Here is a 133131-nt window from a genome sequence, read left to right on the forward strand (position 1 = left end):
TAGTGAGTTGAAAGCCAGCCTCAGGAAAAGTGAGGTGCTAAGCATTTCAGTGAGACCCTGTCTATAAATAAAATACAGAATAGGGTTGGGATGTGGCTCAGTGGTAGCGTGCTTGTTTCAGACGTGTGAGGCACTAGGTTCAATCAGCACCACATAAAAAATTAAACAGTAATTTCAAAACATCCTTTTAAAATAGTCACTCATCATGGAACTTAACTGAAATTCAAATCCAACTGGGTGTCCTGTATTTTATCAGGCAAAACTTTTCCAGCTCAGCTGCGGAGTTAACCCACATTAGAAGCCCATGTGAGGGATTTCTTGGAAGTTTGAGGTCACCTGTCCTGACCCAACCCACGTGTGGCTGCAATCAGAGGTGTGTCCAGATCAAATCTAGACTCACTGGAGATCTTGGATTGCACATTTTCCCCTCTTGAGCGGCCTTGCCAGGTTGTCCAGGCTGGCCTCAAACGCCTGGGTCACACGGTCCTCCTGCCTCAGCCTCCTGAGCAGCTGGGAGGACTGGCGCGGGCCCCACACTGGGCTAGAGACAGCCTTGGTCCTTCCTGTCCTCAGTCCTCCTTTCTGGGCAAGGAAGTGCTTGCAGTTGTCAGGGCTGCTCAGCGGGTGACATTCTCGAGTCCTCTGCTCATGTGTGGTCCCTGTTCACATGACCAGTTGCGTGTACCGTTATTTTCATTCGAATCGTTCAAATTTCCAAACATGACAACACAGCACTATAGCATAATGTTCTCAAGGTTCTTCTGTTGGGACAGGTGCCAGGATTTTTGTCCTGATTGTAAAGGCTGAGTAATGTTCCATTGTGCAAAGAGGTGACATCTTGTTTCTCCATTCCCACGTTGACTGAAAACACACCCATGCTTCTCATCCAGAGACTCAGGAGGCAGGAGGATGGTAAGTCCAGGTCAGCCCAGAAACGCAGCAAGACCCTGCCTCAAGATAAAAAAAGGGGCTGGGGCTGGGGCTCAGAGGTACAGCACTTGCCTAGTGTGTGTGAGGTCCTGGGTTCGAACCTCAGCACCACATGAAGATACTGTGTCCACCTATAACTAAAAAATAAATATTAAAAAGTGGGGCTGGGGATATGGCTCAGTGGTAGTGATGCTGAGTTCAACCCCAGTACAGAAAGAAGGAAGGGAATATAAATCAACCTTTTTTCTGAACCCAGGGCCTCAAGCATGATTGACATAGCGCTCTACCACCCAGCCACGCCCCCAGCCCCAAATCAACTACTTTTAAAAATCTGTTTAGGGTTGGGCTGGGGCTCAGTGGTAGAGCGTCTGCCTAGCATGTGTGAGGCACTGGGTTCGACCCTCAGCACCACATATAAAAATAAATAAAATCAAGGTCTATTGACAACTCCAAAAAAAATCTTTTTATTTTGGAACAATGACAGTCTTGCAGGAAGGTGTAATGATAGTGCAGGAGCTGGGGTGCCACTCGGTGGCAGAGCACATGCTTAGTGCGGGTAGGGCCTGGGTTCAACCCCCAGCACCAAAAAGAAAAAAAAATAGAGCAGAGCAGTCCCAGTACTCTGTGTGCGGCTCTCCAGTGGTGACATGTGACAGAACAATATCATTTCAAAACCAGGACGTTGGACTGATATGATCTGCAGCCTGCATTCAGATTTCAACAGCTCTACAAGCCTGGCTGAGGGTGTTGATGCGATTTCATCACGCGTACAGATTTGTGTAACCAACACCACAATTATGAGGCTTAATACTTTATTTAACCAGGGAAACTTTGGAAGCCTTCAGCAAAGGGAAAGGAGACGCCATCTGCTGGGAAGGGCCGCCTGTGTAAAGGGTGAGGCCAGAGGAGGCACCTCCTGTGGCACAGTCTAGCTGGTCCAACAGAGAGACTGTGTGTCCAGAAGCGTCCGACAAGCCAGGCGCGGTGGCGACGCCTGTCATCCCAGTGGCTCAGGAGGCTGAGGCAGGAGGCTCATGAGTTCAAAGCCAGCCTCAGCAATATGGAGGCCCTAAGCAACTCAGTGAGGCCCTGTCTCTAAGACACAAAACAGGGCTGGGGATGTGGCTCAGTGGCCAAGTGCCCCTGAGTTCAATCCCTGGCTTCAACCTCTCACCCCCAAAAATCGCAGCATCAGTCGGCAGCTCTGAGGCAGCCCTGCAACGGGGGAGAGCTCCGAAGGAGTCCCTGCCTGCCATGCAGTTGCGTGCGCTGCCCTGTGTGGCCAAGTTCTCTTGCTGGAGAAACACCGTAGCTGGCCTCTGTGTGTTCACAAGGATCCTGGGAAGGAGCAACAAGCCCTGCTCCCATTTCACAGGCGAGGAAGCAGGCTCAGAGGCGACGTGGCTTGCCTCCTTCTGTCACTTTCTAGATATTTGACCTGGGGTGAGTTGCTTTAGTCCTGATCGTCTGTTTCCTTATTACAATCAGAATTAAAAGCAGTTACTGTCTCAGGGCTGTTGAGAATGTTAAATGAGCCAGCTTGGTGGCACACGCCTGTAATCCCAGCGGCTGGGGAGGCTGAGGCAGGAGGATCACAAATTCAAAGCCAGCCTCAGCAACAGCAAGGCGCCACGCAACTCAAAACTTGTGGTATATATAAAATGAATTAAATAAAGGTCTATTGACAACTCCAAAAAAAAAATCAACTACTTTTAAAAAATGTGTTTAGGGCTGGGCTGGGGCTCAGTGGTAGAGCGCTTGCCTAGCATGTGTGAGGCACTGGGTTCAAATTGTAATGCAATAAGAATTGTAATGCAAAAAAAAAAAATAAGTACATGTATAAAGGCAAAAAAAAAAAAATAGGCTGGGGATGTGGCTCAGTGGTCAAGGGCCCAAGTTTAATCCCCAGTACTTTCCCCACCAAATAAAGAAGTGGAGATAAGCCAAGCATGGTGTTGCAGACCTTTAGTCCTAGCAACTTGGGAGTCTGAGGCAGGAGGGTCACAAATTGAAGCCCAGCCTCTGCAATTTAGAAAGACCTATCTCAAAAGATAAAAAGAGCTGGGGATGTAGTAGCTCAGTGGTTGAGAACTTGTCTAGCATGCGTGAGGCTCTGGGTTTTATCTCCAACACTACCCCCCCCCAAAAAAAAGGATGGGGAGTGATGGAAGGTTTGAGAAGAGGGATGAAAAGGATGGCTGACCCCCAGGAGCCCTGGGTAGAGCTTAGCAACAACAGAAACTTGGGCTGGGGTGTGGCTGAGCAGTAGCCTGTGCCTGAAGCTCAGTGCTGTGGAAAAGCAGAACAAAACTCTGGAACCCATTTAGGATTTGGTATAATCCAGATGGAGATTAATGGTGGCTCCAATGGGGTGGCAGGATGTAGTCAGACTCTAGATAGGATTTAAAGGCAGAGCTCACCAGAGAGATGTGAGAGCAGTCTGCAAACCAAGGTATTGGCCCAAAGCGGTTTCAAAAGGGGAGATCTGTTAACTGAGGTGGGAAGCTGAGGGAGCAGCAGGAAATGTGTTATGGTTGGTATCTGATTTGCCTCTCTGCATCCCAGGGTCAGGGTTGGAATGATGTAGAAGCCATCAGTGTACAGATGAAGTAGGTGGCTATGGATTTGGCACTGGGGATGTGGCTGGTGGCCATAGATCAGAGCACTTTAGATGCTGTGGGGACCAAAAGCCAGGCTACAGTGGATCCAGGAAAAATGAGAGGAAAACAGCAATAGGTGTCTTTCAGGGATTTTAGCGTAAACGGAACAGAGTCCAGGATATGTAGCTGGAGGGAGGAACAGGGTTGTTTTTTAAAATCTAGAGGGTCGTGATAATCGAAGGAATCTTTGAAAAACAACTACACTGCTACATTCAAACCTAAACAAAAATCAGTACTTCTCAAGGGGAAATGAATGACATCTGGCTTTGACCTTTCCCAACTCCCTAACAGCAAACTTGGCCCCATCCCATGAACACTTTTTTTTTGGGGGGGGGGGACGGGGTTGCTGGGGATTGAACTCGGGGCACTCGACCACTGAGACACATCCCCAGCCCTATTTTGTATTTCATTTAGAGACAGCGTCTCACTCGGTTGCTTGGTACCTTGATGTTGCTGAGGCTGGCTTTGAACTCGCGATCCTCCTGCCTCAGCCTCCGGAGCTGATGGGATTACGGGCGTGCGTCACCGAGCCTGCTAGATTCCTATACTCTTGACCCTTCCTCTCACCCCTGCACTTAACCTCTGTGCCGGCCTACCTCCATAACCTTGACCTTGGCTCAATCCTCCTACCTTGAAAGCCAGGCCAGAACCTCTCTGGACCTTCCTACGAGATCCTGGCCAAGAACCAGCTCAGGTGGACCTTTTCCCATTGCCAATAAAAGAGGCGGGGCCGAGAAGCCGGCAGACGGACTCGCGGTACAGCCAATACAACCCGAGCTACGGAGGTCGCCGGGCCGACGGCGGTGGAGAGGAGGCTCGCTCAGGAGAGCCAATAGCTAGACAGGGCGAGGCAGCGGCAACCAATAGCCTTGAGCAAGAGGCGGGGCCGTGGGGAAAGCCAATCGCTGCAGGAGACTGGAGAGGACACAGCCAATGGCTCTAGGGCGGGGGCGTTGCCCTGAACTCCGGCTTCCTCCGCGACCCGGCTCCAGGACCATGGCCGGGAGTGGGAGGTTGGCGCTGCGGACGCTGCCGGGGTCGGGCTGGGTGCGGGGCTCGGGCCCGGCGGTGCTGAGACGGCTGCAGGACTCGGCCGTGGTGCAGCCCGGCTTCTTGAGCAAGGACGAGGAGGAGACGCTGAGCCGCGAGCTGGAGCCTGAGCTGCGCCGCCGCCGCTACGAATACGATCACTGGGACGCGGTGAGGCGGACGGGGCCCGGGTCCGCGTCGGGGGCGGGGCCATATGTGGGCGGGGCTGCGGATAAGGGGCGGGGACAGGGAAGCCACTCGAAGGCCGGGGATCAGCTGGGGGCGGGCCTAGAACAGGTTTGGGGTCTGAGGCTCTGGGGCCGAGATGCGAGTCCTACCGAGATGGGGCGTTGCTGTGGGCGGGGGTGAGAATTTCTGCAGAGGGGTGGGACCTGGGGGATGGGAACCTGGGAACAGCAAGAGCTCTTTGGAAATGAGAGCCGGGTCCTCACTAGATCTGGAGCTAAGGGGTATTTGGGACCAAGGGTCAGAAATGGATATGGAGGAGGTGAGGGAGGGTCAGTTGTTGGGGACAGACTAGGGTCTTGGGTGGGATCAGGTTGAGGGTGGAGACAGAAACAGTGGATATTGGGATGGGGCTGTCGGCATTGGGGTCCTGGAATTGGAGCCTGAGGTCGGTTCTAGATGGGGCCTGGGTTAGAGGGTTCCAGTATCAGTGAGACCCAGCTAAGGCCTTCATTGTGGCAGGGGCCAGGTTAGGGATGGGATTGTGAGTGGAGGGCAGGGATAAAGGTCATGCTGGGAAAAACCAGTCCTTAGCTCTGGACTCTGTGCCTCAGTTTCCTTATTTTCCCTGGGAGCTCTCAGGCATGACCCAAGCCCTCTGTGCAGGCCATCCACGGCTTCCGGGAGACAGAGAAGTCGCGCTGGTCAGAGGCCAGCCGGGCCATCCTGCAGCGTGTGCAGTCAGCTGCCTTTGACCCTGGCCAGACCCTGCTGTCCCGGGTGCATGTGCTAGACCTGGAACCTCAGGGCTACATCAAGCCCCACGTCGACAGTGTCAAGGTGGGCCGAAGCCAGCACCTGGGAGTTCCCAGCTTGGGGTGTACAGGCCAGGCCAGAGGCTGACCCACCACCATGCTGCCTCTTTCAGTTCTGTGGAGCCACCATCGCTGGCCTGTCCCTACTGTCTCCCAGTGTCATGCGGCTTGTGCACACCCAGGAGCCAGGGCAGTGGCTGGAACTGTTGCTGGAGCCTGGTTCCCTCTATATCCTAAGGTGCATCCAGCCAAAGAGCCCCACCCCACCAGCGTCCTGCCCCTTCTCTCATTGGCCTTCACAGCAGGGCGGGCCTGAAGGCTGCAGGGGGACTGGAACCCTGGTCTACCTAGAACTCATAGCCTTCTTTTCTCTTGCAGGGGCTCAGCCCGTTATGACTTCTCTCATGAGATTCTTCGGGATGAAGAGTCATTTTTTGGGGATCGGCGGATTCCACGGAGCCGACGCATCTCTGTGATCTGTCGCTCTCTCCCTGAGGGGCAACCTGGACAGCCACCGCCAGCCTGCTGAGCCTCAGGTCCATTCCTGTTTTACCCAGACTCTGGATTTGTGAATAAAGTTGGAGAAAGGACAGCAGCCTCCTTGCTCTGCTGTCTCCTGAGACTGACCCCTGCAGGGGAAGCTCAGGGCTGCCAGGGTGGCAGTAAGGAGCATGCGGCTTAGCACACAGTCACCAGGCCAGGAAAGCAGATTCTTTATTGTGCTCTTTGCCAGCACCCAGCCCACCACCCCTTCTTGTCTTCTTGCTTCCAGGCTCCTATAAATAAGTGAGCCCAGCTCCTCCAGAGCTCCATGCACAGGGAACCGGAGCTCTGGGCTGGGCACTCTCACCCACAGCTGCAGGCAGCTGCTGAGAGCTGGGGCAGCCTCTGCCAGCGGTGATGGTCATCAATGAAGGCCACATCAGCATAGCGGGTAGGCCGGCAGCAGGGCCCACCAAAGGCTCGGCCCTGGCCCCGCAGTCGGGCCAGCGTCAGGCCGTGCTGGGTGCGGGCTCCGCGGGGGCAGCTGCCAGCACAGTAGCGAAAGGTGATCTTCTCCTCGGAGGCATAGCCCAGGCCCAGCTCCGCCACGGGTAGGGTCAGGCTCCACAGTTGGCAGGGGCTGGCTGGGGCTCGGCGTAAGCGGGCATGGGGGTGGTGAGTGTCTAGGGAAAAAAGGGGCATGGTTTAGGGTCAGTTCTCAGCCTGAAGGAGCTGGGAAGTCACCTGGGGTCCCTTGGGTTTCTTACCCAGTGGCGGTCTGCAGGTCCCTCCAGCATCTCTTGTCTGCTCAGACAAGAACTCTTCCTCTGCCATAGGAGCCCCCTGAGTGTCAGGGCTCCAGCCGATGCCCAGCTGTAGTGATAGGAGCAGCAGAAAGCCAAGCAGGACTCTCCCCGTGGCCATTGTGTCAGGCGGGTCCTGAGGCTGGGGAGCCCTGTGCCTTGAATTTATCCCTTGCCTGCCTGGCAGGGAAATAACCTCTTCCTCGCCTGCGTCCTGCACAGCTGGTCCCCCAGTCCTCAGCTCTAGGCGTCAATTCCCTCTGCCCCACATCCGTCCTTTAAGAGTTAAGGGCACACCCCCACCCCACCCCATCCAGACATTCCACAGACCCATTTCCAACACCCCGGTCGCCCCCTGATTTACGAGTCATGCTGGAAGCCAGGCCTGAGCCCAGTGTGGACAACCAGTGTCCCTGCTGCCCCTGCTGTCTAGTTCAGGAACCCCCATGTTGAGTGCTGGGAAGGCGGCTTGGCAGGTGGTCAGGTCAAGGGGAATCTTCCAGCATGGCTTCCTCCTGAAGGATTAAGACATCATGCCCGTCTCCGGGCCTGGCTCAGCCAGCATCAAAACAGGAAAAGGGAGAGGCTGGGGATGGCCAAGCATGGGACACGGGGCAGGGATTCCTGTCTTGGAAGGAAACCTGAAGGCCCAACTGCAGCCCTGTCCTGGGACCTGAGAGCATCAGCCAAGGGGAGCTAGACTTCCAGGTCCAAGGTGAAGCCAGCAGTAAGTCATGGCGAGGCATGGGTTCTGGGGGCCTTCACACCCATGGGACCTGGTGTGAGTGTTCGGTTTTAGTGCTGTGCCTGACGCTGAGGAGCTGCCCAAAGCTTTTTTTTTTTTTTTTAAATACTTATTTTTTAGGTGTAGATGGACACACGCAATCCCTTTATTTTTATATGGTGCTGAGGATGGAACCCAGGTCCCGCCTGTGCTAGGCAAGTGCTCTTCCGCCGAGCCACAGTCCCAGCCCTCTGCCCAGAGCTTTTGAGGCAGGAGATTACAAATAGCTTCACTGTGTGTGGGAGGTGCCTGGTCCCACACAGAGGAGAGGTTAAAGCTTGGAGATGCTGCACCCCACGATTGGGAGTGTAAATTGGTAGCTCTTTGCATGAGCAACTGAGGAAACCTCCTTCAGGAGTTCTTCCACCTGGGAACTAAGCTGTAAGCCCAGGGATACTAGCTGCACCTTGGTTACAGGAAGCCATGGGTCCACAGGGACCTGCGTCCTTGATTGTCGTGGTTGTTCTTGTTGCAGTAAATATTTATGTTACTTTCAGGAAAAAAAAAAAGTCACTTAAGTCATCCAGAACTACACCTGGGATTTGAGCCCCAGGTCCCCAGAATGCCAGGCTTCTAGCCTGACCAAAGGTGACACTGCCTCCCTCAGATGCTTCCTGGCCTGAGGTGGACCCTGGGTCAGAATTCACGCAGCAGGAATGACAGGGGTGGAACCTCCCGGGTAGGGAGTGAGTGCTGCTCTCCTGAGGCCCAAAACCCTGGCAGAAGGGCGGGAGGAAAGTTGGACCACACGGGGGATTCCTGGGAATTAGCCTGCTATCTCAGGCATCCCTCGAGGCAGCCAGGGGCCTGCAGAACGGGGTGGAGCAGTTTTCCACCTGCAGTTTCCAGCTGAGGGTAGGACCGAGGCCTGACCTCTGCCTTCAGCCAGGTCATTCCATGTTGTGATGTGGTGGGGTTGCGTCCCGCGAGGAGGTGAAGCAACGGAGTCCACACACACGAAGCTCCGGGAGTCAGGCTTGGTGGCACTGAGCTCGTTTTATCGCAGCAGAGCTAGTTTATGTAGGGCATGTCTACCCATCTCCATTGTATAAGCCAGCAGTACAACATCTTGGAGCCAGTCATCATAAAGATCAAAACTAGCCATACTACGGGGAAGTAAGGGAGCCTGCCAAGCGGTCAAGGAGGGCAGGAAGGGTCACCACTGGACGTTTCCAATGGCCTGTCCTAGAGCAAGCAGGTGTTCCTGTTCACTCACACTGGGAGGTTTCTCACTCTACCCATCCACAGCTGTCACCCACACCGCGGGCTGGTTCTTTCCCACATTTCCCCCCCTTTTTTTGGTATACATATACTAACATAGCTTGCTTAGTTTCCATCTTATAAAGTGTAGGCACTTTATAAAGACATACAGTATAACAATACAAATGACACCTATGCCAGCGATAACCCAGTTGGTGGGATCAATCAGAGCTGAAAACTTGTCCCGTAGCCTCTGCAGGAAGGAAGGATTGAGGATTAGGTTTGCTTTAGTTTCATTTAGGCTAAGAATATGGGGATGCAGTGTCATGGTGAAATCTCTAAAAGCTAGATTCCAGGGTCCTTATAACCGTTGAGCTAATTCAAACCAGGGTTTTGTGACATTTTCTACAGGGATAGCTGTTTGACATCATACAGATATTGAGGAATACAGGGTATCCTACATTTAACTGGAGGATATCGATTTTTTCATCCATGAGATTAACCTGTTGTTACAGCACTAGGATACCTCCCTGCAAGTGCAGGTTACGTTGTTCTTACACAGTTAGGGCTCTAGCAGAGCATTGAACTACCTGGTTGATAGTGGCGGCGTTAGCTGTAACTGGGCTAAAGCTGTTCCAGCAGCCGTGGCAGCTGCTGCCGCAGCAAGAGAGGCAGCAATAATGGCAGCAGTAATACCAAAACCCCATTTTGGACGTGAGAGGGAGATCTCTTTGGTGAAGTGTACCTTTGGTGAGTGAAGTGGACAGAGGAACTGACTGTCAACTGTTGGGAACCACAATATGGGGGGTGTCCTCATGAGCACTGCTGACTTAATGGAGGAGTTCCAGCAACTGGTCAACATACAGGAGGAATTAGTGCAGTCGATGTGACCTCTGGTGGGGTGGGCTTAGAACTTACAAAGAAAAAGGTGGTTTAACACACACATGTCCCCGAGTAGCACGGGTAGCAACAGGAGAATCAAAGGTGCCATTAAACCAGATTGCATCAACGGTGACATAGGGCTAATATCCATACATTTATAGGGGCCACATATTAATGGTTTACCCAGTTGTGCAGGACCAGGGGTAGTTTGTATTCTAAGATTTACCCTTCTGGATTTTGGTTGGCTTTGCGGTGCTGTTTTTTAAGTGGGAGCCTTCCAAGTTGTAGGGCTGAGACCAACTAATGAGCTCATCCGAGAGGACGAATGGTCGGATGATGGAAAGGCAATTTCTCCATGTTATGGCCTCTAGAGGCGCAGAGCTATTTGTGTATTTGCGTGATAGGCAGGGCTGTAAGAATGGTCGGGCCATGAGTGGGACTCCCTAACTTGAACCTCCATGCTTTCCCCTTCTGGGGAGAGAGGCCTATATCCCATGATGCCCTGGAGAGCCCTGGTTCCCAGAGGGTGTCATTATGGAAGCATGGTACAGACTGGCATATTTCCCCCACATTGGAAGGGTTAGCAAGAAGCAAAACGGACCTTGTGTGATTGACTTTAAGTGATGGGTTCCAGGAATACTGGACCATGGGATCTGACATTACAGGAATGAGAGGTAACATTAGTAGCAAGCAAGAAGGGCAGGACTGTATCGTCTAGGCCAAGAGGAAACAAAACTCCAGGAGTTGGTGCCCCCGCCCATCATGCCTGTGCTCGTGAGTTAGCGGTGGTGATGGTGCACGGTAACAGGAAAAGAGTGTCCGCCCCTGGCTCCGGGTCTGGGGCCTATCCTGGGCTTGTTGAGCCAAGCTCTTTATGTCCCCCAAGCTCTCGATGTCCCCCCAGGTTCTTTTTTGTGCTCTTCTGCCATGAGGTCGTCAGTGATGGCGTGGGCATTTCTTCTTTCCATTGCTGGTGACAGTGGAGGAAAGCCGTGGGCGGAGCCGGGAGGTGGGGTGTCGTCAACAGAGAGCCCCTTCAGGCGCCTGGCTGGTGGTTCCACCCTCCTGGGTGGGAGATTCATGTTGTAGGACTGGGAGGATGGACTTTGCCGGGATCCAGATGGGCTGAGAGGCCATTTCTGGAATGACACAAGCAAAACCTCGCCCTTGGGTTAGCTGTGGGTGTGGGCCATTCCACCAATTGGTCATTGGGTCCTTCCTGTGGACTAGGGGGAGCGGGAACCCCAATGCTTAGTAGCTGGGGAAAGACCTGATGCATCAAAAGTTAAAAAATTTAAAGTTATCAATGATCGTGTCAGGAGAGTGTTAGGGTCCCCTTATTTCCCCCCTTTTCTTTTTGTAGTTGAGTTTTTATGGTTCGGTGGGCTCTTTCCACTATACCTTGACCCTGGGGGTTATAGGGGATACCATTTGTATGAGTGATGTTCCAGTTACGTAGGAACTTTGTAAATTTGGGGGATGTATAGGATGGGCCGTTATCTGTCTTGATTGCCCAAGGTACACCCATGCAGAGCTCAGCCTGGGCAACTCTGGAGAGAAATTCTGGAAACACTCATTGGGTTTTTGAATTAAGGACCTGAGATGGACTTCTGCCTGAGTAGAGGGGATACCCTTAAAGGCGCGCTGTGCACACAGACGGACCTGACCACAGCCTGGGGGTACTATGGTTTCCTTCACCCTTACACATATCCACGGTCATGGCAACTTGGGCAGCAGCATCGCAGATGGCCCGTTGGTCACATTCATCACTAGAGGAAGCTTTCCACTGTAGGAATTGGAGTCTTGAAGGATCCAATCATGGGGAGTTTGGGGATTATCTGCCCATTGGTCCATAAGCTGCTCCATATAGGGAGAGTCCAGACCATCTTCTAGGGTGGCCTTATGAATGGCGGCTAGATCCTTTTGGGTTGGAGCAATCCAAGGCTGATTTGCTACATTGGGCCCTACATCAACAGGGAAAGCCTGGGTGGCATGGGACCTCATCTTGAGCAAGTCTGAGTATTGATTCAAAAAGGAGTTATTAGAATAGGGCGGTGTGGGGCCTGCGGAGCTAGAGGAGCCTGGCCACTGGATGGCAGTAGAGGCCAAGGATAAAGGGAGAGGCGAGCCATGGACCCCTGCAGTTATAGGCTGGGTACAGGGAGGGGCCCCCTTGCTCAGGCAGGCAGGTGTTGGTGCCTCAGAGGACGTGTTGGCAGAGGGGGGGCTGGCAGTGGCAGAGGAACCTTCAAATCTAAGATCAGGCCTTTCAGCTACAAGGACATTGTGCTGGCTGACATCATCATCTTCAGTGGTCCCTCCTAAACATGCTGATGGCAGCAAGGACTGGAGAAAGGGAGGGGAAGGCTTGGCCTTCTTGAATTTCCCTATTCCGAGCCAACACAAGGAAGTGATGCCAGAGCTCTTCGTCCCAAAGTGTATCAGAGGACAGACAGGGTGCCAAGCAAACCACATTGTCCCTGAAGTCAAAGATATCAGGGTCTTTGGTCTTGAGATGGCGGCTCTGGGAAAGGATCCTGAGCCCAAAGAGCCAAAGCACAACGGTTACTGTGGCATTCAGAAGGAGAAGTCCTAGGACTGGGGCCCACTCATGTTAAGGGGGTAGGTGGAAGGAATCAGGGGACATGGAAAAGGGGTATTGGTTCAAAAAGTGCTGTTTGGGAGGGAGACTTCCCCGGCTGTCACCCCGGGGGCCGGCTGTCACCCGTATGTCCCTCACTGTGTCTCAGAAGTGAAAGGTGGCTATAAGCCGTGACCTTCATGGTTTAGGCACTGGGAGACCAAACCCTTACTTGTGCCTTCTGAATGAACCAAGGGGCTCCCACTTTGCAGCAAGCCAGGGAGCAGGGGGTTATGTGCCTCCCTAATAAATCCTATCATAGAGGCGATAAACTGAAACCACAAACCAAAAGCAAAAAGGGGGCAAAGAGGTCCGAGCGCTCACCAGGCACAGACATATAAGCCGATCAGGGGCACTCACCTCGCCTTTGTTGCCACAGAAGTTGTCCCACGGGGACCGCCCCACGTTGTCGGACACCAGATGTTGTGATGTGGTGGGGTTGCATCCCGCGAGGAGGTGAAGCAACAGAGTCCACACACACACGAAGCTCCGGGAGTCAGGCTTGGTGGTGCTGAGCTCGTTTTATCGCAGCAGAGCTACAGTTTATGTAGGGCATGTCTACCCATCTCCATTGTATACGCCAGCAGTACAACATCTTGGAGCCAGTCATCATAAAGATCAAAACTAGCCGTACTACAGGGAAGTAAGGGAGCCTGCCAAGCAGTCAGGGAGGGCAGGAAGGGTCACCACTGGACGTTTCCAATGGCCTGTCCTAGAGCAAGCAGGTGTTCGCTCACACTGGGAGGTTTCTCACTCTACCCATCCACGGCTGTCACCCACACCGCAGGCTGGTTCTTTCCCACAATGCAAGACAGGTTCAAAGGCAGTGGCTGCAGCCAAATCTCCTCAGCCACACTGCTGTCCAGAAACCTCCCTGCAGGGAGCCTGGTGGGGCTGGACATGCAAAAGCATCACCTGGCTTGAAAGGCGAGAGGGCACCCCAGAAACCCCCTAGGGAACTGAAAATAGGCCCAGATGCTAAAGCCACAAAAAAGGACACGAGGCTCTGGGGGCCGTGCAGACAAGAACTGAGGGGAGCCAGGCAGGGTGGCACACATCTGTAATCACAGAAGCTCGGAAGGCTGAGGCAGGGGGGATCTTGAGTTCAAAGCCAGCCTCAGCAAGTTAGGCCCTGAGCAATTTAGAGAGACCTTGTCTCAAAATAAGTTAAAAAGGCCTGGAGATGTGGCTCAGTGGTTAAGCGCCCTGGGTTCAGTCCACACCCCTGGGTTCAGTCCACAGTACCAAAAAACAAACAGAACTCTGAGCTGAGAACCACACACAAAACCAGCAGGGGCGCACTCCTAGTAACTTTTGGAAGCCAAGGTAAAACCATCTTGAAAGACCTGCTTAAAAAGTAGGCCTGCCAGGACTCCTGTGAGGACCCCACCCCAAATCACAACCTGAGGAATATCCTATCCACAAGGGAAGGCAGAGGACACTGCAGATGCTCACAACTGCAGATTCTAGACTCGTCAAACAGGCTGTAAGGTAGGGATGCTTAAAATAAAAACCTAAAATTCAAGAGGGGATCAAAGACATCAGGGACAAGACACCACCCAAACACAGCAGTCGACCTGAAAACCAAAAATACTAGTGTGGGCAACTGACAGTGGAGTCCCTGGAACTGAGCGCTTGCCAGGTCTTGGGCCAGGAGCCTGGCTGAAGGCAGAAGCCCCGAAGGCAGTCGAAGCCACAGCTGCTATGACTGGGCTGTCCCAATGCACGTGCTGAGCTGCCAGGAGAGCCCTGTCTTCCAGGTGCCTATAAGGCAACAGGAGGCGGGACCAAGAGTGACTGGGGAAGGACACTGCCCGGGCTTCTGTGGTTGCTAATAAAGGGGTGCCGGACTCGAGGACAACCAGGCAGCAGGCGTGGGCAGGTCTGGAGCGGACAGTTTTATTGGGCAGGGGTAGATCTCAGTCCTTGAGGGAGAAGTGCATCTTGTCATTGACCATCTTGCGCTCGGGGTTGAGCCGCTTCAGAATCTGGGCCAGCAAGTTCACCGTCTGCTCACTGCTCAGCCCCGTCTTCTTGGTCTGAAACTTTTTCAGTAGGTCTTTGGTGGTCATAGGCTTCCGCGTCAGGTAGCGGCGCACGGCATCCTCAGTCACCTGCACATCACTGAGGAACAGAGCGTCAGGGTCAGCGAGATCCTGCAGTGGCCCCTGCCCAGCCCCTGCGTCCTAACCAACTTACCCGCTGCAGGGCGTGGACTTTCCGGAGGGCGGCTGCGGGGTCAACTTTCCGGACAGGCTCTGGGGAGCGGCGTCCAGCCGTAACCGCTTGGCGGCTGGTGCCTCGCTGACTCTCTTCCCTGTGGGAGCAGGGTCAGGATGAGTCTTGGGGTGAAGGGTGGACCCTAGCCCAGGGACTCAGGAGCACACAGATGGGGCCGATAGCTCACCTTGCTCCAGTTTGTTGGCAGCTGCCCGCAGGGTGGAGGAGGTGCTGGTCCCCTCTGCACTGGGTGTGCCAGGGCGGCTGCTGCCCCGCGAACTGCCTCCTGACGGCTTCCGCTCCCTCTTGGGGGGTGTCTTCTTTTTCTGCAGAGGTTAAGGTGGGGGGTATGAGCCTGCCAACAGACACCTGCCTGGCCCAGGCCCCAGACCGCTACTTACCGCCATGAACAGGGCTGAGGAGGCCTCACTGTCAATGTCACTCTCCTCCGAGCTGTCTGACTCATCACTGCTGTCTGCAGGAGCCAGCTTGGCCCAGTCAGGACCAGAGCAAGACCCCCTGCCCATCCTCACTTCCATCAGGGCAGGAGGCCCAGGGGGAGGGGTGGGGGGCAGGGCGCCAGGGCCTGCGCGAGGCCGGCAAGGGGAGCCCACCTTTCCTGCGCCTCTTCTCCTGCGGGGTGGGGGCCTTCTTCTCCTCCTCCTCCTCCTTGTCCTCCTCAGGAGGCTTCTCCTCCTCGCTCTCCTCGCTGCTCTCACTGCGCTCATCGACACCTGGGGAGGGGACGGGGTGAGCAGAGCAGGAGGGACCCTGCCTGCTGACTGCCCCCAGCTCCTGGCCCCCGCCTACCTTTGGGCCCGTCCTCCTGCTGCGGCACCTTCGGTTTGCCCTCTGCCTCGTCCTGGGAGCTGCTGTAAGACAGAGGCGGGCAGAGGGTGAGCGGGCGCCTCTGGAGGCTGGCCAGGGTCTCACACCCGCCTCCCGCCTGCCTCACCTGGAGCCATCGGACATGTAGTCTACCTCCTGGCCCTCAAAGTCACCGTCGTCACTGTCCTCAAAGGCCTCATCATCCGAGCCCTTCTTCTTCTTCTTCTTCCTGCCCGCCTTGGTCAGTGGCTTCTTCTTCTTGGCCTTGGGGGCTCTGCTGCCTGGGGGAGGGCAGAGGGGACTCAGGCCATAGACCACTGCGTCCTTCAGGTTCTACCATGTTCTGACGTCCTGGGAGTGGATGACTGGCCCCCCAGGCCTGGCCAGTTCTTCCAGAAGCGAGGGCAGATCTGCGAGCAGCGCTTACAGCAAGCAGCCCAGTCCAGAGCCGCCCGCAGCCCCAGGCTCACACACCACTGCCCCAAATCACCCAGAGCCAGGTGAGGGACGCCAGTCATCCAGCCCCAGTGGAGGCCGTGCCTCGGCTCTCCAGCTCCTGCCTTCCAGGTGGCCCTGGTGCCCGTCATTTCCAGGACAACAATGACAACAAGCTTCTCTGGGTGACATCAGCCCATAAGCCCCCTCTCCATCTACAGTCAGCACGAGCGACACTTACCCTCCTCGCCGCTGGCGTCGCTGTCATCAGAGGACATCTCCAGGTCATCCTCCAGGTCGTGGATGCGCAGCTCGCTGGCCTTCCTGCGGCCCCGCTTCTCCTTCCCCTCCTCGTCCTCGTCCTGGTCCTGGTCCTTCAGCCGCCGCTGCTGCATGATGCTGAAGTGGTTCAGGACCTTATTCCTCCTGTGGGCCAAGGGAAGGCAAGGCAGGGTGACCAGGGGCTCGGCACCTGCACCTCCGTGTGCAGGACCCAGGGGGTGACAGGAACCACAGGCGCTGCCTTAGCAGGGGGCTCACTGGAATCCCATGAGGGAACTGGCTGCCCACCTCCCTCCACCTGAGGGCCTCAAGGTCTGGATGGTGCTAGAGGGCCATTCCCAGGCCACAGACTGGCCATCTCGTATTCATGTTACACTCCTCTTATCCTTTACAGGTACCTTTCTCTTTCTCCTAATGACGGGCATAGTGACATTTCCACTGGAACACCACTCCATGGATCATGGCAACCAATGACGGCCCTTCACTTAGTGAAGGGCTCAGGGGCTACATCCAACAGTGAGTGCACAATTCACAGGCACTGTAGGAAGGAACAAAACCTGTCCCAACACGGTGAATGCCTTGAACACTACATAAGCGCACACTGAGAAATGGTGACGAGATATTTTATGTTTTAAACCACAATCTTAAGGTTTTCATAATTATTAAAAAAGAGAGGGGGCGGGGGATGTAGCTCAGTAGTTAAGCGCCCCTGGGTTCAATTCCCAGTACCAAAAAAAAAAAAAAAGAGGAGAATAGCCCTGGTAGAGGTCAGATGAATCCAAGGACAACATGCTCAGGGAACATGGAAGACACCCTAGGCTGGGTGTGGCGCAGTGGCAGCGTACGTGCCTAGCATGCACAAGGCCCTGGGTTCTGTCCCTACCATTGAAAAAAAAAAAAAGAAAAAAACCAAAAAGCCAAATACGCAAGGATACACACTGCACGCTGCGGGACTCCACTCAGAGGGGCCCTGGGACCCTCAGATCCAGAGACTGAGAACATCATGGCCGGTGCCAGGCACTGGGGAGTTAGTGCTGGATGGGGTTCAGTTTGGGAAGATGGTAAAATTCTGTAGATGACTGGTGGTGACCATTGTTAAACAGTGTGACTGTCCTTAAAAACAAAACAAAACAGGCGGGTGCAATGGCACACACCTATAATCTCAGTGGCTCTGAAGGCTGAGGCAGGAGGATTGCGAGTTCAAAGCCAGCCTCAGCAATGGTGAGGCTGCTAAGCAACTCAGTGAGACCCTGTCTCTAAATAAAACACAAAACAGGGCTGGGGATGGGGCTCAGTGGTCGAGTGAGTGTCCCTGAGTTCTATTCCCTGATCCCCGCCCCTGCTCCCGCAAAAATAAATAAATAAGACTGATGAGTGCTGACCAAATGTCCTGACTTCTGCTTCTAATGTGCCTGTCTGCACATCAGAAAAAGATGAGTAACACTCTACTGTCACATGTGTCTAAATAGAACAAATTTTAAACATAATAATTAAAAAACAAAAAAGCTGAGTAAAAATAGGTGTCCCCAGTCCCTTGGCCTGAGGCCCTCAAGAAACTATATAAACAAACTAGATGCCTGTCAGTAGATGAACGGATAAAGAAAACGTGGCACATATACACAATGGAATATTACTCATGGCATTTACAGGTAAGTGAATGAAGTTGGAGAATATAATGCTTAGTGAAGTTAGCCAATCCCAGAAAACCAAATGCCAAATGTTTTCTCTGATATAAGGAGGCTGATTCATAGGAGGCTGGGGTTGGGAGGGGGAGCATGGGAGGATTAGAGGAACGCTAGATAGGGCAAAGGGGAGGGAGGGGAAGGGAGGGGGCAAGAGGGTAAAAAAGATGGTGGAATGAGAAGGACGTCATTACCCTAAGTACATGTATGGAGACACGATGGTGTGAATACACTTTGTATACAACCAGAGATATGAAAAATTGTGCTCCATATGTGTAATATGAATCGTAATGCATTCTGTTGTCATATATAACAATTTACAATTTAAAAAATGCCCTTGAACCTGCAGGGAGTCACAGTCAGGTCATGGCCTGGCCCATGAAACAGGTGCCAGCACAGCTTGGCCTGCTGCTAGGGAAGCACAACAATGCTTGTTGACTAAGCAGATTGAACTTGTGATCCAGAGATGGCATATCCCTCTTGCTTTGACTCATTAAAACAACAAACTTTTCTCCTGGAAGCTGTGAAAGCAGATTCTAAAGACAAGATCACAAACAGAGAGGAAAGCAGAGAGCACCTCAGGGGGTGCCTGCCCAGGGCCACAATAAAGCCTCAGGGGGTCAAGAAGCAGAGCAAGGCACAGACAGCAGATAGCAGCGGGCAGAGGATCCCAGGCCAGAGGCTAACCCAGGGGAGAAGGGGACTGGAGATAAGCTAATCTTTGCCCAAAGTGAAAATTTCAACTCAAGGAAATGATTGAACAAAGGTCGGGCCAGGAAGGGAGGATGTCTTTCTGCCCTTTGAGGGCTGTGATTCCTGCCACTCTGTGACACACGCAGACAGAGTTTTGCAAACATGCCCACAGCGCCATCCTGCACCAAATGGATGCCCCAGGGCTGCAGTGACCCAGGAATGTCAGATCCTCAGCTAGGACTGCAAGGCCCATGTTCCCAGCTCTCCCCATAATCACTCTGCTCCAGCTTGTTCTTGCCGTGTCCTTGACCCCACAACTGTACCTGTGCTGTCCCCATTTCCAAGGCCAGAAATGCCATGGCTGCATCAGGAGGCCCCTTTTGAGCCCCCTTGTAAAGACCCCCTTGCAGTGGCACATGATGCAGACCCACCAAGGCAGCTAACCCCGCAGCTGCCAGCTGGCCCCACGCTGCTCTGCCACCTCCTGTACCAGGTTCACCAGCTCCCAAGGGTCCGTATCTCCCTGAGAGCTCTATGTGGGCAGGTGGGCACTGCCTTGGTCCGCTGAGTGCCCAGACTCCAGCACAGCTTGGCCTGCTGCTAGGGAAGCACCTCCCGGCCCTTGCCAGCTCACCTCTCCCACTCCTCCTCAGCCTCCTCAGCAGTGAGTGTGCGGTGTCGAGCCAGTGGTGTGAAATTGTACCAGTTGTGCACAGGAAAGGCCTCGAAGGCTCCGTCAGGACACTGGGTGAAGATGTAGTAGGACGTGTTCTCCGTCACTCCTCCCTTCTTTATGCCCTTGAACCTGCAGGGAGCCACAGTCAGGTCATGGCCTAGCCCATGAAACAGGTGCACAGAACCTGCCTGCGGCCTGCATGTGCCTCCCTGTGTGCCTCCTCTGTAGCACCTGCCTGGGTTCCCTGGGGAAAGCCCATGACAAGCCCTGGGCAAGCCCAGAGGAACCCAGCTTTGATTTTCCCAGCTGGATGGCAGGGACAACGCTCCCTCTTAGTAGAGCAAGTTCAATATTGGGCTTATGCAACAATCACTTAATGGCTCTGTCGCATGGGCTATGACCAGGAACTCAAGAAGCAAGACTGGAGCAGATCTGAAGTGGACACTCAACCCAGGCCACCATCTCCTTGAGCCCAAACAACTGGCGATGGCCTCCACCCTTACTTGCTGTTATCCCAAAACCAGGCAATCTTGTTCTGAGTTCTTTCCCAGCCTATAACTTTTCAAGGCTCCCCTGAGCACCCAAAACCCTGCACAACCCAGTTCTACCTGGAATGCCTGCGCCAACCTGCATCACCCTTCCTGTTCTGCCCCAGAATGCCCTTTCCAAAAGGTCATCACAAGAGACAAGCGCCACTTGATGGCCCTCAGGGCTGCCACAGAACCAGGCATAAGTACCAACTCGGTTCATGTTCAAAAACAAAATAAGGGAGGAAGTGCAGGCCCGGTTATCTCACACAGCTGGGGAACTGAGGTTCAGAGGGAGCACCCAACAAGTGCACAGTGTGTGGGGGGTGGTCCCTAGGTTGGCACACTTCCCCCGCTGCCACTTACTTTCTGCCTGATTTTCCATTGACACGTAGGAGCCAGGGCTGGTCCTCAGGCCGGAACTCCTTGAGGATGATGCCGTACTTTTTCCGACGAGCCTCTTCCCGGAGCTTGCGGTTGAACTCACTGCCTGCACCCGACTCTGGCATCTCCTCCTCCTGGTAAATCTTCTTGTTACTCAAGTCCCTCTCTAGCCGGGCCTGGAGGGGAAGGAAGAAAAGTCTCTCAGGGGCCCACCTTGGCTTGGGCCGTGCTCCTGTGAGGAACACCCCTAATTCTCACTACACTGTACTCCAACAAAGCCAATTTCCCTCTTGGCAAAAAGAGCACAGGATGCTAGCTAGCACTTGATGAATCTGAGTAAAGGGAATTTGGGACTTACAACAACAACTACTTATTAAATAGAACGATGACAATAATCTATTACAACGAAAGTTGTAAGACTCTCTCAAAACACCTTGCACTTTCCTCTTTTCATTTAAAAGAGGCACTTTATGCCTTTGACATATCCAACTTTCCAGCATCACTGCTCTTGTGCTTTTGGGTTCTTAGTAAAAGAAGGGTTACTGGAACACAAGCACTGAGATATCAGAACAGTTGATCTGATAATGGAGACACCTACTAAGGCCTCCCAGGCTGGCCTTAAACTTATGATTCTCCAGGCTCGGACTTGGCAGTAGCTGGAATTATAGGTGTGTACCACTGCCTCTGGCACCTTAGTTACCATTACAGCTAAAGAACCATAACCACCCTTAAGTCTAAGGTCAGTTTCTCTAATCTCCCACCACTTCCCAGAACCCGGGACTTACCTGATTCCATGTAGCAAAATTGACTTTATCGGCTGCATTGAAAGCCATGATGTTATATTTTTTGGTTGTGTTCCTGGAGGGGGCAAAAAAGGCAATGCTAATTCAATTAGTCATTCAGCAAACCCACCCTGGTTCAGCTCTTTGTGCTGCACAGTGCTGAGAACATATGAAAGACTCCAAGGATCCCCACTTTGTCATGGAAGCTGGATCCATCTCCTCCCAATCTCAAAAAGATGAGGAATAACAAAGATTTGGGGGAACCCAAGATGTGGGGGATAACTGAGAACTTGGCCTAGTGAGGAGGGAGCACAAGCAGGGAATGCTTCCTGGAGAAGGAAAATGCTGGAACTGAATTTTACAGGATGGAATCACAGCTGGTATGGAAGGACACTGGTGGCAGTGGGGACAGTATGTACAAAGATTTTACCAGTTTCAAACAGAACAAAGTTGCTGACTGGAAACTCGCTAAGGTTTCAATTTTTTTTCTTTCGGGGTGGGCAGGGCCAGGGACTTACTTGGGAACTCGAACAACATACTCGGTGACATTCGGAGCGCCGGGACCCTGCGGAGAGGAGGCAGGATGGTGAGTGAGGAGGGGCCGCCAGGCAGGCCGCCGCCGGGACTCCCCGAACCCTGCTTCATTCGTACTCACCAGGGCCGCCATGGTCAGTGGGTTGGGTCCAGTCCGATGTGGATTTTGTTCGTCTGCCGCGGGGCCCGCGTCCCTTAGTCTCGAGCAAGCCGCACTCTAGGTGTCAGGCTTCCAATCCCGAGAGAGGATAGCAAAGACTGCAAGCACTAAGCGCAGCGGACACTGGGAAAAAAAAACCCGGAAGTAACCCTCCCCACGTCATTTTGCGCAAGCGCCGCAGCCCGGCCGGAAGCGGAAGTCCGCTACTGACCGACGGCACCATCCTCCAGGGTTGTGGGCCAGTCAAAACTATCATTTGTGTTTCCCCCTCCCCGTCCCATCTCAGACTCAACACACCCAGGCCCACTGTGAGACAAATCAGCCGCCTTCGGTGGCAGACATGCTTGTGTACGACGCGGATAATTTAACCACGACGTGTGGAAACGCCTCCCTCCGTGACGTCACAGCCAGGGGCCGCGGGGCACCCTGGGTAAGCTGGGAGGAAACGTCTCGCGGGTCCCGGGTGCCTCGCGCATGCGCCCCTGCGCTCCGGAAATGGGGGCCAGGAGGCCGCGTCACCATAGCAACCACGGCTCGCCTGGTCAGGTCAGGCAGCAACCAGGCTCTGCTTGGGACTGTTGAGGGCTCATTTCCGCCCCCTGCCCCGGTGTGTAAGGGGAATCTCCAGCATCCGGCAAAGTAATCGGGGGCTGGGAGGGCCTTGTGACGTAGAGCAGAGCCCAGAGGGGTCAGCGAGTGGGTGGGGATGGGGTGCGACAACCCCAAGGGATGCTGGCAGGATGGGTTTGTACAAGTCCAAGCTGCCCCAGATGGCCAGGCCGTTGAGGCCCCAGGAGAAGGGTAATATCGCGGGGGTAGCTGGGTTACTGGGGCGGGGAGGAAAGGAGACTAGAGGGCAGAAGAGAGGTGCAGGTTCCCCGCCATCCCGTGTGTACACCCCTCCCAGGCACGGCAGTAACAAAGCTGCACATCTTCCCAGTCATGCACTCACTGAGCCACTTCTGAGTTCTAGGCCCTCAAGGTTAAACCAGTTCTTTGTCTCCTTGGAGATTACAATGTAGCAGAAGAGACAGACTCAGAAAAATGGAATCTACACCCAAGGAGGCAACAGGGGAAGCACTGTGAGGCTCTGAGGGCAGAGGGAAAAAGGGTAATTTCAACTGGGCACTGAGGGATGCATAGGAGTTGGCTAAGCAAAGGGGTAGGGAAGCAAGACACAAAAATGAACCATAAACCACTGACTGGACATTCATTTATTCCCCATCCACTACTAGATGCCAGGAACCATGACAATTGGTGGAAGCGTAGGTATGGGTGAGACAGAAACGGCCCTTGTCCTCCTGGAGTACAGAGGCTGGCTAGGGACACAAAACCAAGTACATGACTGGGTTTCTAAGACAGAGAAGTCTCTTTAGACAGGCATCGGGGAAGACCTGATGATTGTGCTATGACCAGAAGAAATTGAGATAGGCAGAGATTTTCCTGGTGGAGGGAACAGAAAGGAGAAATGAATTTGGCAAGTTCAGGAACAAAAACAAGGACACTAGGCACACAGCATGGCACGAGTCTGAAGGCATAGGTGAATTCCTGCCCCTCTCTGAGCCTCAGTTTCCTCAATTGTAAAAGCAGAACGCTTCCCAAAGATGCCGTGCACCCAAGGCCTTGCCTGTGTAGGCCCAGATCCTCACTCCTGCATGGCTGCACAGCACTCCTAGACGTACCTCTGGGAACACACATGTGCCCCCAAGGCTCCCCTATGCCAAAAGAGGCTATGCCCCGAGATCTGTGTCCACTGTCATCCAAAGACACACACTAGCTTGAGGACACAAGCCCATCGGTGCCAGCTGGTCCCTGCAGGCACTCACCATGTTGCTCCTCCTCCTCCTGGGCACCACAGACATCCTCAAGTCTTCCTTGATCATCTTTGTGGTGGGTGGCCCAGGCTGTGGCAAAGAGACACAGTGCAAGAACATGGCCACTAAGTATGGCTTCTGCCATGTGGGGCTGGGTCAGCTGCTGCGGCAGGAGGCCCAGAAAAGCACCCATCGGGGCCGACAGATCCGTGACATGATGCTGCAGGGACTTCTGGTACCCTCGGTGAGAGCTCATGGGCAGAGGAGGTGGGGGTGGACATCAGGGCAAACTCTGGGAAGGCTGTGGCTCCCACCTGGGCCACTGGTTTGCTATGCTGAGCCTCCTATCTGGGAAATGGGGAGACTACATCAACAACTGTGTCAAGGCCTGGGGTACAGCTCAGTGGTAGAGAGTGTGCTGAGCAGGTACAAGACCCTGGGCTCGGGGCTGGGGATGTGGCTCAAGCAGTAGCACGCTCGCCTGGCATGCGTGCGGCCCGGGTTCGATCCTCAGCACCACATACCAACAAAGATGTTGTGTCCGCCGAGAACTAAAAAGAAATAAATATTAAAAAACTCTCTCTCTCTCTCTCTCTCTCTCTCTCTCTCTCTCTCTCTCCTCTCTCACTCTCTCTTAAAAAAAAAAAAAAAGACCCTGGGCTTGCTCCCCAGCAGCACCCCCAAAAATGTCATGGTGAGCAGGGAAGAGATCATTCCTATAAAGTGTTGGGAAGTGTGCCTGGTACCTAAGAATCACTTAATAAAATCAGCTGTGACAGTCAGCAGACTCCACATCTATAGTTTCCAACAACTGTGGATCAAAAATATTCAGGAAGAAGTTGCTGAAGATAAGTAGGCCTTTTTTTCGTGTCAGCGTTCCCTAAACAACACTGTCTTACCAGCTGTTCTCTCAGTCTTCACCTGGTGTGTCTAGACATGACCTCAGGTCTACAGTAGGCTGTGCTTGAGCTCTGTGCAAATGCTATACCATTTTGCACAAGAGGCTGGGGCATTCTTGGGTTTTGGTGTCCTGGAACCAATTCCCTTTGTGTACTAAAGGACCACATGTTTATTCTCTTTGTAACCCTGTGTCACTGGCCTCTTCTGAAAGTGCTTCATAAACTGTAAAAGAAAGGTAATCCTAGCACCTACCTTATAGCATCATAGTAAAGATTAAATGGCAGCCTACACCTGGCAGACACTCACCCAGCACATGGTTGACGTGCCCAGTCCTCAGACCCCATTTTCCTGGGCTGGGGGTGTGGCTCAGTGGTACAGCACCTGCCTAGCATGTGTGAGGCCCTGTGTCAGGTCCTATTACTGCAAAAAGTAAAAAGGGAAGAATGAAAACTCTTTCCCCCGGGATCAGAGCTGACTTGGAATTCAGGGTACAAGACCCTCTCTCAAAAAAGCAAGAGCAAAACAAAGAAAACCCTAGCAATTTAGTTCTGGGGGTGTGGCTCAGTGGCAGAGCACTTGCCTAGCATATGCAAGGCCCTGGGTTCCATTTCCAGCACAGGGCTGGGGGGGTTGGTGGGGGAGGAAAGTAAGAAAAGAAAACCCAGGGCAGTGTGGAACATTGTGTTCCCCATCCTCACCTGAAGTCCCAACTAAGGAATGACCATTGTAGAAACTGGGGCCCAAGCACTGACTTCTCCCACTTTCTTCCCAGGGCCTCATCCTAGACATGATCAGCAAGAATATGTTGTCCCACCCAGAGAGCCGGGGCTTCCTCATTGATGGCTTTCCCCAGGAGCTGAAGCAGGCCAAGGAGTTTGAGCGCATTGTGAGTACCCCCCCACGGTGTGTGTGTGTGTGTGTGTGTGTGTGTGTGTGTGTGTGTGTGTGTAAGACTGTCCCTTCCCACCTCAGGTGAGGCTGCACTGGATGCAGATTGGAGGGGATGAACCTGGGTGAGGGACTGGTGAGCTCTTTGAGTGAAGAGAGGCAGCCACTGCAGTATCTTGCTGCCCTGCCCCTGGCGATTGGGGGGTAAATTGTCTGCCTCATGAGGTGTGGTGGGTTTAGCTCCCAGACAGTCCATAAAGAAGGAGTAGGGTCTGTACTCCTCCTGGCGGGCTTTGCATTTGGGGAGGGTTAAACTGGGTCCTTGGGACTGGGCCTGCCTGGGCTTCCGCCCTGCCTCTAGCTCCTAAACTGTGTGAGCCTGGACAAGCCCTGGACCCCTTGTGAAAAGTCAGAATAATAATGGTGTGAGCACGTGGAACGTTCCAGAAGATGAGTTCATCCACACAGAGTGTTGAGAATAGCGCTGGGCTCTGCAGAAGCTCAGAAAGCGTTCACACTGCTGTTGCCATGGGGACGTGCAGGCCCCCGAGTTGCCAAGTCAGTCAATTTTCCAGAGAAGCTAGTGTGGAAGCTCCCCCATTTTTAAGTGTTGGACCCGGATTCCCAAAAAAAACAAAATGGGTAAGGCTGTGCAGTCCGGATGGCCCACGGTGGACCACGGGACTCGAGGCTTGGGTGTCGCAGCTTCTGTCCTGAGGCTCTGCACACTTGTGGGATACGTGTAGCTGGCATTGTCACAGGACACCTGCTTTAGACTTGGTGCTGGGTGGGGGCTGAGGCACACCAAGAAATGAATCAACTGGGCCTTTGCCCTCCGTGAGCTCTTGTGTCCAGGAAAGAAAGGGAGCCATTAGTAGCCTGTCACTTCATCACAGTGAGCCCAACATGACTACTGCCATGGAGGTGTGAACAAAGGGCACGGCCCCACCCACCCATGGGGACAGCTGACCCAGCCTCCGGTGACCTTTGATTCCATCAAAGTGCCAGGATTTCTTTGAAGGGGTTTAAGTGGAATTTCACAAATCCCAGAAACGCCTGGAGACCGCCAGCCTGCCACGGGTTTCTCTTTCCAGCTTATTCATTTGTAAACACTATTGAAATGATCTCTCCATGCCACAGGGCACCTGATCTGGTGTCCATACAGGTCCTTTGGTAAGATCCAAGTTGACGTGTAAAATTAACCAGAAGAAATTCACTCGGACTTGTCCAGCATGGGTCACTCACTCTCCATGTCCTCTCTCAAGGGGGGCTACCACCTGTGCCCGCCAAACTGAGCTCTCCCAGACGCCCTTCCCTGTCGTTCCTCATCTGCTGACCAGGACCACAGAGCTCACTTGTGCAGCACCCTGCGCGGCTGCGCAGTGTCTCTGCGGCTGCGCAGTGTCTCTGCGTCTGCGCACAGGCATCTGAAGATCAGGGGCCACACCTGTCCTGTGAAGTGGGGATGCCCAGGCCAGGGCAGCATGCTTCCTGGTACTACTTGGGTCAGAGGTTGAACTAATAGTTGAACACATGACAGTTCAGCCGCCCCTTGGCATCCACACTGGTTGCAGGACTCATTGAAGAGGCCAAAAATGGAAAGATGCTCAAGACCCTTATTAAAGGACGGAGTGTGCACAGAGCCTGAGCTCACTCTTCTGTAGGCGCTTACATTTGTTTCATTTTGGGGGGCGCCAGGGATGGAACCCGTGGCTGCATGCCTTCTAGGCAAGCGCTCTAGCCCTGAGATACACCCCTAGTCCCCTTCTGTGGACTTTAAACATCTGCAGGGAACTTACCAACACCTAGTACCGTGTCTGTGCCCTGTCAGTGGTTGTCGCGTTGTGTCGTGTTGTTAGGGAATAACAACAAAGAAAGACCACACTGATGAGAGACGCCGTTTTTCAGATATTTTCTGCTGGGTTTGGTTGAACGGCAGAAACAGATACAGAGGGCTGAGTGTGACACTGTTTTTAGGTACCCCTATGGCCAGTGATGTTAATTTTCCAAGGATCCAAGTAATGATACCACTTCCTTAAAAAAAAAAAAAAGTGCCAAAGGAAGGAGGCGGCCTGTGGTGGACAGTGGTGCTGGCAGTGAGCAGGTTCGGAAGCACCACCCAGGCCACCTGTGGAAGCCTGGGAGAGACTTGAGACACCCCGGTCACAGTCGCTGTCCTCACCAGAGAGTGAGAATCTGTCACCTCTGTGTTCCCACTGCTCCCTGAGTGGGATGCCAGCAAAGAAGCCTTCCAAGTGTCTGTGATGACAATGTGAAACTCACAGAAGTGGGATGTAGAGAGGAGCCCTCATGCCAGGTGGAGCCCCTGTCACAGAGTGGCTGCTGGTTCTCTGTGCGTCCAGCCCTCTTGCTGTGTGTCTTCCCGCTCCCATGACGGTGCTTCCCCGCAAACCTCACACAACCCCTCTGAAACCATCGACATGAATGCCTCCGTACTGCGCCATGTGACTCTTCTCTTAAGTGCCTCTTAAAGTGGCTTGGTCAGCCTGGGGAGCCTTGCAGCCGTGTCTCCTCAGGGCCTCTCCCAGCCTACCAAGGTCTGTGTCCTTCATCTTCCCTGTACCTGAAGGTCGGCCACAGCTTTATTGAATCCAAGTTGAGTATTTTTTTCCATCCGCAAATATCTTAGCATATATTTCTCCAAGGGGGAGACTTGGAAAATCAGAGATCTCCTGCCATCACAGCTCATTCTCCACTCTTCAGACTGATGGTCGATGTTCAGATTTCTGTGAGTGTTGAACAGTTTGTTTCTGTTGGTGTCTTGCTGTGATCGGGGTCTTGTGACACAGGCTGCTGCAGTTGGCTGTGTGGGTCCTGCGTAGCTTTTCTTCTCAGGTTCTCTTTTATCTTGGTCTTTTTTTCCTTGGAATTTGGTGAAGAAACCAGGTGTTCAGTTCGCTGTAGTGTCACATGGTGTGCATCTTGCTGGTGCAAAGCATGCGTTGACTGTAGGGTTTGTTGGTGCTGGTGAACCCATGGCCTCACGGTGCTAGGCATGTGCTTGACCATGGAGCCGTCCCTGCAAGCTGGTTTTTCTGAACACCTGCCTCTCTGTATTTTCTTATGAATTGGGACTCAGAGTCACTTTGTCCCATCAATTAGAACATTGTCTGAGATGGTTGTTGTTTTCTTCAATGTATCAGGCCCCCAGTGTTCTCTGGGGCCCAGTGGTGGTCCTGAGAAAGGGGAAGAACAGCGTTGTGGGGTGGATTGGCATGCATGTGACCCTGGGGTCCATCCCAGCAGCCAGACCAAAGCCAACCCAGAACAACAGCAATGGAAAAACGAACAGACCCAAACCCAGGCTCACGTGGGCTGGCACAGGTCCTTTTTTGCTGTGTTCTGATGGTGGTGGGGCATTCTGTCTGTCTCCGCGCAGTCCGGCTCTGCAGTGCTTGCCAGCCAGGCCATGACGGCAGACAGATCAGCACAGCATTGCTCTGCAGCGTGTCAGGAGGCTCCTGGATGCCTGACAGCCCCCTCTTAGGAAGGAGTCTGTTGGGAGCTGAATTTTGTCTCTCAGCAGGAGTGGGGGGGCCACCTGTCATCCAGTGGCTTGGTGAGGCTGAGCAGGGGGACTGCAGGTTCAAGGCCATCGTGGGTAATTTAGTGAGACCCAGTCTCAAAATAAAAATATAATAAGGGCTGGGGGTGTAGCTCAGTAGTAGAGACCCCCTGGGTTCAATTCCTAGCACCGAAAAAGAGAAAGACCTGGGGCCAGGGTGTGGCTCAGTGATAGAGCGTTCATCTACCAAGTATGAGGTCCTAGTTCCATCCCAAGCATGTGCGTGTGTGCACACACACAAACAATAAATAAAATTAATAAAAGTAAAAATTCTAAGCCCTAAGACCTTGGAATGTGACTTCTGTATTTGGAAATAGGGTCTTTGACAGGCTCATTATTGAGGGCCTAATCCATTACCAGGACAGTCCCTATGAGAAGGACACAGACAGAAGGACGACCATGTAGGAACACAGGGAGAAGACGACCTCTAGAAGTCACAGAGAGGACCCAGGAGAAAGCAGCCCTGCAGACACTGTGACCTTGGACTTCCAGCCTCCAGAACTGTGGGAGCCTCAGGTTCTCTTGTCTGTGTCATTAGATCCCCCTTGCTACTTTGTCAAGACAGCGCTGGAAACCGAGGAGGGGTCACGCAGTTACTGTTGCAAAACGCCCATCTGGTCTCATCTGTTGCTAAGCTGAATTATTTATTTAATTAAATGTTGCTAAATGCTAAGTTTTCCCTTCTGGCCAGTTTCCCCATCTTTCTGTATTAGAATTCTTCCCTAATGAAGAACATTTCCTTCCTCAACTACTTTTTGGTTATCCTGAAACCGTGCCCCTAGGAGAAAGCCAGGATAGATGCCCGACACTAGGCCTGCGACGGCAGACGGGACCCGGGTCCAAGCCCTTCCCCCATGCCGCATAGGACCCCTTGTCCTGTTGCCCTCCGCCCTGCTTTCTCGCTCACGGTGAACTCAGGGCCCTCCTATCTGTGGGTCCCTCATCCATGGATTCAAGCAGCTGCAGATGGAAGGCATTCATTTTAAACATCGCCTCTTGCTGGGTGTGATGGCGCTGGAGACTGAGGTGGAGGACCACGTTCCAGGCAGCCTGGGCGACTCAGTGAGGCCTTGTCTCAAGGTGAAAAATAGAAAGGGCGGGGGCCCTGGGTTCAGTCCCCAGAACTGGGGAAATGTGGCTCCTTGTCTTGTCGGGGTTCCCTAAACACCAGCTTAGCATCTCTGACAGTGTTGACATCGTGGTAGGTGTCCTAAGTCAGCTGGAGACGATTAAAACCTATGGGAGGACGTGCAGGCTCTGCGCAATACTGTGCCATTTTATGTAAGGGATTTGAGCTTCTTCGATTTTGGTATCTGCTGGGTTCCTGGAATCAATGCCCCATAGATACCAAGGAACAGCTGTCCCTATTCAATGTGTCTGTCAGCTGCAGTTATCTTTCTTTTCTATCTTTATTTATTTATAATTTATTTGTGCAGTTATCTTTCTGATGCTCAGTTGATCACAGGTTTGGCGTAGGGAGCCCCTTCCCACTGACACTGGCGACCTCTTCCTGTTGAACGTTGCTTTGCTTTCTGGCACAGGACTCCCTGACACTCTTCCTGCCCAATCCCCAGTAGTCCACTTCTCAGGAGGCCCTTTTTAAGTGAGGCACAGCTTGAGTGCAGAGAGCACCTGTTGCTGCTGGTTGTTTCCAGCCAATAGCAGATAGAGCAAAGAAACTTGTACTTTCTTTTTGTTTTGTGGAGCTGGGAATGAACCCATGGTCTTCTTGAACTCAGGGTCTTCCGGTGCTAACCAAGTCCTCTGCCACTGAGCCGTTCCTCAGGTCAGAACACGTGCTTTTGAAAAGAAAAATATAAGTCCACACTGATCTTGACAGTTCACATGTAACATTTACAGTGTTTTTATTTCTCTCTTTCACTAAAAATTTTGGTTGCTAATACTATCAATGTACTCGTTTGCATTATCTCATGAGATACAAAATAGCTTCAAAACAACATGTCATTATTAACTACTAAAGTTGGTGCAGTGGTACACACCTGTCATCCCAGCAACTTGGGAGGCTGAGGCAGGAGGATTGCAAGCCTCAGCAACTTAGTGAGACCTGTCTCAAAATAAAAAATAAAGTTAAGTCTGGGGATACATACGTCAGTGGTAAAGTGCCCCTGGATTCAGTCCCCAGTACCACTAATTTTTTTTTCCTAAGAATAAAACTACTGGGCTGGGGATGTGACTCAAGCGGTAGCGCGCTTGCCTAGCATATGTGCGGCCCAGGTTCGATCCTCAGCACCATATACCAACACAGATGTTGTGTCCGCCGAGAACTGAAAAAATAAATCTTAAAAATTCTCTCTCTCTCTCTCTCTCTCTCTCTCTCTCTCTCTCTTTCTCTCTCCCTCTCCCTCTCTCCCTCTCTCTCTCTCACTCTCTCTTAAAAAAAAAAAGAATAAAACTACTGAAGCTTTCTTTACTTTTCCTTATAATATATCCCCCTATGTATGTACAGTAAAAATACCAGGTCACTTGAAAAAATTATTTTCTCTCTGTGTAATTATGTGATGAAATTGAGACACAATTGGGCTCATTTGTTTCAGTTTGGCCTTTTATAGTTAGGGACTGCTTTTTTAGTTTTAGATTTTTATCATTTACTTATTGATGGCACTGGGGATCAAAATTAAGGCCTTGTGCATGCTAAATATTTATTTTATTTTACTTATTTGTTTTCTGTGTGCATGCTAGTATGAGCTCTACTACTGAGCTGTTCCTAAAATCTAATTTTTGAACTGAGAAATCATTTCATGCTTCCAAAACAGAGCCACATAAAGACACTCCTGAGAGACCTGCTCTCCTCCTCCCAAAGGCCACCCTTTTCAGCAGCTCTTGGGTTCTTGTGGCACTTGGAAATAAAGTAGGGGTGTGTGTGTCCCACCATATCATTCTGTGTATACTTCCCTCCCCCCACCATTCTCCACTTTCAGTGTTTTCTCATCTCCAAGATGGCATGTCAGTGTCAGGAGATCTTCTTATGAATTTGTAGTGGTCCATTGTGTGGCTGGGCCATCATGTGTTCAGTTAGTCTCCTGTGGCCTTCCATTGTTTCCAATCTTTTGCCTCCAAAACCATGCCACCATATTTTGAATGTCACTTTCTAATTTCACTACTATCTTTGAAACGGACTTTTGCTGGAAACTGTCAAGCGGCTCTTCATTTTACATTGGTATCAGCAATTTGTCAGAGTGCCTGTGTCCTCACAGCCACACCAACAAAAGATGCTGCCAGAATCTTGGATTTTTGTCAACCTGCTTAACTGAGAAATGATATTTCAGTGCAGATTTATCGGGTGTTTCTCTAAGTTTAAGAATCTTTCCAAAGTTTAAAGGCCACTTCTTTGAACACCCTCTGTACATTTTATTTTTCTTCAAATAATTGTTGCCATTTTTCTTGATTTTTTTTTTTTTTTGTGTGTCAGGGATTGACTCAAAAGTGTTTAACCATTGAGGCACATCCCCAGCACTTTTAGAGATTTTTTTGGAGAGGGGACAGGTTCTAAGTTGCTGAGGCTGACTTTGAATTTGTAATACTTCTGCCTCAGCCTCTGGAGCCACTGAGATTATAGGCATGTGCCACTGCATCAGCTTCCTGTTGACTCTCAGGAGGTCTTTGTGTATCAGTGGTGCTAGTTCTTTGTGATATGGCTTGCAGATATTTTTTTCTCAATTTGTCAGTTATCTTTTAACTCTGTGTGTGTGTGTGTGTGTGTGTGTGTGTGTATTTTTTGTGAAGCGAGTTGTATTTCCTCACTCCTTCTCTCCCTCCTCATCTCGCCTACTCCCGCTCCTTCTCACTTGTTGCTCTGCTGTTCTCACAGCCCGGCTCCTGGATTCAGGTGATCCTCTGCTTCAGCCTCCCAAGTGCCAAGCCTACTCTGGCCAATGCACGTTGTTTTCAAATGTTCATCCCATTTATCAACCTTTACCATTATTGTTCCTGGATTTTGACTGTAATTTACTTCTGCTCTCAGGTGATTTTTTTCCATGTTGTTTTTCTCTAGTTCTCATATGGTTTTATTTCTCACATTTACCATTTATTTGTTGAGGCGATTTCCGACAGTGAGGGAAGGAGCTGATTTCAGCTTCTTCTGAGTTGCTAACCAGTTATCCCAACATGATTTATTTAAAAGTCCATCTCTTTTCCACTGACTTAGGATATCATCCTAGCCATATGCCAAGTCGCTACATTCACATGGATCTATTTCTTTCTTTATTTTGTTCCAGGGGTTCATTTATCTGGTTGTGTGCTGCTGTTAGAGAGGCTTTATGAGGTTTTAATGTCTAGGAGGGTTCAATACCCCTCCATCACTTACACCACCTATTATTGCTTTTCTCTTCTAAGCATCTCCTGGCCATTTCTGCTGGTTTCTTCTTGTACATGAATGTGAAAATCAACCTTATTTCCACTAAAAATATGTTCTTATCACATTTAAATTATCAACTAATTTAGGAAGACTTGGCTCCTTTATAACATAGGGGCAACTCTTTGTATCTGCCAGTTCCACATCCATGGGTCCCGCCAATGTGGAGTCAACCAACCACTGATCACAAATATAAAAAAAAAAAAAAAATTGTATCTGGGCCCGGCGCAGTGGCACACACCTATAATCCCAGTGGGTCAGCATTTACATTGCATTAGGTATTACAAGTCATTTGGAAATGATTTCAAACTCTGCCAGGCACTTGGCACCTGCCTATAATCTAGTAACTCAAAAGGTTGAAGCAGGAGGATGCAAGTTCAAGGCCAGCCTCAGCAACTTTGCAAGACCTGGTCTCAAAAAATAAAAAGGGTGGGGCAAGGCGTAGCTCAATGGGAGAGTGCCCTTGAGTTCAATCCCAGTAAAACATACACACAAAGTCTACAGGAGAATGTATGTAGATTCTAGGCAAATAATGATGCCATTTTATGAGAGAGACTTGGGTATCCAAGATTCTGACACCTGTGGGGAGTCTTGGAATCAGTCCCCTGGTGATATTGAAGGACAACTGCAAGTGTTCATAGACAGTCAGGAAATATGATATATGTGCTGATATGGAGTCATCTTTACTGAGTGAAGTCATGGGTAAATCATGTTTTTACCACTTGCATAAAAAAGGAGGAAAAGAATATCAGAGCTATAGTTTGTACTATACACTCTAAGGTCATTCTAGCAGGAGGGCCAAGAGTAGATGTCCTCATTGCCTCCAGGGAGGGTGGATCTGGGTAGGTAGGATGGCAAGACCCAGTCTCTCATGTGCCTTGTGTGGCCCAGGAGCTCTGTGAACGTAATTGACTCAGCTCTCCGAAAAATAAGTACCCAGAACTTGAATTAAGTAAGAGACTAGGGAGGCCTGATATTTACCAAACTCCTGGTCTCTGGGAGAACTGGTGCCCAGGGCCCCTTCCTCATCCAGTCCCCTTGGTTGGTGCCTAGGTGGGTCGGGCCCCCGACATTGTCATCGCGTTTGACTGTTCCATGCAGACCATGGTCCAGCGGGTGCTGCACCGGGGCCAGGTGGAGCGCAGGGCAGAAGACTGTGAAGTGGTCATGTTCCGTCACCTAGCAACCTATTACACCTTGTGCGAGCCTGTCTTGACCTTCTACCAACAGAAGAAACTGCTGCGAAATGTAGGTAACTCCCCACTGGTCAGTCACACATCCTAGGAGTGAGTCCAGTTTGACCAGCTCAGTGTCGCACTGGAGCTGGCCTTGGTTACCAGCATCCACCCTGGATCTTTCCTCCTGAGCACAGGCTGTGTGGGGCACATAAATGTGTAACAGGCTCCAAAATATTGTGAAGAAACCCCAGTGCCATTCCCTTGCATGCCCGGGGTCCCAGTTTACATGACCCACCTGGCTCCTGTACTTTTCACTCTAAGGAAGATGCAAGGACTCTGACCATGTATGTCCTTGTCCCTGTCAGAAGCCTGAAAAATGTCACCTTCCCCCACCAGCCAAGGCTCAAGTTCAGCACCTCAAGGTCCACCTTTAGCTGGAATGGGATGGTCAGAGGGCCATTCTTGCATCACTTGTCCTTCTGGACTGGGCCAAGGGACAGAATTTCCCACCCCGACTCATTCCTCTCCTGCATTGTTGCTCGGCCTTGGGGGGTAGCACCTGGGCCTGCAAATCTGCTGGTGTCCCATGCTAATCTGAGGGTGGGGGGCCGTGTCCCTGATGCAGGACTTACATCTGACCCTTGGGCTCCCCCTTTTCTAGATATCAGCAGAAGAGGCTCCAGAGAACATTTTTGCCAAATGTTGCTCTGTCATTGAAAGTCTGTGGTGAGCCAGGAGGGGCTGGGGGCTTGGGCTTGCCGGCGCCTGAGACATCTACGAGGGACCCAGGTAGCAATGCCCTGAGCAAATCCTCCCTCCCAGGCCCTTTCAGTGGGGGTAGGTAGGTACCCATCATTTTGATTATGAAACCTGATTTGTATATATTAGTATTCAACCATAACCTCAGACCTTCTGGCTGTCTGCCTTGGGCCAGATAGGTTGAGTGGTTCCTGGTGCCCTCTGCCATCCAGCTGCCCCAGTGAGCAGTGGCACAAGCCAGACCTCTACCCCAGGCTCTGTCAGAACAGACCAAAGCCAGGCCCAGCTTGTCCTGGGCCACTCCTGTGAGACACAGGCACAGCACAAGACCTTGTAGTGATGGTTGCATCCATGGGAACACTGGTCCCTGGAGGGTGCTTTGGTCCCCAAGTTCCCAGAGGGAAAAACAGGGACAGAAGACTGTCCTGCTAGGACTTAGCCACTGTCCCCTTTCCATAGGTGAAGGGCAGTCTTCGGGAACATACCCCACACTCCCTTGGGTTAAACCTTGTTTCTCCTCAAACATAACTGCAGTCGACATGCAGTTTTTTCTTTTTAACAAAAAGCAGTTTATTTAACAAAAAGAAAAAAAAGGGGAGAAGGGGATAAGAAAGCACAGTGCACCTGCAAAAAACTATTTTATATTTTGGTTTTCTTAAAAAAACACACACAACACAAAGCTTGTAATTTCCAATCACCATTACCATTTTTTTTTAAACATCTATAAAGAACAAACATCTGCTTCAAAATCCTACAGGGAGGAGGGAGGAGAGAGAGGAGAGGGAGACAGACAGCACCCAGCAGACACAGGGAGGTTTTGTTATCATTTATTTGTGAAGTTAAAAACGAGCGATAAAAAGTAAAAACTGCCATACAATTTTTTTTGTTTTGTTCTCATTTTGTTTTCAGTTTCAATCTCCTCTTGAACAGATGAAAAGACAAAAGACCAGACCAGTCCTGGGGAGGGGGGGGGCGTGCGGCCGAGCTAAGGGAGGAAGAGGAGCGAGAGAAGGAGAGAGAGGCGGGGTGGGAGGGGTCCTGCAATACAACACCTGGTCCAAGGAATGTTCCAACTCTAACTAAAAAAAAAAAAAAAAAGAAAAAAAGAAAAAAGAAAAAAGAAAAAAAAGCAAGAATGACTTTTTTTTTCCTTTTTAAAAGTTTATTTTAAAAACAAGAAGAGGGCCACCGGCAGTAGGGAGAAAATGATCACTTTACCCTCAGGCGGTTTCAGGAAGGCTGGGGGGGTATAGAGATTTATATATATATATTTATATATCATTTTATAGGTTTTGTTCTGCTCTTTGTTTTTAATTTTTAAAATTTCTTTTTGGCAGAGATTTAATTCTCGCTATCTTCTAAGGCTGGCTCAACGTGAAGTATCCCAATTTTGAAAGGAAGAGTATGAGACACACAGAAGGAGCGAGAGAGCGAGAGCCTGGCAGCCTGTGCCGCCACCTCGGCCACTCACCGCGAGGGCTCCCCGGCACCCCCACAGCGGCCATCGCTCTAGCGCCAAACAAATGAAATATAAAACAAACAAAAAGCCCCAAACAGAACAAAATGGAGAAAAAAAAAATAAAGATTTTTCACAGATGAAGAAGTTCACATTCATTCGATTCATTGAGCCTGCGGAGAGGGAAGAGATAGGAATTGGTCACTACGGGGAGGGGGAGCAGGAACTGGGGGTGTCGAGGAGGCTGGAAAGGCTGGAACACCCACGCGGGGTGGGAGGGGCTGGGAAGCCGCTCCCAAACCTACAGCTGGCTCAGGTGGAAGGGAGGGAGGACGGAGGTGAGTGAGTCTAGCCTCACAGGACTCGCTGGAGTCAAGACTGCTCCTTGATGGAGGAGAGAGGAGGACACGCAGCAAGAGAGAAGCAGAGGCAGAGAGGCGCAGGGCAGGGAGGAGCATGTCCTGTCTGAAGGAAGGAAGGAAGAGGGGGCGGGCTCCCGGCGCATCACAACATTAACAATCAGAGATCACGGTGTCCCCACAACACCCCTGTGAGGTAGGTTGGAAGGTGGCAACGATCGTCATGCCCACTTCACAGACAAGACCGGGACACAGAGGCGAGCGCGAGAGCGGAGGAGGCTCAACAGTACCCCTAACCCTCTCGGCGGGCTCCTGGCTCCCCTCATCCCCGCCAGAACCAGGGCTGCCTGCAACAGTCACTTGGACACAGGATAAAGATCTTGGCTTAAAAAAATAAAAGAATAAAAAGAACAAAAACCAAAAAAAGTGATGCAGAGGGGGAAAAAATAGACATTTTCTTCCCAAATGGCCAGATTTTGAGTGAGTGGGTTAGCAGCCGGGATGGCGACCAACGCGGGTGCTGCTTGCTTGTCCCCCACCCCCAGGACTACCCACCAGTTCACAAGTTCCACCTTTGTGTGATTCGCGCTCCCCCAGCATCGCGACAGCGTTACACAGGAACAAGCAGCTGGCGGAGGGAGGCCTCTTCGTTAACCTCTGGACCCAGCGTGCGCTTCCCGGCGGGCGCGTGGGCACTCCCGGAGACCTCTGCCACACGGCCCCGCTGCAGGCATCAAGGGCACACCCCGCAGGGGAAGGGGTTTCCGGCGCTACCCACTAAGGCAGGATGGACGGTGGCCGGGGGTTGGAAGGAGAAAGGAGGAGGAGGAGGGTGGCAATTCCCACTTGCCTGCTGCTGTCCCTGCTGGGTGGGAGGCGGCTGGGGGCCACCAGGACCTGGAGTCTGTCCGTAGTAAGCGGCCTGCTGTCTGTAATACTCTGCCCAGGCGGCACTGTAGTCTGGCTGGGATCCTGGGGGTGCTCCGGGACCCCCTCCGGTGGCCACTTGCGCTGGAGGTGGAGGAGGGTAAGTGGCTGTGGGAGAGCTAGGCACTTGTCCCCTACAACCCCACCCAGCCCTCCAGTGCCAGCTCACCTTGCTTCTTGTAGTACTCTTCCCAGGCCTTCGTGTAGTCTTGCTGCGGGGGTGCTCCGGGCTGCTGGGGCTGTTGGCCTGTGGGGGCCAAGTGAGGTCAGAGGATGCCCTTCCTGGGTGGGCCTGGAACCACCCCAGCTGCACTACAGACTCACCTATCTTTTTGTAATACTCTTCCCAGGCCTTAGTGTAGTCTGATTGGCCAGTGGGTGGGGGCTGCGGAGGCTCCCCCTGAGTGGGCGGTGCTGCAGGAGCCGGGGCAGGGCCCGGAACAGGGCCTGGGGGCTGCTGGTAGTAGTGTGAGTAGTAGGCGGCCCAGGCGGCGTTGGGGTCTGCAGCTGCTGCAGCAGCCTTATCTGCAGGCAAAAGGGAAGTCCAGGATGAGGAAGGAGCACAGCAGCTTGGCCCCAGCCTCCCCTGTGCAGTATACCACTTACTTGGGTCATGAGGAGCAGGTGGTTGCCATTGGGGATAGGTATTGCCCCAGCCTTGGGGCGGGTACTGGTGAGGAGGGGGGCCACCAGCACTGAAAGACAAGAGAGAATACAATGAGCTGAGGTGTGGTGGCCACAGCCATCAGCATTGGGCAGGGATGCATGCACGCAGCCAGCAGGTCAGAGGCCCTGACCATCACACTTAACAGGGCATGTGGGCAGAGCAATCAACTACAACACAAAGGGCAAAGGACACTAACAATCATGCTGGTTCAAGGACATGAAACAGAAGTCCTCAAGACTCAACACATACAAAACATCTGAGCACATGCATGAGGAAGACGCCAAGGCCAGCAGTCATACTGCTTCTATGTGGCATCTATAAAACAGGCTGCATCAGGCCTGACAATGAGCATCTGAGATATGGCAGCAGGCTTCTTAGTGGGAATGGAAATGGGGCCTGTCCTCTTCAGGCCAGCAACCCCATTCCCCCAAATCCCAAGAGGCTAAGAGGAATACTCACTGTGGGGGAGCCCCTGGTGGCCCCTGATTGAAGGGCCCAGGGTTGAAGGGCCCCATGGGGCCAGCAGGGCCTGGTCCCCCAGGGCCTGGTCCAACTGGGCAGAGAGGACCCTGAAAGGAAGAGGCAGATTAGGTGATCGGTGGGTGGGGAGAATGGTATAGACCCACTCTCTCAGATCCCTCCAGGAGCCCACCTCAATCTTTTCCTCAATGAGCTGCTTGGCATGGTCAATCTGCTGGGGTGAGCCCCGGATGATGAACAGTTTGAAGTTGGGGTCTCCATTGGGTGGCAGCTGCCGAGAGATCTCCACAAAGGCGCCTGTTTGTTGGTTTATGGCTTTCACATTCTCGCCGCCTGTGGAGAGCCAAAGCCAGTCAAATTGAGTGGGCAGGGCATGGGGCAGGGCACAGGGCAGGGGTGGAGGGTGTACAGGGCTCCTTACCTCTGCCAATGACCAGCCCACATTTGTGGGTGGGAATGGAGAAGGTCATCTCCCCACCAGGAGGGCCCCAGCTGCCTTGGCCTCGTCCTCGGCCCCGGCCCCCAGGGGGCATGCCAGGGCCCCCAGGAGGACCCGGGGGACCACTCTGCCAGACAGGGAGGAGGAGGATGAACCAGGAAGTCTGCCTGGTTCTAAACTCTGCTGGGGTGGCCAGGCCAGCCTACTCCTGGCCTCCCCAGCCCACCCAGCATACTCCCAAGCCACCTACCCTGAGGCTCTGGAGGAGATCATTGATAATCCGGGCAGCATGCTCACATCTGTCTGGGGGACCCATGATGTGAGCGATCTTTTCAGGTCCCGTCCCGTCATCTGAGGCCAGCACCAAGAGAGCAGAGAGACTGATTTAAAAGAAAAGCAAAACTCCAAACCCCTGCAACATTGCCTCTTCAGGGCAAATACTATGCCAAGCCAAACATCTGTGAAGTCTCTCAAGAGGGACCCCCAAATCCTGCTTCCTCTGGGACTGGGAAAGAGGAAGAACTACACTCAGGGTAGAAGCTAGGGTGTCAGCTGAGTGGTTTTATAGTATAATCTCTTAAACAACAACAAAAAACACCACACCCCAAAAACCAATGGAGAGGGGGGTCCCTCTGTCTATGTTGAGGTGTCAAAAGCTTAGATTAGGGTAGTCATCTGACGTAGCGCCTGGGTACCCCCAGGCTGCCCTAGTGGATTTGATGTGTACAGGAAAACATATTTCCCATGGAAAGACCACACCATGGCCAACTCTCACATGGCTGTTTCTAGAGAAGGGAAGAGGATAAAGCATGTCCTGATGGCTGGACCAGGAGCAAGAAGGCCCTCTCAAAGGCTAAAGCCTAACCACAGTGCCATGCTGCCTCAGGGTCTGCCTCCCAGGGAGGGCAACTGGCAGGCTTGGAGTGGGTGCAGGGGCATGACTGGTTGTCACAGGCCCCTGACTGATCCTAAGAGGAGGTGCCCGCCAACCCACCCACACCAACGGCAGACTCAGCCCTGACCTTGCTTGAACTGTATCCGCACACCAGCATCATTCTGAATCTTCTTGATCATTTCTCCACTCCGGCCAATGACTACCCCAACAGAATGCCTGGGCACAGGCACCTGGAAGAGCGGGAGGTACAGGATCAGCCCAAGTCCATCTCTTGCAGCTGTTGCCCTCTGCCTATCTCCTGGGGTAGTCTTGTACTCACATCAATTCCCCCACCAATCCGGGATCCATACTCATTTCGATCCCCAAAGCCTCCTTGGTCACGTTCTCGGAGGATGTCCATCACCATCTCACAAGCTTGCTGCAAACATAAGGGGCACAGACAGCATGGGCAAACCCTGTCACCCACAACACCTGTCCCCCAGGCTCCCAGTCATAGTGAAGGCCCCACAAGCCTCTGTGGAACCCAGCACAACACTCCACAGAGCTCTATCTGCCACCCTAGTGGGCAGGCACCACCCGAAGCTTCATCTTCCAGATAAGGAAACGGAAGGTCAAGTTGAGGCCACTTGTTGAAATAGCTCAGCACATGAACAGGTCAAGGTTGACCTCAAAGCTGGTATTCTTGAAAACCTCTCCACGTTGCACTCACCTTCACAAATTCCAAAGAATGCAGAACTGCCACCAGCCTGCCCGCCCTTATGCTCTCCAGAGCCCAGCACATCCCAGGGAATCCTCACCTGCACTTTATAAGGATCCCCAATGATACGGAGGGGCTTGTCCACATTCGTATTCTGGGAACCGTCCTGAATCAAGATCATCTTCACTCCAGCACGTTCCTTGACAACCAATGGTAACTGTTAGTGTGACTTTCTGGAGCTGGAGAAGGTGGGGAAGCCCCGTGCACAAGAGGGAACTGTGCTGCCTGTTCTTGGTGCTGCCCCTCACCTGTAGCTGCTTAATTGTCTCCCCGCCTTTGCCGATGACCAGGCCAGCCTTGCCTGCAGGGATCATGATCTCCTGCACAGTGCCATTCTGGCCCCCATTGGCATTGTCGTGGAACTGTCCTGGGGGACCCCCACGACCCCGAGACACAATGTCATCCAGCATCATCTTCGCTTTCCTGGGGAGGTGAAGAATAAGGTGCTGTCTCTTACAAATAAGGGAACTGGCCAGGTGCCCCACCCAGCTTAAAGGGGGTGGTGGGGGGAGTGACCCCAGTGAATTTATCAGATATATAACAAGAGAAAGGAACAGGCCCTGGGAACATTCAGGCTTATAGCTTCCCCAGATGTCTGGATTCTGGGAATCAACCTATCAATATATCAATACAGCTCCCTAGAGGGCAGGAGAAGAAGACACATGTGGGTGTTACCCTCAACTTCTAAAGGGAAGGACAGGGAGGGGCTTCTGCCTAGTCCCCTCACCACACCAAGAGCCAGTCAGAGACTTACTGGACAGACTCAGGGGCTCCTGTCAGGGACACGCTGCGCTCAGGTAGGCCACCACTGTCTGGAGAGAAGGGAAAATAGGGTCAGTACCCTTCTGGGCCTGAGGGCACAGAAAGACCTGCACAGAGATGAGGACACTCCCAGAACCACCTGCGGCCACTTCTGTCACCACTCCCCAGCCTGACAAATCAATCTACCTCCCCACAAATGCCTGGAAGGTTACTCTATTCAAGACCAAGGTCAGGAAGCTAACGTCCAATAAAGCAAACAGTTTTAAAGGAAAAGATGAGGTGGAGGGAGAGGCAGATTCCAGAAGGCTCAAAACCTATTCCCTACCCCTACTACCACTGAGGATCCCACCAGTCTCAGCAGTCAATGCATTTCACAAGAGAATCCTCAAAAAGCCCCAGCCTAGCAGGCATTCTGCAGCTCAAGAATCCAAGGTTCAGAGGCAAACGACTTGTCTGAGGTCAAATGCAGAAGTCAGAATTGGAACTTAAACCCAGGCCTGACGTCAAATGATTATTCTTCTAATATTCCACACTGCCTCACATACTCCTCCCTTGTAGTTACTTAGGAAAAAACCTAAAACAATGGTTCAGCACCTACTGCCCAAAGAAAGGCGCCTGTGCTTGATCCTACACCTCAATCCGCTCTCAGCCACTTATACAGGAAAGAAAAAGGTTAATAGCTAAACTTGGTGGTGCTACACTGGTTGCAGTACTGCACTGGGTCCAGTACGTATGTTATGGACCATACAGGAAGCACTAATAAATGTCAGCCCAGCTCACTGCTCCAGTCCAGAAAGATTGAGAGATTGAGAAAGAGCAGAGGCCAAGCCAGCCCCAGCCTCCGTTCCAACAGGAAGCTAGTTCTCCATACCTGGAGAGATCTGTACTTTGCAGCCTGAATCTTGCTGGATTTTGTTAATTTGTTCGCCTCCTCTGCCAATGACTAGGTGGAAAAAAAAAAGAAGAAAAGCAGGAATTGGCTAAGGGAGCCCAGAACTCAGCATATTTGGGTGGGGGTTCCTGATCACTGGGCCCCTCTGCCAACAAGTGGGTAGGCAGCCAATCCTAGAGCTTCCAAACCCATCCTCCCTGCCCAGGGGAGGAAGGAAGGAGAAATAAGAGCAGAAAAGGGACATCTCTCTGACCAGGAGTTCTGGGCTGGCAGGGGCTCAGAACACCGCCCCTCACCACAGTGACCCACACTCACTTAGGCCCACCATGCCATCTGGGACCCTGTACTCTTCTGTCATTGAAGTCCTGAAAAGAGAGAACTGAAGGTCAGCCTTGAGCAGGAGAAAGAGGATAGAAGACTTGAGAGTCTTCTGGAGGAAAGGCCCTGGGAACCTGAAGCCATGGCCCTGCCTCTGGGAACGTCAGCACTTCTTGTTACAGACCCTACTTCCTACAACTCGGGGTCCAAGATGCCACAGATCTAAGCAGACAACAGACAGGGCTCCCTCTCCCCACAGTGAGTCACATGACCTCTGCAGGTCTCAGTATCCCCTCCCTGCCTCAGGGAGAGCACATACTTAGTTGCTTCCACAACAAGTCAACTTATTTTTATGTCTATTGCCTCCAATAATAAAGTTGGTTGTATATCCTTGTTTTCACTTCATTTTTCTAGCAAGTAGTTTTTATTGTATTTTACAAAACTGAGGCCCTTCCCCAATGACCTATGTCAGAATCACCTAATCCATCTGAGGTAGCAAAAATGTAGCAAAGACCCTCAGGCTTGGCTGAGGCTCAATGAAACAAGCGCCTGCAAGACTGAAGTCTGTGCTTCTGAGCGTCTGCAGCCCAGGGGAGGAAGCAAGGGGGCAGAGCCTGCCCTTTATCACTAGATACCACTACAATCGCCCTCTCCACTGGGAGCACAAGGAGTGGACAGTTCCCTACCTTCCCTCTACTGGGCACCTACCTGCTGGCCCACCAGCAACAGAAAAGAACACCCTGAAGAGTACAGGCCCAGACAGAAACCTCCCAAGTCAGTCCACACAGCCAGGGACAACTGAGAAACCAACCTGTTCTCCATGTCACAACCTACCTTGGGGGAGGATGGATAGGTCCAAGTTGAGAACTGATTGCTGCAGAGAGAAATCCCAAAGAAAAGACTGGCTTAGCTCGTCTTCATGCCCCACATATGGCCACACCCAGGTACCCCTGCTCACATGAGGGACCACTGGTGCTTATCACAGTGGTTCTATGTCTATTTCTGCACCTGATGGGCTCTGTAGTCCTTCCCCAAAAAAACACACAGTTGCCTTTTTTTTCCCCTTCTTTTTTAAGACTTCCTGGTTGATAAAGTTATTTTTCGTGGTGCTAGGGGGTTGAATCTAGGGCCTCGCGCAGGCCAGGCAAATGCTTTACCACTGAGCTACATTCCCAGCCTCCAAAAACAGGGATGGCCTCTACAGGGAATGAACCCACATGCAGATTTTTTGGCCTTAATTTCAGGGGATTATGGGATCCCTAGAACTCATAGGTCACCCATATGTAAATATCACGAGCCCTCCACAAAAGTTGCCACCTGCTCAGTGCTTATAGCTCCTGATTCCCCAACCTCAAGACCCTGAAGCTGCCCTGTGCCTACATCACCCCATGGACTTACAGTCTCCCTGGGAAGCCAGCTTCTTGCTCTCCGGCTGATCTGTGGAAGAGAGGATATCAGATGCAGCACCCACCCACCTATGGCTGCCTCAGACCTGATGCTGATACCACATGTCCTGGGCAAACAACTCCCCAACCCTAGCATGAGGGCTGAGACAGGAAGATGAGGCAAGCCCTAAGGTGGGATAGAGTGTGAGGGACACTTTTCAGTCCTACCACAAGCACCCAAAGTAAAAGAGCCCTTGTAACTAGCGAGCAGCAGCACCCAAATCCTTCTTGGAGCGGGGGCAGTGTTTGGGATAAAAGAGTTAACCAGGAGTTGAACACTGGCTGCTTCTGTGGTAATGCCTAGGATGCCTCAACTTGACTTCAGGCCCCTTACTTCCCCAGCTCCCACAAGGGGAGGATTGATCTTGGGAACCTACAACTTCACTCTAGCCACAATCAATGTGCCCTCCTCTCAGCCACCTGATATCTCAGGATGGCAAACCGAACCAAAAGAATTAACAAAGCTGGGATGGCTGAGGTTTTAAAAGACCAAACAGCAGTGGTGTCCCCCGCCACCAAAACCCACTCAAACAGAAGCACTCCTTTCTGCCCTCAGCCCTTCCTCCCAAATGAAAAGCAGCCAGTGGGAGTTACCTCCATCTTCCAACTGTCTCTTTTGGCCCCCAAAACCAAAATCAGGAGTGCTGTTATTCACGGTTGTAGCAGCATCACCTCCAATTTTGGCTGCAATCTAGAAATAAAGTAAGAAGCACAGAAGAATTACTACCTGAAACAACCCTCTGTGGCACCAATACTTCTCAGAACATCTCAGGTCTTGCTATCTGGTGGGGAGCAGCCCTCCTGAGTTTGGGAAGGGCCTGAGACTACAGATGTACTAGATGAAATTTTCACCAAAGATCTCAAAACTCTCACAAGGTATCTAGGAATTTCAAAATCTCCCCTTTCCTATGCTCAGTAGGATTTGTACCTATTGGCAGCCAAGTTGCAATTGATGTTGGGTCCACTCTAAGGAGCTCTCAAGACACTTCCTCATGCAGGTGGCCCTGGTGCACAGCTAGAAAGTTTTGACTTTAGCCAAATTTCTAAGGATGAAGTACAACTTTCCTTTATCTCCCTCACCCTCAAAACCCTTGCAAAAAATTTACTGAACAAATCTGATGGAAGCATTTTGCTTCAAGGCACCTGAAATTCTCATGTGACCAGACCAAAACAAAAGACCCTTCTGGAACACAGGTTACATTTTTAGATACATGAACAGCAACTTCAAGTAAACCCTAATCCAACAAACTAATTTATGACCACAGTCTTGTTTATGGTTTAAAAACCCAAACTCTTGAATTCAACTTTTTTTTTTTCCTTGTGGTACTGGGGATTGAACCCAAGGTCTTATGCATGCAAGACAAGCACTCTACCAACTGAGCTACGTCCCCAGCCTTGAGTTCAACTCTCAAAAAAAAAAAAAAAAAAAGCTTACCTTGCACCAAAGCTCTTGGGATGCCTATATGGGGCTGTATGACAGCACCAACTCTCCCAGTTAAAGCTGCCTCAGATACATTTGTGGAGGGACAACCAGATCAACTGTACTAAGAATTTTAAGAACCCACTCCCAAAGTGAGGAAGCCTGAAACCACTCCTGGAGAGATGGCAGGAGTCCACCTAACGGGTCCACCCATCTTGGGAGGAGCCAGTCATCAGCCCCAGGCATTGGGACAACCCCTGAGAACTCTCAATGGGCCTGACCAGGGAGAAAGCCTGCTTCCTGAAAGGGCAGAGAAGTCCTCTCATTCTAAGAGCCCCCACGCCTCCAGGCGCTGTGTGTGAGGAGGTCAAGTCACACAAGTGAAACCTCCACGTTGTCATCGCACTTCAAAACACAGCAATGGGACCCTCCCCACTTTCCCAGAGACAGACCAGGCTTTCAAACTATCCACAACATCAAAGGGCTCCTATGTCCGTCTTCCCCATTTCACCCAAATGCTCAGCCACCACAGTCACAAAGGTGTCCACTCTCAGGAGGGAGGACTCCCCCTAACGAAGTCCCTCCTTCCCTGGGAGAGGACAGAAACCGGACTGGGTTTAGAGCGAACACGGCCCCTTGCTCCGATGTGGAGCAGGGGGCTGAGCAAGACCCTTCTATCCGGGAAGGTGGACCTTGGCCTCCAGGAAAGTGGAACATGCGTTCGTGTGTCCTAAGGGGGAGTCCCAAAGTGAGTTCCAGGGCTCTGGGGCCCCTGAACACCCAAGGGCCGCTCATGGTACCCCCAGTACGCCCCTACCCCCTGCTGGGGGGGTCACCCGCGAGGAACCCACTGGAGACAGAGAGGAAGGGCCAGGCCCCCAGCCTGCCACCCACGTGACCCCGCCGCGGCCCCGGCCCCCACCACCGGCGACCCCGCGCGCGCGCACGTGACCCCCGCCCCCTCCCCCGCCCTCGCGCGCGCGCCCCTCAGGCCCGCGGCCTCCTCACCTGGCGGGCCCGCTGCACCGCGTCGGCGAAGGCGTCCTTGCGGATCCCCGGGCCGCCCCCACCGGGCGGCTGCGAGGGGCCCCCGGCCGAACCTCCGCCCGGACCGCCGCTGCCCGGGCCGCCGCCGCCCCGGTCTCCCGCACCCGGCGGGCCCGGCGGAGGGCCTCCCCCGGCGCCCCCGGCTCCTCCGCCCCCGCCGGCAGGCGGCGGCGGCCCGGGCGGGGGTCCTCCAGTGCTGTAGTCCGACATGGCGCGGCGGGGCCGGGCCTGGCGCGGAGGCTGAAGCTGAGGAGGCGGCGGCGGCGGCGGCGGCTCAACGCGGGAACAAGGCCTCGCTCCACACGGCCGCGGAGCACTCTGGGAACCCAGCGGCTGGGAAGACGAAGAGCGGGGAGAGGGTCGCCCCCTCCCGCCGGCGGCGTGACGGACGGCGTGTTCTGGCCAATGAGAGGTACGCATCGCTCGCTGCACACCAATCGCGGAAACCGGAGGCTAGGCGCCAATCGGAGTGCTGAGAGGGACATTGGGCGGGAGGTTCCGAGTGACTGACAGATGTAGGAGGCAATGGGCTGCGGATCCCCGGCGCTGGGCGGGCAAATCGAGGCGATCCAAGAAGTCCGGAAGCCCAATGAAGCGTGAGTTCCAGATTCGCGGGGGCGGCTTCGGAATTAGATTGATGTCTCCGAAGAGTCACGTGGACTGGAAGGAGGGGCTTAGCGAAAGACCCCTTTGGACCCGCAGGGCAGGTGCTCAGCGTGATAGTCGTGCAGGCAAGCCAATGAATACGCGTGGCGGGAGGTGCTTATAAAGTTTGACAGTCAATTTAATCCAATTCCTGACGAGTTCTGAGTGACGAGATTGGGTTTGGACTAGCTTTTCTTGTTAACCAGAATCCTTTTCCAGCGCGGACATCTAAACCAATGGCTGAGTGACTGGGGCGGGCGTTAGGTGACTGATGCTGGTCTGGACAAATGGCAATGAAGAAAGTAAAATTGCCCAGTTTTGGTGGGAGCCAGTGGAAGTGCAGCTGCATTGGGGCGGAGCTGCCACCGCTCCGCGAGAGGGGATTAGTGGGAGCTGGGGTGAATGACAGCTAACGTGGGCGGTGGTGACCGGCTGCTGGTGCTCAGGCCTGACGTCTAGGTTAGGGGCCTGGCTGGATAGGCCTGGCACGTGGCCTGGTTGAAGCCTTGCAGATTTGTTGCTTCCGCGAGTAAAGTGGCCCGAGAGATGAGGGAACCCAGGGGTTCCCTGCACCCGCTTCTTTCTCGACCCAGGGACCTGGAGGCCCCACCCTCTTCCAGTACTGAAGGGATCAATTTCTTTCCCTGACATTATTCCCTTCTAGGACCAAGGGTTTCCCAGCCCCAAATTCCACCGTCCCTACTCCCTTCCTATAAGGGATCTGAGCCTGTTGCTATCTATAACCCTGGACCCAAAGATCCCAGGTATTACCAGACGCGTCCAGCAGAAATTCTCTCTTTATTCCTGGTTGTCTGCACAGCACCTTTTGGCCCTGGAGCCAGGACGGGCCAGCAGAAGCCAGACTGGAGTCCAAACTCAGGTCTCAGACTGTACCCTGGGGAGGCAGCCCTGACAGTCTACCGACCCAAGCCCCCAGCTGGCTTTTGCAACCCAAAACAGCCCCAGGGCCTTAGCCTGGACTGCCCTTGGGACCCAGGGACACCAAGTCTTCCAGTGTCTTTCCTGCCCTCCTTGTCTGTCATCTAGCTGCCGACCTATACACTCAGGGTTTTCTTCATGGCCTCGTATACCACATAGCTGATGCCACCCGCTGGCAACACCTTCAGCAACGTGGGGGTCATGCCTCGGTACAGCCCCGGCCAGCCCTGCTGGGCCAAGATCCGCCGAAAGACGCCACGCATGGTGGGGTTTGAACCTTCCACGGTGTCTGTGGGGGACAAAGGCAAGCACAGAGATGGGTCTGACTTGGGAGGTCTTTTGTGGGGGGAATTTGTTTTGGGGACCAGTATGGAAGTCTGGGTCACATTTGGGTGGAGTTATTTAGGAGGGGTCATTTAGGAGACGGATGTTTTAATGATTTTTAAAGGGTTAATTTGAGGACTGGGATTGGATTTGAGGGTGAGTATGAGAAAGAAGTCTTGGTTGGTTCAGGGGTCAGCAATGATGGCCAGGATCAAATATGGAGAGTTTGGGATGGTAAGAAAATTCAGAGAACTGGGGTAAGTCAGGGAAGGAGCATTTGTGGTGGTCACTAGGGCCAGGCTGACCTTGTGCCTGCATCCGGGTGCGCACCAAAGTCAGAGGATAACTGGCCATCTGGCCACAGGTTGTGGACAGCGTTACAGATGACAAACTGACCAAGCCACTGGGGTCCTCCATGTCCCTTCCTGACTTCAGCCATAAGCACCGGAGCATCTGCAAAATAAAAAGGCTAGAGCACTATTCATAAGTGCCAAGGTAGGGAATCAAGCAAGGCGTCCACTTATAGGTGAATGAAAATGTACATATATGTATATATACACAATAGAATATTATGCAGCCATAAAAAATGAAGTCCTGACCTTTGCAGCAAGATGGGTGGAACTGGAGGACATCATGTTAAGTAAGCCAAATGTAGAAAGACAAATAGCATATGTTCTCACATATGGAAGCTAAAATAATAGATCTGATACAGATAGTATAATAGTGGTTACCAGAGGCTGGGAAGTGAGAAAGGAGAGGATAATGGAGATAAGACAATTAATAGGAAATAGGGATGCAGCTGGACAGGAAGAATAATTTCTGTTCAAAATAGCAATTAGAACTGGGCATGGTGGTGCATGTCTGTTATCCCAGTTGCTCAGGAGGAACCTAGTGAGAACCTGTCTCAAAGTTAAAAGAAAATCAAATAAAAAGGGCTGGTGGTGTGGCTGAGTGGTTAAATAAACACTCTTGGGGTTCAATCCCTGGTATAAAAAAAAAAAGTCAATATGTTTAATGTTTCCAATACAAAGCAATGATAGCTTATCTGATCACTGCACATTGTATACATATGTTGGAATATCATACCAGACCCTGTAAATTTGCATAATTATGTGTCATTTAAAAATGCTAATGAAGAGAGCAAGGGGCAAGGAGTGAGCTCATGATGGGCCTGGGCTCAGGCCGCCCCACTTCCTCCTCTGTGGTACCACACCTCATAGACAGCCAGGTCGGTGCAGGCATAGGGGATGATGCCGAGCATGTTGGGCAGGTAGCCACGGTAAAGAGCACGGGTGCCGTCCCGCTCCAAGATCTGCCTGGCGCAGTCTAGCAGCCCTTTGTACTGACCCGTGCGGCGCAGAGTCAGCCTTGTCTTCAACACCTGGGGGGGGGAGGAAGGCCGCTCATGGGACTTGATTCTCCTCGTAGACCTCAGTAGTAGCCATGGTCCCCACCTTGCAATGAGGGTCTGAGGCTAGGAGTGCAATGAACAGATTAGAACCAGATCTGTCATGTTCCCTGCTGCTCCTGCTCCTGAATGTTGGGCTCAGAAGCTCATGTGGTAACGCACGAAGAGGGCAAGGAAGGTGACAAGACCCACGTGAGGCCTGTGCCAGCTGCTGCTGCACTAGGCCCGCAGGCCCCAGAGGGCCAGATTCACCGATTTGTAGAAGCCAGAAGTTAGAATCTTTACAAAACACTGCACTGTTAAGTACCTGACGCTACAATCCTGCAAAAGATTGACAGCTGGTGTGGCAGGGAATGTTGTGAGGTGGTCCCTAGGATGGTTGGGTATGGTTTGAGGGCTTCCAGGGGCGTCAGTGTCTTGATATTTAATCTCTATCGTCAGGTCTTAAGAGGGTGGGAACCTTGACTCCCACCATGATGTTTAGAGGTGGGACCTGAGTGGGAGATGGTTAGGAATAGGTGAGGTCACCAGCATGGGGCCCATGAATGAATTGTGGTGGCTTCATTAAGAAGTAACACTGGCACACACTTGTAATCCCAGTGGCTCAGAAGGCTGAGGCAGGTGATCACAAGTTTAAAGCCAGCCTCAGCAGCTTAGCGAGGTCCTAAGCAATTTAGTGAGACCCTGTCTCTAAATAAAATGTAAAAAAGTGCTGTAAAAAAAAGGGGTGCGGCTCAGGGTTAAGTGCCAAGTGCCCCTGAGTTCAATCCCTGGTACCATTAAAAAAAGGAGGGAGAGAGACCAGAACGAACACACACACACACACACACACACACGTGCTCCCTGGCTTGCACTGTATGATGCCCTGGGCACAGAGACTGCCAGGCATGTGAAGCGATCTGGCTGTGACATCTGCCACCCCTCTGATTGCCAGGGCTGATCTGCTGATCCGCCTATTGAGGTGGGTGCGCCCTTGCTTTCTCTCCTCTCCATGTGTGTCCCTCCTAAAGCTGTGCACTGGGTTGAGGAGGAGGACCAGTGCCCTTGCCCTAGCCTTAGCCCCTTCAAGTAGCTGTGCTTCCTGCCACAACCTCTAGGCAGGCTCTCAAGGTCCAAGGCTGCTAGCAAGAAGGCTGTCACCCTATTGGAAGCTTTGGACCTCCAGAACAGTGAGCTGAATAAACCTCTTTTCCTTATTAAGTCACAGGGCCTCAGGTGTCTTATTTTACTGATAAAAACCTACGAAGGCACTCCCGATTCCTGCCACAGTGTGCATGCCCTGTACGACACTGCCCTCCTGACTGTGACAGGGTTTTGCTCTTCTGACTAGGTTACAGTATAAGGCAAACGTGAAGGGATTTTGTTTATATAATTGAAGCAACTCATCAGTCGATTTTAAGGGAATCAAAAGAAATTTTCTGGAGTGATCCTCACCTAATAAGATGAGTGCTTTCAGTATCTGTTGTCCAAGAAACCAAAGATTGGTTTTTCCGATCGCTTTGCCTTTCCGGGAATTGAACCCACGGATTCCCACTGTGCTAGGCGAGTGCTCTGCCACTGAGCCCCACCCCCAGGCCCTTCTCTTGGTTGTAAAGCAGCAAACCTGCCGTGTGTGGAGAGGACCATCTGACAGGGACAGGCCTCGGGGGACCTTGGTCTTGTGGCCAGGGTGCTTAGGTTTGGCTGTGGTTTGTGTGTTGGGAGCTTAGTCCTCAGAGGGGAACGTTGACAGGTGGTGGGACCTGCAAGCCCTGGAGCCCAGGGGCAGGCAGCTGGATGACTGAGGATGCGCAGAGGAGGGATGAGCTCCCGCGGTCCCTGATCAGTTCCCAAGAGGAGGATGGGCCCGCCTGCCGTCTGGCTCCTGTCTCTCACCATGCCCTGAGCCATGTGACTCATCCAAGGGGGCTGTTTTGCTGAGTGTCCCCCAAAGGTCCATGTGTGACAAGCTTGGCCCCAGGGCAGTGCTACCGGGCAGTCAGGGAACTTTCAGGAGGTGGGGCCTAGTGGGGGCCCTTAGGCAGCTGTGATGTGCCCGAGGGTTGGTGGGCCCTGGCCGCTCTTCTGCCCTGAGCTCCCTTCATTGCCATGGGCTCTCACAGGAGGCCTGAAGGCCGTGGGCCTGCCTGACCATAGGCGGAACCGCTGAACTGTGAACCAAACCAAAACAGCTCTCCATCCGTCTTTCTGTGGTGCCCAGATGGAACTCAGGGCCTCACCTGTGCTAGCCAAGTGCTGTGCAACTTTTCTTTTTTTAAATTAATTATCTCAGGTATTTTATTATTAAAGCAACAGAAAGCCCTTACCAGCCATGACATAGGAGCCCTCACCAGCACCAAGCTGATGCGATGCTCTTGAACCTCCAATACTGTGAGCTCAATAAACCTCTTCTCTTTATCTATCACCTAAGCCTCAGGTATTTTGTTGTAGCAACAGAAAACAGGCTAATGTAGTAAACTGAATCCTGCCTGGCACAGTGGCACACATCTATAATCCCAGGTATTCGGAAGCCTGAGGCAGAAGAATCACAAGTCCAGAACTGGCTTGGGCAACTTAAGACCTTGTTTAGGGGAAAAAAAGTTGTAGGGATGTAGCTCAGTGGTGGACTGCTCCTACGTTCTGTCCCCAGTACTGAAAAAGAAAGAAAGAAATCTTGCTAACAAGCAGGAAGCTTGGAAAAAGACCTGAGCTCAGATGAGTTTTCTTTGTGGCCCAGTTGACACCTTGATTTCTACCTGATGAGACCTTAAGCAAAGACCCAACTAATTGGTGCCCAGACACAACCCACAGAAACAGATAAGAAATCATTGTTGTCATTTTAAATGCTGTTTGGAGCAATTTGTTACAAAGCAATAGGACACTAATATTCTTAGGCTACAGGAGACAGACTTAGGGCAAGAATATAGGAAGAAAACTTTAGGATGCCCTGAAAAGAGTGTGAAGGGAGGTGAAGGAGTGGAATGTTGTTGGCTACTGCTAAGGTTTCAATGTGGTTTGACCCCCTGAAACTCAGGTTGAAATTTAAAGAGAAAAGCTGCCAAGGGAATCATATTGAGAGTGGTGGGAGTGCTTCGAGGTAGGTGGTTGTTAAGAAGAGTGAGTGGCATCCTCTGGGGACCAGATTAGTTACTGAATTGTTAGCTGAGTGCTGTGACTTGGGAGGAGGCTGAGTCAGGAGGATGGCAAGTTCCAGGCCAGCCTCAGTAACTTAGAAAGACCCTGTCTCAAAAAATAGTGGTAGAGCCCCCTGGGGTCAATCCCCATACCACCACCATAAAAAAAGTGACTTGTTCTATGACCCTTGTGTTTTGCCCACTGGCCCTGCTGCTTTTTTGCCACGTTTCAGTGCCTCAGGAGGTACTCACGGGAGGTAGCTGCCAGTCCTTGGACTTCTAGCCTCCAGCACCATGAGCCAAAATAAATCCCTATTCTTTACAAATTGTCCTAGCTCAGGTATTCTGTCATAGCAACACAAGACAGACTAAGGCAAGTTGGTAGACTCCACATCACCCAAATCGGTAGGCTCACTCTCTGAGCTTATGTGTAAATCAAGCATCATCCCACGAAAAAACAAATGCCACAGGGTTTTATTTACCCAGACTCACTCCAGAGTTTGTATGGGAACATCAGCATGGGAGGAAAGCCTGGGTACTGAGGAAGAGCAGAGAAGGGAGCCGGTGAAACATGCCATCAGATCTCCAAAACAAAACACCAAAGGCACAGCCATGTTGGGGTCAAAAGATGACTGTGGCCAGGAATTCAGGAGGAGAGAGGGGGACATTGGTAGAAAGCAGAGCTCTTTTTAGGGCAGTGGACACATCATTGTGCATTTGTCAAACTCCTTAAAACTCTAAAGCACAGAAGGCCCCTAAGGTGAAGGATGGGCTTTTGTTACAATAATGTATCAGCATGGGCTCATTGATTGTAACAATTACCACTGGTGCAAGATGTTAAACCAGAGGAAACTGCCCAGGGACAGGATGGTGGATGTGGACTCTCCATACTTTCTCCTCCATTTTTTTGAAAACCTAAAACTACTCTAAAAATAGTCTTGTTTACTAAAACAAAAAGAAGAAGAAGAAGAAGAAGACAATAGTATATGAACAGACAGTAGAGCAACAAGAAGAGAAAGACAGAAATGACCCCAAGTTCATATGGGAATTTAGTAAATGACAAAGTGGCATCTTGGCTCTTTGGGGATACAGAATGCACCATCCACGGCTGGGGCTGGGGCTCAGTGGTAGAGAGCTTTCCTAGCGTGTGTGAGGCGTGGGTTCAATGCTCAGCACCACATAAATAAGGAAATAAATTAGAGTATTGTAGTCTATCTACAACTTAAAGAAAAAGAACACACCATCCGGTGAAAGGTGTTGAGGTGACTGGGAACTGATGCATGACTCACATGAAGAGGAAAGGGGACAGGGCAGGGCTGGGTTCAGAGGTAGAGCGCTCACCTAGCACGCGCGAGGCCCTGGGTTTGATTCTCAGCATCATGTAAAAATAAATAAATAAATAAAAACGTATTGTGTCCAACCACAACTAAAAAATAAATATATATATATAAAAAGGAGAGCCCGGTGCAGTGGCCACACCTGTAGCCCAGGAGGTGAAGTGAGAGGATCGCAAGTTCAAGGCCAGCTTGTGCAACTCAGCAAGACCTTGTCTCAAAATAAGAATGAAAAGGGCCTGTGGATGTGGCCAGTGGTAAAGCACCTCTGGGTTGGATCCCTGCACCAAACAAAAAGGGCAGGGGATGGGGCTCAGTGGGAAAGTGTCCCTGGAGTCCATCCCCAGTACCAAAAAAAACAAAAAGAAAAGGAGGAGGAAGAAGAAGGAAGGAGGAGGAGGAAAGAGGAAAAGGAGGCAAAGGAAGGAGGAGGGGGAGAAGGAAGGGAAAGTAAAGGGAGAGGAACAGGGAGGAGGCGGAGGGGAGGCTGCAGTGCGGCTCTGCCGTGGCCTCCTCCCCGGCACAGACACCCTCTTACCTCCATAGGGTTGATGAGTGTCTGAGAGATGGCCACAGCCAGGGAGCCAGCGAGGAGCCGTTCCTGAAAGGGTGGGGACCCATGTACTCCACAGAAGTAATTCTTACACTGGGATGGGAGAGAGGCACGTGAGAGCGGAGCCAGCCACCTCCGCCTGGAGCCTGGAGGGTGGAGTGCTGTCTTGGGTGAGTTCGGGGCTTGGGGAGTGGGGTGGGAGGGGCTTGGACCCAAACTGGGGAACGCCGGCCATTCCCCACCTGCTCAAAGACAGAGAACTTGATGGCGTACTCAGGGGCGATCTTGAGGACGTTGATGCCGTTGCCACGCCACAGGGACCGGACACCGCCCTCCTGGACCATGCTCCGCAACCCCCCCAGCAGGTTCATGAAGTTAGTCTTGGAGGAGTAGACCTGGGGAGGGAGGACCCAGGAGGACCCTGTGGGGAGCTCTGCAGAGCTCTATTGGGAGGCCACCCTACCCTCTTCATGCCCACGTGCCCCTGGCTTCTCCGGTTCCGTCCCCAGCCAGTCCTACCCCTACCCAGACCCCAGGGCTGACCCACCTTCCTGTCTCTTCCCTCATCTCCATCTTTTCTCCATTCTTATTCACTTTTCAAACCCATCTGAAGAACCTGTCCCCAGCTCCCTGATCTCTGAGCTGACCCTGGCTCAGGGTTGACCCTGGCCATCTGGCTCCCCTCCCTGGTCCCCGACATAGCTCTGTGTCCCATCCACACCAGCTGTGTCACTTCCCAGACCAGGCCCAGCAGCACCCTGTGAGAGCCCCGTTCCAGTCCCACTCCTAGCCCTACCTCCTGCAGTACCATTGCCACTCCCCCACCATGTCCTGTGCCCAGTGGCTCACGTACCTGCATGTATACCTTGGCGCGGTCCAGAGGGGCTGTGCCTGTGCGAGACACTGCCCCAGCCATGGCCCCCGACAGCAGGAACTTCCACAAGGCCCCCTCGCCGCCCACTTCCAGCACCTCTACGGGGACCATCAGCTGCTCCCCCGTGTCCAGCACCTGCTGGGCAGACCCAGCCCTTGCCCATGCGCAGCGATGCTGGAGCTCCTTCCCCGGGCATGTCTCTGGGAAATCCTCCTGAGTAAGATCCCTCCCTGATGCCCCCCGCCCATTTCAATGTGGCTCATTCTAGGTCTGTGTGGCCCCCACATGGGGCATGGGCAGCATAACTGTCTCCCTGTCCTTGTGGTCCAGGTTGGAGACACGGGACCCCTGTGGTTTCCAAACTCACCGGCTGTGACGGGAGATGTTCCAGGTTGTTTTCAAGCACATGCCCAAATACGTAGCCATAGACGTGTGCACAGCCTGGGTTCCAGGAGGGGGGTGGGGGTGGGGGTGGGGGTGGGAGTGGGGGCGGGGGCGGGGGCGGGGGTGGCGCTTCAGCAAGTAGGGTCTTGACCCTCCTAAACAGGGTCTGGACCCTAGAGCAGGGCTTCTCGGTTTCTTCAGGATCAACTCCCATGGCAGCTGGAGGTTAGGACGCCTGGGGCTCACATCCCTGGGGGAGTCTAACCAGCTGTCGTGTGGGAGTGGCTATGGGAATGTCTTGTAAATTTGGGTCCTAGGGGTGATGAGGTCACAGAGGCCCTTGTGACCTCACAGGGTGTGGTAGGCAGAATGGTGATCCCTCCTTTCCCCAAAATGTCCATATCTTAATCCCCGAAACCTGTGAATATAGAACTGTTTGGACTGAATGGTGTCCTGATGACATTCTGAGGTTGAAGCCCTAACTTCCTGTGGGATGGAAGCTGGAGGCAGGGCTTTTGGTAGTAATGACATCAGATGGGATCATGAGGGGGTGGCCTCTAAGGTGGGTTAATGCCCTTAGAGGAAAACAAGGCGACACTAGAGCTTTGTCCCTGTCTTCACCATGAGGACATAGCACCAAGGCAGTCCTCTGCAAGCCAGGAGGAGAGAGCCCTCACCAGGAACTGAACCAGCCTGATCTTGGACTCCAGCCTCCAGAACCGTGAGGATTAAATGCCTGTTGGTTAAGCCACTGAGTCTGTGGAGTTTCATTATAGCAGCCTGAGCCAACAAGGCAGATGTTACCTGGCAAGGGAGAATTATGTTTGCGGATGGTGTTGAAGTTGCTAAGCAGATGATGGGGGATGGGAAGGTCATTCTAGATCAACCGGGTGGGCCAGGTATAACCTCATGAATCTGAAGTATGGACGGGCAGTAGGAGAGGCAGCATCACGAGGATGAGATGTATGAACAGCTGGACCAGCCATGCTGGCTTCAGAGATGGAGGGAGGAGCCACAAGCCAAGAATGCAGGCACCTCTAGGAGCTGGAGAAGGTAGGACACAGATTCACCCTTAGGGCCTCCAGAAGGGACAAATCCTGCCAATGCCTTGATTCCTGTCCAGCAAGATCCGTAGCTGATTGCTGAATTCCGACCTCCAAAGCCATGCATTTGTCTTGTTTCCAGCCGCCCAACAGGTCTGTGGTCACTTATACAAAGCCCTGAAGAACTCCTGCTGTTTTTTCTTTTTGTTGTTGTTGCCATGGCAATAGAAGAGGGAACAGAGGGACCCCACAGGAAGGTCTGGGGACCTAGAGTAGAGAAGTACATGGTTGGTCCCCAAAGTAAGACAAGGATAGGTTTGGGGTCAGAGGGACCTGGCTTTGACTCCCATCTTGATTGCTTCTTGCTGTGTGATCTTTTTTTTCCTTTGTAATGCTGGGCATAGAACCCAGCACCTCACGCATCTAGACAAACGCTCTGCCACTGAACTGCACCACCAGCCCTTTTTAATTTTGAGACAGAGTCTTTCTGTGTTTTCCAGGATGGCCTTGAACTTGTGGTTCTCCAACCTCAGCCTCCCAAGTTGCTATGGGGCAACTCGGATGCGTACCATCATGCCTGGCTTCTTGCTGTATAATCTCTTTTTTTTTTTTTTTTGGTACTGGGGATTAGATTTGGGTACTTGACCACTGAGCCATATCCCCAGCCCTATTTTGTATTTTATTCAGAAACAGGGTCTCAGTTGCCTCAGTTGCTTAGCACCTCACTGTTGCTGAGGCTGGCTTTGAACCCACTATCTTCCTGCCTCAGCCTCCTGAGCTGCTGGGATGACATGTGTGCGCCACCATCCCTGGCTTACTGTGTAATCTTGAGGTATGTTTACACTGTCGTTCTCTGGGCATTAGTTTCCTCCTCTGGAAATTGGAGAGAATGATAAATAGTAAACCCTACTGTGTAGCTTTGTCAGTAGAATCTAATGAGAGTCTTAGTTGAGGATATTTCCATCCTCTGAGTTGTTCAAGTCAAAAATTCGACTGTCCTCAAGTGAGGGTTTTTTTTCTTTTTCTTTTTTTAAAATATTTTTTAGTTATAGACGGATACAATATCTTTATTTCATTTATTTTCACGTGGTGCTGAGGATCAAACCCAGAGCCTCACGTGTGCGAGGCAAGCGCTCTGCCACTGAGCCCCAGCCCCAGCCCCCCTTGAGTTCTTTCTCTCTTCCAAGTCCACACTCCCATCAGATTCTGTTGGTTAATGTTTGGAACATATCCAGAGTCTCTTGCTTCCTACCACCCCACCACTTGCTCCTCTGGACTAGTGCAATTCCCATGGCTCTGGTCCCCGCCCCTGCCATCACCCTGCCATGACCCGTCCTCCACATTGCAGCAAAGGACACCTGTGAGCACCTGAGTCAGGGGCCTTCTCCTCTGCCACAGCCCTGCCTGGCTCCCCTCCCTCTAGGTCCAAGCCCAGGTCCTCCCTGGAGCCTACAGGGCGCTGCACAACCTGCCCCGTCCTCTCCCTGCCTCCCCCTTCTTCTTTTCTTTCTTGCTGCCTCTGCTCCAGCCACACAGGTGCCTCTCTGTGCCACCAACATGCCCTGCCCTAGGGCCTTTGCATGGGCTGTGCTCGCTGCCTAGAATTTTCTTCCTTGGACATCCCTGGCACTCTCCCTTCCCACCTTTAACCATCACTCACAAGTCACCTTCTTAGGAGGCCTCTGGGTCGACCTGATGAAACTTTACACTCTGTAGCATTTATGATTCCCTTTCCCTCTTTTATGTTTCTCCTTTCTGCCTCTGCTTCCTGCCACTCCATAGCTAATCCTCCTGTGCTCTTGGTCTCTCCTCACTGGAGTGTAGGCTCTGTGAGGACAAATATTTTAAGAATTTTTTTCCCTGTACCAGGGATTGAACTCAGGGGCACTCGACCACTGAGCCACATCCCAGCCCTATTCTGTATTTTATTTAGAGACAGGGTCTCTCTGAGTTGCTTAGCGCCTCCCCATTGCTGAGGCTGGCTTTGAACTAGCGATCCTCCTTGTCTCAGCCTCCGAGCTGCTAGGATTATAGGCATGCGCCACTGCGCCCGGCAAGAATGTTTTTATTAGTGCATTTTAGTTATGCATCATATTGGGGTTCATTTTGACATCATTGTACAAACATGGAATATAATTTGCTCCATTGCAATCCCCAGTCCTTCCCCTTTCCCTCCCTTCCTCTCTCCCCAGTTCCCTTCTTTAACTCTATTAGTCTTCCTCTATTGGTTTATCATTTGTTATTGGTGCTTTGTAGATGTCCATAAAGGCGGAGCTCACTGTGGTGCATTCATGGATGTATACAGCATAACTTGGTCAATCTCATTCTGCCAGAACAGAGACTTTTGTCTGTTTTGTCATCCACTTCTATAATCCCATATTTAGAACTGAATCTAGCACATAGTAAGTGTTTGATTAACACGAATAATACATGAAAGGCCTTACTCAGCACAGCATGAGGCACGTGGTACTTGCTCAATAAGTGTAAGTTCTTTTCCCTGAAATGTCAAAGGAAACTGAGTTTTAGAAAGAGAAAATGAGTCCATCTGCTATGATATGGATTTTTTTTTTCTTGGTCCTGGGGATTGAACCCAGAAGTGCTTAACCACCGAGCCACATCCCAGCCCTTTTTCTTTCTTTATTTTGAGGCAGGGTCTTGCTGAGTTGCTGACAGCCTTACTCATTTGCTGAGCCTGACCTTCTCCTTGTGATCCTCCTGCCTCAGCCTCCTGAGCTGCTGGGATTTTGGGTGTGCACCACTGGGCCTGGCTATGATCTGAATCTTAAGCGTCTCACAAAGGCCATGTGGTGAAAGCTTGGTCCCCAGGGTGGCTCTGTTGGGAAGTGGCAGAACCTTTAAGAAGTGCGGCCTGATGGGAGGTCTTCCAGTCGTTGGGGGTGTGCCCTCAAAGGGGCTCATGGAAGGCCCATCTCTTCTCCTTCTGTCTTCCACTTCCCTGACTTGAGGTGTGCAGTGTTGCGCCACCAGGCTCTCCACCGTGATGTGCCATTCCAGGCCCAAGGCAATGGGCCAGCTGATCCCAGACCAAAACCTGCAAAACAAGAGCCAAAACAAGGCTTCCCCTCCCCCTTCCTTTATTTATTTATTTTTGATACCAGGGATTGAACCCAAAGGTGCTTAACCACTGAGGCACTTCCCCACTCCTTTATATATATATTTTTTTAATTTTGAGAGAGAGTCTTGCTAAATTGTGTGGAGCCTTGCTAAATTGCTAAGGCTGCTTTGAATTTGTGATCCTCCTGCCTCAGCCTCCCCAGTGGCTGGCATTACAGGCATGGCCACTGCACCTGGCCCCTTCCTCTTTTATTTTGCAGACTTGGGGATGGAACCTGGGGGGCTGTTCTGCTGAGCCACATCCCTAGTCCTTTCTATTTTTTATTTGGAGACACGGTCTCCCTAAGTTGCCAAGGTTGGCCTGGAACCTGTGACCCTCTTGCCTCAATCTCTTGAGTGTCTGGGATGACAAGCATGTGCTAAGACTTTTCTCATAAGTTGATTGTCTCAGGTGTTTGTTATAGTGATGGCAAGCTGACTAATTCATGCTGCATGTTGGTTAACTAAGCCTCCTAAATCTCAGCCACATTATCGTGGGATATAAGAATATGGACAGGAAAGCAGATGTTAATTATCCCCATCAAATACAATTAACACTCAGTGCCTGGGTAGCTGCTGTTAAAAATGCCAACTCTTGTTGGTAGCTGTAATGTTGTACAGTTCTTTTGGTTGCATGATCCCAAGAGAGCCATGTCCTTTGACCCAGTGACTGCACTTGTGGAAAATGATCCTAGGAACATAATTTAAAGAAAGTAAAAACACAAAATAGAAAAAAAAAAACCCACAAAATAGTTAGCAAGATTTAATCCATTATATATTTTTTATACCCACTCCCTGATCTCTTCTTTGAATGCATGGAAAGTCATATGTACATAAGTGCATCTATATTGTCTAGCTATTGCTTTGTAACAAATTACCCCAGAACTCAGTGGCTTACAATGACATTTATCATCTCATCCAGTTTCTGAGCACCGATTAGTAGGGTGTTCCAATGTTTGAAGCATAAGGATATAAAGTTCAGGATTTGGGTATTGGCAGCCAGTGAGAGGGTCTGCAGTGTTTGGATTATCCAGGGTGTCTCACAAGGCTGCAATCTGGATCTTCTTCCTGCCTATCTGTCTATCTATCTATCAATCAATCATCTATTTTCTATCATCTATCAATTATCTCTTTCTATATTCTGAATTTTCTATTTTTTTTCCTACAGTGAATTTGTATAATTCATTGTTGTGGGTTAAATTATATACCCTCAAAAGAAGTGTTCAAGGGGCTGGGGATGTGGCTCAAGCGGTAGCGCGCTCGCCTGGCACGCATGTGGCCCAGGTTCGATCCTCAGCACCACATACCAACAAAACATGTTGTGTCCGCCGAGAACTAAAAAATAAATATTAAAAATTCTCTCTCCCTCTCTCACAAAAAAAAAAAAAAAAGAAGTGTTCAAGTCCAAGTGCACTTACGTAGCTATTGGCTGGGGTTCCCCACTGTATGGGCTTCTCCATAAGGCTGCTCAGGACCTGACGGCTGTCTTCTTTCAGAGTAAATGACATGAGAGTGAAGCAGGGAGAGTCCAGGATGGTAGCCGCATTGCCTTAACCTGGAGACTGTGCAGTTGTCACTCAGAACCCCTGGAGAATCAGTTCCAGAAGCCCCTGCATGTACCAAAATCAGTGCATGCTCAAGTTTTTATATAGAATTGTGGATTATTTGCATAGAATTTCTGTACATGCTCCTTAAACATGAAACCATCTCTCAATGACTTATAACATCTAGCACAATGTAAGTACTATGTAGGTAGTTGAAATACTGTCTTGCCTAGGGATACCAACCAAAAATATATTCATGTATGTTAGATTCAGGTGCAATTTTCCTGAATATTTCCATCTAAGGTTGGTTGAGTCCATGGATGCAAAACATGGATATAGAGAGCCAACTGTAGTCCTATCACAATGCATTTATGTACTGATTATGTATCTATCAATCATTAATCTATTTCTACATATATTATAAATTTTTTATTGCTTTCTACAATGAATTCAAATTACTTGCTGTTGTGAGTGGAACTGTATGCCCCCAAAGAAGCTCTGAAGGTCTAAGCTCTGGAACCTGGGAATGTCACTGTATTTGGAAAAGAGGGTCTTTGTAGATGTAATCAAGATCAAGTGAGTTCACCCTGGAGGGGGGCGGGGGGCTCCAATCTAGTGACAGCATCATTACAAGAAGAGGAGAATTTAGACACAGAAACGCAGACGTGAGGGAGAGGGCCACGGGAGGGCAGGCAGGTCTGGGAGTGATACCTCTCTGAGCCAAGAGCACCAAGGACTGCAGTCTGCCAGAAAACTGTGGGGAGAATGTCCCCAGCCAAGGTCTTGCTTTCAGACCCCCAGCCTCCTGAATTGTCACAGATGAATTTCTGTTTTATTCACAGTAGCCAAATGGTAGGGGGTCCATTGGTGGATGAAGGGATACATACTGCGTGGTCCACTCACACAGCTGAGTAGTATTCAGCCAGAAAAAGGAAGGGGTTCTGAAGTACGTTACTTTGTGATTGACCTTGAGGACACTGTGCTCAGGGAAATGAGCCGGACACAGAAGGCCACATCACGCACACTGCAGGATCCACCCACAGGAGGACCCTGGAGTTGAGATCCATGGAGACAGGGAGAGGGGGAGAGGCTAGAAGTTAGTGTTGAAGGAGCGAGAGCTCCAGTTTGGGGAGATGGGAAGTTCTGGAAATGGATGGTGGGGACAGCTGCAGAGCATCGTGAGAGCATTTAATGCCACTGGATTGTGAACTTAAACTTGGTAAATAGAGAAAGTTTTATTTTTAAAGTTATTATTATTATTTTGGTACTAGGGATTGAGTCCAGGGGCATTTAACCACTGAATCGCATCCCCAGCCCTTTTTATATTTTGAGACAGGGTCTTGCTAAGTTGCCTAGGGCCTCACTAAGTTTCTGAGGCTGGCGTTAAACTTGGGATCTTCCTGCCTCAGCTTCCTAAGCCACTGGGATTACAGGCATGTGCCCCTGCACATGGCAAGATGGTACGCTTTATGTCATGTATATTTTATCACAATAAACATGTTTTAACAAATTTTATTTTTTAAACCACTTGGCTTGTGGTAATATGACAGAAAACGAATGCACATGTAGAATCAAAAAAGAAAACAGAAAAATAGAAGAGGCCATGAGGTAGACTCCCTCCCTGCTACTGCTTCACAGACAGAGGTAGAAACCCAGGCTCGAGTCTGAGTCGCACAGTCCCTTGGAGCTGTGTGCGCATGAGATGAGAAACAGTCCCATGTCCCTTCCCTCTGGGTAGATGGGGTCCCACATCCACCCACCTCTTTTCAGAAAAGAAAATACAATGAAAGAGCTTAGAAAATTTATTCCTTTTGTTCTTTTCCTTTGAAATAACACACAGGCAGGGAGGGGGCAAGTGTCGTGGAGGGAGGTGGAAGCCGGGAGGGATGGTCCTCTAGGCCCCAACATCCCAGTCCTCTTCACAGTCCCTGATGGGGTTCCCCAGGCACTGGGTAGCAGTGGAGAGGGGCCCCATCATCCTAAGCTCAGAATCCAACAATAAAGTGCAGGAGGGATGGGAAGGGGGAGTTGGGGGCTTGGGTTTGGGGGTGGGGGTTTGCTCCTCTCTCTGATAGAAAAATAGACCTGGAGTGAGTTTGGGGTTTGGGTTTTTGTTTGGTTTTGTATAATTGGATGCTCGAGTGTAGGGAAGGGTGGTCGATGAGGATTTGTTCCTGGCTTGCAAATCTTTGAAGCCCTGGAAGGGCTGGCAGTGCTAGGACGGGGGACCCCCCGAAAGTCTCTGGTCTCAGACCGCCTGTTTGCCAGCCCCCAAGAACAAGAGGCCGGGCCCTCCAGAGGACTTAAGCTCTGGGGTTATGAGCTGATCAGGTGTGGGGGGGTGCTGCAGGGTGGGGTGGGGTGGTCTGAGGGAGCAATAGCCCACAGGGCCAAGAGGGGTGTCCATGCTGGGTGGGGGTCAAGCATCCATGCAGTCACAGGAGACACATCTCCCCCCTTGCTGCCTGGCCATGAGCTACATGAAGACATGAGACAGAGCCCCTGGGTTCTCTGGAGCTGGCAGCTGGGCCTCCCCAGGTCTCCCTGGTCTGTGTGATCCTGAGCCATGGTAAGCTGCAGTGTGTCTCTGGGATGGGGACATGTGGGATCATGGTGCTGTGATTGGCCTTTTGGGATCTAGACTGGGGGGTCTGAGCATTTGGGAGGTAGGGGTCCAGGGCGTGGGATCCAGTGCTGGCAGGACTGGGCGTGGGGACTGTCTGGAATCTGGACTCCAGCAGCTGCACCTGCCAGGACCCACTTGCTGTGCTGTTGTGCCCACATTTGTGGTTTTAGGAGCCAGAATCCAGTGGGTTGGGACTTGGGAATCCAAGATCCAGTGGTAAGGGGCAGAGGGCACAGTGCTTGAAATGTAGGGGTCCAGCCGTCGAAGCAGAAGGATCTGGGACCCAGTGTCAAGGTAAAGGAATCAGAATCCAGTGGCTGGGGTGAGGGGATCTGGGTCCAGTGGTGGGGGCCCCAGGATCTAGGCATTGCACTGTCAGGATCCGGTGGCTGAGGTTTCTTGACATCCAGAATCCAGCGGCTGAGCTTGGAGACGGGGCTTGAGGCATGGCGATCTGTGATTCGCCAGTGGGGTTGGGGATCTGGGACCCAGTGCTACACAAGGACACTGGATCTGGACCTGAGGGAGCTGGGGTCAGGGTAATGAGGTATAGGGATGTCCATTCCTGTGCTTGGGGATTGGGATCCATTCACCACGTTGTGGGGGATCTAGGTCCAGGACCCAGTGGGTGGGGCAGGGAAACATAGGATCCACTTTGGGAGCGTAGGAATGCAGGATCTAGGGGTCTGGGAAGGAGGGGATGAAGGGCTGAGGTGTTGATCACTCTGGATCTTGTGGTTCAGGTATGAGATTTAGGTTGCTGAAGTGGGGGATCCAGCAGTTGGGGGTACAGGGATCTGAGATCTAGAGTTGGAGTATTGGGATCCATGGTCAAAGTGTGGGGACCCTGTGATTCAGTGACTGGGGTCTGGGGGTGGAGGATCCAGGATTCGGGGACTGGGATCCTGTGGCTGGTGTGTAGGGATCAGTGGTTTAGGCAGGGGAACTAGGATCCATTGATTGGGCCACTGGTCTCCTGTGGCCAAGGACATCAATGGGGGAACATCAGGACTGGGGTGACGGATCTTGGGGGAGGGCTGGGCTCTGGGTCCCTCACCTGGACGTGACCCCCAGGGCCTGCTTCATGTTCTCGTAGACCACATAGGAGATGCTCACAGCTGGAATGACCTTCATGAAGTTGGGGGCAATGCCCCGGTAGAGGCCCCACACTCCCTCCTGGGACAGGATGTGACGGAGCAGACTCATCATGGAGAGCTGCGGGGAGCCCTCGATGGAGGCTGGGAGGGGGTGGGGGACCAGGTGAGGCTGAAGCTCCTCCTTCCCTTCTCCCTTTTACCCCTCAGGGCTGGGCCAGGTGGCCACTGCCACAGGAAGGAGAGGCTAGACTAGAAGTTGGACCTACCATCAAATCAGGACTTTTTAGTGCCCCCCCCCTGCCCCCCGCAGTGCTGGGAGGGAACCAGGGCATTGTGCATGCTGGGCAAGCACTCTCCCACTGAGCAGCGCCCTGGCCAGAGTCAGGACTTCTGTGGTACTTGAAATTGGCTGTCAATCTTGAGGGCCCAAATTTGGGGATAAATTGAAATGGAGTGGGTGTGCAGTATGTGTGGTGGGAGGAGCTAGAATGTCCTCGTCCTGGAAGTCAACGCCCTTCTCTTCTGGCTAACTCCTAGTCATCTTCCCAACCTCTATTCCAAAGCCAGCTCTTAAGGGGGCCCTCCCTGGCACCCCTGTCCAAGTCAGGATCCTCTTCCTCCCCTTATTCAACCCTTAACCAAAGGTCAATTATGGAATGATTTATTTAGCATCTTTCTTCCTCTCCAGCCTGAACTCCATGAAGGTGGGGACCATGTCTGTCTCATTCACTCATACCTCCCTGGTATCACAAAATGCAATTGCTAAATTCCCAAGGAAATTATTAAAACAGATTCAGGGACAGGGAAAAGAATCCATAAAAGAAAATTTCAGAGAAAAACAATAACCAGCCTGATCCTGAATTTCCTTAACCCAGGTTCTTAGCCTCTCCCCGACCTGGCCTTGCTATAACTCAGCCTTGCAAATAGGAGCTCAAGTTACCAGCCCAGAAAGGCTCCACAATGGCCAGTAGCAGCCTCTGGCTACCACTGCTAGGGAGCTTTGCCAGAACTCTTGCATCTGTTCTGCTAGTTAATCCTCAGTTTCTTGTGGATAAAGGACTCCCCTTTCAAAGTCACCAGTGAGTAAACTGAGGCCCAGAGAAGGGGCAGGACTTATCAAGGCCATTCAAATCCAGGAGGACTCCAGCCTAGGACTCCACCTGTGAGGAGCTGGGGAAGAGAAGGTGCACCCCAGCTGGCCACTCCCCTGCTCCATCCTCCCACCCAGGCCTCACCTTGGGCCTGCATGCGGGTCCGGACCAGGGCCAGGGGATAACTGGCTATCTGGCCACAGGTGCTGGAGATGGTACCGCAGGCCAGGAGCACGAGGATCCCTGGGTTTGCTGATTCCTGGCTATATTGCTGGAGCCAGTGGTTCTTCAGGGTCTGGAGTAGAGAAAGGAGTAGGGTAGGTTGGGAGGAGCAGAGACCAGGATCCTGGTTCCACAGACCTGGTGGCCAGCTTGGTGTCCCCTGGCAGTTGGTGCCAGCTGAGTGCACAGTGCATCCTGGGCTCTGCAGGCACTTGAGCTGCATGCCTTCACTTAACCCCCACCGAGGCCCTCTGTGACAAGGAATCAGAGTCCCTGTGCTCTGCATGCACTGGTCCCTGGAACCTGTGCATCCGTTATCTTCCATGGCACACAGGACTTCGATAAATTAAGGCCAAGGATTTTGAGATAGGAAATATCCTGGCTTTCCTGTCTGGGTTCACTATCATCACAAGGATCCTTATCAAGGGTCAAAAGGCGGGGTGGGTGTAGCTTGGCTCTGGGTTCCATTCTCAGCCCGAATAACAAAGAAAATCAGAGTCAAAAAAGGAGATGTGAAGCTGGGTGTGGCACACACCTATAATCCCATATACTTAGGCCTGAGGCGGGACAGACATCCCAAGTGTGAGGTCAGCAACTTAGGCCTTGTCTCAAAATGTAAAAAGGGTGAGGGTGCGGTAGTTAGGGAGCCCTTGCCCAGCATACACAAGGTCCAGGGTTCTACTCCCAGTTAAAAAAAAAAAAAAGAGAGATAATGAAGACAAAAGCAGAGACTGGTTGGTGGATCAGAAGATTCCACAATTCCTCTGAATGTGGAAGGAGGGGCCACATGAGCCGCGGGAATCATGGAAAGTTGCAAAAGGCAGAGCTGAAAAGGAGGCGGCCACATTTCATAAAGCCCAGCAGGACTCACATTTTGAACTTCTGACCTTCCTAATTGTAAGATAATAAATTTGTGTTGTTTTAAGCCACTAGGTTTGGGGCAGTTTGGTTTAGCCACAGGAAATGAATATGAACCGAGCACACCCTCCAAGGTGGGTGTCCGTGGCCTCCGCTGTGGGTGTCCTCCCTTCTCCTTTATTGCTTTGGTTCAGACCTCCTGAGGGCTGCCTGCCAGCACCCATGGAGCTGCCCCCGGACCTTCTCTGCACCCACATCAGGATGCTCGGAGCCCTAGGAACTGGAGGCAAGTGCGGGGAACCTGCACCCCCAGAAGCAGCCATCAAAGCGCTGGCTGGGCGTGTTAGTGCTCCAGCCCCCACCCTTCTGGGGGGCATTTTCTGGCTCTTCGGCCAGAGGACCCCAGAGGGACTGAGCTGTGTTTGCCAAGAGTGGCAACTTGCTTGGTAACACACCATTATGAACCGTGAACCCCCACCCACAGGATATGTGCCAATCTCTTTTTTTTTTTCTTCCTGCAGTACTGGGGATGGAATCCGGGGCCACACAGACCATGCAAGCACTGGCCCCTGAGCCACACACCAGCCCTTGTCCTTTTACTTTGAGACAAGGTCTTGCTAAGTTGCCGAGGCTGCCCTAGCACTTGCAATCCTCCTGCCTCAGCCTCCCAAGTAGCTGGGATGACAGGCAGGTATCACTGCACCTGGCTGTGTTGGCATCTTAGGACATGGTCTTTGCAAATAGGGTCTTTGCAGATGTAACTGGCAAAGATGAGTGGGGTGAACTCTCAGTGCAGTAAAAGGAGAGCCGCAGAGATACCCAAGTTAGAGAAAGCCAGTGACGGGAGGCAGAGCTAATGTCCCCAGTCAAGGAATGCTGCTGGGCTCCTGGAACCCCAGCTGCTTGGCAGGCTGAGGCGGGAGCATGGCTTGAGCTCAGGAGTTTGAGGCACTTGGGGTGACACAGTGTGACCTTGGGACTGGTGTCAAAAGACAGACAAAAACAAAAGGAAAGCCAGCAGTGGTAAGGAGCAGACGCTGGAGGCAGTACCGGGACTCCCTCCGACAGGTCTCAGGGGAGTATGGCTCTGGACACTCGAATTTGGGCCTCTGACCTCCAGAGCTGGGAGACTGTCCCTTCTGACTGCGGTAACTGGCCAGCTGGGGATACTTTGTTGCAGCAGCCCTGGGAAATAGACACACATGCCTTATCCCCCCGCCTCGCCTTCTCACCACCCTGCCCTCACATCCCCGTCTCTGCAGCTGCTCTCAGAGCTCCCGTGAAGACAATTAATCCTACTATCTGCATTTGGTAGAGGAGAAAGTAAGGCTCAGGGAAGTTCTTGCTCCAAGCTACAAAATCAAGGTAAGACTCAACATTCAGAGCCAGCGACTCCAGAGCTGTGTGTTTAGTCTTTAGGGTGGCTAATCCCTTCTGAAGCTGCTGCCAAAGCCTTTGTATCTTTTTTTTTTTTTTTTGGGTGGGGGTGGGAGGGTGAGAAGGAGGGTTCCTGGGATTAAAACCAGGGCCTGGTGCCTGCTAGTCAGCCACTCCCTCACTTCCCTGCCAAGGACTTTGTTAGGATAAGACCTTTTGTGCCTTGTCACTAGGGTGGCTTGTAGGTTTCACTTCCTGTGTCAGCTTTAATTCATTGGTAAATGTCTGCCTGGAACCAGAGGTGTTCCGAGGGGGACTCAATGCTGGGATAGATTAGTCATGTCTGGTCCAGGTGTAGATTAGAAAACACAGGCAAGTGTTTACTGTCTTTGCAAATAAATTAATTAAATAAAAATAACATGTAGCTATTTTATTTGTTTTGTATTGAGGCGGGAGTCTCACAGGCTTTTTATGTTGCCGAGGGTGGTCTCCAACTTGGGGCTGAAGTAGTCATCCTACTTTTGCCTCCCAAGTAGCTAGGACTACAGATGCTGGCCTTCTCACCAGGCCCGCCTTTGCCATTTTAATAGTCTTCTTAAGGTTCAGACCCTCATTTGTCAAATAGATGTTAACTGAGTTATTAAGAGCTGTTCTGGAGCTGGGGTGCAGCTCAGTGGTAGAGCACTTTCCGAGCAGGTGCAAGGCCCTGGGTTCCATCCCCAGCACAGGGGTGGGGGCGAAGTGGGAAGGAGCTGTTATGTTGAGGAGGTTCTAAAATAATTGTTCCATCACTTCACTGCAGGACTCGTCAGAGCCTTTAAGGACTAACATAGACTTTGAAACTCCAAGAGGGCACAGGGCTTCTAAGCTTCTTAGCCACGTGAACTCCCTTTTTTGGGAGAAAAATGTATTAAACAGGATCAGATCCTATTTCTGCTCACAAACCTCCATGGTTTCCCACTGCACTTAGGAAAAACCCGACCCCTCACCAGGGAGTCCGCTGACCTTTCTGACCTCACCTTCTGATCTGCCCAGTTCCCTGGGCTGACCAAGACCGGGGCCCTCTAGCAGGTCAAGTTGGTCCCTGGTTTGTCTTGCTGGGCCCCTGCTGCGCTCCCACTTCTTACTGATGTCATGTCACTGGGCTCCAGTGCCACCTCCAGCCCAAAGGTGTCCCCCCACCTCCAGCCCACCACTGCCGATGATGACAAGCCCTGTCCTCCAACTTCTGGGAGCTTTGTGGGAGCTGAGACTCTTATTTGTGGGGTGATGGGCTTCCGGGTTCACTGGGATGAGTGTCCCAGGAGGGCAGGGGTTATGGAGGGCTCATTCTGCACCCTGTGGCAGCGAGCACCCAGGCCAGGCGCACGGCAGGTGCTCACTGGACAGAGGCTAAGTGGACGTGTGAAGGGACAGAGGAACGAGTGGAGGTCTGAACACACAGTGTGTGAACAGGGCCTGTCTCCTTCCCCTGTCCTGATGCTGGGAACTGGGGAACGTGGGTATGTATGGCAGGAACAGACTCAGACCAGGAAGGATGACATAGTTTGTGGGATTCAGTGCAAAACAAAACACAGGGTCTTTTACAAAGAAAAATCACTGAGAATTTCCAGATGAACTAAGCAGAGAGTCACTCAGTGTGGGCACCTCTGAGCACAGGACCTTGGTGACTGCTCTCACACTCAGGGAGCTGGCCTGTCTTGGACAGAAAGGTTTGAGGAGGCCAGGCACCAGGCACTGTGGTGCACACCTGTCATCCCAGCAACTTGGGAGGCTGAGGCAGGAGGATCACGAGTTCAAAGCCAGCCTCGGCAACTTAGTGAGGCCCTAAGCATCTTAGCAAGATCCTGTCTCAAAATAAAATCATAAGGGGGCTGGGGATGTGGCTCAGTGGTTAAACGCCCCTGGGCTCAATCCCCAGTACCAAAAACAAACATATAAGCAAGCGAACAAACAAAAACTGGGAGGATTCCGGGGGATCTACAGCTGTCCTGATTGGAGGACTGGATGACCCCACCAGGAGGAGGCTAAAGCAACACATGAGACCCACAAGGAGAGACAGCAAAAACTCCCCACTCCCGCGTCCCTTGATGAAGGGCCCAAGGTGCCGGTTGCGGGGCTTGGTTTCTCTAGTGACGGTAGATGCTGAGATGCGCAGGCCCTGAAGAATTCATCAGCCTAGGGACAGAGCCTGGGGCTGGTCCATGCTTTGGGGGAGATGCACACCTTGGAGGCTCATCTTTGCCTGCTCTCAGGATTCTTGTGAGCTAGAGTGGCCCCCAACTCCCAGGTGACCACAGAGGGCTGAACTGTAAGTCAAACTTTCTTGCAGCAGTTCATGGCCAGCACACGGAGGGGTTCCCCAGGGTTCCACGCCCATGGTGCTCCTCACCCCATGATTGTCCTTCTCTAGGACAATGGGGAGGTTGACTGGAGGGTGTCCTGTGGGCAAATCACAGAGGGCAGAGGGGCGGGGGCTGCCACAGACCTCATAGACGGCCAGATCGATGCCCGCGTAGGGAATGATGCCCAGCACGTTGGGCAGGTAGCCTCGGTAGAAGGCGCGGGGCCCTTCTTGCTCCAGGATCCGCAGTGCACAGTCCAGCAGCCCCTTGTACTGACCAGTCCGGCGCAGGGTCAGCCGTGTTTTCAGCACCTGGGAAAACTCGGTTATCCCTGGAAAAGCTGGTCCCACCCCCTGCCCAAGTTGTCACTTCCAGGGATGAAGACCTAGAAACAGTACTCCCAGAAGCAGACCCACCAACTAGAGTGACCTGTGGCAGCCACCACTGACTGTCCCCCAACCTCTAGTTCCCTTCTTCCTAAATAACAGAAAGATAACTTTGGCAAGCACATAACCACTAGAGATAAAAACTACACTTCCTGCCTTCCTTAGTGGCCATATTACCAGGTTCTACACCATGAAACAGAAGAAAAAAGGGGCTGGGTTATGGCTCAGTGGTAGAGTGCTTGCCTGGCACGTGTGAAGCACTGGGTTCGATCCTCAGCACCACATACAAATAAAAAAATAAAACAAAGGCATTGTGTCCATCTACAACTTAAAAAAAAAAAAAAAGAAAGAAAAATAGAAGTAAAAAGAGCTAAGAGCTATGCATGACTATCAGAGGATGGTGTTCCCTCCTTTGTGGCTTAGTCCTTCTTTCCTGGAACTGAAATGTATGAGCAGAGCACAAGCAGCCATGTTGATCCATGAGGTGAGTGCTACCTGCCATGTTAGTGGAACAACAAGGTAGACAGAAGGACCTGGGTCTCTATTGCTCTGAAGCCACCCTTCCAGGCCTGACCTATCGTCTCAAGACTTCATTCATGTTATTTGAATTTCCCGCCATTTTCAGAATCTTAATGATATCCAACCTGAAACCTGAAATGATTTATCTCAAAGTAGTGATGCTTAGAGAGGATACTCCCTGGGAACAAGCATTCTGTCCTCGGCGAGGCATAGCCCTGAACGGCTGAATGCCTGCCTACTGTCCAGTCTAACCAGCGCCGTGGTCCTAGACGTTATGGCTGAGACTGTAGCACTAGGTAAGCCAGGCAAGTGATGGTGTTGCTGTCAGGAGCCGGGGTCCCTGACCAGGGAGCGGCAGTTGCCATCCCAGGCATGGTGTGGAGTGAGGAGGGAAATCGCCAGGACTCTGCTCCCAGAGACCTCACCTCCATGGGGTAGATGATGGTCTGGGCTGTGGCACCAGCCAGGGAGCCAGCCACGAAGCGCTCCTGCACCTGCAGCGTCTCCTGCCGTCCCCGGATGGCGTGCTTGATCTGAGGGAGGCAGACACCGGGGGCAGACCCTCAGGGGTGGGGCCTTTCATGTGCTCTACTGTCCCCTGGCTTCCACAGAACTGGACTGCTGTGGGCATTGTGCAGGGGCCCCAGCCATCCCCCACTCACAGGCCAACCCGCAGGTCCTCATATTTACCCCAGGCTTCCCCACCAAGCACACCCTTCCCTACAGCTGCCCTCACCTGCTCATAGGCCATGAACTTGATGGCTGACTCGGGGGCGATCTTGAGTACATTGATACCATTACCACGCCACAGGGAGAGGATGCCCCCCTCTTGGATCATGCTCCGTAGACCCCCAAGGATGTTGAGTCTGTTGGTCTTTGAGGCGTGAACCTGAGCAGGGAGAAATGGCAGCCTTGTGATTCCCTCCTAGGTCCTGGGCCTGGGGGAGCAGGCAAGTCCCTCTGGGGCCTCTCACCTGCATGAAGACCTTGAGGCGGTCCAGAGGAGCTGTGCCGGTCCGCGACACCGCGCCTGCCACTGCACCAGCCACCAGCTGCTTCCACCACATGCCCGTCAGCTTCTCCTGCTTTGAGAACTCATCTGGCACTGTCAGGCATTCGCCAATGTCCAGAACCTGAGGACACGGCGGGGTGTCACGTCATGATGGCGTGTTATAGTGGAGGTAGGGAGAAGCACTCCAGTCCTTGGTTGGGGAGTCTCCTCCATGAATCCCAGGGCACCCCAGGGAGCCCATCAGTGGATCTTGCTTGGAATGCACAGAAGAACACTCCTGGATCCCACCAGGTGCCATCAAAACCCCCAACCCAGTGAGTGGCTAAAGGATCTACTGAATCCCGCCTAAGGAGCCACAAAATCCCACAGGAAGTTTGTCCAGTTCCCATCAGACGATCCCATCCAAGCATTTGCCACATAAAGATCTCCAGAGCTATCAGATCCCACTAAAGGGTCTCCTTAAAGGGTCCCCCATGGAAAGATTCCAGAAGATTCCTCTGGTAATACACAACATCCCACCAGGAACTTCTCCTGTGCAGACCCCAGCAGATCCCTCGGGTGCCTCCTAAGATCTCTGAGATCTCCTCCACAGGAACTGTCCCCCAGAAGCCATCGTCCCTTTAGAGCCCACTGAGAGAACTGATTACTTCCTACTTCCTTCCAGTGGATCCCCCTGGACCCCCCACCCCCACCCAAAGCCATGGGCTTTCTGACTTTTCAGGTCAGTAGCAGAATCCATCATTCAGGCAGAGAGAATCCAGCAGAAAGGGAGCTGTGTGGGCTGAGGGTGGGAGGCTAGAACCCCATCTGGAAAGTTCTTTCTTCCTTGTAGCCTCCAACCCTTCCGTCTGCTCCTGGAGGCCCCTGATTGAAGCCCAAGTAAGTCTGAAGGGCTTTGATCAGACAGCAGAGACACCCCAGGCTGCTGGACCCCAAATGAAGGGAGAAAGGAACACAGCTTCACCCCCCAGCTGCCTCCATCTCACAAGTCCTGGCTCAGCCCTTCCCAGCCCCAAGCAGCCCGCAGCCAGCCCACCAGGGAGGAGGCACGGCCCCCACCTCACCGTGGAATGCTTCCAGAAATAGAGCACGTCCTCCACATTTTCCAGAGAATGCAATAGAAAGTGGTCACGCCATTCCTGCCAGTCGATGGTCATGGTGCCGTCGCGGTCCATGCTGGAGTTGGGGTGGGGACAATCTCAGTGTCTGGCTCTGGGGAGAGGTGCTGCCAGGTTTTGCAAGTCTGGGGCACACTGAGAGCTGCCCACGTTTCTCGGACTGTTCTAACCACACTCCCGGGCTGTCTGGTGTTGGTCCTCCATACCAAGCCTACTGGGTACTCCCACGATTACCCTTAACTTGCAGAGGGAGAGCCTGAGGCTCAGAGATTCAAGGAACTGGCTCACGATCTGTCTGACTCCAAAGCCCAACTCAGCTCTACCCTCTCTGGAACTGGGCCTGGGGCCCAGAATATGGAGGTGACTGAGGAGTCCCAGGGGCCTGAGTTTCTGGGATTTCTGGGGCCCAGGATTCTGAACCTCCAGTGACTTACCTGTGTAGGATTTTTTCTGCCTGCTCCAGCGAGATGGAAATGCCCAGAGCTCGAAAACTCTGCTGAATCTCAGAGACATCAATGTGACCTGGAGAGGCTCAGAGGTTGGAAAGAGCGTGTGTGGGAATCTTGGGGTACCCCAGGACCACGGATCAGGGCAGGCTGGAATGGGGCATGGACTAGCAAGACCAGGAGGTCCAGAAACCCAGGGTTGTAGGGACTGCTTGGAGGTAGAATTAGGCAATGCTGGGGAGTCCTCTGCTCCATGAGTGAGGGATCCAGTGGCAATGATAGAGGTCCCTATGTCACAAGAGATTTAAAGACAATACTTAGAACCCACAGATGATGCTTAGTGGGTATCTACCCCATAGGAAACCTAGAAGCAATGTGGGTGATCTTTGTCCCTGAGAACTAGGTACCTAAGGGGAAAAACAGGGGTCCCCACTCAGGAAGGGAAAAGGAAGCGGAATGGGCTGGCTGGGACTCGAACCACCTAGTTGAGGGTGAGGAGAATTCCCCAAAATAGCTGGTGAGTCATCAGGGAGAGGCAGCCCTGCCCCCTCCTTCAGCGCTGCCAGTTCTAACCCCATTGGCCCCATCCCCCTGCCTGCAGACTGGCTTTACCGTCCTGGTTCCGGTCAAGGCTGTGGAACATGAGCAGCAGGCGCTGTTCCCGCTCCTGCAGGTAACGGGTGAATTCCTCCAGGTTGAACCCACTCTCTGGATCAGTGTCACCCTCAGGGGAGATGCCCTGGCAAAGGGGAAGGGGACAGAAGGGGCTCCATGAGGCTGCTCCCCCATCTGGAGAGGACACAATGAGCATTATGCCACAGGAACCCTGAGCCCCCAGCACTTGCAGGAGGGCTACAGGGTACATCATCCCCCTCCCTTGATCGGCTCACTTCCCAGCAAGATGCCCAAGACCACAATAGGCATGTGAGGTGCCTGGCATTGTCCAGTTTTCCTGGCAAACAAACTGAGGCTCTGCAAAGTCAAGAAACTGGTTCAAGGTCACAGAGCTGGGAAGTGGTAACCTTGGGTTCTTGTCTCCAAAGCCTGTTCTGTCTATTATAAAAAACCTGTTCACATGGCAGTTTCAGGGGTTCCCTTTAGGAACAGCCCTGGACAATGAGGGGCATGATGGATCCAAGCGAGCTACCGCAGGGTCTCCATATTACCCATCTGGGAAGTGGGAGTTGGACTAAAGGTCTCAAGGATGCTGTGGAGCTGCTTCAGGGGCATCTGGGAGCTAAAGGTATGAGGGACACCTGCAAGGAAGGGGAGGGAAGGCAAGTTTCTGCCTTGATCCCCAGCTGGGAGTGGCCTGGGACAGGTTGGAGTCCCTGGCTGGGGCAACGTGGGGCAATGAGCCAGCCCAGGAAAGGACAGGCAGGGAATGTAAACAGAGGGACTGGCTGGGAGGGCAGTGGGTGCCCTCAGGGTGGGGAGGGTGTGTCCTCTGGATGTGGGAGCAGGCCATGTCTTCTTGGGTTGTGCAAAGGCCAGAGGAGGGTGTGTCACAGTCAGTGGGCAGAAAAGCGCCCAGCTCTATTCCCTGGCAGGCATCCCCCACCCTCGAGGGTACCCGGCGCTGGCAACCAAATTGCAGGCCTGGGGCCTTGGCGGCCCTGTCTTGCGATCCCGTTAAGCCAGACACGGGTGGGCAGGGGGAAGGGAACCGAGTCAGGGGACCTGGAGTCCAGCCACAGGTCGTCAGTCCTCCGCGGCTCCAGCCGCCCCATTCAGAGGCTCGGGTTACTGGGCCGGCAGAGGCCACAGTGCAGCGCGCTAGAAGGGTCCGGCGGGAGTACCTGTTGGGCGCCACGGTCTGGGTCGCCCCCGCCCAGCCTGGCCAGTCCCTGGCGCAACTCGTGCACGTCCACGCGGCCATCCTTGTTACTGTCCAGCTCCTCGAATAGACGACCCCAGCGTTGCTGCCGCTCCGCGTCACCTGCGCCCCCCCGCATGGCTCCTGCCCGGGGTGGGGGGGAGGGGAGGCCCTGCAGCGGCGGCCTCAGCGGGGGCTTTGCGGCTCCCCCTCCCCCCCGAGACCCTGCAGGGCTAGCTCCGCGGCCACTGGCACCGCAGCCTCTGCGCTGCCCGCCGGGCTCTGGCACTTGCTAGAGGTGCTAATTGCTAGCCGTCGCCGCCTGCTCCAGAAGTTGCGTCTCCTCCTCCTACCCGCATGGGGAGGGGGTGGGGTACCGAGGGCGGAGCTGGGGGCGTGGGGAGGGATGTCTAGGATGCTCCGGTTTCGTACAGCCCAAGAGCCCCAAGACTCCTCTGGGAAGAGAGGATAGGTAATTCAGTGTTTTCAGTTTTTGTTTTAGAGTTCCACCTGCTTGCCTCAGTTTACCCTTTTCCGTTCCCTAAAGAGAGCGAGGGAGGGAGACGTTAGGGATTGGGTTTCATAATCTCTTTTCACTTGACCTCTCTCTCCTGCTAATCCTATTCAAGAACTAAAGTTCTCGCTTTTTCCAGACGTACGCAAGAACTCTGAGCTGGCTAAGCTTTTCGTCTGCCCGCCCGCGCATGTCAGATTCCCCACTCAGTTACAGAAACAGAAGATCTAGAGGCGTTGCTCGGTGTTCCTTCATTCTGCCCGCGCGCCTTCTTTCTAGGCCTCACTCAAACAGGGAAACGAAAGATCAACACGCGGCGCGGCTGCACAGTCGCTTTCCTATTGGTCAGAGGCCCCTGAGCTGCGCGGGTCCGTCCTTCCCCGCCCGCCCACCTGGGCGGAGCCTCCAGCTGACCTAGACTGCCTTAGCTTTTCAGTCCCACCCGCCAGGCAGTCTTAAAGGGGCGGATCCAGACGCCGAGCTGACTGCTCTCTCGTGACCTGCCTGGCGGACAACTGTGTCCTGGGCGCAGATAGGGGTAAGGATTGGGTGGCGGAGCACTCGAGTTGGGACTTTAGCCAGTCGCTCTCGATGCACCTGCCGAGCGTCCCGCCCACTAGTTTCGGGTGCAGTTTCTCGACTCACCATCAGAGGGCCCACTTGATAGAGAACAATATAATAATAATAATAATAATAATAATAATAATAATGATAATAATACAACTAACGCTGATTCAGTGCATGGCACATGCCAGACCTTTTACTCACTTCTCTCATCGTCCTCGTCAAGACTCTAGCTTTCCTACTTTACGGATGAGGAAACAGAAGGTTATACTTTCCCGTCCTCATTCCCACTAAAAGGCAAAGCCGGGATTTAAATTGATCCGGGACCCTTAACCATCTTTCTATATGTTAGAAGGGATTAAAAACCCAGATGTGGTGGCGCACGCCTGTAATCCCAGCGGCTCAGGAGGCTGAGGCAGGAGGATCAAGAGTTCAAAGCCAGCTTCAGCAAAACCGAGGTGCTAAGCAACTCAGTGAGACCCTGTGTCTAAATACAATACAAAATAGGGCTGGGGATGTGGCTCAGTAGTCGAGTGCCCCTGAGTTCAATCCCCAGTACCCACAAAAACTAAATAAACACAACAACCCCCAAAACCCAGACTTGGTGCACTCCTGTAAACCCAGCGATTTGGAGGCTGAGGCAGGAGAATGGCAAGTTTGAGGCCAGCCTGTGCGATTTAGCGAGGCCCTCAGCAACTTATCCAGAGAGACCCTGTGTCCAAAAAAAAAAAAAAAAAAAAAAAATCAATGCTGAAGTTGTGGCTCAGTGGTGGTATGCTTGCCTTGCACGTATGAGGCCCTGAGTTTAATTCTCAGCACTGCATATAAACAGATAAAATAAAGGTCTATTGAAAACTAAAAATATTTTTAAAAATCTTAAAAATCATATCAAATCAAATCAAAAGGACTGATGTATTTCAGTGGTAAAGTGCCACTGGGTTCACCCCAGTATATAATCATCATCATCATCCATTTATTGGTACTGGGATTGAACTGAGGGTGCTTGACCGCTGAGCTGTAGCACCAGTCCTCCTATTATTTGTTTGTTTATTTGTTTTGAGAAAGCATCTCTCTCTAAGTTGCCCAGGCTGGTCTTGACCATGTGATCCTCCTGCCTGAGACTCCTGAATGGCTGGATAGAGGCTAAGCCACCACTCCCAGCTAATTTCCTTTTAATCGTCACTCTTTACCCCAGAGTCCTCTGGAGGGGTCTTGTGACTATCATCACACTTCATCCAGAGATACAGCTTTGAGGGCTCATTTGCTTCTCGCCCTGCCTCTGCCCAGAAAGCTGTGCTTGAGTACCTCTGTAGCTTGCAGATGTTTTCATTCCTGGGTGTTCCTTACGGGTGCCCTACAATATTTGGGATACAGATGTTTTCCAATGAGATGCCCCAAGTATGTGTTTTCTCACAAATGTTTCCCTGACAGTTGGCCCCGGTACGCTTGCACCTCTGTCCTGACGATTCTCCCCACAGATGTGCCTCAGTGCTGAGAGTGCCTCAGGTGATTCCAGGTCTTCCCTTGTATACAAGCGTTCTTTATTCAAGGAAATTTGTCACCTCACAGGTATGTTTTGCAGCAGGCGTTCCTCTGTGAATGCACGTACAGCTCCCCACGGTGTGTTTCAGTTAAATATTTCCCTTTATGGGTATGTTTCCGTATCAGTGGGTCCCCTGCAGGTGTGTTTTGGACAGTTATCTCCATACCTCTCCACACAGGAATTCCTCATACAAGTGGTGTGCATTTCGTAGGTGAGCTATGCATTCTTTTCCAGAGCAGGTGTAGGACACCCAGGAGTGCCTCGGTCTGGTGTTCGTTCTAATGCGCATGTTTCCAACACAGGTATGCTTCCATTCAGCTGTACTCCGAATGGATGAGATTCGACGCAGATGTCTCGGTAAGTATTCTTACAGGTAAACATCCCTGCCCATGTCTCCTACACGGATTTGCTCCCAGCCAGGTGCTTACTACACAGGTGTCTTTCATTAGGAACTCTCCTAATGAAAAGTGCCGAATCTACCCAGGCGCGGTGCCTCACTCACCCGTGCCTGCATGCCCCGAGTATCTCCACACCTGTACGATCCTGAAGATGTGCCAGAAATACCGGTGTCAAGGCCTCACACCTGCGCGCTCGGGCCCTTTCGCTACCCCGCCACGGTGGATTGGATTCCCGTTACAGGTGCGCCGGCGGCGCGGCCCCGCCCCTCTTGACTCCGCCCCCTCTTCTAGGCTCAGGTGCACTGGCCGGAAGTGCCATCCCCTCCCAGGTGAGTGACTAAACTTTCCGGGTCACGTGAGCGGGCGGGGCTGGTGGGGTCGGAGCGAGCGACCGGCGGACTGACCCAGGGTTCGGGTGAGGGACCGGGACAGGGAACCTGAGTGAGGTCAGAGACGTCCGGCCAGGTAGGGAGGTGGGCGCTCAGCAGGCTGCCCCCGCCCCCACCCTCTTGCCCTTTCCTCTCCCGGCCCAGGAACGCGGCCCGGGAGTTAATTTTTAATCTCTAAACTCGGCCGCGGGGGCGGGGCGGGATCCGGGGTGTCCTGGCGCTCGTCGCCTCTGCCCTGGGCCTGCGCCTGGGTCCAGCCCCAACCCCACGCTCCGGCCTCTCCTCTCGTCCCCAGGTGCTGGGTCTCAGGTACCCTCTGCCCAAGATGCGGTAGAAGCGGCGAGCGCGAGAAGCCCGGGCCCGGCGCCGCCAACCCGTCGCCCAGCCCATGGCGACCCCAGCCCTGGGGCTGCTCTTGGCGCTCGGCCTGCCGCTGCTGCCGGCCCTGTTGGGCCGAGCCTGGGGGCAAGGTAGGTACTCGCCCGGGGCGCGGCGTGCGGATTCCCGGGTCTCTCTGCTGAGGGCCGGCTCAAAGTGCTGGGCACCTGGGGCACAGAGAGGGTCCAGAACTGGGAAATGGGCATGGGTTGCTTTGGGGCGGGGTCCAGGGGTCAGGGTGGGGGAAGAGTTCCTGACTCCTTCCTCGGGCAGCGTGGGCTGCTCTATCAGAACTGAGCTCTTGAGGGGGTGGAATTTGTGGGCTGGGGTGCAGGAGGAAGGCGCTTCACCTGAGCAGGTGAAGGAAGGGAGGCGGTGGACCTGAATGTCGGTTGTCGCGGTTTTGCCAGAGCCAGGAGGAGGTTGCCTGGGTCGCAGGGTCCTGCTGACATGGCTAGCCTTAGGTGTGGACTCAGCCAGCCACTTCTGCAGTTTCGGCAGCCTGAGGGGGAGGTGTGAGTCAGGAACTCCGGGGCCAGGCAGGACGCCCAAGTCCTTAAGGGCCCAGGGCTGGAGTGGTGGCTGTGGGGGGATGGTCGGGCTTCCGCCAGGTTCTATTATCATAGCCCCCAACTCAACACAAACAACTGATGGCTGATTACTCCCTGCTGGGCTCTGCTGAGCTCTGCTGAGCTGGGCCTGGCCCCAGGCTCAAACTGCAAGGTGGGGGTGGGGGCCCTCTGTAATCTCTCTTCCCATAAGAGACTTGGGGGAGCAACTTTAATTGGGGACTGCTGCACTTGTGGGGAGGGGTGCCCCAGGAAGGTGCAGAGGGACTGAGATGAGGATCCATTTATCCTCTCTCCCCAGCCACCACAGCACTGAACACTTCTTCGGGGAATGGCACTACCCCGCCCTCTACCCCTAGCCCCAGGGGTCTGGTGAGTTGGGGTTTATGTGGAAGGAGGGCAGCTGGGATACTATGTAGGGGTCCCCTGTGTGGCAGGTGGAGGGGACTGCCTCCCCACTCCCTAGTGGCAGATCAAGGTGGCACTGGAGAGCTCCAAGTGTGAGACTAGGATAGCAACAGGACAAGGGGGAGACCTAAAGTCCCAGAATAAGGACACCAAGAGTCCTGGCAGGATCCTCATATGACAATCATAAGGAGCCCAGAGCTGGCAGGTGTGGTGGGGGCAGGAGTCCCGGATGTGGCAGGTGGGGGGAGCCTTGAACCCCCAAAGTAGATGAGGATCCTGGAATCCCGGGTGTGGGGGGGCAGATCACCCAAAGTGGCAGGTCTGAGTGTGTGGGGGGTTAGGAGCCCCAGATTCAGCTCTTCTGGGATGATTCAGGTGGGTCACACCTGTCCCCTCCCACTCCCCGAAGTCTCCGGAGGCCATTACTGCTATCATCGTGGTTTTCTCCATCCTGGCTGCCTTGCTCCTGGCCGTGGGGCTGGTGCTACTGGTACGGAAACTTCGGGAGAAGCGGCAGACAGAGGGCACCTACCGGCCCAGCAGCGAGGAGCAGGTGGGTGCCCGCGCGCCACCGCCCCCCAACCTCAAGTTGCCTCCGGAGGAGCGGCTCATCTGAAGGCTGTGGACAGCTGCAGCTGCCCGCTCTGCCCAGGACTGGCCAACACCCCCGCGCACAGAGCAGCCGCCACTGAGACACCAGCTCTGACGACTCGGGGGCACTGGGGGGCGCTGGCCTGGTGGCTGTGCAGCATGCTGCCTCTGCTCCACTCTGCATGCAGCTGGGGGGCCGGGGCGGGGGCCACTCCTGCTTGCTGCACCGTCTTCGTGTTCACTGTGCTGTGTATTGTCCCCTGCAGCAGGCCCAACAACCCCCTATCCTTTCTTTCAGTTCTCTCACGCAGCGGAGGCCCAAGCCCCCCAGGACTCCAAGGAGAAGGTGCGGGGCTGCCTGCCCATCTAGGTCCCTCCCTTCCTCCATCTCGCTTCCTTGCTGTGTGACCTTGGGGAAGGGGTGACCTCTCTAGGCAATGGGACTCACCCAGTGCTTGAGAATAGAAGGGAAGAAGGTGCTTCAGAGACTTGGCTCCCAAGGGCAGGGGGTGGGGGGCTGCTCACTTTTTATACATTTATGTAAAGTTGTAGTGAGATGTAATAAAGCTTTTTTGAGTTGGTGGGAACATTAGCCTAGATGGAGAGATGAAGGTAGCCGTGACTTGTAAGGTTATGGGGGTCCTAGGGGCGTGAGGGGGCTTCTTGGAAGAGAGTGGCTTTTAGGTGCACCTAGGAGCCAGAAGGGCTGCCCCTGGAGGGGTTTCTGAGCAGCGAGTAGGCCCCCCATAAACTCACCAGGACAGACCAGCTTTGGGCTCTTGTGGCTTTATTGAGGATCCAGGGTCTCCTCCAGACCCCTGATCCTTATCCCTCAAAACACTTCTTAAGATCAGCAACTCGGGGCCTCTTCCTGGCCTGGGGCTCTTGCCAGTTGCTGGTGGGTGAGGTAAGGGTGTTGGGAGTTCCTGGTTCCTCGGGGCACCGGGAGTGAGCATGTTCTAGCAGGACCTTGGGAGGCTGGGTTCTGGGGTTCTTTGGAAAACTGGGGTCTGGGGAAGACTCAGGGGACTGGGGTGTCCTGACAGTATCAAAGTTGGGTTCCACGGGGGCTAGAAGTGGGGGACTTTCTGGAGGGCTGGGCTGGGTGTGTGCCTCGGAGAGCCTGGTGCAAGGGATCTCCCGGGCTGCAGGGTGCTCAGTCGCCTTTGGAAGAGGGGAGAGACGAAGGGTTGAGGGCTCAGTGAGAGGAGAGGACTCGGGGTCCCCTGGGCTGCTTGTGTCTGTAGAAGCTGTTGAAAGCTGGGACGGAGAGATGATTTCTTGGCTGGAGCCTGAGAGCAGCTGGGAATTGGGGTTCTTTGAGGAGCAGGTGATTTCCAATGATGGCGTGTTTGGAAAGGATGGCAGGTCTGCAGGCAGGGACAGGGGCTGGGGCTCTGGCAGTTTCTCTTCATCTGGTTGCCATCTTGTTCTTCCTGGTAGGTCAGGCTGGGTGGGGCATGGGAGGAGAGCAGGTTGCTGACCTGCTGCTGAGAAAGAGCTGGCAGGTTGGACGGGCAGTTGGGGAAAGATTGGGTGGGGGGGTGGGGACCCTCTCACCAGGCTGAAGCAGCTGTCCAGGTCCCCTCCGTGACAGCAGTCTAAGCTCTGACTTGGCCTCAGGCTGCCCATGCTCTTAGTCTGTACACTCAAACTGTCTAGAATCTCACTCAGCAAATCCAGTTCTTCTCCGGACCCCAAAAAGTTGCTGTCCAGAACTTCTTCTGCCCATGGACCCTGGGCATCCTCAGGGCTCAGGGGAGGTGTCCTGGGTGAGAAAGGGCACCCCAGGTTTCCTGAGGCCTCCGCCCTGGTGGGTCTGCTCTAATGTTTGGAGAGCCTTCTGACCCATCCTGGTCTTTCACTTCCAACCTCGGTCCCCTTTGAGCCTTACCTCTCCCCCAGGGGCTCAGAAAGTCCCTTTTCTGGCTTAAGTCTCCTGCTGGGGCGAAGCGGTCTGTTCTACAAAAGACGGGTGTGGAGAGGGCAGTGATGTGGAGCTGCAGAATCAGGGGGCTGGGGCTTTCTGGAGGAGGGTGCGTTTGAAGTGAGCACCAAATTTTGGTGTATGTGAGGAGTGAGGCGAGATGTTCAGGCAGAGACTGGGGGGGACGGGTGGAGGATTTGGTGATAATTCCAGGTGTGCGCCTGGGAAGCACGTTCTTACCTGTCCAAAATGCTGGGTGATAGGCAGGCGCTGCTGCAGGCGATCTGAGCGGCTGGTGAGGCTTGCGGTCCTCAGGGAGCCTCCCCTGTGCAGGCCAGAGTCCCCATCCTAGGAAGAGGATGCAGGACTGGAGGCCCCTTCTTCTTCCCTCCCAGGGCATTGCCTCCCATCATTGATGGCCTTACCTTGTACAGCAGTAGGCTCTGCATTCCTTTCAGGCCACTCTTGGCCTATGGAAAAGCCGAGGGGAGTTAGACCTATGGGTGACTGGACACTGGGCATCTGAGGTCAGCCCTCTGCCCCCTAGCACAGCTGTGCCTTGCCACAGGACCTGTCTCTGTGCCTTCCAAATACATTCACTACTCCCTGGGCACCACCTCTGAAGTCAACATAAACTTTTGCCCCTTGACTAATACAGAAGCATTTCTGGAGGCCTAACCCCACATAAAACAGGGAGTGGCCCTACAGCCTTGTAAAAATGTGTCACTGTCTCCATCAAACAAAGAATAAACTTGGATGGACAATTTTAAGCCCCAAGAAACTTTCAGGCTTTGGAGAAAAGTCGGGCAGAAGCTGGGATGTATCCTCTGAGGACAGGAGTCACCAGTGAATCTTTGGCTGTCTATGTTAAATGGGCAAGAAGTGATTCTGACCCAGCCGAGCCTGCTGGGGGGACCTGAGAGCCGGAGGACTGTTCCCAGCTTGGCTGCTGCATCAGCTCTGATGAAGGCCTTCGCAGGACTTGCCTGTCAGGGTTAAGTGACCCATCGCCCTTGGAGCTTCAGAACGTCCTCGGTCCCCTCCCCCTCGTCACCCCAGCAGCCTGGCCTATCCTGCCCAGCTCACCGAGCGGTACATGATCCTGACTGCTGGTTGGGTCTTGGCTTTGACCGAATGCAGGAGAGCACCACCACCTTTCTGTGGAAGAAGGTTGCCAAAGGAGAGACTTGGGATGTGGGGCCACCATACTAGGGCTGGGCCCCAGGCCCCACTCCCACCCGGGCTGTGCTGCCGGCCAATTCCCCCACCTCTATAAATGAGCATAATCACGGACCCAATGGAGGACTATTGTGGGATTAAATTAATCCAATCAACATGTAACAGTGTTTGGTGTTACTACCTTTAGGTGGTCGGCCCAGAGCTGATAGGAGCGGAGGGTGCCTGGGGTGAGGAGAGCAGGTATCATCCAAGGCAGGCACTGGCTGGGGCTTGGTAGGGGGAGAACCCGGGAGCCAGCAGGGGGCTCACCTGAGGAATCCCTGCAGCAGCTGATCTCCTGCTCAAAGGTATCGGAGAAGCCCTCCCCCGAGTTGAGCTTCTCCAGCCGGGCTTCAATGAACTGCAGAGGGCACAGGGTCAGACACACCTGGATGTCAGGGCTGTGTCCACCTGTGCCCCTTCCTGCCCTCCCAGCTCCTCCAGAGGCCCACCCTAAGGTCCAGGAATCTGGAGCCCACCTCAGGAAACAGAACCTACTCTGTCCTGGCCCCAAGTCAGGAGCTGTTCCCAGGGATCTGATTCCCTGACTGGGACCAAATGAGAAGCCCTGCCCTTCCAGCCTGGCCCGCCCCTTCCTGTGAGCCTGCCTTCAGGGATCCTAGAACCAAGCCTGGCATGGAAGGATTTTGGAGTTCCCCTGCCTTCTCCCAGGAACCCAGGAGTTGGTCCTGCTCCCTATTCCCACATTCCCAGGACCCAGGAGTCCCTACCTACTTCCTCCTCCACCCAAAAGGGAGTCCACAGTCAGGACCTGCCTTCTCTACAGACTCACAGATGCCCACCTAGGGGTCCAGGAACTTGGGCCCCCCTCATCCATCCAGGAGCCTAGAAGTAGGTCTTTTCCCCACCTGGGGATCCTGGAGTTGGGGAGTCCCCTGGGAGCAGCCCCAGCCCCCTCCTAAGATCTCAGAGGCCGTCCTCAACCCACCCCTGGGAACCCAGCAGGCCCTCTCTGGCTTCACCCTCGGGGTTCTGACCCACCTGCTTGAACAGCTGCAGGTGTACAGCCCGCTGGTGGAAGGCCTGCAGGGGCGCCCCGGGCTTCTGGGCCAAGAAGGCTTCTTCACTGAAGGTTACAGGCTGGCCCTGGAAGAAGGAGCCCTGTCCTGAGCTCCCAGTGGCTCTCCCGATCCCAGCCACCTCCTTCATTCTACCGTAAAGCTGCCGTGCTCCTGACCCCCTGCAGGGACTCATGGGCCATGGGATGGTCTTTTACCTCTACAGAGTTGGGAGCCTTGCGAGAGCTGCAGAGCAGGTATGGTACCTGACTCAGGTGTTCCCAGGTAACCTCTGACCCCTGCTGGGAGGAGACTGTGGAAGGCAGGACAGAGCCAGTGTAGGGGGTGGGAAGTCCTAATGGGGAGGCCACTAGGGAGCGTTGGAGGTGAAAGCCAGATGTGTAAATGACCCTGGAATCCCCTATTCTATTAAAAGAATAGTTATGAAAAATGTGTGTGGGGATGAGGGAGCTTGAGAGCAGATCAGGGTTCTGGATTCCACTCTCCCACTCCACGTGGAGCTTCTCCAAGCCTCGGTTTGTCATCTACAAAATGGGGCTTTAACAGTAGCCATCTCAGCGTGAGCATTAAATAATAGCAAGACCTGGCGTTTATGGAGGACTCTGTATATGCTAACACGGTGCAAAGTGCCTGGAATACGCCGATTCGCCGACTCAAACAACCCTTTTGGGTGGGCACTACCGGCATCCCATTTTACAGGGGAGCAAACAGAAGCACAGGTCACTCCTCCACGAACGCTCCAAGTTATTAGCGTTGTGAATCCTTCAGGAACCCAGAGAGCGAGGGAGAGCGCGCACGCGGGAGCGAGCGAGAGCCACCTCTCTGCTGCATCTATCCCTGCTGCTCACCGGGCTGCAGACCAGCGCATCGCGGTAGCCGCCAAAGAGCAGGGCCTGGGCTTTGAGGAAGAGACGGGACACTCCTTCCCCGGGGCTCAGCGCGACCTTCCTTAATCTTAGCCTCAGCAAGGACACCTGTAGGTAGGGCCAGAGGGAGGCACTGAGTGAGTCAATGTGAGGTTTCCGGCTCCTGGAGAGGAGTGGGAGGGGGTGACCCTGACCACGTCTGGCGGCAGCGTCTGCACGTCTTCGAAGGGCGTCTCCAAGGTATTGGAGTCTATGTTCAGTACCACGACGTCCTCCAGGGCCTTGTCGCGCACTCTCTGCGAGGGTTGGAAGATGCTCTCTCAGAGCCTGAGGATCCCTCCCAGGTGGGGAAGGGGACCCCTCCCGCCCCGCCACCTGCGGGGTGGCGGTGCGTTCTCACCTCGGCCAGACTTGCATGCACTCCAATGAGGTAGGGCATAGGCGCGCTGCGGACCGAGAGCCAGGGTCATGCAGGCACTGCCCCCACCCCAGGCCTCTTCCCTAGGCCTGCCCCCCCTTCCAGGCCCGCATTCCTCACCAGCAGTAATCCAGGAGGTGCGGGGGCAGCGTGGGGATCAGCACGTGTTCCCAGCGCATGGGGTACAGGAGAGCACAGGACGCGTGAACACAGGAAGTCAGCTGGGGACAGATGAAGGGTTTAGAGTTAGGGCCTCCTAACTTCAAGGACCCTCTCTAAGTCGATGGCTCAAACCTTCCCAATCTCTTATTTCTCCTCCTCCCTCACCCTGCGGAGAAATGGGGGAAAACTCGGACCCCTTTAGGAATCAGATGGAGACCAAGAATTTGTCTAATTACAGTCCGCTCTGGGTACCTGAGGATTCTGCAAACTCTGATTCAACCGACTTTGGGTCAAATATATTTAAAAAAAAATGCATCTGTGCTGAAGGAGACTTTTTTCCCACGTCATTATTCCCAAACAATAGAGCGTAACAACTATTTACATAGTATTTACACTGTATGAGGTATTTGAAGTCACTTAGAGATGATTTAAAGTCCATAGGAGGACATGCATAGGTTCTATTCAAATACCATGCCATTTTAGATAAGGGACTTAAGCATCTGCTGATTTTGGTATCCTTTGGGGTCCTGGAAGCAATTCCCCCGAGGTTACAGTGTTACGGAGAACTGTCTCGTGCTTTTCAGTGGGTGGAGCCAAGACTTTGCCTGTCCTAATTCCTCCCTGTAAGGGGCAGAGTTAAGATTCAGCCCGCTCAGATCCCATTCCTAGGGACCGAGCCATGGCAGCCCTCCACTGACCCCAACCCCTAAAGAGGAGGGACTCTAAGGCAGCTCCCGGTTCCAGCTCACGGTTCCCCGGCCCGGTGTGTTCAGTACCCACCCATCTATTCCCCTAGGGGCGGAGCTAGAATTTAGGGCTCTAGGATCTTATCCTCCAGAGGGGCGGAGCCAAGCCTGCCCAAGGAGGAGGAGCTACACCACACGCACTCGCGTTCCACCAGACAGGGCGGGTCAGGTGGAGCTCCCACTGTCAGCCCCTCCCACTGTGTCCTCCCCCCGGGTGGATCCTGGCCTTGTCCTCTCCCCCGCCTCACCGTGCTGAGCTTGCTGGCAGTGAGCAGGACTCTTCGCTCGGCTAAGAGCGCGGCGAACAGGCCCACGATGTTCTCATCTGTCACTGCCACCACCAGCTCCGTTAGGTTTCTCTGAGGAACAGAGGGGCACGCGCTGAGCGTGGGCAGACGCCAAGATCTGGCGTTCCACTCTGGGTTCTGGGACCTCTGCCCGCCCCCGGAGTTCCCTCCCGCGTCCCTACTTACATTCTCAGGAATGGAGGGCAGGGAGCCGGAGTCCGGAGCCACGAAGCAGGAAAGCTGGTGGGGGCATTGGTGGGGGTAAGCAATCAGTCTGCGAGTTGACCTCACCTGGGTGCCCAACCTTCCAGGGACCCGATTCCCGCTCACCAGCCTGCTGTTCCCGGGGGCAGGAGGGAGTATTCCGTGCACACCAGAGATGGTCACTCCACCGCCCTGGGGGACAGGTATAGCTGCGTGTTCCTCAGGGCTGGGGTACATCCTCCCCATCCATCTAACGTCCGTGGCCCAGGAGTTGGGAGCTACTCACCAGCTCCGGCCCTCTTGAGACCTGGGGCCCAGGAGGGGGCTGCTGCAGCAGATTTAGAAGAAGTTCTTCAGCCTCGGAGACCTGGGTGGAAGTCGGGGAGTGTCTGAACCAGGAGGAGGGTTTGGGACTCTGAGGGCCTTGGCTCAGGCCAGGTGGCCTCGGAGGTGCTGAGGGACTCAGGACCGGTCTGGGAGTTCAGCGAGGGGCTGGAGACAAGATGGGGCAGGGGCTGGGACTCTGGCAGGAGTGAAAGGGGAGCTGGTCTCACTTGGTCCTGAGCTAGGAGGTCCCCCACTGTGTTCAGTAGCTTGTAGAACACCTCGAACCATGGCAGGTGACTGTGGAGAGAGGAGGGGCTGAATGGAGTACCGTGGCCGTGGCCGAGGCTTGGTGCTTCCCACCCTGTCCCAGGCTCTCTTTCCATACCTGAGGATGCATAGACAGCTCTGCGCACCAGCTCGCAGGCGGCAGAAACCGAATCTGCGGTTGCCGGCCAGGTCGGTGAGGGCGAATGTGAAATGCTGGACGGCAGGGCTGGGGGGCTCCCTGGAGGTGGGCAAGACTCTCGGGGAGTCCTGATAATCCAGCTCCCCATGCCCTACTCCCTCCAACCATGCCCCCAGTGCTGTGCCCACCAGGCTGGACTTTGGGTGTTCCGGTCCCTGGTTTGTGGATCATTTGGTACCTGAGACCATGAGTTCATGGGTCCTTGGGTTTCTATGCATTTAGGTCACTAGTTACCCAGGCCCCTGATTGTCTGGGTCCCTGGGTCTCCAGGTCCCTGGGTAATGGGTCTCCAGATGTCTGAATTGCTGTGTGTTTAACACTTAGGGTCCCCGAGAGCCTGGGGTCCCTTTGTCTCTGCTCCTTTCCATACCTTTCTACATCAAAAGGAAAGCAAAACTTGGGCACCATCTGCATGGCTTCCTGGAAAAAGGAGAGAAGCAGACTGACAATCAGATCAGGATCCGTGGGTTCCAGTCCAGGCACAGAGCCTCAGCCCTCTAGGGACTGGCCCTGGCCGGAAGGAGCAGGAGGCCCGCCTGAGTACCTGGTCCCTGAAGTCTGGGGGGAACTGCCGAAGAATGGGAGGATCTGCAGGGAGAGTGGGCTGCTAAGTCCAGGGCGTCAGGCCCCTCCTCCATCCCCACCCCCAGGGCCCCAAACTCACCTTCCTGTAGGGAGGCAGGGCAGGCTGCCTCGAAGAACCAATCAAACACCGCTGGGGGACCCCCTCTATGGGACAGAAGAGGGCTTAGAGGACCCAGGGACTTGTTTCTGCATGTGATTTGTGCCTGTGTGTGTGAGCAGGTGTGCTGGTGTGTGACTGGTGTCTGTGGTGGCGTGTGTGGCTGTGGGAAGCTGTAGGTGCAGGCCTGTGAGTGTGCAGCAGAGCCAGAGAGCACAGCAGTGTGGATCGCTGGATGCCTGCTTATATGAGTGTGTGTGTGTGTGTGTGTGTGTGTGTGTGTGACAGAGCAAGTGTGCGGATGACCATGGCTGTGCGTGTTTTGGGTGAGTGGGCATCTTTGTGGTTTGCCTCTGTGCCCCTGGGTGAGGTTTTCCTGGGTCCCCATGGCTGACCCCACCTTCCTCACTAGAGGAAGGACAGCAGGATGCCCTGGTGCTTACTGTGAGCCCTGCAACCACCCCCACCTTCCCTGCCCCCACACCATGCAGAGGATGCTGGGACTTGGGCTCCAGGAGAGAGATGGCAAGACCCAGAGGAGACCCCTGAAGACACACGGTGCTGTCCACGGAGTCCCTGGCACTTTACCCTCATTCGGGCACGAGTCAGGCACCCACCCATGTGGACACACGGCTTCTCCCCCCCTCACATCACCCACTCTGCTGACTCCCAGAGCAGCCACTCACACCCCCCAGAGGCACAGTCCAGAGGAGCCGGTGAAACCACCCAGAGCTGGAAGGAGAGAGAGGAGGGGCCGAGCGTGGCCCAGCAGGCCCCAGAGAACACACAGGGGAGGCCAGCTGAGGTCCTGCCCTGATGCCTGCCGCCTGTCCCAATGGGTCACTGTACCTCCCTGGCCGGCCCCCCGCCATAGCTCCCCACTGCCCCGGCCCAGGCCTGGGAATCTTGGCCCACAGGATGAGGGAGGGGCAGCTCTTACTCAGCTCTGGATCCCATGGTCCCTGCAGGGCTGGCCCAGCTGGGCCCTTTCCCCAGGGGTCCTGGGGGCCTGTGCTTGCCTGGGGCTGGGCCCTGAGCCGGCTCGGCTTCCTGTGTGGCTGACAGAGGAAGTTTAACGGGTGACGTCCTCCCTGACGGAGGCCCCTGCCCCCACCCACTGTGAGAAACCTAGGCGTCCGGCTGCTTAGGCTTCTCTGGGATGGGTGGCAGTAGGGTCAGGCTCAGAGGCTGAGCCTTCAGGTCATCCTGGAGGCTGGCCTATGTCCTGTCCCCACGGTCACACTCAGGCCTTCCCCTCTCCTTCCTTACTTCAGGGAAGGCGAGGATTCAGTCTGCAGAAAGTGCTTCCTCTTCCTTGCACTCTTGCTCTTTCCCTGGGTCCATTCTCACCAGCCACCCCACACCCAGCACCGCCAGAGGGAGGTGGCCCAAGGAAAGGACACACGGGAGCCAAGGAGGGGGCGCAGAGGTCGACACAGGCAGAGCAGCAGACAGGCCCCCCACACAGTCATACTCGCTCATACAAACAGCCCCAGATGAGGGACAGGCAGGGGAGTCGGAGGGCGGGGGCTCACTGAACACCGGAGGGCTGCTCAGGGGTTTGGCCTGGTCCCTGTGATTCCCAAGCCTCTGCTCCCATCCCCCTGAGATAGCTGAGCCTTTGGCACCCACCTCCACCCTCTAGGGAGAAGCCCCTGCTTGCTGCACAAGGTGATGAAGTGAACTCCACAGAAACACCAGGCAAGGACTCATTTATTCATCCAGGGTCAGGCAGGGGAGGGGTAGTCGGGAGTGCTCCCTGACAGTGCTCCCAGGGAAGCCAAGGTAGGAGGCGTCCAGGGAGAGAAGTCAGGGAGGGAATGGGAGCTGATGAGAACCAGAGAGAAGGCGGTGAGAGGGGAGCAGGGGTTCCTGAGGTCAAAGATGAGGCTTGGCTCCGAGCGAAGGGTCAAGAGCAAACCAGGGCTTATGGGGCTTGGGGGTGCCAAAGGTGAGGGAGTTGGGATAAAGGAGGGTTAATAAGGAAGGGGGGGGGGTGCACGTCGAAGGGCTAGAAAAGGTGAAGCAAGGCTTAGTGAGGTGTCCAAGTTGGAAGATGTCCACGGGGGTTTGGAGATAAGGTAGGGTTCCAGGTCAAAGCTGGGCTAGGGTCGGAGACAGGTGACCAGAGGTGATGTGAACTCCGCAGTATGGTTAGGGTCAAGGCAGAGTGACCATGGATGGAGGGGTCCTAGGGTCAGGCTGGGTGGGGAGGTCATGAGGTTCTTGGGGTTGCAGAGGAGGCAAAGGTCAACGGTCAGAGGCCTGGCTGGGGGTGTGGGCAGACGGGAGGTAAACGCCGGGGTCCTAGGCCACTTCCTCCTCCGCCTCCTCCTCGAACTCGCCCTCCTCGGCCGTGGCGTCCTGGTACTGCTGGTACTCGGACACCAGGTCGTTCATGTTGCTCTCGGCCTCCGTGAACTCCATCTCGTCCATGCCCTCGCCCGTGTACCAGTGCAGGAAGGCCTTGCGCCGGAACATGGCCGTGAACTGCTCCGAGATGCGCTTGAACAGCTCCTGGATGGCCGTGCTGTTGCCGATGAAGGTGGCCGCCATCTTGAGGCCGCGGGGCGGGATGTCGCACACGGCCGTCTTCACGTTGTTGGGGATCCACTCCACGAAGTAGCTGCTGTTCTTGCTCTGGACGCTCAGCATCTGCTCGTCCACCTCCTTCATGGACATGCGGCCCCGGAACACGGCGGCCACGGTCAGGTAGCGGCCGTGGCGCGGGTCGCACGCAGCCATCATGTTCTTGGCGTCGAACATCTGCTGGGTGAGCTCGGGCACGGTCAGCGCGCGGTACTGCTGGCTGCCCCGGCTGGTCAGCGGCGCGAAGCCCGGCATGAAGAAGTGCAGGCGCGGGAAGGGCACCATGTTCACGGCCAGCTTGCGCAGGTCGGCGTTGAGCTGGCCCGGGAAGCGCAGGCAGGTGGTGACCCCGCTCATGGTGGCCGACACCAGGTGGTTGAGGTCCCCGTAGGTGGGCGTGGTCAGCTTGAGGGTGCGGAAGCAGATGTCGTAGAGCGCCTCGTTGTCGATGCAGTAGGTCTCGTCCGTGTTCTCCACCAGCTGGTGCACCGACAGCGTGGCGTTGTAGGGCTCCACCACCGTGTCCGACACCTTGGGCGAGGGCACCACGCTGAAGGTGTTCATGATGCGGTCCGGGAACTCCTCGCGGATCTTGCTGATGAGCAGCGTGCCCATGCCTGAGCCTGTGCCGCCGCCCAGCGAGTGGGTCAGCTGGAAGCCCTGCAGGCAGTCACAGCTCTCCGCCTCCTTGCGCACCACGTCCAGGACGGCGTCCACCAGCTCCGCGCCCTCGGTGTAGTGGCCCTTGGCCCAGTTGTTGCCGGCTCCCGACTGGCCTGGGGCGGGGAGAGGAGCCCAGCACAGGCATTGACCTCCACCCAGTCTACCCGGTATCTGGAGGGCCCCCGGCTAGTTGAACAAGAACGCTGGCCAAGTGCCCCTGAGTTCAAACCCTGGTACTCCTCCCCCACAAAAAAAAAAAAAAAAATCCTTTCTTCTAAGTGTTGGAAATGTACAGCACATGGTTGCCGTCTGTGCTCACCTCACTGCACAGTGGCACAAATTGCTATCCTTATCATTAACTGTTCTCTCTGCTTCCCTCCAGGTTTGTCCAGCAGCCAGAGGATGGGAAACCAAAATCAGGTTGGGTCCTACCTTAGTTCAAAACCATCCCCAGATGCCCCTCCTGTCTTTTGCGGCACTGGGGATCGAACCCAGGGCCTCTCCACCCACCGCTGAACTGCACCCCCAGCCCTTCTTCATTTTTGTTTTGAGACTTGCTAAATTGCCCAGGTTGGCGTCAGAATAGCTGGATGAAGGCGTGCACCACGGAGCCCGTCTCCCCTACTCCTGTCTTTGACCAGTAGCCGACCTGCGGACCTGCGCTATCCGGCCTGGCCTCCTCCCTCCCTCCCCCGCATTTCCTCTGCCAGCCACCAGGGCTCCTCCAACACGCCAGGCTTGGTCCTGGGATGTGCCTCTGCCGGGAATGCTGTGCCCCCAGGTTCCTCCTTCAAGACTTCGTGGGGCTCAGCAATTGCCACTCGTGGCTCAACCCCTGACTTCTCTCTCCTCGTCCCTGTGGTACTGACAACTTGTTTTCATATTAATCATGTTTATTGCCTGGAATCTCACAGAGGAATGCAAGCGGCAGGAGGACAAGGTCAAGTACTAGAATACTGGCTGTTATTCCTGGTCTAGCTCCATCCTCACCCACCTGAAACGGGCTCCCGACCCCACCCTGTCTTCTGTGCAGCCGCCAGAGGGCGCCCGTGAATACCTGACCCTCAGCTCCACCTCGTCTTTCACCTCCCAAAGCCCAGGGGGCTGCGTCCCCACCAGGGAACCTGCTCCAGCCTCCAGGGCTTCCTCATTGTTCCCCTAACAGGCCAGACTGGGTCTGCCTCAGGCCCTTTGCACTGGCGGTTCTGGCTGCCTGGGATTCTTTTTCCTCAGGGCTCCTCCCTCACTTTCTGCTCAATGTCACCTATTCAGAGAAGACAATCCCCAGATAGGCTAAGGATCCAACATATGGATCCTCCTCCGTGCCCTTAGATTGTTTTTATTTTTCTTCCTACACCTGCCGCTCTCAACCTTATGCATGTTGTGGTGTTTATCTGAGGGACTCCCATGTCTGACTCCTGGCTGGAGCAGACCCAAGGGGAGGAAGACTTGTCTTGGCTGTGTCTGGAACACAGTCTTTTAGAGCCAGGAGCCTTCAAAGGCCCTAAGCTTGGGCACATCCTGCATCTCTGAATCCTTCCCCCAGTTCTCTGAGGTACTTACATACTTTTGGGGGAGGGTAGTGGGGATTGAGCACAGGTGTGCTTTACCACTGAGCTGCAGCCCCAGCCCTTTTTGTCTTTTATTTTGAGACAGGATCTTGCTAAGAAGCTGGCCTCACATTTGTGATCCTCCTGCCTTGGCCTCCCAAGTTGCTGGGATTACAGGTGTGTGCCACAGTGCTCAGCTTACATATTCTTTTTACTTCCATTTTACAAATGAGAAATGAAGATTCAGAGAGACTAGCTCCTAGGTGAAAAGTCACACTGCAAGCAAGTGGGACAGCTAGGGCTCTGAGCAGATGGTCTGGCCCGAGTCCACACTTTCAGCCTGTACCATAGAATCACTTGGCCCAATTGTGAGCCACCCGTGGTCATTCAAAAAGGCCTCAAACCTCCGTTGTGTCTCTTTCCACAGCCATTCCTGAGGACCCATTAGGAATCATGCCCACATTGGTGCATCATTATCTCTCAGAATCTTTGTGTAGATCAGAGAGGGGAAGTCACTTGTCCAAGGTCACACAGCTTATTCAGTCTTCAGACTCAAACCACCTTGCTCAGAGGAAAAGGCTTGCAGGGGTTCTGGGGCCTAGGTCAGGTTAGGGTATATGTGACCAGCCCAATCTTGAAAAGAGCTCCCAATAAGGACTATGACTGAGCACGAGGACTCCCTTGAGTCTAAGTTCCAAAACTGTGCTTACTGACTTTGCATATGCTATTCTCTCCAAGTCCCTTGGCCAGTCCTTGTCCCATTGTCCCGTTAGGTGGCAGGTATTTATAATGATAATGGAAACAACTACAATACATGCTTGTTTACCCTTTCCTCTATGCCAGCTCCACACACAGTGGTTCTGAACAGTGGATCATCTATATCCTTGTTCTGAAGATGAGGAAACTGAGTCATGAAAGGTTATGGAGCCCGTCCAAAGTCACCGAGCTGACAGTCCAAGGCTGAGCTGTACTGCGGGATCTCTGCAGCGGGCTCCCCACCAGGATGGCCGCTCCAGGGCCTGGGTAGGGAGTGGGCCCCGACAGCAGACAGCTCAGGTTGCTTTGTTCTGCTGAACCCCAGCTTCTGGTGCAGGGCCTGGCATGTCGTCAGAGCTCATTAACTCTTTGTCCAGTGCATGAGTTGGCAGAGCTTGGGGCTTGCACCCTGCAACCTGGCTCTAGTCCGACTGTTCAGTTAAAATGCCACCTCGTCCAGGAAGCCCACCAGATCCCTCTGCTGTCCAGGCCCTCCCCAGGGCCTCCACCCTGACCTGTTTGACCCCATCACGTCCCTGACTTCTCTGTCCATTCTGGGACTCAGTGGTCACTGCCAGCTCTGGTGCTAGGTAGGGAATTTTCATCAAGGCACCTGGGAATGAAGGGATAAGGGGCTCCTTTCCTTGGGCCCCACTCCTGGAACTCACCAAACACAAAGTTGTCTGGCCGAAATATCTGGCCAAAGGGGCCCGAGCGGACGGAGTCCATGGTGCCAGGCTCCAGGTCCACCAGCACGGCTCGGGGCACGTAGTTCCCTCCTGCAGGGAGGCAGATGGAGGGCAGCTGGTGTGAGCGCCAGGAGCCACAGGCGCCTGAGAGCATCCTGTCCCCTCCCAGCCAACGCACACCCCCACACCAGAAGGTGCCCCCCACCCTACCTGTGGCCTCATTGTAGTAGACATTGATCCTTTCCAGTTGCAGGTCACTGTCCCCATGGTATGTGCCGGTGGGGTCGATGCCATGTTCATCACTGATCACCTCCCAAAACTAGAGCAGGTAGTGATGGGAAGGGTTGAGAGAGGGGGACCAGGTGGCTGGGCCTCGGATCCCCCCAGAACCACTTCCCTAGCTGCAGCTCACCACCCACCCCCGGGCCCCCAGCCAGGTGACTGGGGGACCTAGAGGTATGGCGAGGATGAGGCAGCAAGAAGGAAGAGGTGGGGGCGGGGTGAGGCTGTCACCACCGCAGCCCGAGCCTGCTGGTGCCAGCGCACCCTGGCCGCAGCCCGGGGGAGGGGCACCGTCTCTTTGTGCGTGGAGGGGACAGTGGGCCAGCTGTGAAACCAGCTGTGGCCAGCAGACAGAAGGCTGGGCCCTACGCCGATTGACAGGCCTCTTTGTTCCCAGCCTGGCCCTGCCCCCAGCGCCCCTCCCCCACCATCCCGGGGGCGCTGGCCTCCTGGGGACCCGGTCCCGCAAGGCCCTAGGTCGGGGAGCCTGGGGGAGCTAGCTGCGCCCCGGGTCTGCCCCTCTCGGCCCCGACCCCGCGCACCTTGGCCCCGATCTGGTTGCCGCACTGGCCGGCTTGCAGGTGCACGATCTCCCGCATGGTGGTGGCGCTGCTGGTGGACGCGGCGGCGGTGTCGCGGACGCTCTGAGCTGCTGCGGCGGCGGCGGCGAGGGCGACTGATGCGGCGGCGACGAAGCTCTGTCCCTGCGCCCCCGGGATGCCTCTATATGAGCGGGCGGGGTCCGCGTCACCGCCGGCCGCTCCGCCCTCTGGTCCCGCCCCGGGACGGAGGGGCGGGTGTGGGGGACAGGAGGGACCTCCCTCCTCCGAGGCCTCGGAGAGCTCCCCGGGCCCAGCCTGGGTCGTGCCTGGGTCCCTTCGCCCCACCCCGGGGCAGGGGGCGGAGGCCCTGCAGGGTCATCAGTTCCTGGCTCCCGCGCCACCCGGGTTTCAGAGAAATGGGGGAGGGGGAGGCGGGAGCCCAGCGTCAGCAGGAGCTGGACACCCTGCCGGCCCATCCCGCCCAGCCCCAGCCTCAAGTTTCTGCCCCCAGACTCCCATTGCATTTAGGCCTCTTTCCCCAGAACCCTCGCCTTCGCCGGGAGGGCTGCGAGTGGGGTGGAGCTAGGGCTCCCGAGGTGAAGTGGGGTGCAGGCAGCGGGGGTTGATTTCGGAGGACTCGTCTGGAAGCTGCGGAATAAGCCACCAGTTTAGGTTAGCAACCCTTGTGGAAGGTGGTGGAGACAGTGGGGAGCTGTGGGCTCCTCTGGACACCTCTGCTTTGGGCTTTTTGCAGGTGGGGTCACCGTGGGTCTGGCTTGAGGGAGGAGCATCACCATCTAAGGCTGGGGCTGGATTACACACGGTGGTGGTGGTGGGCTCCCGCAGATCTTCGCCTCTCTGCTTCAGTATGAACATCTCTCACTTCTCCTCTCCTCTCCTCCCCTCCCCTCCCCTCCCCTCTCCTCTCCTCTCCTTCTTCTCTCCCCCCCCCCCCCCCCAGGATTGAAGTCAGGGCCACTCACCCACTGAGCACACCCCCAGCCCTATTTTGTATTTTATTTAGAAACAGGGTCTCACCAAGTTGCTTAGCGCCTTGCTTTTGCCAAGGCTGGCTTTGAACTCTATCTTCCTGCTTCAGCCTCCTGAGCTGCTGGGATTACAGGCCGGTGCTGGGCTCCACCTTTGCATTTCTTATTAGCTCTATGACCTTGCTCTGGGCCACTTCTGTGCCTGAATTGTCCCCTCTGCAAGACGGGGAAGTGGAGAGAGTTGGCCCTCCGGGAACGCTGGGAAGGGCCGAGGAGATGGGCAATTAGGAACTACCAGGAACAGAGCCAATAATAAATTGTATCTATCACAATTGCATTCAAGATCTGGGCAAGACAATGTACAGCCCCTTAAATGAAGGACAGACCTCTTGAGGCCACCTTCAGCTGGCATCCTCCAGCTCTGCCCCCCAGGATGTCTCTTAAACCCCAAGGCTCACCCAGAAGAGGACTTGGGACTCTTTAAGTTGCGTGGGCAATGCTGGCTATGTGGTTCAGCCCCTCACTTTGGGCAGTGGTTCTTCGTGTGTGGGTGGGGTGTGTGTGTGTGAGTGTGAGCTTCTGGCTGGGGTAGGTAGAAGCCAGGGAAGATGCCCCAGCATAGAGACTGATTCAGCACCAATGTCAGTAAGGCTGAGGCAGAGAGAACCTGCACTATTATTTGGGGAAAAAATTGAGTTAGACCCCCAGAATAAATTCCTGATGTGTGAGATGTTATAAACCAGTGCTATCCCCCCAGCTTTCAGGACTGACCTCCTTTCCTTCGCGCGCGCGCGAGTGTGTGTGTGTGTGTGTGTGTGTGTGTTTAGCAAAACATTTTTAAAATTTCACTTGTGTAATATGTCTCCTATAGGAAACAAATTTGGCTTTGCAATTTCTAGCTCCAATACAATCTCAAAGGCAGCCTAGGGTTTCCCTGTTTCCCACTTAACAACACCTGAAGACATCTGTCTTCCCACCAGAGTCTGCAGATTCTCTGGGCAGGTAAGGTCCGATAGGAAAGAGGGTAGCAGGTCTTGTTACTTTGACTGAACCAATACTTAATTAAAGAAATTAAAGAGAGGTTTCATTATTCTGCTTCGTAATGTAGTTTCCACAAGTCAGCTGTGATAAGAATCAGGGAAAATAGATGTTAACATTTTACTAACTCCTGCTTGGCATGGTGGCTTGTGACCAGTTTCAGCCCCTCATGGGCTGAGGCAGGAGGATCACTGTGTCCAGGAAGTGAGACCCTATCTCAAAAAGAGAAAGGACTGACTCCTAAAAGGAGGGAAGGTGAATGTAACCGTTTATTAGGATTTATTGTCATTTAAAAAAATCAGACCATGAAACCAGGTAGAAGTAAGTGTGTGAAAAGTTTGCAAAACAAAACATTTAAACATACTTATTTAGACAAGTGATCTGAAATTAGAGACTTTTCAAACATTTCTCCACGGCAACTGGAGTAAGCCTCCTAAATCTGGCTTTGTTGTGGATTCTGTCTTCTATGTTATCTTCTTTTGCCTTTGCCCTTCAGCTCTTGGGTTAAGATGGCTCTGTGGGCTGTGGTGGTGCATGCTTCTAATCCCAGTTTGGGAGGCTGAGGCAGGAGGATCTCGAGTTCAAAGCCAGCTTCAGCAAGTTGCGAGGTGCTAAGCAACTCAGTGAGACCCTGTCTTTAAATACAAAATAGGGCTGGGGATGTGGCTCAGTGGTCAAGTGCCCCTGGGTTCAATCCCCAGCACCAAAACAAATAAACAAACAAGAGGGCTGTGGATGCCTCCTTCAAGCTCCAGAGCTGCATTATACCTTTTATCAGGAAGAATTCCCTTTCACATAGTTCTTCCCCATGGCTATGGCTGTCCAACTAGACTCTAGATGGACTTGAAACATTGTCATCTTGCGCACACCTGACTGCATACATTCCTGCATCCAGCTCTCTGAACCAGCCGAGCCTCACGAATGGGTTCTTGGTTAGCAAGAGGACTGCTAAGCTCGTTCTCCAGCTCTGTGCACAGGCTCTCCATGATTCTTCCATGTCCATGTTTCGGGGTCACAGCTCCACTCTGCATCCTGCTTACCAGATAGACGCTGTTTCCCCTCAGGTGCTGGGCCACGACTGTGGCATCTCTAATTCCCACCCAGGGAGTGCTCCAGTGAGAGCAGCTGAAGCACAGTCTAGACGGGTCTGGGATGGAGGCGTGGTTCCGTGGCACAGCACAGACTTAGCATGCACCACGCCCTGGGTTGGATCCCCAGCATCAAACAAATCAGAACATCGGAGTAAGTTGCCAGACAGGCTGGAAGGAGTTGGAGGAGCTAAAAACATGCTCCATCCATGACCTTTACTGCAAGAGCCCTCGATGTGCATACTGTGGTCCCCTCTTGTCCACGGGGAGGTTTCTGAGACCGTAAGTGCACACCTGAAACTGTGGATACCATCGACTCCTGCAATTTTCCTTGAATCAGCAAGTCGATGCACCATGGCCAGGACTTGCAGTTTGAGGTGTGACAGAAAAACTAACCTGATCTTTTTTCCTTTTTTTCACAACTTCATGGATAGAAGATTCTTATGGTAGATCTTAACAACCCCAGCATATGATTTTTTACTTTCCTTATAAGTCAAGAACTTTCATTTTTTTTCACTTAAAGGAAGAACTTTGAAGCTTCTTTTCAGTATATCTGCATTGTCAGCATCACTACTTTTTTTTTTTTTTGCTGGTGGAGCTGGAACCCAGGACCTCATGCATGGTAGGCAAGTGCTGTAAAACTAAGCTTCACCCCAGGCCCAGCATTACTACTCTTGTTCTTTGGAGTTCTTGCAAAGTAACATAAGGTTTACCTGAATGTAAGCAGTACAATACCTTAACAGTGATACCTTGACACTGAGATGGCTAGTAAATGACTAAAAGGCAGGTAGCATATACAGGGTGGATACACTGAACAAAGGCATGATTCACATCTTGGGTGGGACAGAGTGGGATGGCAAGAGATTTTATCATGCTACTCAGAATGGCATCCAATTTAAAACTTATGACGTTGATTTCTGGAATTTTCCATTTAGTACTTTCAAATTTAATTTGAAATTTTAATTTTCATAGTTGAGCACAGGTAACAAACTGCTGCAAGTGAAACCACAGATAAGCGGAGTCTATGGCATTTATAATTGTTCGGCATCCTAGGACTTCAGTCAGATAATTGTGGAATGCGTCGTGTCTGGGGGTCAATGGAATCACCTAAATGAGAAATTTTCAGCCAGGGGCAATTCTGTCCCTCAGGTGACACTTTCCTGGGTCTGGATATTTTCATCATTACAACTGGGGAATGCTACTGGCCCCTGGTGCACAGGGGTCAGGGATGCTGCTTCATGTCCTTCAACTCACAGGACATTTCCCAGAGCAAAGAATTATTGGACCCCAAATGTCAAAACTAACAGTGCCAAGTGGAGGGACAGTGGTTTAGCGTTTTCAGGTTTTTGACCAACACATTGTTACAGTTAATCACAGATACATGCTTGTAGGAATGTACCAAGAATCCATACACCCGGAAGTGGCATTTCTTAATGTTTTAATATAATAGGAGTCTTAAAAAAAAAAAAAAAAAGGAATAGAAAAGGAAGTGGCCTCGCCGGGAGGGGAGATGGAGTGTGTGAGCTTGGTCCTGGAAAGTGGGGTTTTCTGCGTCATCCCACCAGCGCAGGGCTGAATTGGGGTGTGGACTCCGCCCTGGAGGGGCAGGACCACCTGGATGACGCTCCCGGGAAGGACAGCTCCCTGGAGAATGCAGCTCCTGCAGGGATCTTCTCTATCTTTGTCTGGATTAGGGCATCCCTTGGGCTCTGGATGAGCATCAGGGAGTCCAGAGGAAGGAGAGCAGAGAGCAGGGGTGACCTCCCGTGTGTGGCCTGCTGAGCTCTGGAGTTGCCTGAGATGTAGGGAGACCAGTGACGCAAACAGCCTGTGGGTGGGTGACGTCACCTGGATTCCTCCCAGTCTGACCCCTGTGAGGCTCCAATCCCAGGATGTCACACGAGCCAGGGGTGCCCAGGGTCCCCAGGCAGGCAGACTCATCCTGCTACCCAGGCAGGCCATGGTATCACCTGGCACCCAGAAAGCCATCCGTGTTCTCCATAGGAGTCCAATGACCATGTTGTAGGGTGACGTCACTAATCCAGGGACTGGATGTAGCCAGGGAGCACAGCCAGGGATATGAGAAAGCTGGGCCACGGGCTGTAGGAGCTGGCCTCTGTCCCCAGCAGCAGCCTGCACAGGGAGCTGGGGAGCAGGCAGGTGGCACCGTGAGGACTGGGAGCCCCTAGCTAGAGGGGCTGAATTTTTATGGCCCCTCATCTGTCTGATCCTGGGTGGCCATGCTCTCAGGATGTTCTACCTTGTAGTTTTATAAGAAAATGGAATTTAGCATAGAAAGTAGGTGCTGACTGTGGCCCCCCAAACCATCGCTGTAAGAAGGTTTTACTGACGATGTCTGGGTGTTGAGATGGGTTGAATGTTGACTTCAAGTTTTATCATGCAGGCAGCTGAGACAGTGCAGGTGGCCTGACACCGGGGCCCAGGACTCCCACCTCTCGCAAGGGGCCAGCCTCCAGGTACAGAAGCCATCCCAGAAACCTTCAGCCGAGTCCCTGGGCTGCAAGAGAACTCTCAGAAAGCAAAGCAGGGATTGGCTCCTGATTTAGAGGTGAAAAAGAAGAAAACAAAGTTTCCATTTGGGGGACTGGAGCCTGGCTCAAGGGTAGAGCACGTGTGAGGCCCTGGGATCCATTCTCAGCACGGGGACAAGGACATAGCAGACCTGGCTCTCGGTGCTGCTCCATGGTGAGAAGACAGAGACCCCAAGGTTGAGTCTCACCTGGAGTCACTCACTGCTGAAGCTGGGTACAGAGCCAATGGAACCTGCGTGTTCTGGGTCCAAAGCCCATGCCCTTTTTCACCGCAGGATGCTGTATAGGTTATAGCCACCCCATCACTTGGACTAAAAAAGGCCAGCAGACCCACAGACAGTCTCTCAGGAGGAAGATGCTGCCAGTGTGGAGCAGCCGTGTGACTGTCACGTGGCCATGGCCCAGGCCTCTGTGCGTGTCATTGTCTGCCTCCCATGGAGCGTGGGTGCCCTGGGGCTGGCTGCGATGCCTGCAGTTGGCTTCCCAGCATCTGGGTCTGCATTCTGTGTCCTGGGCCTGCCATCCCTGGCTCTTTCCCAGAGCTCCCGCCTCCCCCGCCGCTGCCGGGCCTTTCCTTCCGCCTCACTGCCCTGGCCTCAGACCTCTACTCGGCTGGGTCTTGTTTTCTTTCCCTCTGCCCTGGCAGAACTCAGTCCTGCGTGTGGACCAGCCTGGCATGGGTCCTCTCCAGCTGTGGGCAGGGGAGGAGGCGGGTTCTGGAAGTTACTGTTCTGGGGCAGGGATGCTAAATGAGTCTTTAGAAGAGAAGCCCTCCCAACTCCAGGGCAACACAAGCTCTGGGCACGCGGTGCCTGGCACGGCTGCACCCGGCACAGGGTGGGGGTGGCGTGGGGGAGGAGGGGACAATGGAGTGTCCTCTGGCCTTGCCGGGCATGTGGCCACCTCCTGCCAACACTCACCCCAGATACATGCAGTGCGTCCCGGAGGGGGCCTGCTCAGAGCGGAGGGACGTCCTGGCAGCAGGGGCGCTGAGCTCCGCGGGGCTGGTGCGGTGGAGACGCTTCCCGAGCTCTGCCCTCCCTGCCCACTTGCCTGGTGTCGGACACGGGCAGGGTGCCCCGTGCAGGTGTAGTTGGTGATGTGGTCATTGTTCCTGCCGAGGAGCCAGGGTCTGGGGGGCACTCCATCAGGGAGTGGGGTCGTGAGTTCCCTGGGGTCATCTGGGCCATGCTGGTCAGGGAGCAGCAGGAAAGCTGCCAAAGAGGAAGGTAGGCCATGACACATAGGTGTTCATGATGGCCGCTGAGCCCTCCTTTAGGCCCTGGACTCTCTCGGGCTGATCTATGGCTGCATGGGGTGGGGCACAGTCACTGCCGGGAACCAAGGGGAAATCCTCGATCCAGACAGGTTGCTTTTCCACTCTTCCTGTCCTGTAGGAAAGGGCTACAGGCAAAAGATGGGGCTTCTCATTTTCAGACACAGACAGGATTTCCTGTTCCGTATCTGCCGGGGAGGGGGGCAACTTCCTGCCAGACCAGGAAGGGGAGGTGGGACATCTCCTTATCTCGTGCTGGACCCAGGCAGGATTTCCTGTTCCGTATTTGAGGGGTGGGACTTCTCTTACAGGAAAAGAAGTCAGACTTCCCTTTCCACCCGGAGAGAGGCCGGCTGTTCCCCTGTGGGAGAGGGGAGCTGTCCCAGGCCACCAGTGGGGCAGGCTGCCTAGGCCTTGTGCAGGAGAAGCAGGGGGGGTCTTCTCTGTTGGGAAGGGGCTCAACCTCCTCTGGCTTCAGGTCCTTGCCAGAGAGGTGGTGTTCCTTCCATTCGGGGTCAACCAGGGGTGAGTCTCGAAAGCACATGAAAGAGAAAACAAAAGAGAAATGGCCACAGACCTCAAGGGATCAGCGATGCAGAGGGGCATATTTTCCAAGAGGGAAATGGCGACTGGCTAAGGCAGGCTCTGAGTTTTCTGGGGTTTAGCAGGGCCGGGTCATGGGAGGAATTTGTCAGATACTTTTGGTGGACTTAGTTTTGGCAGCAGGAGAACTTTGGCCGTTAAGGGAAATTGGCAAAGGTCAGAGCCCTCACCCCCACCCCCACCCCCGGGGGGAGGGTGCTGTGAGTTTCTGCCTCCTTCAAGTCTCACCTTCTCCTCAATGAAAGGTTTCTTCTACACCACCCGGCAGGAACGTTCCCATCTCAGCAGTAAAAGAGACCGGACACTGCTGCCTGGGCCAGGGCTTCCCACTTTACAGGAAAAAGGGTGAAGGGCACAGTCACACACCTCTGAGGGGGTGGCAGTGGGGGCCTCAAAGACGCAGGCCAAGCAGCCTGAGTCCTGCCTGAAGTGATGGGACACTAGAGGGTATTTAGGTGCTGGTGGTATTGTTGCAAAATCAGCCCTGGAATTGGCGCTACCAAACTGCTCTCACCCAGCAGTGTGGGGACCCTGCCTGCAGGGCAGAGGAGCCACCACTCAGGGCCTTACTTACTGGAGGCTTACTCTCCTCGGGCCTCTGGCCCCCTGGCTCCACAGCCTGGGCACAGTGGGAGGCAGGAAAACTGTGCAGGGCCCGTCCAGGGGTGGGGGCCTCTCAGCTGTGTGAGGTGGTGGTGGGATGAGTGGGGTGGGTCACTGTGCACTTCTGGGCTTGTGAATGAGATGGGTACCTGTTGTGTGTGCATTTGTGTCTGTCCGTGGATTAGCCTGGTTTGCACGCCTGGTCTTATTTGGGATCTGTATTGCTGTAGCTGATTGGCCTGGGGCAGGTTAGTGTAAATGTCCTGGGTGAATAGGGCCTGGGGATCCTCAGCTCCTGACGCCACCATCTCAAGTCAGGCAGGGCAGGGGCTGGTCTCCGGAACGTGCTGGCTCTCTGTCAGTTCTACCCACCCCAAAGGTCTCCCCCTGGGCCCCCCACCCCTCTCTTTCGGCCACCCACTGAAGTCTCACAGAACCAGGGAGCTGGAACCCAGCCTCTTGCAGCCCCTGACTCCCTCTCTGGGCCGGTGGGGAATGGCACTTGGGTCATTGGCTCTGCCCACTGTGAAGTTGGTAGGGGATGACCTGTGGCAGTCCTGTATTTACACCCCAGGCTAGTACAGGCGAACGGATGTCAGATGCACACTCATAGAATCCAACACAAACACTGACATAATATAACTGTAGTCTAACTCAGACACACAGACTCAGCTACACACGGTACAGGGGCTCACGTGGATTCAGACACACTCTGAATACAGACACCACTGGATTTACCCTCAACCAGATGCACACATAATCAGGCTCCCACAGACTGTGTACATGCATGGGAGTCACCAGTCACACACAATAAATGCCACACCTTCCCAATGCCACCGATCGCCAGACAGCAAGGCACAGAGACCCAGTGAGAGACACACATACTGAGTCAAATACACACGCTACTCTCAGACCCCAGGACAGACATAGCCAGATCTAATGCAGACCCACGCATGTGCTCACATGTCATATGTATACTGTCCACAGAGCCAGGTACCACAGCAGTGTGTACACAATCACAGATATGCAACACAAACACACAACCCCCAAAGAAGCAGGACAGAAACCCAGGAGACAGATGCACAGCCATGTACAAAAAAAAATACTTTTGTGGAGTCCCTTCTCTCTCACTGACGCAAGCACACAGTGATCCAGAGACCCACACAGGGATGAGGCAAGTACACACAATCACACACAGTAGGGCAGACAGCTGGCCACCCAATCTGGTGACCCTCAGATAAGACAGATCCCTCCACAGCGAACTTGGATTTTGGGAAAAAGGGCTCAAGGCTTGTGGGGAGGGGCTCACCTCGCACCAGCAGAGCAGGTACAAAGCCACCAACATCTTGGTGGTCCCCGAGCTCAGCAGCAGAGTGAGTGGGGATCGTCTGCCCAGGGCCTGGACCCCATGTGGAATCTGATGGATTGCAGGGCAGGGTCGGGAGCAATGAGGTGGGTGTACCCACCCGGACTGGGGTGAGAGTTCACGAGCCAGGAGGGGTGAAGTGGGGGAAGCCAACAGGGATGGTGAGGACCATCGTGGGAAGGGGCAGTGTCCCATTTTAGGGCAGCACCTAGATGGCCAGTGGGGTGGGGCCTCCCCAGGATAGACAGGGTCTGGGAAGGCGAGGCCTCTTTCTGTAGGTGAGGGAGTTCACTACACCCTCCATCCCACACCGGGGGTGCCGGCTCGGGCGCGGGCTCTTGGGTGTGAACGGGGTCTGGAACACAGGAGGGCCTAACAGAGAAGCGGGGCCTAAAGGACTGGCCGGCCCTCAGGTCTCCAGGGGACTCGGGTGAGCGATGGGGACCGTCTCAGGCTTGGACTGCAAGAGGGCGCTGGGCTCTGGAAAGGTGCCACCGAGAAAAGGGGGTACACACGGCTGGAGATAAGAGATCACAGCGGGGCGGAGCCTGGGGACAGGGCGGTGCTGGACTCAGGCCGATCAAGGGGTGGGGCAGGAGGACCGGCAGCGCCCACTGGGAAAGGGGGTGACTCTCGGGGATGCGGCAGAGACTGGGGAGTGGGCGGGACGCAAGTCAAACCCCGGGGAGCCGGGGGAGAGTGGGAAGAGTGACAGAGAAGTGGGTGGGACTCAGCAGGTGGGCGGGGCCCGGGGAATGGGCAGGGCCTGGGAGGCTGGCGGCTGGCGGCTGGGGCGGGGGTCTAGGAGAAGGACCGAGAACCCGGAGGGATGGGGCCCTGAGCAGGGCCTGCGGGGCTGAAGGAGCCGGGAGGGGGAGGGAGTGGGCGGGGCCTAGGGAGAATGACCAGGGGAGTGGGGGGCGGGGAGGCTGGGGTCGACCCTGGAAATGGGCGGCCCGCCTTTCTCTAGGGTCCAGAGGCCGCGAGCAGATCCGTGTTGGTGGTCCCGGTTGGGCGCTGGGGTTCCAGACCTGGAGTGAGGCTTGGCTGTCACTTTCCGGCCGGGAGCCTGGGGCTGGCAGGATCCTCAACTCTGTCCCACCGCCGCGCGACCAGCTGCCCTCGCCGCCCTCCTGGGACCGGCGCCGCCCAGTGGGAGTCGGCCTCGGGGCTCGGGGCTCCAGGTTCCGGAAGCAGCACGGGCCTGGCGGGGGGGCGGGGGGCGCAGAGCTGCAGACGGTGACCGCGGGCCGTCTGCGGTCCCAGGTCCTCCCCGCTTCCCACCCACGTCTGTGGCCTGGATTCGCGTCTCGGGCCCTGTTTGATCCGGTTCGGGCCGCTCCTCTCCGCTCTTCCGCGTCCACGCCCTTTTCTCCCCAGGCTGGGCACCTGACTTCGGGAAGACCCTGAGAACTTCCCCGCGGAACCCCCACGCATCTCGGCTCCCGGGCCCCATCTCGGTCCAGTCCTGGGCTGAGGCTCGGGTCCACCAGGGGGCGCCCGCTGCTCTCACTGGACACCGTTGGCCCCCAGACGTGGACTCGGGTTCCCCCAAGAAGAGAGGGGAGAACCAGGTCCCCAAAGGGGGTGGCCTGGGCCTCCTATTGGAATATGGGTCTTATGTGGTGTGAGGGGTGGGGGCTGAGGTCCCAGTGGAGAGGATGGAACTTGGATGGCGCCTAGGGGTATGGATCTTGGGTGTTCTGTACTGGGGTCTTCTCTGGGAGGAGGTGGATCTTTGGTGGCCTCAGGTTGACCTAGGTCTCTTCTGGGGATAAGTCCTGGTTTTTATGGTTCTTTCCTCTGTGTTCTTGTTGATTTGGTTGTCTGTGCATCTCTGAAGATTGATCTGTTTTAGCGTGTGATCTGTGTGTGTGCGGTGACCCTGGGTGTCTGATATTTTGTGTCTCTGATGGCATATCCCAGAGTCCTAGAATCTCCTCCTCCTCCTCCTCCTCCTTCCTCCTCCTCCTCCTCCTTCCTCCTCCTCCTCCTCCTTCCTCCTCCTCCTCCTCCTCCTTCCTCCTCCTCTTCTTCTTCTTCAAAGAAAGAGAGATAGAGAGAGAGAGAGAATTTTTCAAATATTTATTTGTTAGTTTTCGGTGGACACAACATCTTTGTCTGTATGTGGTGCTGAGGATCGAACCCGGCGCTCCGCGCATGCCAGGCGAGCGCGCTACCGCTTGAGCCACATCCCCAGCCCCCTTGAATCTTCTTAAGACTGTGTGCTAGTGAGTATGTGTGGCCATAGATGTTTCCGTGTGTCCTGAGCCTGGGGTTCTCACTATCACAGTGTGCTTGATTATATACCCTGACTGTGTGTTCGTGTGGGTTCTTTGTGTGTGTTTGTGGTGCTTGCCTTATGATTGTGTGTCCAGGTATGTGTGATTGTGTATGTGTCTGCATGATGTGTCTTTTTTTTTTTTGCTAGCAGGGATTGAACCCAGGGCCACTTAATTACTGAGCCACATCCCCAGCCCTTCTTTTTGTATTTTATTAGAGACAGGGTCTGCTGAGTTGCTTAGGGCCTTGCTATGTTGCTGAGGCTGGCTTTGAACTTGCAATCCTCCTGCCTCAGCCTCCCAAACTGCCAGGATTACAGGTGTGTGCCACTGTGCCCAGTGGTGTATCTATTTTGATTTGTGTGATTGTGTATGTCCCCCGATGGAGACATCTTTTGTGTCCCTGTGTCTGTGGTTGCTCAGAAACGGTTGCCTCCCTTTGGGGGTTGGAGAGTCCCTTCTAGGGGGGTGGCCCTGCTGGGGTTCCCTTTCTAAGGCAGGTCAGCTTGTTTCCCAGCAATGAGGTAACTGGTGGGCCCCTTGGAGGGGTCTCTGGGCCCTGCCCAGTGCCCCCCACCTGGTCCTTCCACAGCCTTTAACAGGGAAATACCATTTCCTGTCTTTGATGTCATTGGTACTAAATTTTCCCTTCTTCCAAACAACCGTGACCAAGTTTCTTTCCTGGTGTGTGTACAGTTGACCACGATTCTGTGCTTAATGTTAAAAAAAAAGAAAAGAAAAGAAAAGAAAACCCCCAAGCCCATGGAAAATGCAAGCAGCGCACAATCAAGTACAGTAAAAAGGTTCATATCTTCACACCCCGACTCCCCGGTTTTTTGCATACCTTCCAGAAATATTCTATACAAATAGGTCTGTTGTCTCAGACAAAACCTGCACCCTCCGAACAGCTGTCCCCACCTTGCTTTGTTTTCTCAGCCCTCAGAGATCTCTATCGAGGCCCGGGGGGATGAGTCAACTGACTTTGATGCTCCATTAGAGAACTGAGCCTACAACAATAATGCGACCATTTCCCTTCTGACGGTGGTTGAGGTCAGTTCCATTCTGAACAATTTTGAAACAGACATCGCTGTCTTTTTACCAAGACGTTGGCACTGGTTTTTGGACCTCAGTTATTTGCTGACAAGATCAAGTCTTGGTGTTTGCTCAAGGAATTTGCTCAAGATCCTATAGGTAGCAAGAGGCCAGGCTGGGATTTTTTTTTTCAATATTTATTTTTTTTAGTTGTAGTTGGACACAATACCTTTATTCCATTCATTTATTTTTTTATGTGGTGCTGAGGATGGAACCCAGGGCCCCGTGAGTGCTAGGCGAACGCTCTACTGCTGAGCCACAATCTCAGCCCTCTGAGCTGGGATTTGAAGGCCAGTGGTTTGGATCCTATGCGGTACTTTCCCTCAATTGGAAATGCACCCACCCCTGAGTTCAAAGCACCACACTGGAAACACTCAGTTACACAGCAGAGCAGCCAGGTCTGCGCCCTAACTCCACAAAAGTCTATTGCTTGCCCCGACATGTTTCGCAACACCCTTTCCCCCCCTCCCTTTGGTAGTACTGGGGATTGAACCCACGGGTGCTGTACCATTGAGCTATCCCCCAGCTCCTTTTATTTTATTTTGAAACAGGGTCTTGCTAAGTTGCCCAGGCTTTCCTGGAACTTGCAATCCTGCCTCGGCCTCCCAAGTTGCTGGGATGAAGGGCATGCGCCCTGGCTGCCTCGCAGTGCCTACGCCTTGCTTAGTGCACACTGTCATGGGCTGGGCTGTGTTCTGGTCTAACTATGGCCAAGGAGGGCTGGATCCAGTTTTGACGAATTCAGATGATGGGATTCCCCTGTGTGTCTTCTTCCAACACCCGTCTACATAGCAAGGCTCACAGCCAGCTGTGCAACTCCTTCCTTGCTTTCTTCCTTCATTTCTCCATTCATGCACACATTTGGCCCTTTTTTCCTCCTGCTTGCTCTGTCCCTTGCTCACCTACTCAGCAAACACCACTAACACTCTCTGCTAGGCTTTGCCTCTGCCTTGTGGAGTCAGCAGATCCAGGCAAGTTAAATGTTGACACTTGGCTGGGCACAGTGGCATATGCCTGAAATCCCAGCAGCTCCGGAGGCTGAGGCAGGAGGATTGTGAGTTCAAAGCCAGCCTCAGCAAAAGGGAGGCACTAAGTAACTCAGACTCTGTCTCTAAATAAAATACCAAATAGGGCTGGGGATGGGGCTCAGTGGTCAAATGCCCCTGAGTTCAATATCTGGTACCCCCCATAAAAAGAAAAGTTGGCTCTTGCTAGGTGTCCTAGTGGGTTGTGCCTGGAATTCCAGGTACTCTGGAAGCTGAGGCAGGAGGACCATTTGAGTCCAGGAGTGTAGCCTCACAACATGGCTAGACTCCACATTAAAAAAAAAAAAGTGACCCTAGAGTGGCCACAATAGCCACCAGCAGAGAATTGATGGCAAGTGACAGGGATCCCGTGAGCTGGTGTCTGCTAGGTGAAATCAAGGTATACCTTCTGTGCCTGTTCACTGACCTCAGAGGAAGGAGAGGGGCTCCCAGGCAGAGGTGGGGTGCTGGAGCTGGGGTGCTCTCCTCCAATGACTTCCTGTCCTATCCCTCTGGGGCCCTGTGACAGCGTCAGGGTGGAGATCAGGCCCTCCCCCACAGGTGAGAAGAGCTAGGGCCCACAGTCATTTTGGGGAGACAGCTGAGCACAGAGGTGTGACTTCACCAAACACAGGGTGATAGGAGGGTGATGCTGCAGTCTTCTGAGTGGGTGGGGCCGCCAGGCCGAGATGTCCCAACCACAGCGCGTCATGGTGCTCCCAGGCTGTGGCCGGTGCAGCCTGGCTGGGAGGCCTTCTTTCCCCTCTGAAGGGCACGTACAGAGCTCTGTCAAGCTCAGTGAGGAGCACAGAGCAGTTTCTGCAATGCCTGGACCTAGTTTCTTTTGGAATCTTCGTTTCCGCCTCCACATGTTGGGGATGATGACATGCCCCTGAGTCACAGGAAGGAGTCAGGAGCATAATGATGGCTCCACTTTACTGAGCACCTACTGTGTGCTTGCCAAGGAGCTCAGCAAGCTTCTTACCACCCTGGAGGTCTATCTTTTTCCCTTTCACGTGTGTGTGTGTGTGTGTGTGTGTGTGTGTGTGTGTGTGTGTTAGTGGGGATCACATTCAGGGATTCAGCACCTGCTCTACCCAAGTCACACTTTAGCCATTGGCCTACACTTTTCTTCCTTTCTTCTTCCCTTTTCACCCACCCACCCATCCATCCATCTCTGCCCACTCATGGTCTCTCTCCCTCCTTCCTTCCTCGTTCTCAACCCGTCGTCCATCTACCCATCCACCCATCTAACTTTCCTTCCTTCCTGTCTTCTTCTTTCCTCCCACCCTGGTCCCATCCTTCCTTCCTTTCTTCCATAAGTATCATCGAGGCCACAGCGTCCCAGGCTCTGGAGGCGCCATAGGAATTACAGAGATGAAGACGCTGCCTGGGACCTCCAATCAGCAGGGGAATAACTGTGAGCCAGCCAACAAGTAGCGGGGGAAGGGCATTTGGATGATGGAAGTGGCAGGACGGCTCAGTGGCTGGATCTGGGGCCTGGGGGAAGGAGGGGCGCTTTCCTCTGGGTCTCTAGGAGGTTCTTTTGTTGTGTGACAAATCCCTCTTTTGACACTTCTGCTGATTAGTCAGTCCTTGGCTATGGCTTGAGGCTTAATCATAAACAGAATGGCTCTGGGGCCTCAGAGCTTCTGGGCAGAGCGCACAGTGATGGGAGGGAGGCTCTTTGTCTAGGACCTTTCCTTCTGACGGTCACATTCCTTGGAGGGGCTTCTTTCACCCTCTCATCTTCTGGACGTGGATGCTGGGCAGGGCCAGGGCTGGCGCCGTGTGAGTGTCTGGGTTCCAACACATGTTTTCCAAGTTCCATGGGCACATCTGACTGCAGCGTGGATTGCCTACGCCCATAACGCCACACTTTCTCCTCTCTTTCTGCCCTGATGGATGGAGAGAAGCGTCTGCCCTCAGCAGGTTTACTTGTTGAGAACTCCTGTGCTTCAGCCGCTGTTCGCCATCAGGCTCAGAGGTGGAGTACCGTTTGCCCACAACTGAGCCTGAGGGTGGCGAATTGGTGGAAACTCTTCACCCTACTGGTCTGTAGTTTTGATTTACACTTTAAATAGTCACCTGTCGTCACCACGGGATTCCAGGTCCCAGTGAAAGTACACTGACACTCCATTTTAACTCAGAAGGGCAGTTTTGTTTTGCTTTTGAGTTTAGAACTCAAGCCTTTATTTGTACGTAAAGGGGAAGAAGGACAGTTTTGATGGAGACATGAATGGTGAGAATGGGGGAGGTGTCTGCAGAAGAGGGTGGGGCGTGGAGATTCCAGACAAACGATCAGCAAGGGCAAAGATGCCTCAGAATCTTCTGGAAAGCTTATTCCAAGTGACTGCCAAACAGAAAACACTAACTTTGGTGTCCCCCTCAGACAGCTGGGCTGCTAAAATCTGCAGAGTAAACATCCCAAGTGTTGCTGCTGCTGCTTGGGGCCCCACACTTGGAGACTCACTGATGTCACCCAAGTGTTTGGCAAGTTTTTGTGTTCCCATAACATCAGCTAATATCATGACTGTTTTCTCTATTATTCATCGGCAAAACTCAATACAGGATTAAACACATCTCAAGACTCTTGTTGAGTTGCATGAGAATTCTCTGACATGCCAGGTGCTGTGGCACACACCTGTTAGGCTACTTAGTGGGAGGCTGAGGCAGGAAGGAGGATTGAAAATTCAAGGCCAAACAAATAAAATGAAAAAGATTGGTGGACATAAAACAAGCAAACAAAACAACAACAAGAAAGAAAGAAGAAAGAGAGAAAGAGAGAAAGAAAGAAAGAAAGAAGAAAGAAAATTTGAGGCCAGCAACTTCCTGAGACTCTGACTCAAAAAAAAAAAAAAAGGTGTGTGTGTGTGTGTGGGGGGGTGTCAGGGATGCAGCTCATGGTAGAGGGCCCCTGGTTAATCTCCAGTACTATTAATAATAATAAGAAGAATCCTCCCCATTTCATGAGCTGTTGCCTCCTGCTGTAGACAGTGCTGAGACAGGCATACCAACCACCATCCACTTCCCGGTGGAAAAAGTGAGGCTGGGAGGCGGGCAGGGAGGTGGTCCCCATTTCCCTGCTGGTCTGGGAAGATCACTCTCCCAGGCTTGCCTAGGACCATTTACCTTTCAATTCCTCTTTCAGAGCCCGGTTTTGGCCTCTTCTATGCCCCTCCTCCCGCCTCTGCTACCACCACCACCCGGGCAAAAGGGAAATTTGAGTTTCCGAGTGTTCCTGGCTATAAGGGGAATTTCTCCATCTGGACTCTCCGGCCTTCTGCTTGTGGGGTCCCAAGGGGCTCCTGACGGGAAGTATCCAAGTGGGTGGGTGGGGGCAGGCCAGGAAAGGTCCAGGCATCCTGGGGGAGATGCGCAGGGTGGTGGGGTGGCTGGGCCTGGCTCTGGGAATCCCACTGGAGGTGGGGGTAGGCGGTTGAGGCCTGGCTATCCTCTGACTCCGCAAAAGTATTGGATTTGGAGGAGCCCTGGGGAAGTCCCCCGTGATGGGCAGCAAGGAGGGGAAAGCAGAAAGAGAGATTTCAAAAGCCATACAGGAGGGAGTCACACGGAGCAAAAACAGAAATAATGAGGCAGAGAGACAGGAGGGTCCCCTTGACCCATTGTGGACCATCAAAGGAGACAGGAGAGAGAGCGACACACAGCACACAGAGAAAAGGAGGGGGCAGAGTTACCCGAGAGAGAACCAGGACACGCTGAGACTCAGGAGAGGGGCTGGGAGGAAAGAGCCGGAACATCCATGACACCCCACGGATATGTGGAGAGAGAGAGAGAGAGAGAGAGAGAGAGAGAGAGAGAGAGAGAGAGAGAGAGAGAGGAGAAGAAGGATGGAGAGGAGGAGGAAGGGAGGAGGAGGAGGAGGAGGAGGGAGGGAGAGAGAGAGGGGGAGGCAGGGAGAGAGAGACAAGGAGGGAAGGAGAGAAAGGGAGCGAGAGGGAGAGAGGGAGAGAGTGAGAGAGGGAGGGAGAGAGAGGGGAGGGAGAGAGAGAGGGAGGGAGAGAGAAGAAGAAGAAAGGAGGAGGGGAGGAGGGAGAGAGAGGGAGGGAGAGAACAAGGAAGGAGGAGAGGAGGAGGGAGAGAGAGAGGGAGAGAAGAAGAAGAAGGAGGAGGAGAGGAGAGAGAGGGAGGGAGGGAGAGAACAAGAAAGAGGAGGAGGAGGAGGAGGAGGGGGAGAGAGGGGGAGAGAGAACAAGAAGGAAGGAGGAGGAGGAGGAGGGAGAGAGGGAGGGAGAGAACAAGAAGGAGGAGGAGGAGGAGGGAGAGAGAGGGAGGGAGGGAGAGAACAAGAAGGAGGAGGAGGAGGAGGGAGAGAGAGGGAGGGAGGGAGAGAGAGAGAGACAAGGAGGGAAGGAGAGAGAGGGAGAGAGGAGAGAGGGGAGAGAAGGGAGAGAGTGAAGGAGGAGGGAGAGAGGAGGGAGAAAGAGAGGGAGGGAGAGAACAAGAAGGAGGAGGAGGAGGAGGGAGAGAGAGGGAGGGAGGAGAGAACAAGAAGGAGGAGGAGGACGAGGAGGAGGAGGGAGAGGGAGGGAGGGAGAGAAGAAGGAGGAGGAGGAGGAGGAGGGAGAGAGGGAGGAGAGAACAAGAAGGAGGAGGAGGACGAGGAGGAGGAGGGGGAGAGAGAGGGAGGGAGAGAACAAGAAGGAGGAGGGAGGGACGAGGAGGAGGAGGGAGAGGGAGGGAGGGAGAGAAGAAGGAGGAGAGGAGGAGGAGGAGGAGGGAGAGAGAGGGAGGGAGAGAACAAGAAGGAGGAGGAGGAGGAGGAGGGAGAGAGAGGGAGGGAGGGAGGAGAACAAGAAGGAGGAGGAGGACGAGGAGGAGGAGGGAGAGAGAGAGGGAGGGAGAGAGAGGGAGAGAGAGAGAGAGAGAGAGAGAGAGAGAGAGAGAGAGAGAGAGAGAGAGAGAGAGAGAGAGAGAGAGAGAGAGAGAGAGAGAGATGGGGGGACCAGAGGGCAGGCTGGAGGCTGGGAGAAAGGGGAGACGCCGAGAGGAGAAAGTTCCGGCGAGTCACAGGGCGGAGCGGCGCGGGCGGCGTCGCCGGGATCCCCGCGGGCCGCCCCGGAACCCGGGCTTCCGGAACCTATAAAGCTCGGCGCGGGGCTGGCGACTGTCACTCGCCTGCCATGAGCTCCAGCTGCCACGCCGCCGCGGACCCCGAGGCCCAGGGGCCGCCGGCGCCGCCCGCGCAGCCCGCCCGCACCTGCCGGCCGCAGCCCGCCCTGGTGGCGGCGCTCGCGGTGCTGACGGCCGGCGGCTTGGCCTGGGCGCTCGTGACCCGGGAGATGTGGGCCGCCTGCGCCTCGTCGTGTCGCGGCCCCGGTTCCACGACCAGCCGGGCATCCACCCAAGTCCGCAGCTCCCGCCCCACGTCCCTGCCAACCTCTGGGACCCGCTGCCGAAGGTGAGACGCGCAGCGGCCGGGGTCCCCGGGGCCCCCAGCCGTCCCTTTGGGACCCCTTCTTAGGCCGCCCCCCCAGACGCCTCTCTGCACCCCAGGCCGGGGAGGGAGAGCCTACCACCCCTCTCCAGGGAACCCCTTCTCCACCCAGCTTTGCTGGGAGGCCCCCTGGGTCATCCTGCACCTCCTCCGACTCAAGGACTGGTGGGGCACCCCCTTTCATCCTAGGTCCCCATCTGTGTCCCGGCACTAGTGCGAATCTTTGCCAACCTGGACCCGGAGGGCACTTCTTACTTCAGACCACAGGGGCCCCCACTTCCTTCGCTTACTCCCGGGAGCCTCTTGGACTCTCTCTCCCTCCCAAGACCTCCAGGGAACCCCATTCCTCTTCCCGGTGCCTGGGAACCTCCTGCACCCCTAATCCTGCAGGGTTCTGGGCTTGTGTTCCGCAAGGGGACTGGGACGACTTTTATCCACTTTTATCTTCTCCTCTATTCTCAGGAGCAGGAGACGTTCGCCAAACTGCTGACCCCAAATGGTGAGTGTCCTGTCTTGCCATGGCCCTGGCCCCTCCTGTTGGGCTACTGAGAAGGGGACCTCCTGGGAGACTGAGAGCCCATCACACCCTCTCACCCTGTTGACTCTGAAAGCTGCCGCTTCATCTCTCTGAACCACATCTATCTCCTGTGCCCTGCTCTCTCTGGCCTCCCCTCAATTCCCTTGAGACTTGGTCCACTTGGGACTCCTGCCCTCTCAGCTAGGGCGCCTCATCCCCAAGGCTGCGCCTGGCTCTGGGACGTCAGAACCGACTCCCCGTCCGTTCCTGAGACGCCCTCTCCCCCTGACTCTGAAACCTGCCGCTTCCTCTCTCTGAACCACACTCTCTCCTTTGCCCTGATCCTCTGGTCTCCCCTTCCCTGCTCGGTTCCAAAATTCGCCCAGTGCTCGTCCCTTTCACCTCCCTCTTTTAGAGAGCCCGTCCCCCTTTTCCTTTACCTCCTCCCCCTCCCTCCTCTCCCAGGATTCCCCCCACCCCAGCTCCTCCTCCTTGACCCTTTCCTTCCACCTGAGCCTTCGCCCTCTGCCTCCTCACATCCTCAGCCTTTCCTTTCCCACCTGCCTTCCTCCTCCTCTGCCTCCCTCCCTTCCACCCTGGTTCCTAGGGCCCCCTCATTCCGTCCTCTGCTCCCCCCGCCCTGCTTCAGGCTCCCGCACCCCGCTGTCTCTTGGCGGGCTCCTGCGGTCCAGCACCCCCAGCTCGGCACCCCAGCTCTCCACGGCCTCTCCCATTACCTACCGTCTCTCTGGATTTCCGCCCCTCCTTAGTCGACCCTTTCTCTTGGATCTCGGCCTCCTCTCTGGGTGATCCTTTCTCCATTCCCTCCCCTTCCCACCTCCCCCAGCCCCACCTCCTAACCTTCCACCCCACCCACAGTGACCCCCTCCTCTCCATTCCGCAGTGCTGCTAAGAAATGAGACCTTGAGCTGGTACAGCCAGCCGGGGCTGAAAGGGGTGTACCTGTCTCCCGGCCTGAACTACAGTGAGGACACACGGGAGCTGGTGATGGCCCAGGACGGGGCCTACTATGTCTTCTTGCAACTGGAGCTACAGCGCAAGGCCACCCTCCAGAACGGGGGCGAGGTCTCCCTCACTCTGCTCCTGCAGCCTCCACAAGTTGGGGCCGCGGCCCTGGGCCTGACCGTGCATCTGCCTTGCTCCTCCGAGTCCAGAAACTCTGCTGGAGGATTCCGGGGTGGCTTGCTGCACCTCAGTGCCGGCCAGAGACTGAGCGTCCGCCTGAGTGTCCACCTGCATGGGAAGGCCAACGCGCAGGATGCCTGGCAGTTGGCCCAGGGTGGCACAGCCTTGGGACTTTTCCGCATGACCACGAAAGTGCCAGATGGATTCTTTTAGTCATTACCCAAGTGATGTGGGTTTGGGCACTGCCTACCTGGACAGACACATCCTGCCCTTCTTCCTTTCTTGTGGCCCCTTGTGCCGGGAGCTGGTCTGCTCTACCTCACCCCACTGGGCAGGGGTTGCTGGTGCTGATGTCTCCTCAGGACTCTCCCCACCCACTCCTGCTCCAAGTTGGTATTTATTTTGAGCCTGAGCTCAGGTACTATGTTTTATATTAATTCATTATACTTCATTTATATTTATTGAACATCTATTATGTACCAGACAGGTGCTGGGAAGACATTAAAAAAAAAGATTAAAAAATCCTTATTTATGTTTATGTGGAAGAAATAAATATCCACTGCCCTGTGTGAGTCATGGGGCTAGCTTTTGGGGTATTGTGTAAATTTGCTGAGTGAGCCTCATTTATTTATTCAGGAGAATCAGACATTTTCTTTCTTTTTTTCCAGTGCTGGGGTTGGAACCCAGTGTCTTGCACTTGTTTGGTGAGCTGTCTACCACTGAGCTCTGCCACCCTCAACCCCCAAACAGCACTGTTTAAATTTCTGGGACACAGTCGTGAACAAGGCAGACACTGCCCCACTCCAGCCTTTACAGAGCTACTGGTCTGTTTTTTGGTGTGAAAGTCTGGGACTTTTACACGATTGTGTCTGACTCCATGTAGATAGGGGTTGGTAAGGGAAAGTGGATTATGGAGCTAGCCCCAGAACAGGTGGTTGGTTGGTCATCTGCCGCTGGAGACCCTGGGATGCAGGTAGCAGGGCTTGGTCCAGGTCCAGAGGCTCAGGAGAGTAAGAGAGAGAGAGACTGAAATGCCTTCCCAGTTATCCAGCCACTCCTTAATCCAGTTGACCACTAGAATTCATCCTGGTGGTACTGAATGACAGAACATTGTCCACACAGGGTAGAGTGTGTATTGGCGATCACTTATTGTATTCCAGTAAGAGTTAATCACTTGAGACCATCACTGTACCTGTGCCTTAGAGACTCTGCAACTTCTGTTTCCCCATTTCCTCTGCACCCATCTGGGGTTATTCAATGTGTCCTTGCAGCGGAAACACCACAGAATTGCATTTGTTGTGCATCTGTTTCCAAATCTGCTTAGTGGCATCACACTGGCAATCTGAACCCAGCCCTGGTGAGAGTATCTGCACCAGAGGAATCGGCAGATGCTGAAGGTCAGGGCTAGGTTTATCATTGGTTGATGGCCCAGACTCAAGAGAGCAGTGGAGGAAATGATGGTGTTAAACACGCAGAGGAAACCTGCAGGAGATCTTTCCTGCAGTGGTTCCGTGGTAAATAGCATGCAAATAGAGGACGCTTTCCTTTAGTGGAAGCCCATTATCTAATTCAGGAAAGAAGCTGCTCACTTTGTGATACAGAAGTGAAGTGCCCACACATATCCTCGTAGCTTTTTCTCATGTTATATTTTAAAATGAAGACACATATCAACCTGCATTCACTTAGTAGTGACAACCAGAAATTGGCGGCGGGGGGGGGCACAAGAATTTGGGAAAAACATTCTTCGAGGATCTGGCAATGACATGGAATTTGCGATGGAGTCTCTCTTCTATTTTATTAGAGAGTCCCTGAGCTATGATAGGGTTACCTCCCAAAGAATCCACTGCACGTGGAAAATTCCACAGGGTGGAGACACACTGAGTACAGCTGACCTACGGACACCCCTGCTTAGCCCAGCTGCATAGCCCAGCTGCCTTGCAGGTGCTGCAGACAACTCCCAGGAGCCTGTGGTGGGCTGGACCTCTAACACAAAGCCCATCTGACAGTCATCGGTCGAATACCTCACGTACTTTCTTGCATACTGTACTGAAAATGTTCTGTGGACTGGAGAGATGGTGAAGGGGCACAAGCGATGGATGTGCCAGGCACCGGGGTGGGCAACTCTGAATACAGGTAGGATGGAGGAGGCGGAGCCGTCAGCACTTCTGACTTTTTAATGGATGGTGGAGGTGTTTGTAGATTTGGGGACCCCGGAGGACCATAGGTCACTTTGGGGTGTGTGGGATTTCCAGATGCCTTTGAGGTACCTTGACCCCGATGGTCAAAGGAAAAAGTGGAGTCAATTTGTAGCTCTGGAAGCTCTTTGGCTGGAGTACTACTTTGAAGGTATATCCAAATGCTAATGCAAGTTTGGGCAAGGAGCTATCTCTGAGAACACAAGTGAAGATGTAGAAATCAAGAGGGCATAAGACAAAGCCTCCAGGGACTTCAATGGTTCCGTGTGGGAGGACAGGAAATGTAGGAGGAGCAGGAGGAGCAGCACAGCAGGAGAGAGAGAAGATTCTAAGGAATGGGTTCAATAAGGAAGTTAGTGGTCTGCTACTGCTGAGAATCAATCACTATGAGAACTGAGAATATTTGCCATGATTTAATCACAAGAGTCATGGGTGGTTTTGCAAGAGCTATCTTGAATGGTGTGGATGGATTATGATGCCTCAGAGGCACCACTAAAAAAACTAATGAGAAGAATTTGAGAGAGTGTATAGACAGCTTTGTAAAAATGTCCGTATTTGGAAATAGATTCATATTTAAAGACAAGTTACATGAATACAAAGAACATCTGCACATCTTTTGCCCAGATTCACTGAATGTCAACTCTGCCCCATTTGCTTTGTCATTTGCCCATCCCCCATCTCCTCTCCTTCCACAGGCTGGGAAAGTTAAAAAGAAAAGAGACTGGGGCTGGGGGTGTGGCTCAAGCGGTAGCGCGCTCGCCTGGCATGCGTGCGGCCCGGGTTCGATCCTTAGCACCACATACCAACAAGGATGTTGTGTCCGCCGAGAACTAAAAAATAAATATTAAAAAAATTCTCTCTCTCTATCACCCTCTCTCACTCTCTCTTTATAAATAAATAAAATCATCTAAAAAAAAAAAAAAAAAAAAAAAAAAAAAAGAAAAGAGACTGATTTTGGCTCACGGTTCTAGAGGTGGAAGGCTGCGGCTGGCATCTGGGGATGCCTTCTCTCTGCAGGAGTCCCAGGGTGATGTGGGACACCACATTATGTGCCTGTCTGGACTCTCTCTTCTCTTCTTACAAAGCCACCAGAATTCAGTCCTGCACTCTGAGGCTTTATCTGACCCTGATTGCTTTCCAAAGGCCTCTCAACCCCTTGGGGGGATCAGGGTTGCATCCCCCTGGGTGCCTCACTGTGGAGATGACATGTGGGTTGCAGAGGGGAGAGGCCATGGTGCAGCCAGAGGACTCTCTGTCTCTCCCTGTCTTGTGCATATAATTTTGAAAATTTCATTTAGGGTGAGTCAAACCAGAAGAAGCAAAGCCAGAGAAAGTCACAGTGTGAGAGTTCAGAGCAGTTCTAGGAAGTTCCAAATGCAGTGTGAGTGGATTCAAGAAACAGAAGGAAGTTGGTCAGGTGATTGCTTAGAAAGCAGCAGGAGATACCCTGGATGTGGTTTACTTGCTCTTCTGGCCCATGCGTGGAGCTGCCATGGCAATACCCTTTGACCTTAAGCTAATGTCCTATCCAGCAAATGGCATGTGTGTGTGTGGCACACTCGTGCACACATGCTCGCTTTTGGAGCTGGGGTTTGAACCCAGGGGTGCTGCACCACATCCCCAGCCATTTTAATTTTGAGACATGGTTTATGCTAAGTGAGCCAAGCTGGCCTCCAACTTGCATCCTCCTGCCTCAGCCTCCCGAGTAGCTGGGATGACAGACATGACCAGCCTGCTGTACTCACTCCTCTTTGGATATAAGGTTATAGAAAACAGATTAGGTGGAAGAGCTGGGATTTTCCAGCATAAAGACGAACAGACATGAAGGATTATCAGGCCCGAGTCCAAAATCAACACCAAGAAAGAGGCTCCCCAGCGCTGGAGCTGTAGCTCAGTGACAGTGTGCTTGCCTAGCACGTGTGAGGCAAGGCACTGGGTTCTCAGCACTGCATATAAATAAAAAAATAAAGGCCCATCAACAACTAAAAAAAGAGTTTAAAACAAAGAGGCTTCCCAGACTCTAGCCTGTTGGTCATTTCTCTGAGAAGATGTCATTTTATTTCAGATTAAATGATATTTTAATATGCAGATTTAAAAAAATCTAAAAGAATACCCTCTCAAATTTAAGCACCACCGTCATCAAACTTGCAGAGAGATATTAAATGTAAAGATGAGTACAAGTGCTCATGGCAACCACCACGAGATGTCACCTCTTGCCTGTCAGGATGCTGTGATTCAACAGGTGAATACTGAGTGCTGTGAGGATGTGGAGAGAGGGAGACCTTCACACGGTTGGTGGGAATGTAGACTGGCACAGCATTATGGAAAAATCAAATGGGTATTCCTAAAAAAAAAAATGAAAACTAGAACCATCATATACCCAGCAGTCTCACCTCAGGGCATACATCCCAAAGAAAGGAGAGCGGAACCCTCCCTGTTCATTGTGGGGCTGTTCACAGTGGTCAGGACAGTAAAGCAACCTCAATATCCACCAGCAGGCGGATGGCCAGGGGAAAGGTGGTACACATGCAGTGGAACACTATGCAGCCTTAAAGAATAAGGAAATTCTGCCATCTGCAACAACATAGGTGGAACTGAAAGATATTATGCTAAGTTAAATAGGAAGGCACTCGAAAGGAAATACTTCATAATGTTACTTTTATGTAAAATCTATAAATCTCATAGAAATAAAGAGTGGAGGGGCTGGGAGTGCAGTTCAGAGGTAGGCTTTATGCTTAGCAGCATATGTGAGGCCCTGGCTTCCGTCCCCAGCAACCACAGCAACCAACCAAAGAGAAGAGTAGGAGGTGGTGTCCTGAGGCTGGTGGGAAGAGGGTGGATGGGGACAGGGACGATGCTGACCAAAGGGAACGGAGTTCCAGTCAGCCTGGAGCTGGAAGCTGGAGTGACTTGTGTAGTTCACAATTGCTAAAATAGCTTCTAATGTTCTCACCAAAAAAAAAAAAAAAAAAGAAAAAGTAAGATGGTGCTATGCCTTGGATCTGGAAGGTCCTGTAAAGGCTCATGTGTGGAAGGTAGGGTCCCCAGTGCAGCACTGTTCAAAGATGGGACCTGTGTTTAGTGACTGGGTCCTGCAGGGTCTAAACTTATCAATGGTTTTGTTCACAGATGGTTTAACAGCTGAATGTCCTATTGGGAGGGGGTGGAAACTCTAGGAGGAGGGACCTAGGTGAAGAGAGTGCCCGTGGAGACTTTTTTCTGTCCATGGCCACTTCCTCTCTCTTTCTCTGCTTCCCAGATACAAAGAGAGGAGCACCCGCACTCTCCCCACCACCATGTTCTGCCTCAGCAGAGGTCCAAAGAAACGGCGAGCCTCTTGATCATGGACTATAACATACAAAACACTGGGCCAAGATAAATCTCTTTTAAGTTGATGCTCTCAAGTGTTTTGTTATAGCAATGAAAAGTTGACTAAAAAGTTGATGAGGTGATGGACTGTTGAGAGCCACAGCCAAAGGGGCCCCAGCAAACTTCCAGCTGCCAGCAAACTTCCAGCTGCCAGCTGATGATTGGCTCACAGCGGCCCCAGCAACATCTAGCTGATTGGCTCCTCTGCGGTGATGTTCATTGGGCTGTTTCCCTGCCCTTCAGACTGCCAGCTGATGATTGGCTCACAGCGGCCCCAGCAACATCTAGCTGATTGGCTCCTCCACGGAGCTGCTCATTGGGCTGTTTCCCTGCCCTTTCAGACCACGGAGCTGCTCATTGGGGGACTTCTTTGGCTCCGCCCATGCGACCCAGCCAATCAGCCTCAAGAGCAGGAGGATTGTGGGAGGTGGAGAGGCTGGTGTGTGGGTGAGAGGCTTGTGGAAGCGGGTGGTGGCAGTTGGGCTCTGAGGGTTTTTTTCCTGAGGAGCTGTTTTGCTTGGCGTTTGTAGTTCTAAAAATAAAGTTCGTTTCTTTTGACAAGTGGCTCCTGAATTGTGCCCAGCCAGACTGCGGCATTTGGTGGCCCGTATGGGGAACGACTGAGGGTAAGTAAACTGCTCGCCCCTGAGGGCAGGGCGAGAGGATGGGTAGCCATTCTAAGTTTACTCTTTTGTTTTGCTTCATTTTTGTTTTAAGTTGCCTGTCCCTGGAGATGAGTGAGAGGGAAGAAAAACCGCTCACATCTGAGGAAAAACTATTGGCGTCTGAGGAACAGATAGGGAGAAAGGACGGATGCACATGTCAGGAGGATAGAAAGGCTATAATGAATTTTTGTTGTTCCATTTTTATTGGATTCTGTCTCGGTTTGTTTTGGTGTTATCTTGTTGGGTTGTATTATAGTAGAAATACGGGATCAGCAATTAGTAAAAAACAAACCGAAAGAGTGTTAAGTAAATTGTTAGAGCAAGGAGGCTTCCCAGTAAAATCAAGAGCAGTCAGGGCATACGTTGATATAATACAAAAATGTAGCCCATGGCTTTTTAAGGAGGAGTTGTTAAATATATCACAGTGGAACCATCATGGTGAAGATTTAAAAAGAATAGAAAAGAACAACCCAGGGACTCTGCCAGTTGGCACATTGCCATTGTGGACGAACGTATCTGGTTTGCTTAGTCCAAAGCCTTCAGTTCAGACAAAGGTAGAGGAAGGAGAAGACATATTGATTCAAGTAAAAGAGAAGGTCTCTCAAGTTAGTCAGAAAGAGGAAAAGATTCAAGTACAAGAGAAGGTCTTTCAAGCTAGTGAGACAGAGGAAGGAAGTTTAGAGCAGAAAAAGCCATCAGGGGAAAAGTTACAACAGGAGACTGCTAATAACCTTTCTATCAGAGAGCGAAAGTGTCCAACCAACAGCACCACCTCTACCAGAGGGCATAAGTGTCCAATCAACAGCACCACCTCCATATGCTAGGAGACCCCCAACCCCCGCAGTTGATAGTTGGGATCCTGAGACAGGATCTCAAGTATGCCCTGTATTTGAGGTAGGAGGGCAGTGAATTCACCAGGGTTTAAATTTCAAATCAGTGAAGGAGCTAAAAGAGGCTGTAACAACCTATGGTCCTCAAGCACCCTTCACTGTAAGCTTGGTCGAATCCATTACCAACTTAAACATGACGCCAGCAGATTGGGCTAATGTTTGTAAAGCTGTGCTAACTGGAGGACAATACCTGTTATGGAAGGTTGCCAATGAGAAATTTTGCAAGGAGACGGCTAGTCGAAATGCAGCAGCTGGTTATCCTCAGAGAAATCTAGATATGTTGTTAGGAAAGTGACCTTATGAGGATCGGCAGCAACAAATTGCATATGATCCTGGTGTATATTTACAAATTGCTGTAGATGCAGTTAAGGCATGGAAGACTTTACAAGGACATGGAGGTTTACAAGGTCAATTATCTAAGGTAATAGAAGGAGCTAATGAACCTTACGCTGAATTTGTAGATAGGCTTATTCAAACAGCTACCAGAGTTTTTGGGAATACAGAACAAGCAATGCCATTAATAAAACAACTGGCTTATGACCAAGCGAATCGTTGGTGCAGAGATATCATTAGACCATGGAAACAGGAAGATTTAAACACATATATTAAATTATGTAGAGACATTAATGAACAAGAGCAAGTCATGGCAGCTGCAGTAAAACAGGCTTTAGATGCCAGAGACATTAATGGACAAGGGAAAATTGTGGCAGCTGCAGTAAAACAGGCTTTATATGCCAGGCCAAGAACATGCTACAATTGTCAACAAACAGGACATTTTAAAAGGAATTGCCCCATAGGAGGAGGGTATAACAAAACTAGGTATCAAAGGAGTAGAATACCGGGTATTTTCCCACGATGCCGGAGGAAGACATTGGGCTAATGAATGCTGTTCTCAAACCACCATAGAGGGTACTCCATTATATTGGGCTAATGAATGCCATTCTCAAACCACCATAGAGGGTACCCATTATCAAAAAACGAACAAGGACAAGGTGTTTATCCACAATATCGTGGACAAAGGCATCGGGCTCCGTTGCCAAAAAATGGACAGGGGGGCTGGGGATGTGGCTCAAGCGGTAGCGCGCTCGCCTGGCATGCGTGCGGCCCGGGTTCGATCCTCAGCACCACATACCAACAAAGATGTTGTGTCTGCCGAGAACTAAAAAATAAATATTAAAAACATTCTCTCTCTCTCTCTCTATCCTCTCTCACTCTCTCTTAAAAAAAAAACATGTTATTAAAAAAAAAATGGACAGGGGGCCCCAATGCTCTGGGGCCCCAAACCACAAATATATGGAGCACTAGAGGAACCCAGCAACCCCAGCAACCCCATCAGGGTAGTGCCCAGGACATCAGATCCCTCATCAGACAAACCAGAGGGAGTGCAGGGTTGGACATCTGCGCCTCTGCCAGATCAATACTAACTCCAGAGATGGGAGTTCAAATCATTCCCACAGGGGTGAAAGGACCTCTTTCCAAAGGAACAGTAGGCTTATTATTGGGACCCAGCTCTTCTACTCTAAAAGGACTTTTGATAAGTCCTGGGGTAATTGATCCTGATTATGAGGGTGAAATAAAAATTATAGCCAGTTCTCCAAAGGGTATATCAGTAATTTCACCAGGAGACAGAATAGCACAGTTACTAATAATACCAAGCCTACATGATAAATTTTCCAGTCATGCTGTAGAAAGAGGTTCCAAGGGATTAGGCTCCACAGGTATAGATTGGGCTATGCTTTCTTTAAATTTAGATTCTCCCCCCATGCTAAAACTAAATATTCAAGGACATGAATTTAATGGGCTACTGGATACAGGTGCAGACCTTAGCATCATCTCTCGTCAAGAATGGCCAAAACATTGGCCATTACAACAAGCCACTCAAACGCTTCGAGGCCAAGTGCGATGGTATTAGATTGGAAGGATCCTGAAGGATGTGAAGGAACTATACATGCTGAGGGTCATTACCAAGTAGGAATGACACATCGAAATCCTTGCCAGCGTACCCCATGTTAAATGGACTTGCCTTGGAAATTTGCTGCGACCTTGCTTGTGTGTTTGAGAAAGGTGACCCTGCTCAATCACCAGGGTGGATCCAGGATTAGGGTGTATCTTGCAGGAAGTATCCCCGTCCTTGGGTTTAGGGCGTGACAATAGGAGTTTTAGGGAAGTTGGAGGTTGAAGATTATTCCTGCTGGGAGTAGGGCGTGCCTGCTGCCTGAGTTCCCGCTGAGTTCTCCTGGAGAGAAAGTATTTAGGACTTGAATTGTGTGGGAGATTGGGATTGCCCCTGGACCTGTGTGGAGGCAGTGTGAGAGCGGGAATAAAGAATTGCTGTTTGAACCTACAAAGCTGTATGGTGGCTCGTGATTCTGTGCCAAGCCGAGACTTTGGCATTCAGCATTTGGTGGTCTGTATGGGGATGTCTGAAGCTTGGGGGTAAGTGAATTTGCTCGCTCCTGAAGGAGAGCAAAAAAAAAAAAAAAATGGGTGACCATTTCAAAAAACAATGTGTTCTTGTTTTGATTTATTTTGTCTTTATTTCAAGTTGCCTGTTCCCAGAACTTTCTCAGGCAAACTGGGGAAAATGGTTGACTCAAGGTTTGAAGTTGTTCGCCTCCGAGGAAGAGAAATTGTTAGAGGAAGGAGGCACCCCAGTGAGACCAAGAACAATTAGGGCATATGTTGATACAGTACAAAAGTGTAGCCCATGGCTTTTTAAAGACGAGTTATTAAGTCTATCGATGGGACCATCATGGTATCCTGTAGAAGGATTTTTCTTCAACAAGAAAGAGATGGCTAATTCTGTTTACTATACTTGTCTAAGATCTTGGTTTTTACAGACATCTGATTAATTTACAAAGCTAAAGTGTTAAAATATCAACCACTAAATATGAAATCAAGTACTCTTTACTTATTAAGTTCCATAAGGTAATATATTTAAACATTATGTGTGTTTTTATAAATTGGTAAATAGAAAAAAAGTTTAATATTGCTTTGGTCTGTGTCTTTGCTGACACAAGGTTACTAAGTGTTAAGATTCTATCATGTGTAATTTATATACAAAGAGTATAAGAAGTTTCAGTTGGGTTTCAATTACAGTATAATAGTACCTTAAAAAACATGAAAATATTTCATCTTATTAAAGTGGAGTAATTTTATAAGGGTTGTTTCAGAATGTGAATTTATAAAAAGCGTTAACGGTTAAAAAAGGGATATAAAAGTTTCAAGATGTGGAAATATATTTTAATATAAAAGGTTAAAGGTTAAATAAATGTTTCTAGATGAGATAATCTCTGTGTGGTAAATTAAAAAGTTGTAAAATGCCATTTAAAAAGATTTTGAGGAAACTAGACTTACTTTAAAAGCTTGAGAAAGGAAGAAAGAAGAAAAAAGGTATTTGTACATGGCAGATTGAGACAAAGCTTCTTTTTTTTTTTTTTTAAAGATAGAGTGAGAGAGAGAGAGAGAGAGAGAGAGAGAGAGAGAGAGAGAGAGAGAGAATTTTTAATATTTATTTTTTAGTTCTCGGCGGACACAACATCTTTGTTGGTATGTGGTGCTGAGGATCGAACCCGGGTCGCACGCATGCCAGGCGAGCGCGCTACCGCTTGAGCCACATCCCCAGCCCCGAGACAAAGCTTCTTAATGGAGTAAAAAGGAGCCTTTGGTTGAAGGGCAGCCATGTAAACTAACATTAAAGTGATTTATACAGAATCTAAGCCTCGTTTAAAAGAGTGAAGCTGTAGGTGGTGAAAAAGTACATTTAAAAGTACAGTATGGATGATAATTGGAGGCTTTAAAAGGTTAAACTGAAGGTGGTTGAGATACCTTCATGGTGGAAAAAAGATTGCTTTACTCATCAAACTATTAAAATGTACTTATTAAAGCAAAACAGGGAATTGGAAAGGGGTATTTATCCCCCAAAGATAAACTTAAAATAACCCTTTTTACTCTAAACTTTCTAAATTTGGATTCATCAGGACTTAGTGCTGCGGAAAGACATATGTATCCGAAAAATGTACATAAGCCTAAGGTACTTTGGAAAGATATTCTAACAGGACAATGGAAAGCTTCTGACCCAGTGTTTGTCTGGAGTCAGGGTTCTGTTTTTGTGTTTCTACAGGGAGAACAGCAGCTGATTTGGATTACAGAGAGGTTAACCAAAACAATTTCTACAGAAAAAGAAGATAATTTGACTCAAATCCATAACAGCTGATATCCAGAGCTCCAGCTTGGCTATTCTTACATCTGCAACAGCGATTAACCACGGTGCTTTTTTTCAATATCTATTTTATTATTGCATTTTCCCCACATCATAAAGTTCTATTTTATTTTTTGAGCTCATACAAACCTAGGTTAATGTTTTTCTGATCAGTTTTTTTTTTAAAGAGAGAGTGAGAGAGGAGAGAGACAGAGAGAGAGAGAGAGAGAGAATTTTTTTTTAATATTTATTTTTTAGTTCTCGGCGGACACAACATCTTTGTTGGTATGTGGTGCTGAGGATCGAACCCGGACCGCACGCATGCCAAACGAGCGCGGTACCGCTTGAGCCACATCCCCAGCCCTCAGTTTTTTTTTTTAAAGAGAGAGTGAGAGAGGAGAGAGAGAGAGAGAGAGAGAATTTTTTTTAATATTTATTTTTTAGTTCTCGGCGGACACAACATCTTTGTTGGTATGTGGTGCTGAGGATCGAACCCGGGCCGCACGCATGCCGGGCGAGCACGCTACCGCTTGAGCCACATCCCCAGCCCATCAGTTTTGTTTTTTGACTGTGTTTTATTTTTTGACTGTGGAGTTTTTAAACATTGCAATAAAGATTTTACCTAGGTAAAGCTACAAGGCCGTTATTATTGTCTTATGTGTTGTATGTTATGTGTGCACTGTTTTGTGTTGCATGTCAGTATGCGTGTATGTCCATATTTTTATATGAGGAGCGCTCATGAAAAAATGGATCCGAATTTTTTTTTTTATTCACGTGATTTAAGTGGTTTAATCTAAATTAGGTAAACAGCTGTTAATGATTGTTTTCAAAGGTGGTTAACAGATCTGTTTGCTTATTAATCTAAATTAGGTAAACAGCTGTTAAGGTTTGTTTTTAAAGGTGGTTAACAGATCTGTTTGTTTACTTTCACCTTTTCTTTTCATTATATTTAATAATTCTGTTCAGGATAATGTCTCTTTAACATCATTGCCAGAATTCCCATCTCCATCCCAGTGCCGGTGAAGACTAAGAAAACCAAACTACAGCTTCTATGATAGCCACCACAGTAAACTGTATAAACTGATGTATCAATGAATATAACTCAACAAGTAATGCTCAATCAAGGACTTGATTTACTTTGGGAGGAAATGGATATATTGATAGACTCTTCCACTTTGAACTGCCTGCAGAACTTGCCTGGACTATATATTAGTTGCATGCATTGTGAACTATCGTCTGGTGCAGCGAATTGTGGTACTGTTGGCATATTTTTGCTGATGGTGTCACCAGTGATGCAATTTCCTTGCCAGTGCACCCCATGTTAATTGTGGTAATGCTGGCATCTTTGCTGATGGTGTCCTTTTCCAAAGGAGCCGTCAATTGGCTTGGTGTCATGGCATTTCTGTATCTTCCTCCCTTCTACTAGTGATGGTCTAAAATTTGGGGGCCAACAGAGGTGAGGCAAGAACCTCACCCCCCCACTGGCACCAAGGTTAAATTTGGGGGCCAACAGAGGTGAGGCAAGAACCTCACCCCCCCACTGGTGCTTAGGCCTATCCACAAGCATGGCTGAATGCTGGACCCCTAGTCAGTGACGGGTTGATCTGGTTGCAGTGGATTCAACCTAAGACAGGAAACTGACATCTAAAGGTCAGTTCTCCCATGACGGGTAAGAACCATATGTTGAATTAAACAACCTACCAGGCACAGTCCTAAGCCACATTGCTTGTTGTTTAATTAATCAGAAGGGGGGAGATGCTGAGGGCCATTACCAAGTACGAATGACGCATCGAAATCCTTGCCAGCGTACCCCATGTTAAATGGACTTGCCTTGGAAATTTGCTGCGACCTTGCTTGTGTGTTTGAGAAAGGTGACCCTGCTCAATCACCAGGGTGGATCCAAGATTAGGGTGTATCTTGCAGGAAGTATCCCCGTCCTTGGGTTTAGGGCGTGACAATAGGAGTTTTAGGGAAGTTGGAGGTTGAAGATTATTCCTGCTGGGAGTAGGGCGTGCCTGCTGCCTGAGTTCCCGCTGAGTTCTCCTGGAGAGAAAGTATTTAGGACTTGAATTGTGCGGGAGATGGGGATTGCCCCTGGACCTGTGTGGAGGCGGTGTGAGAGCGGGAATAAAGAATTGCTGTTTGAACCTACAAAGGTGTGTGGTGGCTCGTGATTCTGGTGCCAAGCCGAGACCTTGGCATATACAGCCATATGTATTGGATCATCTTCCTGTAAATTTATGGGGATGAGATGTCTTAGATCAATTAGGTTTGACATTAACAAATAATATCAATCAAAATGCACCCACTATTGTGGCTAGACAAGGTTTTAGGAAAGGAAAAAGATTAGAAAAACAAGAACAAGGGATAGAAGCACCAATACAAATAAATCAAGGAACAGACAGACATGGGTTGGATTTTCACAAAGGGCCACTGAGACAATAAAAATTACATGGAAATCAGAAAGACCAGTATGGGTTCCTCAGTGGCCCTTAACTCAAGAAAAGATACAAGTAGCGATGATCTGGTCAAACAACAATTAGTGGAAGGACATATACAACCTTCTGTATCTCCCCATAATACTCCCATTTTTGTCATCAAAAAGAAATCTGGTAAATGGATATTATTACAAGATTTTTTTTTAGAGAGAGAGAGAGAGAGAGAGAGAGAGAGAGAGAATTTTTAATATTTATTTTTTAGTTCTTGGCGGACACAACATCTTTGTTGGTATGTGGTGCTGAGGATCGAACCCAGGTCACACGCATGCCAGGCGAGTGCGCTACTGCTTGAGCCACATCCCCAGCCCCTAATTGCAAGATTTAAGAGCCATTAATAATGAAATG

General features: G+C 52.8%; 11 protein-coding genes and 3 long non-coding RNA genes across 33 annotated transcripts; 6 read left to right on the plus strand and 8 right to left on the minus strand.

The window, feature by feature from the left end:
* Window positions 1–4537: 4537 nt before the first annotated feature.
* Alkbh7 (alkB homolog 7, RNA demethylase) lies at window positions 4538–6210 on the plus strand. Its single transcript, XM_005332082.4, has 4 exons — window positions 4538–4790; window positions 5472–5645; window positions 5734–5858; window positions 5999–6210. Exons 1-4 carry the CDS (start codon window positions 4587–4589, stop codon window positions 6147–6149), a joined length of 654 nt encoding a protein of 217 aa, XP_005332139.1. The 5' UTR covers window positions 4538–4586; the 3' UTR covers window positions 6150–6210.
* A 102-nt stretch (window positions 6211–6312) lies between these two features.
* Window positions 6313–12767, minus strand: Pspn (persephin). The gene is made up of 2 exons (XM_005332084.4): window positions 6871–12767; window positions 6313–6786 (listed from the first exon to the last, which is right to left on the minus strand). The coding sequence occupies exons 1-2, from the start codon at window positions 7025–7027 to the stop codon at window positions 6467–6469; spliced, it is 477 nt and encodes a 158-aa protein (XP_005332141.2). The 5' UTR covers window positions 7028–12767; the 3' UTR covers window positions 6313–6466.
* Window positions 12768–14292: 1525 nt separating this feature from the next.
* Gtf2f1 (general transcription factor IIF subunit 1) lies at window positions 14293–21737 on the minus strand. 2 transcript variants are annotated; one of them, XM_005332085.5, is made up of 13 exons: window positions 21578–21737; window positions 21441–21487; window positions 20926–20998; window positions 20123–20316; window positions 19188–19358; window positions 16138–16322; window positions 15589–15742; window positions 15444–15505; window positions 15248–15367; window positions 15035–15108; window positions 14821–14959; window positions 14613–14730; window positions 14293–14537 (listed from the first exon to the last, which is right to left on the minus strand). In XM_005332085.5, the coding sequence occupies exons 1-13, from the start codon at window positions 21587–21589 to the stop codon at window positions 14333–14335; spliced, it is 1554 nt and encodes a 517-aa protein (XP_005332142.1). In that variant the 5' UTR covers window positions 21590–21737; the 3' UTR covers window positions 14293–14332. The 2 variants fall into 2 exon arrangements, with proteins under 2 accessions (XP_005332142.1, XP_077890614.1); XM_078034488.1 differs by lacking the exon at window positions 15035–15108 and having other exon boundaries at window positions 14297–14537.
* An 85-nt stretch (window positions 21738–21822) lies between these two features.
* LOC101958018 (adenylate kinase isoenzyme 1) lies at window positions 21823–36716 on the plus strand. 6 transcript variants are annotated; one of them, XM_078034584.1, is made up of 5 exons: window positions 22053–22255; window positions 23475–23674; window positions 25103–25216; window positions 34230–34424; window positions 35016–36716. In XM_078034584.1, exons 2-5 carry the CDS (start codon window positions 23549–23551, stop codon window positions 35082–35084), a joined length of 504 nt encoding a protein of 167 aa, XP_077890710.1. In that variant the 5' UTR covers window positions 22053–22255; window positions 23475–23548; the 3' UTR covers window positions 35085–36716. The 6 variants fall into 6 exon arrangements, with proteins under 6 accessions (XP_077890718.1, XP_077890710.1, XP_077890707.1 ...); XM_078034581.1 differs by having other exon boundaries at window positions 22053–22223; XM_078034588.1 differs by having other exon boundaries at window positions 22053–22162.
* On the minus strand, window positions 35925–47187 carry Khsrp (KH-type splicing regulatory protein). 3 transcript variants are annotated; one of them, XM_078034484.1, is made up of 20 exons: window positions 46939–47187; window positions 45105–45201; window positions 44464–44502; window positions 43900–43939; window positions 43063–43112; window positions 42727–42798; window positions 41848–41905; window positions 41342–41516; window positions 41134–41232; window positions 40656–40754; window positions 40464–40566; window positions 39692–39792; window positions 39424–39568; window positions 39175–39335; window positions 38982–39091; window positions 38462–38550; window positions 38180–38380; window positions 38025–38102; window positions 37779–37963; window positions 35925–36742 (listed from the first exon to the last, which is right to left on the minus strand). In XM_078034484.1, the coding sequence occupies exons 1-20, from the start codon at window positions 47185–47187 to the stop codon at window positions 36734–36736; spliced, it is 2160 nt and encodes a 719-aa protein (XP_077890610.1). In that variant the 3' UTR covers window positions 35925–36733. The 3 variants fall into 3 exon arrangements, with proteins under 3 accessions (XP_077890610.1, XP_077890601.1, XP_077890595.1); XM_078034475.1 differs by having other exon boundaries at window positions 35925–37939; XM_078034469.1 differs by having other exon boundaries at window positions 35925–37963.
* A 69-nt stretch (window positions 47188–47256) lies between these two features.
* Window positions 47257–56277, plus strand: LOC144371716 (uncharacterized). Its single transcript, XR_013431778.1, has 3 exons — window positions 47257–47389; window positions 55287–55463; window positions 55546–56277. It is a non-coding gene; the product is annotated as an uncharacterized LOC144371716 (long non-coding RNA).
* Slc25a41 (solute carrier family 25 member 41) lies at window positions 48402–56765 on the minus strand. Of its 2 annotated transcripts, XM_078034547.1 has the most exons (7): window positions 56535–56765; window positions 56147–56302; window positions 55536–55688; window positions 55279–55386; window positions 50099–50266; window positions 49191–49338; window positions 48402–48850 (listed from the first exon to the last, which is right to left on the minus strand). In XM_078034547.1, exons 1-7 carry the CDS (start codon window positions 56763–56765, stop codon window positions 48678–48680), a joined length of 1137 nt encoding a protein of 378 aa, XP_077890673.1. In that variant the 3' UTR covers window positions 48402–48677. The 2 variants fall into 2 exon arrangements, with proteins under 2 accessions (XP_077890673.1, XP_077890667.1); XM_078034541.1 differs by lacking the exon at window positions 56535–56765 and having other exon boundaries at window positions 55279–55341; window positions 56147–56278.
* A 2878-nt stretch (window positions 56766–59643) lies between these two features.
* On the minus strand, window positions 59644–77533 carry Slc25a23 (solute carrier family 25 member 23). 6 transcript variants are annotated; one of them, XR_013431767.1, is made up of 12 exons: window positions 77149–77533; window positions 75962–76088; window positions 75338–75434; window positions 74850–74961; window positions 73748–73906; window positions 73510–73662; window positions 73199–73306; window positions 72012–72179; window positions 67211–67361; window positions 62127–62318; window positions 60448–60646; window positions 59644–60091 (listed from the first exon to the last, which is right to left on the minus strand). XR_013431767.1 is itself a non-coding variant. In XM_078034519.1 (11 exons), the coding sequence occupies exons 1-10, from the start codon at window positions 77302–77304 to the stop codon at window positions 62131–62133; spliced, it is 1419 nt and encodes a 472-aa protein (XP_077890645.1). In that variant the 5' UTR covers window positions 77305–77533; the 3' UTR covers window positions 59644–60646; window positions 62127–62130. The 6 variants fall into 6 exon arrangements, 5 of the variants coding, with proteins under 5 accessions (XP_077890645.1, XP_077890635.1, XP_077890624.1 ...); XM_078034519.1 differs by having other exon boundaries at window positions 59644–60646; XM_078034509.1 differs by lacking the exons at window positions 59644–60091; window positions 60448–60646 and adding an exon at window positions 65936–66116 and having other exon boundaries at window positions 62288–62318; window positions 77149–77525.
* On the plus strand, window positions 67357–70453 carry LOC144371715 (uncharacterized). Its single transcript, XR_013431777.1, has 2 exons — window positions 67357–69294; window positions 69409–70453. It is a non-coding gene; the product is annotated as an uncharacterized LOC144371715 (long non-coding RNA).
* Window positions 77534–77555: 22 nt separating the features above from the next.
* On the plus strand, window positions 77556–85787 carry Crb3 (crumbs cell polarity complex component 3). 3 transcript variants are annotated; one of them, XM_078034602.1, is made up of 7 exons: window positions 77556–80143; window positions 80236–80513; window positions 80869–81043; window positions 81822–81892; window positions 82304–82481; window positions 82818–82865; window positions 84842–85787. In XM_078034602.1, the coding sequence occupies exons 3-7, from the start codon at window positions 80962–80964 to the stop codon at window positions 84970–84972; spliced, it is 510 nt and encodes a 169-aa protein (XP_077890728.1). In that variant the 5' UTR covers window positions 77556–80143; window positions 80236–80513; window positions 80869–80961; the 3' UTR covers window positions 84973–85787. The 3 variants fall into 3 exon arrangements, with proteins under 3 accessions (XP_077890728.1, XP_077890737.1, XP_077890734.1); XM_078034611.1 differs by having other exon boundaries at window positions 77563–80143; window positions 82338–82481; XM_078034608.1 differs by having other exon boundaries at window positions 77565–80143; window positions 82338–82481; window positions 82818–85787.
* Window positions 83290–92470, minus strand: Dennd1c (DENN domain containing 1C). Its single transcript, XM_040290569.2, has 23 exons — window positions 91803–92470; window positions 90845–90909; window positions 90725–90768; window positions 90551–90600; window positions 90100–90219; window positions 89942–90011; window positions 89674–89754; window positions 89514–89579; window positions 89370–89423; window positions 89145–89255; window positions 88109–88209; window positions 87971–88016; window positions 87765–87866; window positions 87553–87678; window positions 86667–86771; window positions 85935–86025; window positions 85807–85847; window positions 85533–85604; window positions 84872–84916; window positions 84687–84794; window positions 84414–84481; window positions 84080–84287; window positions 83290–83968 (listed from the first exon to the last, which is right to left on the minus strand). Exons 1-23 carry the CDS (start codon window positions 91817–91819, stop codon window positions 83345–83347), a joined length of 2415 nt encoding a protein of 804 aa, XP_040146503.2. The 5' UTR covers window positions 91820–92470; the 3' UTR covers window positions 83290–83344.
* An 87-nt stretch (window positions 92471–92557) lies between these two features.
* Window positions 92558–98150, minus strand: Tubb4a (tubulin beta 4A class IVa). The gene is made up of 4 exons (XM_005332091.5): window positions 97934–98150; window positions 97320–97428; window positions 97089–97199; window positions 92558–94227 (listed from the first exon to the last, which is right to left on the minus strand). Exons 1-4 carry the CDS (start codon window positions 97988–97990, stop codon window positions 93170–93172), a joined length of 1335 nt encoding a protein of 444 aa, XP_005332148.1. The 5' UTR covers window positions 97991–98150; the 3' UTR covers window positions 92558–93169.
* Window positions 98151–102469: 4319 nt separating this feature from the next.
* On the minus strand, window positions 102470–108931 carry LOC110598819 (uncharacterized). Of its 4 annotated transcripts, none has more exons than XR_013431782.1 (3): window positions 108480–108931; window positions 107392–107499; window positions 102470–105808 (listed from the first exon to the last, which is right to left on the minus strand). It is a non-coding gene; the product is annotated as an uncharacterized LOC110598819 (long non-coding RNA). The 4 variants fall into 4 exon arrangements; XR_002484723.3 differs by having other exon boundaries at window positions 102470–105407; window positions 105708–105808; window positions 107392–108931; XR_013431784.1 differs by lacking the exon at window positions 107392–107499.
* Window positions 108932–113224: 4293 nt separating this feature from the next.
* Tnfsf9 (TNF superfamily member 9) lies at window positions 113225–119554 on the plus strand. Its single transcript, XM_005332238.4, has 4 exons — window positions 113225–113283; window positions 116957–117269; window positions 117768–117804; window positions 118727–119554. Exons 1-4 carry the CDS (start codon window positions 113225–113227, stop codon window positions 119179–119181), a joined length of 864 nt encoding a protein of 287 aa, XP_005332295.2. The 3' UTR covers window positions 119182–119554.
* The last annotated feature ends 13577 nt before the right edge of the window (window positions 119555–133131 follow it).

This window comes from Ictidomys tridecemlineatus, chromosome 2 (assembly GCF_052094955.1).
Source record: "Ictidomys tridecemlineatus isolate mIctTri1 chromosome 2, mIctTri1.hap1, whole genome shotgun sequence".
Lineage (NCBI taxonomy): Eukaryota > Metazoa > Chordata > Mammalia > Rodentia > Sciuridae > Ictidomys > Ictidomys tridecemlineatus.

Excerpts from the sequence above, each read along its gene's own strand:
- Slc25a41 (XM_078034547.1), bottom strand. The coding sequence starts at position 56,765 with ATGGGAGTTGATCCTGAAGAAACCGAGAAGCCCTGCTCTAGGGTCCAG. Across the intron at positions 55,387-55,535 it reads AGTTCTCTGTCTTTGAGCAG|TGTAAGAATTACTTCTGTGG; the intron begins GTGGGGAATGGC and ends CTCCCATCCCAG. Across the intron at positions 50,267-55,278 it reads CACTCATCAACCCTATGGAG|GTGTTGAAGACAAGGCTGAC; the intron begins GTAAGAGGGTGT and ends TCCCCCCCCCAG.
- Tubb4a (XM_005332091.5), bottom strand. The coding sequence starts at position 97,990 with ATGCGGGAGATCGTGCACCTGCAAGCCGGCCAGTGCGGCAACCAGATC. Across the intron at positions 97,429-97,933 it reads GCAACCAGATCGGGGCCAAG|TTTTGGGAGGTGATCAGTGA; the intron begins GTGCGCGGGGTC and ends TACCTGCTCTAG. Across the intron at positions 94,228-97,088 it reads GCCAGACAACTTTGTGTTTG|GCCAGTCGGGAGCCGGCAAC; the intron begins GTGAGTTCCAGG and ends TCCCCGCCCCAG.
- Khsrp (XM_078034469.1), bottom strand. The coding sequence starts at position 47,187 with ATGTCGGACTACAGCACTGGAGGACCCCCGCCCGGGCCGCCGCCGCCT. Across the intron at positions 40,567-40,655 it reads GGATTGGTGGGGGAATTGAT|GTGCCTGTGCCCAGGCATTC; the intron begins GTGAGTACAAGA and ends CCGCTCTTCCAG. Across the intron at positions 39,336-39,423 it reads TGGGCTGGTCATTGGCAGAG|GCGGCGAGAATGTGAAAGCC; the intron begins GTAAGGAGCCCT and ends GGCTCTCCACAG.
- Crb3 (XM_078034602.1), top strand. The coding sequence starts at position 80,962 with ATGGCGACCCCAGCCCTGGGGCTGCTCTTGGCGCTCGGCCTGCCGCTG. Across the intron at positions 81,044-81,821 it reads GGGCCGAGCCTGGGGGCAAG|CCACCACAGCACTGAACACT; the intron begins GTAGGTACTCGC and ends CTCTCTCCCCAG. Across the intron at positions 81,893-82,303 it reads CCCCTAGCCCCAGGGGTCTG|GTGGGTCACACCTGTCCCCT; the intron begins GTGAGTTGGGGT and ends GGGATGATTCAG.
- LOC101958018 (XM_078034570.1), top strand. The coding sequence starts at position 23,444 with ATGTTGCTCCTCCTCCTCCTGGGCACCACAGACATCCTCAAGTCTTCC. Across the intron at positions 23,675-25,102 it reads AGGGACTTCTGGTACCCTCG|GGCCTCATCCTAGACATGAT; the intron begins GTGAGAGCTCAT and ends CTTTCTTCCCAG. Across the intron at positions 34,425-35,015 it reads AGAAGAAACTGCTGCGAAAT|ATATCAGCAGAAGAGGCTCC; the intron begins GTAGGTAACTCC and ends CCCCTTTTCTAG.
- Gtf2f1 (XM_005332085.5), bottom strand. Across the intron at positions 20,999-21,440 it reads TATGTTGTTCGAGTTCCCAA|GAACACAACCAAAAAATATA; the intron begins GTAAGTCCCTGG and ends TGCCCCCTCCAG. Across the intron at positions 20,317-20,925 it reads ATTTTGCTACATGGAATCAG|GCCCGGCTAGAGAGGGACTT; the intron begins GTAAGTCCCGGG and ends CTTCCCCTCCAG.
- Slc25a23 (XM_078034498.1), bottom strand. The coding sequence starts at position 77,304 with ATGCGGGGGGGCGCAGGTGACGCGGAGCGGCAGCAACGCTGGGGTCGT. Across the intron at positions 66,117-67,210 it reads GACCCGCATGCAGGCCCAAG|CCTCCATCGAGGGCTCCCCG; the intron begins GTGAGGCCTGGG and ends ACCCCCTCCCAG. Across the intron at positions 65,407-65,935 it reads GCCCTGGGGGTCACGTCCAG|CTCCCTCAGGTCCAGATCCA; the intron begins GTGAGGGACCCA and ends CCCTGACCCCAG.
- Alkbh7 (XM_005332082.4), top strand. The coding sequence starts at position 4,587 with ATGGCCGGGAGTGGGAGGTTGGCGCTGCGGACGCTGCCGGGGTCGGGC. Across the intron at positions 4,791-5,471 it reads AATACGATCACTGGGACGCG|GCCATCCACGGCTTCCGGGA; the intron begins GTGAGGCGGACG and ends CCCTCTGTGCAG. Across the intron at positions 5,646-5,733 it reads CCCACGTCGACAGTGTCAAG|TTCTGTGGAGCCACCATCGC; the intron begins GTGGGCCGAAGC and ends TGCCTCTTTCAG.
- Tnfsf9 (XM_005332238.4), top strand. The coding sequence starts at position 113,225 with ATGAAGACGCTGCCTGGGACCTCCAATCAGCAGGGGAATAACTGTGAG. Across the intron at positions 117,270-117,767 it reads TCTGGGACCCGCTGCCGAAG|GAGCAGGAGACGTTCGCCAA; the intron begins GTGAGACGCGCA and ends CTCTATTCTCAG. Across the intron at positions 117,805-118,726 it reads CAAACTGCTGACCCCAAATG|TGCTGCTAAGAAATGAGACC; the intron begins GTGAGTGTCCTG and ends TCCATTCCGCAG.
- Dennd1c (XM_040290569.2), bottom strand. Across the intron at positions 85,848-85,934 it reads CTGCTGCAGGGATTCCTCAG|GCACCCTCCGCTCCTATCAG; the intron begins GTGAGCCCCCTG and ends TCCTCACCCCAG. Across the intron at positions 84,288-84,413 it reads TCTGAGCCCCTGGGGGAGAG|GACACCTCCCCTGAGCCCTG; the intron begins GTAAGGCTCAAA and ends TTTCTCACCCAG.
- Pspn (XM_005332084.4), bottom strand. The coding sequence starts at position 7,027 with ATGGCCACGGGGAGAGTCCTGCTTGGCTTTCTGCTGCTCCTATCACTA. Across the intron at positions 6,787-6,870 it reads GACCTGCAGACCGCCACTGG|ACACTCACCACCCCCATGCC; the intron begins GTAAGAAACCCA and ends TTTTTTCCCTAG.